Source organism: Vigna umbellata, chromosome 5 (assembly GCF_029865625.1).
Source record: "Vigna umbellata cultivar VRB3 chromosome 5, Vumbellata_1.0, whole genome shotgun sequence".
In the NCBI taxonomy this organism is placed as follows: Eukaryota; Viridiplantae; Streptophyta; class Magnoliopsida; order Fabales; family Fabaceae; genus Vigna; species Vigna umbellata.
The window spans coordinates 12,218,465-12,337,221 of NC_142169.1; the positions used below are offsets into that span (position 1 = coordinate 12,218,465).

At 33.5% G+C, this 118,757-nt stretch overlaps 7 protein-coding genes and 1 pseudogene across 10 annotated transcripts; 2 read left to right on the forward strand and 6 right to left on the reverse strand.

Annotated features, from left to right (window-relative positions):
• Positions 1 to 6,632: 6,632 nt before the first annotated feature.
• On the forward strand, positions 6,633 to 9,361 carry LOC124843409 (putative LRR receptor-like serine/threonine-protein kinase At1g53430). Of its 2 annotated transcripts, none has more exons than XM_047320149.2 (4): positions 6,633 to 7,291; positions 7,401 to 7,661; positions 7,801 to 8,637; positions 8,729 to 9,361. In XM_047320149.2, exons 1-4 carry the CDS (start codon positions 6,862 to 6,864, stop codon positions 9,190 to 9,192), a joined length of 1,992 nt encoding a protein of 663 aa, XP_047176105.2. In that variant the 5' UTR covers positions 6,633 to 6,861; the 3' UTR covers positions 9,193 to 9,361. The 2 variants fall into 2 exon arrangements, with proteins under 2 accessions (XP_047176105.2, XP_087970885.1); XM_088114759.1 differs by having other exon boundaries at positions 7,079 to 7,291; positions 7,409 to 7,661.
• Positions 9,362 to 21,170: 11,809 nt separating this feature from the next.
• On the forward strand, positions 21,171 to 21,959 carry LOC148197700 (secreted RxLR effector protein 161 pseudogene; annotated as a pseudogene).
• A 4,559-nt stretch (positions 21,960 to 26,518) lies between these two features.
• Positions 26,519 to 37,593, reverse strand: LOC124826356 (Iron-sulfur cluster biosynthesis family protein). Its single transcript, XM_047299170.2, has 14 exons — positions 36,970 to 37,593; positions 36,430 to 36,537; positions 36,243 to 36,346; positions 36,094 to 36,177; positions 33,882 to 33,954; positions 33,729 to 33,794; positions 33,459 to 33,548; positions 32,394 to 32,459; positions 31,940 to 32,076; positions 31,759 to 31,845; positions 31,600 to 31,663; positions 28,303 to 28,446; positions 27,662 to 27,834; positions 26,519 to 26,905 (listed from the first exon to the last, which is right to left on the reverse strand). Exons 1-13 carry the CDS (start codon positions 37,333 to 37,335, stop codon positions 27,691 to 27,693), a joined length of 1,533 nt encoding a protein of 510 aa, XP_047155126.1. The 5' UTR covers positions 37,336 to 37,593; the 3' UTR covers positions 26,519 to 26,905; positions 27,662 to 27,690.
• Positions 37,594 to 45,380: 7,787 nt separating this feature from the next.
• Positions 45,381 to 49,389, reverse strand: LOC124826355 (protein kinase PVPK-1-like). 2 transcript variants are annotated; one of them, XM_088116079.1, is made up of 3 exons: positions 48,905 to 49,389; positions 47,177 to 48,249; positions 45,381 to 46,410 (listed from the first exon to the last, which is right to left on the reverse strand). In XM_088116079.1, exons 2-3 carry the CDS (start codon positions 48,229 to 48,231, stop codon positions 45,573 to 45,575), a joined length of 1,893 nt encoding a protein of 630 aa, XP_087972205.1. In that variant the 5' UTR covers positions 48,232 to 48,249; positions 48,905 to 49,389; the 3' UTR covers positions 45,381 to 45,572. The 2 variants fall into 2 exon arrangements, with proteins under 2 accessions (XP_087972205.1, XP_087972206.1); XM_088116080.1 differs by lacking the exon at positions 48,905 to 49,389 and adding an exon at positions 48,591 to 48,614.
• A 29,239-nt stretch (positions 49,390 to 78,628) lies between these two features.
• LOC124820522 (uncharacterized) lies at positions 78,629 to 84,388 on the reverse strand. Of its 2 annotated transcripts, none has more exons than XM_047292233.2 (3): positions 84,227 to 84,388; positions 84,025 to 84,153; positions 78,629 to 78,872 (listed from the first exon to the last, which is right to left on the reverse strand). In XM_047292233.2, exons 1-3 carry the CDS (start codon positions 84,263 to 84,265, stop codon positions 78,693 to 78,695), a joined length of 348 nt encoding a protein of 115 aa, XP_047148189.1. In that variant the 5' UTR covers positions 84,266 to 84,388; the 3' UTR covers positions 78,629 to 78,692. The 2 variants fall into 2 exon arrangements, with proteins under 2 accessions (XP_047148189.1, XP_047148188.1); XM_047292232.2 differs by having other exon boundaries at positions 84,025 to 84,156; positions 84,227 to 84,386.
• A 5,521-nt stretch (positions 84,389 to 89,909) lies between these two features.
• LOC124820523 (heterogeneous nuclear ribonucleoprotein 1) lies at positions 89,910 to 93,978 on the reverse strand. The gene is made up of 6 exons (XM_047292234.2): positions 93,763 to 93,978; positions 93,609 to 93,649; positions 93,315 to 93,478; positions 93,117 to 93,222; positions 91,818 to 91,987; positions 89,910 to 90,785 (listed from the first exon to the last, which is right to left on the reverse strand). Exons 1-6 carry the CDS (start codon positions 93,885 to 93,887, stop codon positions 90,285 to 90,287), a joined length of 1,107 nt encoding a protein of 368 aa, XP_047148190.1. The 5' UTR covers positions 93,888 to 93,978; the 3' UTR covers positions 89,910 to 90,284.
• Positions 93,979 to 96,397: 2,419 nt separating this feature from the next.
• Positions 96,398 to 97,858, reverse strand: LOC148197701 (uncharacterized). The gene is made up of 5 exons (XM_088115612.1): positions 97,705 to 97,858; positions 97,330 to 97,563; positions 97,040 to 97,227; positions 96,737 to 96,879; positions 96,398 to 96,659 (listed from the first exon to the last, which is right to left on the reverse strand). The coding sequence occupies exons 1-5, from the start codon at positions 97,856 to 97,858 to the stop codon at positions 96,398 to 96,400; spliced, it is 981 nt and encodes a 326-aa protein (XP_087971738.1).
• A 105-nt stretch (positions 97,859 to 97,963) lies between these two features.
• LOC148197702 (uncharacterized) lies at positions 97,964 to 98,737 on the reverse strand. Its single transcript, XM_088115613.1, has one exon. It carries the CDS (start codon positions 98,735 to 98,737, stop codon positions 97,964 to 97,966), a length of 774 nt encoding a protein of 257 aa, XP_087971739.1.
• Between the last annotated feature and the right edge of the window lie 20,020 nt (positions 98,738 to 118,757).

Here is a 118,757-nt window from a genome sequence, read left to right on the forward strand (position 1 = left end):
CAACCCTATTACCGATTCTTGATTCCTCAATCATACAGTGTAGAAGATGTGCGTCCATGTCCTCTGTCCACTTCATGAACTCTCTAATAGGAGCAGAGGAGTCAATGGCGGCTGCCTTACCTCTATTCATTTTAAACCTAATTCATCAAAAAATTTGTAAGAAGTTAAATAGAAACATCCTTAATATAATGTTGTTGTCATACACATAACATGAAATAGTCATACAATGCATTAAAATACAATAACTACAAGTTTTGATAATCTCGCCACATATGATCGGCTATAGAATCTCTAATATTACTACCAATCCTATGGTCCTCTTCTCTATGTTGAGATGATGAAACATTATGGTCTTCCATTTCATTCAACTCGTTATCAACTTCATCAAGTAATGAGTCATCGTGATCCACGCCCCGAAGGAAGTTGTGTAATATACAACAAGCTAGTATGATATTTGTCATCGTCTCCAATCCATAGTGTGGTTAAGTGCCACTTGCAATGATAGGGAATCTTTTTTTCAACACTCCAAAAGTTCTTTCAATTACATTTATCAACGTTGAGTGGCGATGATTAAACAACTCCCTAGCATTTTGTGGTCATCTGCGTGTATATTCTTTAAGGTGATATCTTACGCCTCTATATGGAGTCAAAATCGTGCTTTTCAACATGAATCCTGCATCACCGAGGTAGTATTTTCCTACAATTTTGCACATACAAAGGTTATTAGTCACTACTAAAAATGTTCATGCACATCGATTGTTTACACACTGACCTTGGGGGATAACCAACGGATCATCTCGATCAAGAGCATTTTTTAAAATTCTTGAATCGGATGCAGTGTCTTCCCATCCAGCAAGAACGTATGTGAATTTCATGTCAAAATCACACGCCGCAAACACATTTTGTGTTGGCCAATCTTTTCTTCCTCGAAATCTCGGAGCTTCAGAACTTGGAACCCTTACCCTAACATGAGTACCGTGTATGACCCCTAAACAATCCTAAACATAAAAATATTAACTCATCATATGTCTCAGAATTTGTTATCATCCTTTGTTGAAATAACATTAACAGATGTAATCAAATCAGTACCTTAAAGTACGGATAAAATCGATTGTTGTTCAACACATGTGGATGAACCTCATTTCCTGATGGTTGAATTAGAAATTATGATTCTAAACTTAAGATAGCGTCCAACACATTGTGAAAGTGTTTGCTAACCGTCGAACCTGATCGATGAAAGAAAAAGACCACACTACGATTCTTAACATTATGACCAATTATATGAAGAAATTCAGCAACTTGTTCCTCCACTGTCGACCGAATGGCGTCCTTCACTAACCCAGTTGATCTTACTCTCTCACAAAGATTAATAAATGCCTCTGGACACATCCTTATAATGTCGCGACACCGATTAGTATGCACAAGATATGACATTAACTGCTCTCTACGACGGTCTCTATCAGGTAGGTAATTGCTTACACTACTGGAATCACTGGAGTACATATTCAATATACTCAATGCGTGTCCAACAATGCATAACATTATTATTGCCGCCAATGACGTGGTTATTTGTAAGTGTTGACGTATCATTGCGATAATCTTGAAGTCTACACCAACCACATCATCATCTATATCTTCGCGGTCCAAATATGATAAATCTATATATTCTTCCATCTATATTTACTTAAACAATTACACATACTACAATCAAAATCATGCATTACAATATTCATTAAACATAATTCATATATACATTAATACATTAAAATAATCATTATAAATAAACAACAACAAATACCATCACACAACGTGAACTTATCAAACATTTTTTTACTAAATACATATACATATTCCAAATCATATCCAGGTTTCAAAAATTAACACATTCATATATTAAATAACACTGAAAATATAAATGTTCATGTAATATATTTTATTAATACATTCAAAGTTGTACATGTACACATAACCACCACTGATTCAATCATTTCCATATATATATATATATATATATATATATATATATATATATATATATATATATATATATATATATATATATATATATATATATATATATATATATATATATATATATATATATATATTACATCCAAAATCATGTAAAACACCCATGTTCTGAAATTTCCATGAAACCATAAATTTCAACAGTTTATGTCAGGACCAAAGCATCTGAAACCACCCTTATAAGACTCTTTACATACATTTCCTATTAGGCATAGTAAATACCATAAAATATTAGGAGTAACTGTTTGAGAGGTTTTTCATTGGATGTGGTTTCAGATTGTGAAAGATGGGTACCAGTGGAGGAAATATGGGCTAAAAGTGACCACAAATAACCCTTGTCCAAGAGCAATTTCAAATGCTCTTTTGCTCCAAGCTGCCCTCTAAAAAAGAAGGTGCAAAGAAGATTGGATGATCAATCTGTTCTAGTGGCTACTTATGAAGGGGAGCACAACCACTTTTAGAATTTTATTTCGAGAAATTGTCTTATATGTCGATCAAGTGTTGTAAGTGATAGTTTCTAACCAGAAATAAATTATTTCACACCCCGAGAACAAAACCTAAGGATTTCATATTCCAAAGACCACATCCTCAAACCCCATTCTTCATCCAATCAAAAAATATAAACTTCTGTAATCATCGATGGTGTACAGATATAATAAGTAAAATGCAACCCACAAGCTAAAAGAATAATATAATAACAATTCTAATACAAGCAAAAGATTACTTAAAATATGCCTTTCCACGATGCCCACAACTCTATGGAGATAAATTAATGTATTATGGAGATAAATTAATGTAAAACATTTACCTCTTGAAGACCTTCAACACCTTTATGCACACTTCAATATGGTTTCAGCAAGAGATTTCCAGAAATGAGTGCCACAGGGAATTTTCTTCAAATCACACAACCAATTTCACCTTAGATGGTAACTTGCATTCAAACCTACAAATATAATCATATTCCTATATTAGTTAACACCCCCAGATTTCAATGCTTGCACATCACTGAAGTCAACTTTGAATGTTACATTAACCTTACCCAATATCCACAAACTTGACGCGTCCACCACGATCACACAACGTCCAACCACAGTGAACGCCTGCATGAAAAACACAATGTTAGACCTCATTATTTGTCACCCACCATGCACTTACGTCTGTCTCCCACTTCGCGCAACAACCAAATGCAAACTCAACACTCTTCCATGCATTGCAGCAGCTCCGGTGCCCTCTAGTCACCAACATACACCACTTTATCATGTTTCACTGCATCCACAAAGGGTTGAGGTCCTCATTATGTAAGTTTTTCGTCTCTAGGAACCATGGCCGCCCCCTGACTTCTTACTGGAGTAGGTCTTCATACCCTTAATGAAACTGCCTAACCCTTTATGATATGCCCCCTCAACCCCGGATCTAAGAGTGCTTGAGAACATCCCCATAGCGTTCGGGCTCATAACCCATCCATAACCACGAATCTCCAGCCAGCTCTTCAAGTTTGAACGTACAGCAGTAACGAAAATAGCCATTTGCAGGAAGCACTGTAATCGGTTACAACCCTCGTAACCGGTTACAGAAATGCACACATTCTTTCACACCTCTGTAACCGCAAAGCCAAAGCTGTAACCGGTTACGCGTGCATCATCCACTGTTCATCATCTTCTCAAACACGCCCATCCCCTTTCTTCATCTTCAACAACCACCTACTGCATTCCACCAACACGCACAACGTCCTTCTTCCTCCTCCTCTACAACCCTACAAATCAAAACCAACAAAATGTGCTTGGATAAACCATTTTGGTATGTTACTAACCTAACCACTTTCTCTTCTTCGTCTCAGCAAAACCTTCTTCTCTTCCTGGTGTGAGCTTACACAGCGGAGCACTCTGTCTTCGCACACAGCTTACAACACTACCGAGCAATTTAATAAGCTTCTTACCACTCAATAAATAACATCAACTACCCACAACCAACCACATATGAATTCCCACCAACGGGTCAATGGCACTTATCCTGACTTTCACTGTGTGTGGATGCAGGAATCTTTCCTGTTCAATGGCTATTTCAAGCACCGTATCATCAGCTATCCGTAGCTCAGGAATATTTCAGTGCCCACGCCCCCACGCCAACCCAAACCTTTCTCGTGTATGCACAGTGGTAAAGCAAATTGTTCACTATTTTGTATTTGTTTAATATATACCCTTCACCATGTAATCGGTTACCCTTCACCGTAATCGGTTATCTGGTGCACTGTGCTATGCAATTGATAGGATTCACTGGAATTTAATATAAAGTTACGGGGCACACACGACATTTCATCCAAAGTCACTGCAAATCTTCTCACTTCCGCGGGTGATCAAAACTGGATGAATCCCGCAAATCCGTCCGCGATTTTCCTCGCTAATCCTCCCAAACGAACACCACTTGACCTTCAATTCTTGGCCTTGTAATTCGCATGAACAGTAATTTCGGTTCATGCGAACACAGCCTTAGGAATGACATGTGTAAGGACTAAAATGTGTTTAAGAAGAAAAGTATTTTGAAGGTGTAAATATTTTATTATTTAAGTTAAAAGGTATTTTTCTAATAATTTTTTCTCTTTTATTTCTATTCTAGATATTTTAAGGATTTGTTTGTCCTTTCATAGTTTAAAGTTACTTTAGGAGTCTTGGAAAAGAATAAAGCAAGTTTCCATTTTTCTATTTTTTTAATTGGTTTGGGGAAGGTTTTTTGCATGAAAATTAGGTCTTAATATAGTCTTTATAGGACAAAGAAAAACCTTTGATTAGTGAAATATCATAAGGGTAAAGGAATATTCAGACTAAAGTTTTTATATGTTTAACTTTTTAGTGATAGTAGTGGAGTAGGGAGTTAAAATTTTAGCAAACAAGTTTTAATAGATAAGAAAAACTAATTAAATTTTTTTTTAATAATATCTTAGGATGGATGATCTAGATATGATCACAATATTTTATTTTATGCAGATATTATGTTTTAATAATTAGTGTAATAAAACTCACAAACAATGATTATACACAAAATTTGAAAGGGCATCGGACGTGTGTGTTGCATTGAGTGAAAGTATAGGAGTATAGTGCTAAAATTCTTAGACTCTAATTGTTTAATTAATATTGAATATGTTTATGGTGGTAACATATATGTTAATGAATGTTGTCGTATATTGAAAGTGATAGTGATAACTGCGTAGGGATTCATAAGGAGTATTAAATTGAGATTCTCGAAGGAAATTATTTTTAAATGAAAATACTTAATAATGAAAGTTGAAGAAGGTCTTTACATTAAGTATGAGAAAGAAAACCCGAATATAATTAGTGTACATATTTGTCATGTTATATTTGCTTGATGAGAAATTAGGTTCTATTATCTTTGAGTATAATTATAGTCTTTATTGTTGTTATTAAAGGTCAAATGATGACAAGTACAATGTTTCTTAATCTATTCAATACATTAAATTTTCGGAATTGAAAGTAGCTTTTGTTGGTATCTTATGTTTAGAAAAGCTATGAAGATTATGTATATTTGATAGTTTAGAAAAAGTGAATTATAATGCTTGAGTTAATGTTTTTGTGTGAATGTAATAATTATATTAATTTTTACATATAAAATTTTAACACATTTATAATTTATTCTAGCTTCTCTTATATTTTGTAATTGTGATAATCCACTTGTAATTATCACATGTACATAAAATTATGCAAGTTTAGGAAAGGAGAAGAAGAGACTCTGTAAATAAAGTAAGTATGTATTTAAAGTTTAGATATCTAAAAATCATTTTGTATTTTGATAATAGTTTATAACGAGTTTAGAAAAAATAATTTGAAATAATTTTATATAGCTTGAATTGTTATGGAAAACCGTGCAAATTATAATTTATTATGCTTTAAACTTTTATTGTGTTTTAATATTAATCTTATAGTAAATAGATTTTATGTCCTATAATTGGATTCTTAGAATTGATGTTGAAATTAAAGGACAAAAAATTGGCTTGAGAATTCCGAGTGAATGTAAACCATCAACAAGTTTATTTAGATATATATTTTGCCATTTAATTTGTATAAACAATGTAAACTATTGAATTTTCCTTTTTTTTAATTTGGATTTAACATGGGAAAGAAAAGAAAAACATTTATGGACTTAATTAATAATTATTTTCCTGTTTTTATGTTTATGGTGTCTATATTATTTTTTACTACTTTTCACTCTTCTAATAACATCGATTTGGTCTTATAATTAATAAAGTTTAAAAAGTGTGTCAAATGTTTTAAAATGTCACATGTCCGAAAAGTGTTAGAAGATATAAGTGTTATACTAAAAAAAGTCTCCAGATAAAAAATAATTTATAAATGGCTTTTTCACACCAAATTAATGTCAATTTAATATTAAAAAAAGCTACTAGTTATTTAGAAAATAAATGAAAAACTAAAACGAATAATAATTTTAAAGTAATGAACAATTTACAAATTAAACCTAAAAGAAATATATAAAAGAATAAATAATAAATTTATGATGTAATAAAAGAAAAGAGATAAAAAATAAATATAGACAAAATTAAAGTATATCTGTATCGTTGCTGGAAAGAAAATCCAACTCTTGGTTTCGCATATTTCCTGTCTTCTCTGGCTCATATTTTATTGTGAATAAACATCTATCAGACCACAAACCAGACACGTTCTGACATTTTCTCAGTCTAAAAACACAGTGTTTCATCTGCTTCAATTCACGTGCGTGCTGTTTCTCCTGCTTCCACACCCTTCATCTGCTAAGACATCACAGCATAACTGCTACACCAAGGACTCAACTTCCCTGGAACTGATCATGTGCATGATCCTTCTGAAACTGCTACTCTTCCTCACATGGATTTCTTCTCCATCTCTTTCCACCTCCATGACCCAGCTTGACACTCTCTTGGCCATCAGAGACTCTCTAGACCCAGAGAACCGCCTGTTGCTCTCATGGACTCCCCATTCTGACCCCTGTAGTAGTGTCTCTTTTGAGGGTGTGGCTTGCAATGAACAAGGCCTCGTTACCAATATTTCACTGCAAGGAAAGGGTCTATATGGAAGAGTACCTGAAGCTTTGGCTGCTCTCAAGAGCTTGACGGGTCTCTTCCTTCACTTCAATGCCCTCACTGGGATATTACCAAAGGAAATTTCCACTTTGACTGAGCTAAGTAATTTGTATCTCAATGTCAATAACCTCTCTGGTGACATCCCTCGCGAGATTGGCAATATGTCAAATCTTCAAGGTGCTTTCTTCTTCAAAAACTATTACAAATTTCTCATCTTTGCTCCCCTTCACTTCAGTGTTTATCTTGCTTATTTCTACTTTCAGTCTAATTTGTTAAGAGTTTACAGTTTTGCAGCTTTGCTATAACAAGTTTAGTGGGAGTATACCGACTGACCTGGGAAGGTTGAGGAAGCTCAGTGTTCTTGCACTGCAATATAATCAATTAAATAGCGCTATTCCTGCTAGTTTGGGTGAAGTGGGGACATTGGCACGATTGGATCTGAGCTTCAATAACCTTTTCGGTCCTATTCCGGTCACATTGGCTAATGCACCTAATCTCCAAACTCTGAATATTCGTAACAATTCTCTCTCTGGCCGTGTACCTACAGGTAATTCATCAACCTTATTGATTTTGACAAATTGGTTTATTTTTCTTGAAAATGAGGTTCGTAGAGGTAAATCCTAGATTAAATTCCAAAACTGCACTTAATTATGTGCTAATTCAATTTGTGTGTGTGCTTGGTGCAGCTCTGATAAGACTCAGAGGTGGGTTTCAGTACATGAACAATCCGGGTTTATGTGGGACTGGATTCGCTGATTTAGGTTCTTGCAAAGGAGTAAGCACTTCAGAACCGGTTAGACCCGAACCGTATGAACCTGGTGATATTTCTACAAAAGATCTTCCTGCATCAATGGAACCACAGCGTGAAAGCTGCGGCGGTGGTCATTGTAAAAGGACATCGAAATCTTCAAAAATTGGTCTGGTTTTTACCGTCATTGGACTCGTTTTTGCTTCAACTGTTGCTGGGCTGCTTTTGCTATTCTGGCGACGTAGTCAGATTCAGAAAATTGGAAGTTCTGATAACCGGCTTAAGCAAGTGTGTAAGAAAAGTGCGTTTCCTCTTATCAGTTTGGAGTATTCTGACGGTTGGGACCCATTAGACAAAGGTCGATGTGGGTATTCCCAGGAATTTCTTGAGAGCTTTATGTTTAATCTTGAAGAAGTAGAACGCGCAACTCAAATCTTCTCAGAGGTAAATTTATTGGGGAAGAGTGATTCTTCAGCTGTGTACAGGGGGGTTTTGAGAGATGGTTCTGCTGTGACTATAAAATGCATCGCCAAAACAAGTTGCAAATCAGATGAAGGTGAGTTCTTGAAAGGTTTGAAGATATTGACCTCGTTAAGGCATGAAAATCTAGTTCGGTTGAGAGGGTTTTGCTGTTCAAAAGGCCGCGGGGAATGTTTTCTGATCTATGACTCTCTCTCTAATGGGAGTCTGTTGCAGTATCTTGATGTTAAGAGAAACAGTGGTAGGGTACTTGATTGGTCGACCAGAGTGTTCATCATTCGTGGTATTGCCAAAGGTAAGTTTTTCTTCTGTCTCTTCAAATAAATCTTAGGAAATTAAATCAGTTCCTCTGTAAACTAAAATTAAACGATTCTATCTTTATCCAGGTATCGATTATCTGCATAGGAAAAAAGGAAGCAAACATGGGATCGTTCACCAAAATATATCAGCTGAAAACGTACTTCTGGATGCTGGGTACAAGGCTTTACTTGCAGATTCGGGATTGCACAAGCTCCTTGAAGATGATGTTGTTTTTTCCGCCCTCAAAGCTAGCGCTGCCATGGGATATCTGCCTCCAGAGTACACCAAAACTGGTCGTTTGACTGAAAAGAGTGATGTGTATGCCTTTGGAGTGATTGTTTTCCAGCTTCTCACCGGAAAACGTGACATCACCCAGTTAAATTGCCAAAGTGGCATTTTGAAAGATATAGTTGATGAGAATCTTGAAGGGATGTTCTCAGAATCAGAGGCCACCAAGCTGAGAAGAGTTGCTGTGCTTTGCACTCACGAGTCCCCACATCTTCGACCATCTATGGATACCCTAATGCTAGAACTGGATGATAATGTGTAGAAGTTCCTCACATGTAGCATCCTTGTTGATCTCTCTACATGGAAATTTCTCACTTTCAAAAACGAGAATCGTTTCCTTTTGGTTCACCATTAGAATTTTGATAGATTGTTGCTGTTTCATGTTTGTATCTATCTAATATTATAAAATAGTTTTTTATTTTATGATCAAATGCCATCTCATACAATTGTAAACAAATTATTTTAAACAAATAAAATCTACCCACTCAACTTTATTATATCATACATAAGTTATCGAAAACTTGGTACACATATAATAAAATAGGATAATATAGGATAATGATAATTTGACAACATTTTTTTGCAATATTTTATAGTCATTTATGTGTCATTCTGCGATTAGTCCAAAATTGCTTTATAATCAATAATAATAATAATAATAAATACCAACATGAACCAATCACAGATGACACATAAGCTAAACGAAATTTATGTAGATGATGTTAAAATATTTCAAGAAAATATTGTCGAGAAAATGTTGTCAAAAGTATCAGGGTGTTGCTTCATCCACCACCCCAAGTGCTCTGCACTTCCCCACTATTTTCTTTTATTCCAAACATACTCTACACCTCCCGATTATCCTCAACAATCTCTCTCTTTCTCTCTCTACATTGATGGAGCATTCACATGGCAACTCCACAAAACCACACGCTGAAGATGAATCCTTTATATCCCTTTTATTTTTCTTTATTTTAAAGAAATGAATTTGCCTTCAGACATAGTTTTTGCATGACTGCTCATTCTTTTACTTGTTACTACATGTCTACTTAGGTCATTACAAAGAGCACTTGATAGAAGACTCTACCTTCTCGTTGACGGTAATGCACATGGGGATCCTAGTGGAAAGCCTGTGTGACATTTTCATGAGAAAGTTTATGAATCTGAAGACACCATGCGTAAGGTGCACATTGGTATATGGCTTTCCTTTTCTTTTTCTGTAACTATTCCCTGTTAACTTTTTTTAATTTTGTAGTGTGCAGAATCTGCATTGGAGTCAATCATAGGTGAAAACCGTTGAGAACAAGTTTGATTGTGGTTTTGTGGAATTGCCATGTAAATGGGAAGAGAGAAAGAGAAAGATCGTTGAGGATAATGGGGAGGTGTGTAAGGTATTTTTGGAATAAAAGAAAATAGTATGGAGGTGCAAGAACACTTGGGGTGGTGGAGGGAGCAACACCCAAAGTATCATTATCTAACAAAATATATTTATAACCCAATAAAACATAAGATAAACGAAATTTATGTTGTTGGAGTCCATTTGTACTCGAAACTATGTTTGTCTCGAAGTACAATCTACACCGAAACTTGTTATAATAGAGGAGTATTGTTGTTATAGTACGGGAGGTGATCCAATTCTAATAAGAATAATGTTAGTTCAAGTGATTAGAAAATATTTTAAAATATTTTTATTTGCATAAATATTTATATATTAATCATATATTTCTTAATACCATATATTTATAGAATATTTGGTATACATGGTAAGATATCACATTATTGTTATTTTTTCATTAATTGTCATATATGGGTAAGTTGTTATATTTGTTAATATTATTTGATATTCTCTTAATACTATCATTTTTTACAACAAACTTCATAGGATCCAGAAACTTTATAAATATATATGCTATTACACGAGAAAATACATTCAATTCTCTCTTACCTATTCATACACTCATATAGATCCCAAAACTTCTCTTATTGACCGAGCATTCAAGAATCTTTTGCAGGTAGATCTTTTCCTTTTGAACAAGGGATTCAATTCCAACCATCAAGAGCCTTCAAGTCACTACTAAGATCTTTCCACATGTTCAAAGGTTTGTACTTCAGATCCCGATAAGAACATTTGACGCCTATCTTGGGGTCTAAATAAAACGTTTGAATAAACTTAAATTTGGGGTTTATTTATAATTTTGTTTAAGTTTTATTTTCTGTTTTTGCATTGTCAAGTTTGTGTTTTTTTGCTATAGTGTTTCTGATTTCTATTTTTATTTCATTAAGCTCGGTCAATATCAGTTATTATGTATTTTGTGGTTAGTTATTATACTCGACCAACACTATTATTATTCTTTGTACTCAATTCTGGCACAGTGAATTATTCAAGAAAGCCAAAGATTTCACAATTTTTTAAGGCTTAATCAAATTCACGCCCCCCCCCCCTCACGACTTGAGATATAAGGCATTTCTTTTCTTCAAAGTAGTTCTCTTAAGGTATTTTAAGATATCTAGCACAAATACATATACACTTTGCTTAATATCAAGCCTACTAGTAGTAAGATATAGTAGAGAACATATCATACCTCTAGACATAGTTTGGTTAACTTTAGTACCTGATTCATCTTTATCTAAATATAAGGAAGTAGCCATGGGTGTGTTTGCTTCCTTTGTAGTGTCCATTCTAAATTTCTTAAGTAGCTCTCTGCAATACTTGTTTGAGAAATGAAGGTTCCACCTTCCATCTGTCTAAATTGCAACTCCTAAAAAATGTCAACTCTCCCATCATTGGCATCTCAAATTCACCTTGTATTATACTTGAAAATCCTTCACATAGAGTGTTATTAGTAGATCCAAATATTATATCACCAAATACACTTGAATAAGTAAAATATGTTCTCTTATTCTTTTTATGAACAGTGTTGAATCAATCTTTCCTCTTGAGAAATCATTTTCAATTTGAAAATTACTAAGCCTCTCATACCAATCTAGGTGCCTATCTTAGGTCACACAATGCTTTCTTAAGTTTATAAATGTGATTAGGATATTTATAATCTTCAAAACTAGGGGGTTGCTAAACATACACTTTTTCTTTAATAACACCATTTAAAAAAGCACTCTTAACATCCATTTGATATAATTTAAATTTCATAAGAGATGTATAAGAAATAAGTAAGCAAATAACTTCTAACCTTGCAATAGAAGCATATGTTTCATCATAGTCAATACCTTCTTCTTCGCAATATCCTTTTGCAACAAGTCTAACTTTATATGTTGTGATGCGACTGTCCTCATCCAGCTTGTTTTGGAACGCCCATTTTGCTCCAATGACTTGATGGTTTTCCTCTCTAGGAATGAGTTCCCAAACATCATTCTTTTCAAATTGATTCAGTTCTTCTTGCATTGCAACACCATTTATCATCTTGAAGAGTCTCACCAATATTCTTAGGTTCAATTTGAGAAACAAAAGCAATTGTCATACTTAAATTATTTAGATTGCTTCGAGTAGTTACCCCTTTTTAGATGTCTTCTAATATGTTGTCCATTGATAAACCACGTGGCTCTTGAAAGCTTTTAGGAGTATGTTCTTATTGTGGATGAGGATTATCAGGTGGAGGATTATTAGTTATATACATCTCTTCAAGAGCTTCCCTTAAGTAATCTTCATCACCTGCAAGTGGTCTATTTGACTCAAGAGGGTTCTCCTCACGATCTATAATTTCATCAAAAACAACATGCACAGATTCTTCAATTACCAAGGTTCTCATATTGAAAACTCTATGAGCTTGCTAGTAAGAGAGTATCCTAGAATTATTGCTTCATCATATTTTGCACCAAATTTTCCTAACATTTCCTTTCCATTGTTTAAAACAAAGGATTTACAACAAAAAAATTTCAAATTAGACACATTTGGTTTTCTCCCATTAAATAGCTCATAGGGAGTCAATTTCAAAACAAGTTTAATGAGCATTCTATTTAGAACATAACATTCAGTGCTCACTACATTAACCTAAAAATATTTAGGAACATTGGATTCATTCAGTAATGTTCTATCAAGTTCTTCTAATGATTTATTTTTCGTTTCAACAACCCCATTTTGTTGGGGAGTTCTAAGAGCAACAAAATTATGAGTTATATCATGCTCTTCACAAAAGTTTTCAAAGGATTCATTTTGAAATTCACCTCCATGATCACTTCTCAAAATTTTTATTTTCAAATCCTTTTCATTTTGAACTCTTTTCTCAAACGTTTTGAAAGCTTTAAAAGCCTCAATTTTTAAGGTTAGAAAGAAAGTCCAAGTGTACCTAGAATAGTCATCTACAATAACAAGAGAATAATAATTGTCATCAAAACTTTTATCCTTGAAGGACCAAATAAGTCCATGTGCAACAATTATAAAGGTCTTGAAGTTGAAATTACATTTTTCAAAGGGAAAGAAGATTTTACTTGTTTTCCTTTCTGACAAGCTATGTATAGTTTTTCTTTTTCAAATTTCAATTCTGGAAAATCAATTATTAAGTCTTTAGAAATTAATTTATTCAAGTGTTGCATATGAATATGAGCAGATATTTTATGCCACAACCATGGATTCTCTTCCTTAGCAGCTAAACATGTTATACTATGATTAGATGCACTTTCAATATCAATCAAGTAAATAATATTATTCCTTAAATCTTTCAATGCAATTTTAGAGGATCTTTTGTGATAAATAATGCACTGATCGCTTTCAAAAGTTACCTTAAGGCCTTTGTCGCATAATTAACTTATGCTTAAGAGGTTGTGCTTTAATTCTTCAACATATTTTTTATGGTTAAAGTGTCCCCTCCTCAATGTCTTCGGTTCCAAGGATTTTTCCTTTATTGTTCTCTCCATGTGTGACAAAGCCTTGTTCTTTTTTTTGAAAATTGATAAACCTCTTCTTGTCACCAGTCATATGCCTTAAACATCCACTGTCAAGAAAACACATAGACTTTTTGGACTTTGAAGATCCCTACAAAACAAAGGTAACAAGTTTTTAGGTCCCTAATCATTTTATGGGTCATTGGGGTTAGTAATATGGGGAAAATCACTTCATGACTTGAACCTGAGCATATTTTCCACAAGGAACACCATAGTGCTTTATATTGCACTTGTTAAAGGTATGTCCCTACTTCATACAATAAAAACAAGAGACACAAGGCGGCTTGACATTTAAAATAATAACCTTTTCAATCCAAATTCTATGAGTTCTTCTAACTTGATTTTTCCTTTTAAACACATTTTTTATTTTTAGAAATCCTTTTATCTACTCCATGTTTTCAAGAGATGCACTTTTTGTAGCCTCTTTCTAAGATGTCAATGTCAAACATATGGCTTTTACAAGAAAGGCACTCAACAAGAGATTCAATAATTGTGGCTCTTTCATTTTCAAATTGCATTTTTTTCTTCAAAATAACTTCCTTATCTAAACCTTTTTCATACTTGATTGCAATTCTTTAAAATCATTCTTTAAGTGTTCATCAAGTAATTCTAAAAATGCTTTTTGTAAATCAACTTCACCAATATCAACGCTAGAAAGGGTTACTTGGCTTGTAGTGTCCTCATTGTTTACCATCAAGCATAAGTTGGCTTCCTCATTGGAGTCGCTTGAGCTAGGTAAGCTTGAGTCGTTATCATCCCAAGCGATGTATGCCTTTTTCTTTTTATGAAATCTCTTTTCTTTCTTTTCCTCACGTTTTTTGTTGTTAGGACATTCAACTTTTACATGTCCTCTATCACCACAACCATAACATTTGTAGTTTGATGATAAAGCTTGATTTTCCGTTTTCTGACTTTGAAACTTATTCTTGCCTTTGGTCTTCATGAACTTTGTGAAACTTTTAATGATGAGGCTCATGTTTTCATCCTCAGAGTCCTCATCCTTCTTTGGACTTTTCCCTTTAGAAATCTCATATTTGAAGTCTAAGGTTTGTTAAATTATATTAATATTTAAGATTGGTTCATGTAATTTAAAGTATAACTTTGATGTACATATTCTAATGTGATGATTATTAGAATATAATGTATTAAAGTTATAGGGATTATTTTAGAGTTATTAAAATTAATCCCTCTCTTCTCACTTCAATAAAGGGCATTTTGGTATTTTATTAAAGTTAATTAAATATCATAAAAGAGGGAAAAGATTAGTCTATTGTTGACGTAAAAGTTTCTGAAAGAGAGAAAGAAAAGGTTACGTCCTCTGAAAAGAAAGAAAACTGAGACTTTGACAGAGATTGACATCCTTCAGAATTTCTATATCATCAAGAAAACATTAAAGTGAAGTAAGAGAAGGGAGAACGTTTGACAGGAAGAAACTGTACAATAGATCCACGTAAGTTCTTTTTCACTGTGTACGAGAGAATAGTGAGTATCATGAAAATTCAAGATCCTGTGTGTGTTTTTCATTCGAAAGAAAAATCAAAGAATTGCTTACAAGTGGTATCAGAGCCAGGTTCTGAATTATATGATTCTTCATAAATGGTAATTTTTCCCAATTTTAAAACCCTAATTTTGAATTATAAAATTTAGGGATTTTAAATTTGTTGGCATGAAAGAAAATCGCCTTAAGGTTTTATTTGATTCGTAGAGTTTTTTATTCCATTCAATATGTGAATTTCATTGGCGCATTGTTGCGCACGTCACAACAAAGCAAAGTTTATTTACTGTTGCTTGATTGTTTCAATTAACGTGAATTTCATTCATCCTGGAAGGAAGTTAAATTTTTTTTATTTGATTTTGATCTGTGCACGACATTTCATTAAAGTTTCGAAATTGAAAATTGTGCAAAGTAACCAATAGAAAATTCAATCTCTTGAATTTAACCCCTGAAGCCGTGCATATGAATATTTTAATTTGGTTGTTAAAGCATAAAAGCAACTTTATTGTTGCATCACTGTAACGTGTTTTATCTAGCCGCAGGTTTTCTATTTGGCATAACGTTGCAGAACATGTTTTTCACAGTAAAGCAATTTATTGTTGCAACTTATATTATTATTATATTATAAACATGGTTATTCACTAGTACAATAAAGACTAAAGACACCGGTTCTATATGTTCATAGGCATCGGTTCTACAACCGAGGCATATACGGGCGAGGTAAAAAGGTTAAGTTTTATGCTTCGGTTAGTGACCGAGATAAAACGAAATAGAAATATGCCTCGGTTCTTAGATAACCGAGGCAATTGCGTGTGTGTTTTTTTTGGATTCAGACTAGGTTCACGGTTCATTCATCGTGCTAAGTAAACTCAAGATTTTCCAATGCTCAATAATCTAAAACAAACAAGAAAACGCTAACAGGAATCAATCACAGTATTCCAACAATCAATATCTACAACAATCAATATCAAAAATCTGTACAGAGAAGGAGCAAATGAGCTCATACATATAAACAATCAATGTCAAAATTACAACCCAGTGATAATAGCAATGAGCAGAAACTCAGAAGCAGAAACTCAGAAGCAAAAACTCAGATTCAAAAACTCAGAAGCAAAAACTCAGAAGCAGCGATTGACATGGACTTAAGCTGAAGCGTTTTAGATTGAATTTCTTCCTCTTCGCACATGGGTTTCTCTGTTCTTCCCCAACAGAAGCATCTCCGGCCACCACCATCTCCCCCACGAAGCTTGCCAGCATCCACCATCACTGACTTCCTCTGCTCCCCCTCCGCCGTCCCACGAAGCTTGCCAGCATATCCTCCGTCGTTCCCACCCTCCTCGCCACCGTCACTGACTTCCTCTGCTCCCCCTCCGCCGTCCCCTCGGGTGGTTCTCCGCTCGTCACAGATCTGCCCTCCGCCCCTCCATGTGCCCAGATCTGACCTCCACCCGCTCAGATCTGACCTCCACCCGCCCAGATCTGACCTCCACCCGCCCAGATCTACCCTCCGCGTCCTCGCCGCTGCGTCCTCACAGCTGCGTCCTCGCCGCTGCGTCCTCGCAGCTGCGTCCTCGTTGCCGCTGCTTCCTCGCTGCCGCTGCGTTCACCGTTGGTGCTGCCTCGCCGCGTCCACCGTTGTCGCACATCGCATGAGAAGGGGAGGAGAAGAGTAGGTCGTCGCGCAGGAGAAGATCGCAGGAGAAGAGGAGAGGTGTTTTGGGGAAATGATTTGGCTACCCAGCTTTTTCACGATTTAAGTCCAGCCCAATATGCCTCGGGCTCTTTGTCAACCGATGCCATATCTGTGTTACGTGAAGATTATGCCTCGGTTCACGCTGGGAACCGAATCAGTATTCTTTTTAGACACCGGTTATTAATCAACCGAGGCATATAATGCTTTTTAAAATTACGAGCCTGCCACCGCGTTTGATATGCTTCGGTTCAACAAAAACCGAGTCATAATGTATGAGTTAAAAACCTCATTTTTTACTAGTGATTGTTACTGCATTGAATGGAAATTCAAATATGGAAATTAAATGTGAATTAAAAGTGGGAAGGTTTCAGTTACTTTTAATTTGAAAAGTGCATTTACTCACATATGATATAATTTTGTTTTATGAATTATATGTATTTGGAAGAAGGAAATTCAATTAAGTTGAATTTTGGAGAGTAATTAGTCATTGATATAAGGATGTTATGGATTACCCAAAGGTGAACCATTGTTTATAATTGATGACATTAAAGTAAGACATTTCATGTACTTAGTAAATATGTTTGTATATCCAAAGATAGCATACATATAGACTTAAGTATGATTGATTATTTATTAAAGTGTATATGGAATTTGTCAGTTTAAGAATCACCCAAAGGTGAACTTAAATGAATGACTTAAATGATTACCTATCAGTTTAAGTGTCACCCAAAGGTGAACTTGAATGTATGACTAGTGTAGTAATTTGTTTGAATCCATTAATTTTATCAAAGCATTAATGTATGAGCTTCTGTATTATTTCCAGCTTACATGAATTTATCAGGTTTGAGCAACAATGTGGTCAAGTTTAATGGGCTCAATTATGTTGATTGGTTAGAACAAATCCAATTCCAACTGGGTGTGTTAGACTTGGACATGGCAATTATGATGGATGAAATGCCCGCAGCCATTACAGTGACTAGTACAGATGATGAGAAGTCTCTTCATGAGGCTTGGCATAGGTCTAATAGGTTGTCACTAAACTTGATGCGCATGTCTATGGCAGAGAATGTAAAGCCTTCTATGCCCAAAACGGAAAACGCAAAGGAATTCATGAAACTGATCAAGGAGTACTCACAATCAGACATAACTGACAAGTCTATTGTAGGAACTCTTATGAGTCAGCTGACTACCAAAAAGTTTGACTGGTCACATCCCATACATGACCATGTAACTGGAATGGCAAATATAGCAGCAAGATCGAAGTCAATGGGAATGGAGGTGAATGAGTCTTTTCTAGTACAGTTCATCATGAACTCTCTTCCTCCTGAATTTGGCCAGTTCCAAGTGAACTATAACACTCTTAAGGATAAATGAAACTTTCAAGAATTCAAAGCCATGTTGGTACAAGAGGAAGGGAGATTGAAGAAAATGAAAGATCATTTTATCCATCTCACAACTCATGAAGGTGCTAGCTTCAGTAAAGCCAAATCAAGAAAGAAGAACAAGAAGGACAAAGCCCCAATGAAAGTGAATAAGGGCAATATCCAGAAGGACCATAAATGTTTATTTTGCAAGAAAGTAGGTCACTTCAAGAAAGATTGTCCGAAAAGAAAATCTTGGTTCGAAAAGAAAGGTATTTTTTATGTTTCTGTAAGTTTTGAAGCAAATATAATTGAAGTGCCTAATAATACCTGATGGTTGGATTCTGGAGCTACTACTCGTGTTTCTAATATTATGCAGGGATTCCTTTCAATCCAGCCCATAAAAGGAACTGAAAAGTATTTATATATGGGGAACAGAATGAAGGCACGAATAGAAGGAATGGGGACTTACAGATTGATTCTAGACACTGACTATTGTCTGAATCTTGAAAAGTGTCTCTATGTTCTTGGTTGTGCTAGGAATTTAATTTATGTTGCAAAGTTGGATTATTTAGGTTTTAACTTTAAGATTGAAAATGGTATTTTTCATTTGTATAAACTTTCGTACTATTATGGTTCTGGTACATTATTTGATGGTTTATATCGTCTAAATCTTGATGTTAATTTTTCTGAATCCCTGTTTAATGTTGAACATGTTGTTTATAGAAAATGTGGTACAGGAAAAGAATGTTCTGCTTTCTTATGGCATAAAAGATTAGGTCACATATCCAAAGAAAGGATGTTGAGGTTAGTGAAAAATGAAATTTTACCTCAATTGGATTTTGATGATTGGGATGTATGTATTGATTGTATTAAGGGTAATCAAACAAAACACATATCAAAATATCCTACCACAAGAAGTAGTCAACTTCTTGAATTAATACACACTGATATTTGTGGTCCTTTTGACATTAAATCCTGGAGTGGTGAAAAATATTTATCTCCTTTATTGATGATTTCTCACGTTATTGTTATATATATCTATTACATGAAAAATCTCAATCATTGAATGCCCTTGAGGTGTTCATAAATGAGGTGGAAAGGCAATTAAATAGAAAAGTAAAAGTGGTGAGATCTGATAGAGGTGGTGAATATTATGGTAAAACTGATGAGAGTGGACAATGACCAGGTCCATTTGCAAAGTTTCTTGAAAGTCGGGGTATATGTGCACAGTATACAATGCCCGGTACACCACAACAAAATGGTGTAGCAGAAAGGCGGAATCGTACTCTTATGGATATGGTTAGGAGTATGTTAAGTCATAGTAATATTCCTTTATCTTTGTGGATGTATTCATTAAAGACTGTTGTATATCTGGTTAACAGGATTCCTAGCAAAGCAGTTTCTAAAACTCCTTATGAACTATGAACTGGAAGGAAACCTAGTTTGAGACATCTTCATGTTTGGGGTTGTCCGGCAGAGGTAAGGTTATATAATCCACATGAAAAGAAGCTTGATGCAAGAACCATTAGTGGTTACTTCATCGGTTATCCTGAAAAATCAAAGGGATATAGATTTTATTGCCCTAACCATAGTACAAGAATAGTTGAGTTTGGAAATGATCGGTTCATTGAAAATGGTTAATTAGTGGGAGTGAGGAATCACGCATAGTGGATATTCAAGAGCATACTGTAGTGTTTCTACATCTAATGTCTCTTCTGAAGTTATTATCCCTCTTGTTGTATCACAGTCACACAACAAGCAGAGACAACAAGTTAATGTTCCAATCCCACAAAATGAACATATAAGTGTTGAGCCAATTGACAATGAGAAAGTCACAAATGAGCAAGTCATAAATGAGCAATTGATAGAGGAACAACAAGAAGCAACATTAAGAAGGTCTGTAAGGGAGAAAAGACCTGCTATTTCGAATGATTATGTGGTTTACTCTGTTGAACATGAATGTGACTTAAGCATTAATGAGGATCCAGTCCTTTTCAGACAAGCCATGGAAAGTAATAATTCAGAGAATTGGTTGAATGCTATGAAAGAAGAATTGAAATCAATGGATGACAATAAAGTATGGGATCTAGTTGAATTGCCTAAGGGTTCAAAAAGAGTCGGTTGTAAATGGGTCTTTAAGACTAAACATGACTCAAAAGGCAATATTGAAGGGTATAAAGCTAGATTAGTCACCAAAGGTTTCACTCAAAAGGAAGGCATTGACTACAAAGAGACCTTCTCTCCTTTTTCTAAGAAGGACTCTTTGAGAATTGTTTTGGCTTTGGTGGCTCATTATGATTTAGAGCTTCACCAAATGGATGTAAAGACCGCTTTTCTGAATGGTGACTTAGAAGAGGAAGTTTATATGGACCAACCAGAAGGTTTCACAATAACAGGAAAAGAAAATTTGGTGTGTAAATTGAAGAAATCAATATATGGATTGAAACAAGCTTCCCGACAATGGTATATAAAATTCAATGATATCATAACTTCATATGGTTTTGTAGAGAACATCGTTGGCCGGTGTATATATATGAAGATTAGTGGGAGTAAGTTTGTTATATTGGTTCTATATGTTGACGACATTCTTCTTGCTACTAATGATGTTGGTATGTTACATGATGTAAAGAAGTTTTTCTCTAGCAACTTTGAAATGAAAGATATGAATAAGGCATCTTATGTGATAGGAATAGAAATATTCCGTGATAGGAATAGAAATATTCCGTGATAGGTCACAAGGATTGTTAAGTTTGTCTCAAAAAGGCTATATTAACAAAGTGTTAGAGAGATTTATAATGGAAAAATGTTCTCCTAGAATAGTTCCAATTCAAAAAGGAGACAAGTTTAGTCAAATGCAATGTCCCAAGAATGATTTGGAACGAAAGGCCATGGAGTCTATTCCTTATGCGTCAGTGGTTAGGAGTTTGATGTATGCTCAAACTTGTACTCTGCCAGATATCAGTTTTGCTGTCGGAATGTTAGGCCGATATCAAAGTAATCCCAAAATGGATCACTGGAAAGTCGCAAAGAAAGTTCTTAGGTATTTACAAGGTACCAAAGAATACATGCTCACCTACAGAAGGTCAGATCATCTTGAGATGGTTGGCTACTCGGATTCAGACTATGTTGGATGTGTGGACTCAAGAAAATCCACATTTGGGTATGTTTATCTATTAGCTGGAGGAGCAATTTCTTGGAAAAGTGCAAAACAATCAGTCATTGCTACTTCCACCATGGAGGCTGAATTTGTGGCATGCTTTGAGGCCACGGTTCATGCTTTGTGGTTGCGGAACTTTGTATCGAGGCTTGGCATTATTGACAGTATTCCTAGGTCGATAAGGATTTATTGTGATAATTCCGCAGCCATCTTCTTCTCTAAAAATGACAAGTACTCAAAGGGTGCTAAACACATGGATTTGAAATACTTGTTGATCAAAGAAGAAGTGCAGAAACGTAGAATGTTGATTAAGCATATTGGTACGGATTTGATGATAGCAGATCCGTTAACTAAAGGACTACCGCCCAAAACTTTTATTGACCATGTTGAAAGTATGGGCATTATGGATAAGTCAATATTAACATAATGATGTTATCTATCTATATGGATATGTATAGTTATATGCTTGTACTGTCATGAAAGAAAAGGTTACGTTCTCTAAAAAGAAAGAAAATTGAGACTTTGACAGAGATTGGCATCTTTCATAATTTCTATATCATCAAGAAAGCATTAAAGTGAAGTAAGAGAAGGGAGAATGTTTGACAGGAAGAAACTATACAATGGATCCAGGTAAGTTCTTTTCCAATGTGTATGAGAGAATAGTGAGTATCATGAAAATTCAAGATCCTATTTGTGTTTTTCATTCGAAAGAAAAATCAAAGAATTTGATGATAAAGCTTGATTTTCTGTTTTCTCACTTTGAAACTTATTATTGCCTTTGGTCTTCATGAACTTTGTGAAACTTTTAATGATGAGGCTCATGTTTTCATCCTCAGAGTCCTCATCCTTCTTTGGACTTTTCCCTTTAGAAATCTCATATTTGAAGTCTAAGGTTTTCTTCTTTCTTTGGTCTTCCTCAACAGTCAATCTATCCAACTCGAGCCCATGTTTTCTTAGCTTTCTGAATAACACTGCCATTGACATAAAGGACAGATTTTGTGACTCAAATAATTGTCACCTTTGGCTGTCACGTCCTGTTCAAAGACTTTAAAGGATTCTAAAATATAGTATTTATAGGCCAAGGTTCGAGCAAAAGTTAGAAGCTTAAAAGACAGCTTCCAACTGCCAGTGATAATCGATTATCCTAGACCGTTATAAAAATATTTTCTCTATTATAATTTATTATCTCAAGTGATAATTGATTATCTGCAAACCTTAACAATTCTTGTTTTTCGTGGATAATCGATTATCCTAAGTGATAATCGATTATTTGTGAATCAAAGTATTTTTTGATGTTTCCTGGATAATCGATTATCCAAGTGATAATCGATTATTCCTGTAAACATTCTAAACTAAAAGAGCATATACAAGACTATTTAAGATTACATTTCAAATGACTACAACTATTATAATTTAAATACAATAAAAAAAGCTTTAACAAGAAATCATCCAAACATGTAAATTCTTTTTCAATTCTTTGAGTACTTCATCATCAAAATCTTTCAAAGTTTTGTATCAGCTTATTGGTAACATGTACCCCTTGCTATACTTTGTCTTCCATCCCTAAAACTACCACCCTATGTAGAAGCAGCTCCTACCTCTCCACCTCTACATGCTTCCATCCTTACCCTTGAAAATATTGACCCAACCACTCAAAACCCTTCCTCTCCAACCCCATGGACCCCACCCCTACCCTTGAAAATATTGACCCAATCATTCAAGCTCCTAGCTCTCTACATCAAGCCACAGCCACAACCTCAACCTCCCCACCAAACCAAACCCTCAACAAATAATATTTTGGCCACAACCCTTAGTCACCCTTCAAACCATCACCTCTCTAGGCCTACCTCCCTTACTCATTGATCCAAACTCTGACCACATCCTAACTCATGTTCATCACTTGCTTGCTAAGAACAATGCCAACAAGAAGCAAAAATCGCCCCAATGTTTCAAGCAAGCGGAGGAGAACAACAAGCCAATTTCAAGCCCTCATGAACACCCTTAATAATGCCATAACCCAACTCTTCCCAAAGCCAGACCAACCACCACCACCCTCTAGTCATTACTTGTCTCTCCTCCCATTCTTGATGTTTATCAAATAAGGGAGAGAAGAATATGCTAAATGTTGAAGACTCTGCATGCATGCATCTGATCTCAATTTTGTAATTAATTTTTACTTTAGACTCTTTCTGATTAATTTAATGGTCACATTCGTTGCTCCACATTTTTTTTTACTTATGGAAGCCACCAATCAATCATAGCATACTTGTTTGATAAGCACTAACGATATGATGCCTTAATGTGTCTATCTTTATAATTACATGAATTGCTCTTATATGCTATTAATTAAATGGTTGATTATTTTGACATAAACATTAATAGACTATCAAAATCAAGGAGAGTACATTCCTTAAATCTTACAGAGTGTTTTATCCAATATACATATGATTTGATATATGAACAAATATCCATGCCTAAAAATTTATGCCTAATCTTGCTCTGATACATAAAAATGCTTATTAATAATCTGATAAGTTATTCATGCTCTAATACTCATTTTTTTAATTTTATGTTGCACATGTTTTGCATAAAAGAGTTGTGTTTTGCTTTGATAACACATGTTGAAATGATCTATGACTTGAGGAAATCATATCTTTTATAAAATGATAATCGTACGATGCGATAAATCTTATACGTTTTTATAATATTTTGCTCATGTTAAACAATATACTCTCATACTCGAAAACGAAAAACTAATTATATGTTTATGTGCTTTAGTAAATATTCAACAATTAAATACTTACTCTGATGCTTCCTTGCTATAATATAATCATGCTCTGATACAATGGTTTAATATTAACAATGCCCTAAATATAGTAAAAAAGAAAATTGTTATTTTTGAAAATTTCATATTTTGTTCTAATACCTATTACACAAATATTCATTCTCTAATACCTAGATTCTGAAATTTTTTTAAGGATATATATATATAAAAGGAATGTTGTTTTATAAGTAAATTAAAATCATTATCATAAGGAAGTTATGGATAACTCAGGTTGAGTATTTGTTCTTAAAAATGAATATAATTGTGTATAATTTTACGTGCACCTTTAATTTACTTATATACCCCCAAGGTAGTATGTTAGCATCACGTACATGTTGATGTACCACTCAAAGAAGAACTCCAATATACTTGAATTGTAGTTTGAGTATTATGTGTAAAGCATACTTTTATGACTTAACACTTGTGTGAAATTTCATTACCAATTCTCAATCTGATGAATTTTCATGTATCGTTTATGTCAATATTTAATCTTAATATCTCTGAATTGAATGAGTAAGTCATATTTCACCTTGATGTTATTAATATTGATATTGAGAAACTTGTTAATGACTCTAACAACAAAGAACACAGCCTATTATAACTATAAATCATGGAGAAGATCAAACAAACTCAACTTAATGTTCATGAGAGTGATTGTCTCATAGTATTAAGATGACTCTTCCCACAGTTAAAGTATCAAAGATTTTATGGGGTTTGTGGGAGAGCACGCGCTAACAACGAATAGGTCTCTTGATGACACATTAATGAGTACATTGATCTCCATGAGGTTCAATGGGTCATGTTATGTATGAGCATATTATTGAAATGATAAACAGTGCAACAAGACTTAAAAAGACCTTCAAAATAATTGTGAGTATACGCTTTATTTTGAACCCATTAGGGTCTAAGTATAGCCTGTTTCAAGTGGCAAAATACCATGAATGATAACTAAAATGTGGTACATGAATTGCATTTTGGTTTAAGAAACGAGGTTTAAAAATTAAGGAAGTAAATGTACATTATGTAAGCCATCAGAGAAATAAATGAGCTGGAAAGAAATATGTGAAGAAATATAATAAGGGAAAATGAATGTTAAAGGTTAATCAAACAACAATGAACATCCAAAAGAAAGAATTAAAGGGCGATAACTACCGTTCATGTGGAAATTCCAGGCACTTATGAAAAGATTGCCCAAAACGTGGCTTGGTTCGACAAGAAAGGTATGTTTAATGCTTATATATACTTTGAATCAAATTTAAATAAATACTTGGTGGATTTATTTTGCATGTACATAAACAATTCTAACCGTATTATTTTGATTAAATGTTGAAAACCAGTTAAGTAACAAACATGACCATGCTTTGTTTATTCGACAATAGTTAAGTACAGCAAATCTTGCATTTTATAAGTATTCTGACTAACAGACGACATAACACCATGCAGTCTTACTTTACATTTGAGAAAGCATGAACATGCTCAGATGATACACATAACATATTTGTACTACACATAATATATTGCAGAAAATATTCGTCACTTCCATATGCCAAAGAGACCATTATAAAAGGGCAAAACACATTAAAATGTATTGGATAAAATGTTAAGGATGTTTTCTTCAACAGTTTCATGAGTCATGCATTGTCAAATCTGAAGGGACTATGTTCTTTGTACCATATTACTCTATAGACAATTTCAAAGATAAACTCTCCAAGAAGAGATAAGCCCATCTAACAATTACGATGTCACGTGAAGAAGAAAAGAAGAAAATCATTTAATGTTACATGTATTTAATACATTCTTTACAATCAAACTCATCGGACAAAAAAAAGACATTTAAAAGTGCAAAAGCTGGTCAACAATCAGAAACAGATTTACAACAGACTCAATTCATCCTTAAATAAAGAAATTGACACTAAATTTCCGTAAAATTTCTTTTTGAAGTATTCATCTATGATAATTTGAGATCATATAAAATATTAATCTTTTTTAATGCTAGTTTGTATATATTTTATTAATTTCGAACTAATCTTTTTGAAAAAATTGAAAACAATTTATCTATACGTTACAAAGACAAACAATGAAGAGTTATGATAAAAGATTAACGACAAACTAAAATAAAACAGAAGAACAAAATCAGAAACAAACAAAAAATTACGAAGATATAAAAAGTCAAACCAGCAAAAGGTATTTCGTTTTCACCTGCGCCAAAGGAGAAACTTCCGGACCAATATCTTAAACAATCTTGCTTCCTAATAATCTGTGGTGCTTGTACGATAAACGTTGATTTTCTTCACCTTCGCGCTAATACATTTCAACACTGACGTATAAAGTCGTAATACAAAGGCAATGCCTATCAAGTTATATTGCTTGTCCTACAGAAACTTTTACTACTTTTATAGTTCAAATTACAAATTTTATCACTCAAATTACTGGATCTAAGAAATGAATTTTATACTGCAGTATACGAGGGCCACATCCAATGCTTTCACAGAAGGCAAGTCCAGATGCTGTGCTGCTCAAGTTGTCAATACATGAGAAGAGCTAACTCCCTGAAATTTTAATTATAATAACACCCATTCAATAATGTAAAGATTCTATTATATATTTCTTTTTACACCATCCTATAAAGATTATTTCACAAAAATAAAGAGGTTTCACATTTTCTGGCACTTTTAAAGGCGCAATTAAAAAGTTTAAACTAGTTGTTTTATTCATTTACATTTGACCTCTATCTAAAAGAAATCTTCCAATACCTCTCAATTTAAAAAAAAAGCAGCTTCACAATAGTCACACCCTCACTACCACCACAATAGTTTCTTGAGGCCACCCCTAGAAACTAAAATAATTATTGGATCGTTAAAGCCAAAAAAAAAGTCATTGACAAAAATACTTACAATTCAATACATTTGTTAGGATATTTATCCTATTTTATCATCATTATAGTGTGTCAAGGGTTACCCTATTTATCATGATTATATTGTGTCTAGGATTACCCTATTTATCATGATTATATTGTGTCTAGGGTTACCCTATTTATCATGTATTTGTGTATCAATTTATTCTTATAAATAGAAGATTGTGAGAGGGATCAATTAAGCCCTCAAGAATTATTTCTTTTCAATCTTAAGTACATTGACTTTTTTTAATCCATAAGAATTGAAAACACGTTAAGAAGTCTACAGTATCACGCACCTTGCTAAATACACTGGAAACATTTTGCTAAAAATTAGCTTTTAACTTGTAGACCCTGTGATGCATTTCCCATCAAAATAACGTATGAAATGCATTGAAGTTAAACAATTTACCTGCTTAACGGGTTAACAGTTGACCCTTCTTAATCGGACCTCTCAAGCTCCCGAAATTTTTTATCCCAGTCTAGAGCTTCGTAATCTTGCTCAAGTAAGTCCTTCTCAGTGCTATACACAATTTGATCCTTTCCTATGACTGTCTTTTGGGCCATGTCCCGGGCACTGAAAAGCTGAAAGCCAGAAAAAGAATTTCTCAGGGACATTATGCCTGAGAAAAGCAATCCCCTATCCAAACTTCCACCCCCTCAAACAACACAAGAGCAGATCCAGAAAGCATTTATATAAGCATCAACATCCAAAAATAATACAGAAATGAGATTGGAATTGCTAATATACACAATTCATTCAAGGAATCATTTTCAAATTCCATCACATCCTCGTTTTGTTGTAAACTATAAAATGAGGTAACACTTTATTATAAAATGACAGCCAAGAGTAATTAGAAATATATAAAGCAACAAATGAAGGTCTAAAACAGGTCCAACATTTCCTTGCTTCTTCATTATGTTTCAATACACAAACACAAGGTTGCCTTCATAAATTTAAAGAAAGATTCACTTGAATTTTATACAAAATAAAATATAGGAGATAAAGATGTCGATATACTATATGGTCAAGATGACTTTCAAAAACCATACCTTCTGCCTTAGTGAAGTGTCAGGTAATTCAAGAAGTCGTGCACACTGCTCCCTAGCTTTATTTCTCTTTTCAATATCATCATTCTTTTTCCGAATAAAAAACCACCGGAAAAGAGGAATTGCGAAGAAAGAAGCAGCATAAATCTGCAAAATATTACCATACAAAGTATGAGACATTGATGTTAAACAATGCTAATAATAACTATAATCACAAGATTTACACATTGCTGATAAATATAATCACAAGATTTACCTCACGCAAGACATGCAACAGTGGGTTTGGTACAAGAATGTTAGCTTGTCAAGGTGGAATGGAACTTTGATAAAAAGCAGTGTGCATGTCCTTGTACTTAGGTATGAACACACATCACCATAGAAAAAACATGTTTATGGCGTTATTGGAGATGTAATTTGCTAATGAAATTATTGCCCCATGTGGTGGTGGTGGTATAAAATTCATGATGCTTGAGAACCAGGGACGAGATGGAGACAAAGATGGATACGAAACCTTTTCTAAAGTGCATGCATCACAAGATTTGCTTTACTAGATTGGTAGAAAATATGAAGCTAAAGCATTGTAATTTAGAAGTGCACTTTTGTTGTCTTGCGTCTGTTTGCATTGAAAGGGAATTGAGTCTTGTGATTTGTACAATTGTGGAAAGCATACTCTCACCAATATTGTCTCCAATTTTTGACAGATTCAATTATGACGAACATTTCCCTAGTGTAGAGTGAAGCTAATTCAAGATGGGAGCACAATTTTTTTGCTGAAAAAAGTCAAGGGAACCAATCTTGACTCAAGACTACACCAATGGTAAGTGTTTGTTTCAAGCACGATAGGTTCAGAACAGTTAGCATTGTAAATCTTTAAAGGATTGGGTGGTCTAAATGGTCCATGTAATCTTATTTGGTCAAAGGAGATCGGTGAGGGAAAAATGAGTGACAAAATGAAGATAGTGGCCAGTCAAGCCAAGGAAATTTTGAACCTTTTCTTGACCTAGAGATCCACCTGCCGATGAAATGATGAAATGAAATGTCCTAGAAATGTACTAAATTAACAGCTCAACTTCTTAGAGAACCTAGCAAAATAATACGTTATGGGATAATAACTTTAAAACCAAGTCTAAGTGTTTGACATGGGAGGGAACACGAGAAAACCAAGACTAATTGGCATATGGCTTGAGTAAATCATTCATAGCCGACTGAAAAGTGGAGGGGATATTTTTGAGATAGAATAACATTACCAAAAATTTGTAATGTTGTTCCAGTGTATGAAAGGTAGTTTTGTGCCTGCCCTCGGGGAAGCACTTGGATTTGGTGGTATCCAAAGGGTAGATCAATCTAGAAACTTGTGGCAAGGCCTAACTCATCTATTAGTTCATCAATAGTGGGTATATAAAATCTATTCTTGATTGCAACAACATTCAGTGCTTTGTAATCAACACAAGCACCATGTGTTGGTGAATAGAAAGGGTTGGTGTCAGGTGTAATGATGCCTTCTTGTAACACATCAGGGATGACGAAGGACACGATACCTTGTCAAGTGTGGGTAATATAAGGATTCTTATGAAGTAGACTTTCTGACTCAACCCTACAAAATTATCTTATAAGATAAGGATTGCACTCACTTATAAATTGTAAATCTACCTTATCTCTAGTAAACATGGGATCTCTACAAAGGTCTAACATTGGTAAGGGATGTTGGGAAAAAGAGTTGGTGATCATGAGAGTGTTGGAGTGTATTAGATATATTATCTTTATCTTCTTTATTTAGTTTGTTATTATTTCTTATTTGTATTTTGAGCTTAGCCCATATTCTTCTATTATAAATACAATACTTTATGTTTATACTCAATGCAAAGGAAATTAATCTCACATATAGTTTTTCATTATATTCAATATGGTATCTAGAACCAGTTTATTTTGAGGAAAAAAAAAAACTGTCGCCTCTACCAATACACCCAACGCTACCAGCGGCGGCGTCTTCTACTGCCATTGCCGGCAGCGGTGCCGTCTACCACTGCCATTGCCGGCAGCGATGCCGTCTACCACCACTGCCAATGGCGGCGCCGTCTATTGTCACTCACTACCACTGCCATTGTCGGAGTTCTAGTTTTAACCTACGAGCACATGGTTTTGATTGTCTTAGCTAGACGACCATTATGCCTTCAATGATGCCTTCATTGGAGCTTCTACACGCTCTCAACGTCTTTCGAAGTTGTAGATCTACTCCTTTTTCCATCGTGCATGGTGGCACGTCCCATCTCTTCTCAGGAAGCAATTCAAAGCGTCGAGATCACTTTTTTCTCCTCTTTCATGCCACCATGCATGGTCGCCTGTCTCATCTCCTCTCAGCCAGCTATTCATAGCATCGAGATCGCTCTTTTTTTCCTTTCAGGTGCCTTGATTGGAAAGTCTTAGATTTTTAGGGTTTCTTTCTCCTATTCGTCCATGGCTTCTTCCATTGTTGTCTCTTCTGACCTCTCTTTTGTCACCGAAGCATTTGACCCGTCCATATATGTTTTCTCTCCAGTGGCAAAGATGGATTTTGTTAGTTTATTATAGTCGTGGTAGCTCTTCAACAATTCTTTATCCACTAGATGTTAACAATGCATTCCTTAATGATGATTTGCAAGAAGAGATTTATATGTTGCAACCTCATATTTGTTGCTCAGGGGAGTCTTTTGAGTTGGTATTTCGTCTTCGCAAATCATTAACAATTTGGTGTCATTTAAGTGCAGAAACAGATATTTTCACCAAGTCTTTATTGATTATATTAGTAACAAGCTTGATATATATAATTTGTATACACCAGCTTAAGAGGGAGTGTTAGATATATTATCTTTATCTTTTATCTTTAGTTAGTTTGTTATTATTTTTTATTTGTATTTTGGATTTAGCCCATATTTCTTCTATTATAAATACAATACCCTATGTGTATATTCAACACATAGGAGATTAATCCCACATATAGTTTTACACTATATTCAACAAGGTGGAAGACATTTTATTAGTCATTTTATTTAACCTGTACTACGACAATTTTCTTCATCTTCAATTTTTTTTCTTCCTTGATAAATTACAAAGGTATCAAGAAAGTGACCACTCCCATGTTCACATGAACCTCCCATCCCATCATTAACTAATCTTAAATTTGCAGCAATTAAATTGCCATCAAATTCCCAAAAATCGCAATATCACAACCTATATAAAAATGATCCTTCTAAAAGATAATTTATAACTCTTTTTCAATATTGAAAAATCTAGTTGCTTGAACACAGAAATATTAGTCAGTACCTGAAGAAGAGGAAATATGTCGGCTACAAATTTAATGAAGCTACTGGGTGCAACTGCCATATCTCTTTTGATCAAAGAAAAACAGAAGTGAGGGCACTGAAACAAGAAATAAAATTGAAAAACTACCTAATGCTGTAATGCATCATCTGAAGAACTTACTTCAACATGGTTCCGAGAATAATGACTCCAAACAGATTAAGGCCACCTAGACCAATGACCATTGCTCTCTCAGACGTGCCAGTTTTACTGCAAAAGAACAACCACTAATGTTATGTTTTAATAAATATATGTGGATATATGGATAACAACAACTGGATCAGAAAAAATACAAATACAAAACCTGAACTGCCATTTTTTCTCTTGGAAAAACTTATCAATTCCAACCCAATCTGCCCATCTCCTTCCAACATATTCTTTCCTCTTACTCTTCTGAGAAGCTGTCCTCTGCAGAGATGGAAACCTATACAGAATATTTCCCTGCATAACAAGCAATCTGCAAGTATATATAAAAAGAGGAGAAATAAGGCGAACAAATAATTCTCAGCAGAAATCAATAGCTACAATATATTTTATACATGAGTAGCATGTGGTATTATTATGTATAAGAGATCCATGTCTTGTGTAAAAACAAAGCAACTAATAACAATTGTAGGTTAATCCTTAAAGAAATTCCTAATGCATGCCAACTATTAATAGGCAACAAAGAGTAATTCTAAGGAGTAATATACAAGATCAACTTGCAGATACCATTTGAGAGGAAACAAAGGAAAGGCAGAAGTTATTGTCTCAAATACCTCCTCGTCAACATCAGGCTGACCATCAAATCGTAAAAGTACAGGTAAGATATAAGATTCGTCATCCTGTCACCATCCAAAGATACAAGGTTAAAAATTAAGAATGACATCATATATATAAAAGCAGGGCTGACTGGGAATACAATAAAAAGAACAAGAAATGGGAGAGCACTCGCTCTTCCAAGGGTTTTCCCTTCTCAAAGAATTTCTCCTTTCCCAGATAGTCAGTGGTCAACTTACAATGACAACCCCAATGTGAATCTCTCATATCCTTCTCCCCCTATTTATATCTAACCAACCACTCAAACTGACAGACTAACTCAATATTCAGACTCTCATAACTAACTCCCCCTTCTTTTATCCTAACAATATTCCCTTGTTTTCTCTTTCTGATTTTGCTATTGCACTTAAGTTTGTCACCCTTTGGGCATTTTTTCAGATGTTTCAGTGTTCTGGTTAGCTGTGTTTAACAGCTATGTTAAAAAGCTATGTTTGGGTATGCAGAGTTGTGTTGGCTAAAAATGTCTTCAAATGGAGCTGATGCGAATAAGGATAATAGGGGTGCATTTTCATAAATGAAGTTATGTTGTGACTTTTAAGTATATAAGTTGTATTGACCTTACGCAAGCTTTTAAGTTTATAAATTGTGTTACCCTATTCAAGTTATTTTCAAGCATCCATGTTTAAATAGGAAATTTGTTATATTCCATGCTAAAATATTTTATTTATGATTAAAGTCCCCTCTCCAGATTTTCATATTTCAAGGAATGGAGAAAAAAGAGTGCATCTGGCCACGCAAAAGAGGAACTCAAAATAAGAACAACGATGGGTGTGGTCACTGCAAAATACCAAGACACAAGACGTGTGAATTATGAGGTCTCTAAGTCCCACTTCAACAAATACCCTTGTTAAACAAATTATAGAATGTTCAGTTACATATTAATTCCAGCTCTATGTGCGTTCAATTTCCACGTGCTGACAAAAGCAACTCCTTTTAGCCTCCATTTATCACATAAAATATGCTTGTCTAAGTATGTAGACACAACCAAACATATACCAAATTACCTTAAGACCCTCCGTAGAATCTATTTCAAGATATGGAGCAAGTTCTTCAGCTGCAACAACACCACCATTGGATGCTATGTATTGCCCAATCTGTACATCAGATGAGTAAAGTGGATTAGAGGAAATAAACATGTAAATATATAGGAAAGTTTGAAAAAAGAAAAAAGTTAACATTTTCACATATAAAATGGAAAATAGTACCAAATATGAAACAATAAAAAAAAAATCATCAAAGGCAACGGACCACTGAATTCAGTCCTCAATTATTACCAACTTCCATCTCTCTTCTTCAATTCCTTGATTAGGATCACCATCTCCAAATACAAAGGAGAAGACCTACCAAAATGAAAAAATCCTTATCTTCATTAGAAACCAAAAAAGTGGGGTGGGAGGATGACATGTTATTTCAATTATATCACACACCGACTCAATGAAGTTCATCTTGTCATCATCAGCTTGTAGCCTTCGTCTCCTATAATAATATGGATCCCAGTACCTTCAATAGTATAAAAATTAAATTATGACACCAAACATTTATCTCAAAATGAAATTTGATTATACATACAGGAAACTAGATACATGTGCTACAATCTGAGAATGCAATTGGAGGAATGAAGACATATTTAGTTCAATCTAAACCATACACAAAAAGCAAATCAACTTCCCCTACACTTCCACATTTATCCACACAGGCTAAGAAAAGTGTTTCGCCTTTATAGTATACAATTACATGGTTTGTCAGTAATATCTCTCCCATACCGCACTTTTAAACATGTATTCCTAATTTCCGGTTGTTTTGGGACCCAACATGCTCTTATCTGCATTGCAATTTTTAAACCGTATTGCAGCAAAGAACCAAAGAACTTTGTAAACTCAGATCGTAAACTCTTACGAGTTTTACGAGTTTACTTTGGATAAAAAAATATTAAAATATTTATATATGATATAACAGTTGAGAATAAAAAGAGAATATAAAATTGGAGGGCTTACAAGATCCCTCTTGTGATCTTGTATTTATAATGATAGAAACTGATACAATGGAAGATGAAAGATCAAAAGACTACCCTAGATTCCTAGGTAGGTGCTAATCATGATTACAGCAGATAAATGGTTCCCAATGCACTACTTATTATTTATTTCAACAATAATAATTCCATGTTATATGACATTATAAATAACATTTTACATTTTCTTACTGAAATTTTATTGTTATTACTATTAGTTTATCATATTATATATTTCAAAAGATTTTTTATGTTTCTCTAATATTATTATTCTTGTATAATAACTTTAATTAATTATATGATATATTATGTTTTATATAAAAAAAAAAGTTGTTGGACAATGAGGCCCAAAAGGCCAGCATAGAAACAAAGTAGACCCCTTAAACTTCATCTCACATGAAAAATTATTTTATACCCTAACCCTTACCCGTGCAGCACAGGATGGCCACAAGGATAGAGCAGACCACCAACACAGGCAAAGGCACACAACCGCACAGTAATGGCATGGCAAACAATCAAAGTAGAAAACAAGGACACAGCGAACAACCAAAATGGAACTACATCATGGTGCAACAATGACCACGGGACTAGCATTCTCTAAAAAACTGAAACCCCTTTGTTCTACTCAATACTCGTTCTCTAAAAGGTTGAAACCCCTCAGTACACATGCTCTGAAGAAGGAAAGCAAATTGAAGATTCAATTTGAAGTTAAGGATTAATATGGCTTATGCTTTGTTGTTAGGAGAAGTTGTGAATTAAATTTAGAACATTTATCTTTAGTTGTGTCATTATTTTGTCTTGAACTTGGTGGCTAATGATTATAATGATTTTGCTATTTGAATTTTTAGACTTAATATCATTAGGTTGTCTTTCATTACTTTCAAACAACAACAATATTTCTGCATTTTTATATTATTATCTATCTATCCATCTATACACACACATATATTTCATTCTTTTGGCAGCTATACTTCCAGCAAAACCCGTTATGGCTTCTGATAGATTTTTATAAAGGATATTTGGGTTACGGTATTTTCCGTTATGCAATATCAATAACATGGGAGGTAAGGAACTTGAGTCCCAAATAGGAAGTGTGAGATTTTAGTGTTGGGTTTATAAGGTCTTGGGCTCTCTCTCTCTCTCTCTCTCTCTCTCTCTCTCTCTCTCTCTCTCTCTCTCTCTCTCTCTCTCTATATATATATATATATATATATATATATATATATATATATATATATATATATATATATATATATATATATATATATATATATATATATATATATATATATATATATATATATATATATCCATCTATACAAGCTTTTGTAGTGTGGTTCTCTTAAGATTCATATCAAAAGGAGAGGTGAAAGCAACCTAATTTAACTACCTTGCATCACCATCACCAATATTAAATGTGCACATGTAAGTGATGACCCTAATTTAATTGTGTGTCTCTCGTCTTCCTCTTCTTTATTTTTAGGCACATGAAAACTTACTAAACTTCATTAAGCAACCAGAAACACATAATTTTTAAATTCTAATTGGCAGAAAAACCTTGAGAACCAAGAAGGAAAATATTTGAGAAATTTTGTATAAAATGCAACTCCAATACTACAAAATAGAATTACCAGAACAAATCAAAAGGATTGAAGTAGAAAGTAACTCCTGAATCATATGACCTGCCTCCACGCCTTCCACGATTATCGTCATCACTGTAAATAAAAAACATTATTCCCTCATTCGCATTACTAAATTTTTCATTAAAGTTATGGAATACCTTCTACTGCTAGTTACAAGAGCAATTATCGTAGTGTAAACAATAACAATGGATGCAATAAGCGCTGTCCCAAAAGATACCCTTATCAAGTATTCTACTGCGGCCTGTCAAAGTCAAAGTTATACAACAACACTCAAGCGAAAAACATCAGCAACAACTGTTACAGAGAAGACAATAGTCTTCATACCTTGGCCTTGTCAAAAAAGGGTTCAGCTTTAATCCTAAGCGACTTGGCACCAAGCCTTGATCGATAATCTTTTGGAAATACATAGAGAACGTCACCTTCCTCAGAAACCTACAGATACCACGGTAGCACAGACAGAATTTTATTCCTAAAATTTAACCATAATCGCAGTGTAGGAAACCAAGGAAACAAATTAATAACGATCTAACTGCAGCACTTTTTCCCCACATTGATAAGAAGATTTGAGCACTATTCTACAATAGCCCAAAATCTACCACTACTATAAGGAAGATAAATACAAGCATTTAAATTTTTCGATAGGTAAGAAAAATACACATATAACCTAAAATATGCCCTACAAGTGTCATTATCTAATGGGAAATTAAAATATAATAAACTAATAATATTATAAATTTGTAATATTCTAAACCCATCCTATAAAATCCTTAGCCATTTAATTTTCCTTCTTTTGGGCTTTTTAGGATCATCCTATCACATATGGTACTGGAAGCTTCCTAATGTAAAGGGAAACAAAGTAACAACCTCTAAGAAGCCATCTGTGTCAGCGGCAAGAGCTTGAAGAGCCTTCTGAGCTTGATTCAAGTTAAGGCCAGCTCTGCTAGCCACATCCCCAACGGTCACTCTCCCTCCGCATCCATCCACCGCGTCCATCGTTCGCTTCCTCACATCCGACGGCACCTTATCGCTTTCCACTAGGCCCCCCGGCCTCGCCACCAAAACCCTAGAATCCAATACCCTTCTCGAGACTCCCCCAATCAACGGGTTTTGCACGCAAGGGAAAGCTATTTCTTGCTTCGGGCGCTTCGCCAAACTCGAAAGAATGAAGGATTGTGGCCTCCGGAGCCCACAACTGGGGATCCCAGTGATGCACGTCGAAATGGACGCCATTTCAGTATTTGGACATGGAAGAAACTTTGGTTGTTCTGATGACTGTAACTGCAACACCTAAACTCCACGGAAGTATGAAGGCTATGAATTTACGAGATATTCAGAATGGCATTTTATCCGGAAAATACATCAAGAAGAAAAAGAACGACTTATTGATCAGTTTCGTGTGCTTCTAGTGAAAAGAAGCGGGAGCAGAGGATGAGGCTCGCGTATTGACGCATTTGCCCTTCCCACTCAGAAACTAGTAATTTTTTTTGTAGTCAGAAATGCTTAACCACACACATACATTTCCCTTTTATCATGTTTTTTTAATTTATATTTAAACTAAATGTTAAATCATTTAGTTCATAAAATCATTATCATTTGGGAAAGTTGAAATTGATACATCCGTATAATTTATATTAATATGGCTAAAATATTTTTTTCATATATTTGATTTAATTGTTTATTTCTAAATTTGTAATGTGTTAAAAACTGGGTAAATTTTATGTCATGAGTTGATCCTAATATCCTTAATCATTAATGGTTTTAAAATTAACTAGTTTTAAGAAAACTACGATTAAAATTGTCATAAGTTTTAAAAGTAATTATCTTATCATTAAATAAATATTTTAAAGTTTATTATCCTTTACTGTAATTCTTTTAATTTAAAAAAACACGTTCGTGATAATAAAAACAAAAGAGTGTCATTAGATATTAAAACTTCTTCCGTATTTTTTTCCTTCATAAAACACTCTGGATTTCTTTATCTTACTATCAACTGATCCTTTGTTCTTTCTGTAAGGAAGAAAGAGGCGACTGGAAAACAAAATGTAAGAAAACAGTAAAAGTAAAAATTATTTAGTTTTTTATTGTTAAGATCTATTAATGTATTATCAATTACATAACTTCAATTCAATTATATAACTAGGAAAAGAATATAAGGGAAAGTACTAAATTAATGATGCTTATTTGGACACCTGTCAATTATATTAGTTTTTCTTTTTGTTATTTTCATTTTCTGTATATATGAAATTTACCATATTACCTATATCTACGTCTAGGAAATTAACTATAATATCTCCATTTAAGATGTTGATACCGGCCTAAATGTTTGGGTTTTTTTTCTTGTGTTTGTTTACTTCCTGGCAGCTATACTTCCTCTCAGTTCTTTGTTCATTGTATGCAATGCGACAATCTAACCTGAGTATTCTACTGCATTGAAGGCTTGGAAAGGAAAACGAAACTGAAATCGGTAGGTTGATTTAAAGGCTAAAGGTTTAAGGGTTGACAACAACAACAAAATTTGTTTTCCACTGAGAAGCCTTTAATTCTTTTCTTTATATATATTTTCCTGAGTTTAAGGTTTGAAATTAGAGAATAAATCACTTCTCTATCCTTTATATGCAGTGCAATTTCCTTTAATTTAACTTGAGTTTTCTATTTCCGATCCTTGTCCTAAATTTTCTTTTTTATTTTAATATAATCTACTGCTTTGAAGGTTTGAACTTTGAAGATTTCAAGAGGAAAGAAAGCCCACTTGAAATAGGTAGGACGATTGAAGGGTCAAAGGTTCAAGGTTTGACAACAACAGAATTAGAGAGTAAATCATTTGTTTTTCACTGAGAATCCTTGATTTGATGAAGTATGTTCTGTTTATGATTCAATATAATAATTATTGCTAGTTTTATGACACGGTTAAGAGATGTGTATTATCACGTAGGTCGATTATGCAATATGAAATTAATATGTTGTTTTAAGATATTATATATCTATGTGTTGTTATCGTGATGAATCTTGACCAATTATTTTAATAAAACCAAAATAATACATTCTAAATTTATATATTTAATTTGTCACTAATATAATAAAAATAAGCACATAAGTGTAACTATAAAATACATTACACATATTTGAAGGATTGTTCTTCACCCTTTCAAATTCTTTTCACAATTAAAATTTTCAGTTATATTTATTTAATATAAATAATCTTATTATTTATAGAAAATTTATATGTCCTTTTATTCTTCAAGTTTTGATAATCTTCATCGAAATAAATGATTTTTTTGTTATAGTTTTAGAAATAAAAAGAGTTAAAATAAGATAAATAAACTATCAATCAAATAAAATATCTTTGACTTTATCAAAGATTGACATAATTTAAGTATAATTGATAAATTCTTCATTGGATAGAGATTTTATCGTTGGACGAAATATTGTTTAAGCTCATGGTATCATTTAGTCAAGTAAACGTTTCTTTTGTTTTTGTTTCGTTTTAGACGATGAAGTTTAGCTTGTTTAAATTTTTTTTTTATATTTTAATATTTAATGTCTTTTAATGTGTTTTGTTGGAGACATCGTCTCGACTGTTTATTTTTCGAGAGTTATATTGAATACCTCTTTCAGTTATGATAAGCATAAAGCTTTTAACTTCAACGTTAGACACAATAGCATTTAGCCATGTGTCTGGATGTTTTAACCTAGATGTTTTTCTATTACATAAGATCCTAAATGTTTTCCTAAACTTTTATATGTTGTGGATTCTAATTCTAAGTCTTTGTGTAGGTTTTCTATGTTTGGGGTTCAGGTTCTAGATCTTGTGTTTTTACCCTATGTTATTTTTAGATTATTATCCTGTTTTAATGTTATTTGATTAAACTTCAAAATATGAGAGCGTTTTAGACGCATAGACGATTTTGTTTTAGCACATGTCACCATAATGACTTATAAACCACGTAACACATTCCTACCTTTTATCAATATGAGTGGGATTGAAAGGGCCATAAAGATGATGGCTAATCTAATTCAACAACGAAATTAAATGTTGGTTGAGAGTGATCAAGACTTTATGAAGCAATGAGAGGCCAAATTGCCAAATCTGGCTAAATCTTTTCAAACTTGACTAAAAGTTTCCAATCTTTTTACTTCTCCACAATAACCAAGAATATCATGGAGATATTATATATATTTAAAAGATATTTAGCAGAAATTATATTATCAAAAAGAAGATTTGATCAACATAAATTGCACAAAAAGACCTAGTCAAACTCCTATATAAAGAGACTTAGGGAAGTACATATGAAGAATCCTTTAGGGAGCCTAATTACTAGCATTAAACACTGAAAGACCCCGTTAGATGAGCCTAATAGTAGGTAGGATTTTTATGATAACAAACTATAATAAAACATGAGAGTTAAGTTAGTAAGATAATGATTCAATTGAGTTAACGATGATTAGATTATATACATAGACTGAGATTAGATAGAGAAAGGGTAAACTAAATCAAAGACTTCATTAGACTCTAACATATACCCAGAAAAGTGTGTGTGTGTGGATGAGTGTGTGTGTGTCGGGGGGTGTGTGGGTGTGAGTGTGGGTGTGTGTGTGTGTGTGTGTGTCTATGTTTGTGTGTCTATGTGTCTGTGTGTATCTGTGTGTTTGTGTTTGTGTTTGTGTGTATGTGTCTCTATGTGTGTGTGTGTGTGTGTGTGTGTTTGTGTGTGTGTCTGTGTGTGTGCGTGTATGTGTGTGTGTGTGTCTGTGTGTGTGTGTGTGTTTGTGTGTGTGTTTGTGTGTGTTTGTGTGTGTGCCTGTGTGTATGTTTGTGTGTGTGTCTGTGCATATGTCTTTCTCTCTATGTGTGTGTGTGTGTGTGTGTGCGTGTATCTGTGTCTCTGTGTCTGTGTGTGTGTGTTTCTGTGTATTTGTGTCTGTGTATGTTTGTCTGTGTGTGTTTGTGTTTGTGTCTATGTATGTGTGTCTATGCGTGTGTATGTATGTCTCTGTGTGTGTTTGTGTATGTATGTTACCAGACAACTCAAAATTATGTAAACTTCGTTTAACTCAATAGACAAATAAATTGACCAAAGGAGTCAACATAATATGATAAAGCACTATACTCCCACAAGCAGTAGATGAATCAAAACAAAAGCGTTAAATGAGTCAACCCAAGCACAACATGACTAAAATAGTGAAAACTCAGTTGAACTCAATAGACAAACACATTTACCAAAGGAGTCAATATAATATGACAAGGTACTAGACTCCTGCAAGTAGTAGATGAGTCAAAACAGAAGCGTTACACGAGTCAATCCAAGCACAACAGGGTATTAAGAAGATTACAAATCAAGTATTCAAAGGCTCAACATTGATTGAAGATATTCTAGTAAAAATTTTGATTGAAGATACATTTGAAGAATATAAAGGTTGATTGAATATCTATTTGAATAGAAATATAAAAGAAATTATCTCTTATTGAGAATTAGAGATACTATCATATGATTAACAAATAATCACGAGTAAGTAAAAGACTCTACAAATTAAAGACCATAGGAGAATATTAAGAAGATTAAAGCTACAGTGGTATGAAGTTTGAAATTCAAATTTATGAATGGATAAAAAGGAAAGAATTAATAATTCACAAGAAATAATACACTCTTATTGTTATATAAAGTACTTTTAGATAAAAGAAGATGAAGATATTTGAATATATGAATAATATATTCAATTGAATATGCATCAATGGTTAAATGGCACAACATGATTATAAATATCACATTAGAAGCATGTTTTATTTTGACTCCAAAATTCAAATTTGATTGTTTGAATTTTCCTCTTCTTTTGGAGACATCTATCTCTCTTTTGTTCTTATTAATAGAAGAACAACCCTCTTGTAAATTTATTCATAAATATAGTATACAAACTTTATTGAGATCACTCTAGACTTTTTCTTAAGAGTTGACCTAGTATCTTGTAAGAGCATTTATTCACCACCATTACACACAATGAGCCTTCATCTTCTTCCTTGCTTTCACATTAAACTCACTTCTTTTCAACTCATGTGCCTGTGAGTTTAGAAAATGAGTCATCAGTTTAAAGCCACCGTTAAAAGTAATGATTAAGATTTTTTTTATTATGAGAAGGTTGAATACCTCCATGGATACTGAATTTTTAGTACATGAAATAAGTATACTTATACTATAACCTTAATCACACTTTAAGTCACTAAGTACAAATTTATATATATATATATATATATATATATATATATATATATATATATATATATATATATATATTTATTGTGTGTTTGTTTTTTTAATTGGACCTATGATTTATATATTGAATATTAAAATATTTATTTGTCAGTACATCAATGCATTTAATAGTATTTGTATGTTTATATATATATATATATATGCTGGTAAGATATTAAAAGTAAATTCATACCATATTCTAACTTTTCTAAACAAAATAATTTTTTAAATACTTTTCTATGCTAAAAATAAATAATTAACTATTTTTTCAAAAAAAATATACATTATCAAAAGATTGATAAAAGTATAAGTAAAGTCACCTAGTCAAATTTTTATTTGGGTCATCCAATTTTTTTATTCATCTTAGGGAAAGAAATAAAATGAATAGAAACATATGTGCATAATCTGAATAATCTTATTTATCTAAGGCAAGACATTGAATGAGGTCCTTATCATGGGGACAAGACACATGATTCTTGACACATGGTCATGGGTCCATGCAATTCCGGATATTCTCATTTCTTAGTAATCTTTCTTTTCTTTCTTGTCTCACCGGTTTCAATTCTTAGTCCATTTTTTTCATTCTATTTCAACATTCATTTTGCAATGACGTGATCCTCTTTCTTATATTACTTTCAATCCCTTCAATTTTAAATTCAGTTTTCCATTATGTAATTTATAGATAAAATTTGAACCATTATAATTACTCTTGGTCTAGTTATTCTCAAATTCATAGAACCATGTGGCGTTATTTTATTATACACACTATATTGATAAAGTTGGACTAAATACAAAGAACTCATTTAATTAGTTGTTCAAACACCTTTATTTATTATGCATGTGCCAAGAACTCATTGGGTGTTTGGTAAGTTCATCAAATCACATTATTGACATCATGATGAGTTTAAATTGAGGTTTTTTTGCACATGACATTTGATAGCAAAGTTTCTTCTTCATTGTTCTGTACAGAAATTAAAGAATAAGACATTATACATTATGGTTCTTATACATTTATGAAAGCTTTGTAAATATTTAGGTAAAAATTTTAGCCCAAAACTCTTTTAATCCTCACCATTCTCAATTGGAAACAATTTTGTAAGAAATGTAAATATTTCTTTTTTAAACAGTGTTATTTTCTGAAAATGTTATTTAAAAATAAACCAAAATTGATAGAAGAAATTTTCAACTTCAGATTTCTGAGAAAAAAATATGAAATTTCCTTGTACTAAACTCTCCTTTAAATCAAAGTCATTATTCTTAAAAAGCTTTCTTCGTTGGGATTGTAGACGAAAAGAAGTATGATAGATTTACATAAAAAAACTATCAAAATTTAGTTTAATTACAAGATTCTCTAAAGTTATACTATGAATTTCTTGGTATAATAAGACTTTATGTGTATATATTTTCTTTACCTGTACCACTAATAAATGTCAGAAAAAAAATACACAATAAAATTATAAAGATTAATAAAATTGATTTATTTCTGTAATTTTTTATAGATATTTTTTAGTAACTTTAATGATATCTTTTTACAATAATTATTATAGTAATTTATAATTTATCTTTTTATTAGTAAAAGAAAATTGAACGCTTTCCTCACTAACATGTTTTCATTTACGAGTGAGTATGTCGGCTTGAATCAAAAGATCTAATTTAATGTATAATATGAATTTAATATTTAAAAATTTATATTCAATTATTTAATTTATCAAATTAGTTAAATTCAAATTATGGGTTAATTCAATCTGTATTTCTAGATTGCAAATTTATGCAAAAAATAATTTTTATTTTAAATAAATGTATATAATGAATTTTTAACTAAAAGAATAACATGTATAATTTTACTATTTATTCAGATAATATCATTCTAAAAAATAAAATTTAAAATCTAAAACATATTTAAAAATTTATAAATATTAACACATAAATTCGAGTTTAATCATATATCCATAAAATTTTAATCTATTATTTAAATATGACCATAATTATTCATTATTTAACTTTTTACATTCAATATTATTTGTTTATTCAAATTTAGTTAAGTTTCTTTGGATTAGGTTATGATGTTTTTCTCAGCCCTATTTAATAATAATGATATACACTCTCATTGACCTTGTACTATTTAAAGCAAAATAATTCTCCTTTTCCAAATAGATTATCCCTGGGCTCAACTTGGTCAAGTCAAAATCAGCAGATCAATCCTTTTCTATGGTACACAAAAAATAGTAAAACAAATCTTCGAAATTATTATTTCTGTATCTATCGCTTTCTCACATTTATATCCTTACATGAATAGGAGTCCGTATACATGAAATGTACCTTGTGATTCTTAAACACACTTACCGTGAAAGAATCATCACGTTCTAGACCATAAATTCCGTGGCACATTTAATCTGTCACCCCCTCATCTTTGACTGAATCCAGAGTTTCGTTCAGAAATTGGACTATAATCTGATGATGTATCACTGATTACTAGAAATCCCATTAATCCTTCCAATTTAGTCATGAAATAATTTTTATACACAATCATTTTATTTTTATATTCTTTCAATGAAGGAGATTATTATTAAACAATTTATTCAAATTTGAAAATAATAACATGCCCTTATTAGCGATAATTTAAATTTTAAGTAAGCTTTACTTTTGTAAGTTGGGTCTGATAAAAGAAATTAAAATATGAGAATGAAGTGAGTAAATTGTTGGAGATTCACATAAATTAAATATAACAAATATATAAGGAGGTGCAATCTTATTTTTTACAAAATAGTTTTGTAAAGTTAAACTAATCTTAAAAGCTATTTTTTTTAATATAATATCAAAATTATTAAAAATATATCTTATCAAGATTTATTGTTTTTTTAAACGTATTGTAGCACTCTGTTATAAGATTGAGAATTTTTTAAGATGAATGTTGTAATATAGGATGAACTTAGGTTTTGATTTTGAAATTTATTCTAGTGTTTTTAAGTGTGTTTTCACTTTGAAAAATTGGGCATGATGAAAAATGTTAAGAAAATAGAAGTAAATAAGTGAGCAGAAACTTTGTTGTTGAATTTTCATGCATTTGGGAGGTTCTTAGGACAGTTTATGATGGACAATTACAAGCGAGAATGAATGTAGATGAAAGAGTTGCATGATTTTTATACAAAGGAAAGAAGCAAGGGGAAAAACAACAGAAATGAAAGATGGAAATTAGTTCAAATGAGAAAACAGACAATAAGATCAAAAGAAATCAATATCTAAATAATTACCAGAAGGCTTCACTCCAGGAAGCTTTTCAGCTGCAAGTGCTTTCATGGCTTGTCTTGGAACCTCTGGGGGATTTGCACATCGGATCAGTGCCCAGTTAACATTATGAAAAAATGGATGTTGTTTTATTTCTGTTGCTCCACGTCTGTAAGCAAGGCGATTCTGAGGTTCTTTCACAAGTAAACCTCTGATCAAGTCCCTGGCAGCAAAGCTCACAGAGGGAGATTCTGGAAATTTTAAGGGCTGTCCAACAACATTAAACAGCGTTGCACGGTTCGCCGGACCTTTGAACGGCGTTCTTCCGAACAGGAGCTCATACAAGAATATCCCAAATGTCCACCAGTCTACAGCACTGCCGTGTCCTTCACCTTTGATGATTTCAGGTGCCAGGTACTCGTGTGTTCCCACAAAGGACATTGATCTAGCATTGGTGGGCTCGGCAATGAGCTCGGGAAGAGGGGTCACCTGATTCTGCACATCATTCTTTGGCTTCAACTTTTTTTCTTTCTTGGATTTTCCCGAGAGAAATCGTGGTGTGAAACATGATGGTTGAATGCAGTCTGGCTGAATTACACAAGTTGGCTCAATGCACGCAGGCTGCATGCAGTATCCAGAGCTTTTTGTCTCCAAGGTAGAGTTTGATGATTTCACCAGTGTTGGACTCACAGCACACCTTAGAGAGAGATCAAAATCTGAAAGCATTATATGTCCATCTTCTCTCACCAACACATTCTCAGGTTTCAGATCTCTGTAGATCACTCCAAGCATGTGCAAGTACTCCAACGCAAGGAGAACTTCTGCCACGTAAAACCTGCACGGTACATATTAATCAAATGACAACTTTATTCGTTTCATCTAATAGGACACAGGTTGGAGAAATTGATAACACCAGAGAGACCAAATGAATTGCCATCTGATGTCGATGACAGAAAATCAATGTTAGTTATTCTCAAAGAAAAATGAAAAACAGAATTTTTACATTCTATGACATAGAAAGATAACTCTAAAAAATATATAAGAGAAAGGCAAGTCAGGTAATAATCACAACCATTGAAGTTAGAAGTGTCAAGAAAATAGAGATTGAAACTTGATTGTGGGAAAAGGTGGAAGTAGTAAAGGAAAGGTAATTATGCAGGCAGAAAAAGAAACGGTCCAGTGTGCAGCGAGCAAGCGTATTTTTACCATTTTTGGCAGACATCCATAAGAGACTTGAAAAAAGCTTGGAAGGTTTTAAAACAATAAAGGGAGTGGAAAAGAATAAAGCTTGGCTACTTAGAATTCTTGGGCCATGTTTTGGTAAATATAAGGATTTTCTCATGGTCCTTGAGCAGCAATGGATAGTAACTACAGTGTTTTGTGACAGTTCAGCTTTATATGATAAAAATCTCAGTCAGGTTCCCTTATTCTTGTAGAGAAAGACAGATATTTTCTAAAATGATACAGTTTCTATTCTGGCCCTACAGATAGAACACTTGATTCCATGACTCCAAGGAAGGAAAATACAGTTATCTAATGCCTCTGCATGTTGTATGTCGATAGAACTGATGGGGCAAGCAAGGAAAAATGAAATGGCTAACCTGGCAGCAATCTCAGAAAAATACTTCCCAGGTTGTCTTTGCCTGAGTGCATGCAAGTCCCCACCAGGGCAAAACTCCATTACCAAGCAGGAGAATGTCTCTGTCTCAAAGTGTGTATACAATGTGGGTAGAAATGGATGATCTAGAGACTGCAGTATCTCTCTCTCTGTCTGAGACCTAACAAGCTTCTTGCGACTTGCCAACTCAGTTTTGTTCATTACTTTCATTGCAAAACAAGTCCTAGTGCCACTTAGTTCAGCTAGATATACACTTCCTATGTCTCCACATCCCAATTTCTTCAATAACCTGAAATGTCTCATTTCCAACACCCCATCACGGGCTCGAATGGCTTGAATTGCTTCCCATCTTATGTCATTTGCCTTGTGGGGCTTGTATAAAGCACTGCTCAGACTACTAGTGCTGCTCTCATCACTAACGTCGCTTCCAGTGCTTCCTCTACAGATGCTGGTCTTCCTGCTCTCGTTAAATTCACAGGAATTAGTAACTTCTCCACTTTCAACTGACTTATCAACACTAACACATTCACTGACTCCAGTGTTGCCAAAACTTTCCTTGGCTTCTGAATAGAAACTATTCTGAGGACTTGGACAAAAGGTAATCTCTGATTGGCAGTTGCTCTTTGTTCCATCAACAACACCTTTTGACGAATCACAATTCTTGGAAGCATTTAACTGTTGCTTGATACTTAATTTAGTTTCCATTTTGGAGATATTCTTTCCTAAACAACTTTCAACAGCTTTATTGAGGCTCACATACTCAGATTTCCCATTTGTGTTATAGTGCTGCTTCTCCATATTCTGCATTTCATCTCGCTCTACGCTGTCAGCCTCCTGATATGAATGCTTTTGGTGGTGGATGGTCTTCATTCCATAGTTATTATGCTGACTGGATGAAGCCCCACGATTTCTGGATGTGCTTAACGGCGGCCGAGATGGCCGGGGAATCCCTGATGTTGAAGGAGGATCATGATCTGCCACAGAAACTGAATTCTGAACTTCTGCTAAAGAATCCAATCCATTAACAGGTGAACCCATTAAGAAATCCTTGATGAGCTGCAAAATCCAACTCAACGCAGTGAATTACTGAGATTTACTCATTTAAAAGGCATAGAAACATAAACAACCAAAAATTCCTTATACCACTTTCTTACTTTAAAGAAATAACACAGGTCGAAAATAGAAGGAAAATTAAAATGATGCAGAGTGATATTCAAACGACTAGATAAAGAAAAGCATTAGAAACTTTCCAAGAGGCCTGTTTTAGATACACATACTCGAACACCACCCAACTGAACGGAATCCATTAGAAAGAAAACGGCTGAACCTAAACGCAAAGCATCAAATCAAATTCAGTCTTTCAACCCAAAAGAAAGAAAAGCATCAAGGAAACTCACAAAGGCTTTCAGATATCAAAATTTCTTTCACAAAATCACCAAGAAATCTTGTTCCTCCTTGATCAACACCACAGAAACCAAAACCATAACTTCGCAAAACTAACAACCCCTTTACTTTTGATTGCAAAAATGCATTAACTTGTAACAGCACCCAAGTTAAAGTTTTTGTTTTTGTATCCATTAGAAGCCACCTTCAGCCTTTTCTTTTGTTACACTACAGGAACAGTGATTTAAAGCCACCCAATAAAGGAAGGCAACAAAAGGGCATGAGTAGAGGAAATAAATAAACAAATAATGGACAACAACATGCATACCTGATCAAAGCAGAAAAACAGCAATGAAATTGCATAGTAAGAAACCTTCTTCCATGGCTGTGGATTTCACAAGCTCTGTGTGAGTTTGCTCTGAACAAAGCGAAACTACACTCCAAGAAAGTGAAGCAACTTTGGTGTGCCTTTCTGCAACTCTGAAGAGCCTCAGATCCAATCGAAAAATAAAGGGACAAGACAAATGAAAACTGTAACAATAATTACAGCGATATTAATAATAATATGTTGTTTTAAGTTTTTGGTTTTTCTTTTTCTTTTCTTTTTTGCTTTTCTGTTAGTTTTTTGGGGGTGATGCAGGGCGTGGCTTTGTGGAGTGGGAATTGCAGAAAACGAAGCCAACCTCACAAGCAAAGCTAACCAATTAAAATAATTGAGCGCAGTTCCTTATCTTAATGGCTATGTATGTGTTCCCTCTAAAAGAAACCCAACCTTGTCTAGTTTCTTGTTCTTGTTTTCTCAATATTTAATGCATTTTTTTGAGCATACACTGTGGTTGGAACTGGCATGAGAAACTTTCATTCTCAACTTAAGAGGCACTTCTTCCCAATTTTTTCATTGGTTCTGATATGCTTTTAATTTTTATAAATATTATGATTTACTAAGATCTCTTAATTTTAAAAAGTTATTGGCTTTAATTTTTGTATAAGTTACAGATTTTCAAAGCGTTCAATTCTTTTTTTTGGCTACATTTATTTAATAACGTTCTATGATAAGAATAATTATTGATGTGATATCAATGGAAATGCATTTTATATTACTGTTTCAATATAATATATTATATAACTGATAAGTGGTAATAACTTAAAAAATTATAATTTATTCAAATTAAGTAATAAAAAATACATAACGCTATATTCTGTTGCTCTCAACTTTTTGAGGTTGTTTTTCTTTCTTGTTTGCTGTATATGTTTTTCATGCTTTTTTTTTCTCGCTTGAGTGTTCTGTAAAGTGGTAGGTAGTGTTATTATCAACGGATATTAATTATAAATTCGGATAAAATCGTTTTCTAATATTTTTAATGAATAATAAATACCTTCACTTCAGTTATTATACTAAACGATTTTGTGAAATAGATTAAATTTGAAGTGAATAATATTTTACATAATATTCTTGTGATATTAGGCTAATAGTATGGGTTGTTAAAAAGTAAAAAACTATATGCAAATACTTCAATTGTAGAACTTTATTTAAGTTTTGTTCTTTAAAATACTTGTTTTTTTCTTTCTTAGGACATTCTTACACTTTAACTCAGTATTATCAACAAAATATTAAGTATACTTAATGAAAATATGGATAAAATATTTTAATAATTATATTATTTATAATATGATATTTTTACATTTGTGATTTGTGAATTCTTACTTAGACGAGTTTAATCTTAAATTCAGTGATCTATTTATATTTTATAAGTCAGTTTGATCATAGTGTATTAAATTATACAATAGTCAATACACTATTGTTATGATAGATTAACAAGTAATCAGGCAGACCACTTCATGTAGTCATCATACAAGTCAAACATCTCTAGATACAAACTTTTAAAACGTATTTAATGATGGTTTATGCTATATTGTCCATAAACGAAATCAATATTAATGTGTCGAAGTACTTGTTCGTATCTCACATTTTGAAAAGCCTAAGCACAATATTTAACTAAATAATAATTTTCTTAAAAGAGAAAGGATTTTCTTTTCTTTTTTGGTTATGATTCTAGGAAGTGTACTGAGACTACATTATATGTGTAACACATCGATTTCTGGGATGTCACAGGTTATTAAAAATCCATAAAATTCAAAATTTATCATAACATAAAAACGTACTTAAAGAAAACCTTATTCAATTACATTATTTTGAATAATAAAATAACGAAGGAAATACTTCAATTATATTGTCTTAACTTGTAAAACAAAATACCTTTGAATGAATCCCAAGGTTATTCCCATCCTCTCTCGAGTCAATCACGCCTCTAGAACATAGGTAACATTTTTGCTCACGTATAATGCATTATACTATCATTGCCAATAATTTCATTCACAAACACATAAATACAAACATGTATGGGGTTAGCTACCGATAAAACAATCATAACAAAGAAACATAAATACTGATTTATCAACCATAATCAAATACACAAGATACATACCTTCTGATTATATCAACCATAATCAAACACACAACAAGATACATACCTTCTGATTATATCAACCATAATCAAACACCATATACATAGTAGTAACAACAATAGGATTCTTAATCCTCTAACATAAAAACTTTCAATCATACTGAATTACTCGATCCTCGATATTCGATCCTTGAACTTCAATCATCGATCCTTGATCTCTTACCCTTGATGTCATCACTAACATCTCACACATAGACCGTTGGTCTATCCACTCGTTAACACCCATGCTCACTACTTACTATAACCATTATAGTAACACCACTATCAACATAAAAACTTGGAGCATCTCAAGTATCATGATCATCATCATAGATACACGACCATCATGATTATCCAAATCATGAACAACACCACGAGCATCAGCGTACCACAATACCATTATGCAAGAGTCCATCTCACTCATGTACCCTACCTCACCAACTGTAGTCTCTCCTACAATCTACCTATAGCCTCCCCTACAAGGTATATGTAGCCTCCCCTGTAGATCATCTCCTTCCAGTGCACACAAGACAAAAGAAAGCACCTATCCGCAGATAGAACCAGGATTTACGAGGTACAACGAGTAGACTTATCCTTCACTCTCACGCTCATCAATCACATACTCAGGTACATCCCAACACTCACTCATGTTCCACTCTCAACCACAAGTCAAACTGACCCTAAACATAACCATTAACCTCAATCTCTGATTATCATCATTTTCCACAACTCCTCAGGCTTGGTTCACGTCCATTCTTGATCAAATTCGCCATATTTCATTAAAATGCATTGTGATAATCAATTATCACTTAAGATAATTGATTTGTTACTACCCAAACCACCCATGAGTAAAATCAAAGCAACACACCCCAAGTACCACACCTACACCGGTAAAACACTATACCCTTCATGCATGAGTTACACCACAAAAAATCCCACCATTTAAACCAAATAATGTGATCTAGGAAATATACAACATCTAATATCACAACCTTAGAGATTTAGATCTCCTTACAACATTATCATAAATTGATCAATGCATTCAGAATAATACCAAAATAAACATCAAATCACCAATATAACATTTATATCACAATAGTTAAGTCCTTATTACAATTCCATCACACCAAACAACATCAATTTATAATAAAACTATAACAACCAATGCGGTAACCACACCTTCATTCCCTTAAACGAAATCATGTTCAACCCATTAGCTCTGCATCATATACCAATTTAAGGCAACTCGTGCCTATTCAACCATCATTATAAATGTATGTCAACTTCCATACTTCACGTATGATTCCTGTTTATCAAAACAAGATGATTTTACTAGTCCTCCACCGCAGCTTTGGACCTGTCTCCCTTGTTCCCTTACCCTAACACTAAACTTAACACGAGTCAAAACCCTTCGGACGAGACCTTCATCCCTTTCTACCCCCTCGCAAGAGGAAAGAGCAACACTCGAATCATAGTCCCTTCCACCACCCCTTCAGGATGAAGAGACTTATCTCTTTCATCGCCAATTAAAGATGAAGAGATCCACCTTTCTACCCTCCCGCAAGAGGAAATGTGACTACCTTTGTACCCCCTTGAAAGAGAAACGAGCAGCACTTGAACCTATCCCTTCCACCGCCTATCATGGACGAAGAGACCCATCTCTTCCACTACCCTCATGGACGAAGAGACCCATCTCTTCCACCGCCTTTTGAAGATGAAGAGATCCACCTTTCTACCCCCTTAAAAGAGGAAAGGTCACTACCTTTCTACTCCCTCACAAGAGGAAAGGTGAATATCTTTCTACCCCTCGAAAGAGGAAAGGTACAACCCCAAATTAACTAAGTATATCCATAAAATCATACTTAAAACATACCCACCATCACATCATATGATTTGTTCAATACCGTGATTCTCTCACTAAGCTAACCAATGATCACGGAAAACCATTACCGCTCTTCTCGTAACCCATCCTTTTCCCCTGCCTCACACAGGTGAAAGAGAGACCCTAACTTTAAGGGTATCACCGCCACCACATTGGATCACTTCCTACTCTTGAACAACATCACACAGGAAGGAATAATCGATTATTCCCTAAACCACACTCAAAATCAACGCGTAGATAATCTATTATAACTAATGATAATCGATTATTGCCGAATCGAAACACATCTTGGACATGATTCAAGAAATCAAAAATACATACATCAACTCTAAATCACGTGGAAACATAGTTAACACATCATACATGCATTCAAGCATCACATACCCATGTAAACATACTAAAACACATATAATACATCACTTGAATCATCCAGAAACAATCATTGACATGTTATACCTCCAATAATAGGGTGCAAAATAGTCTCCGATAAAAACACCAAAATAGGGTTTTCGATCAGCCAAACTAACTAAGCATAATACTTACAAATGAGAACCAAGAAGATGAAAATTCTACAAAATAGAGCCGTTATGTGAGACTGTTTTCTTCCAAATTTGACCTCTGATTGACGATCTGAGCAGACAGAATGAAGAATCATACGTCTGCAACCCACTGTCCAAAAATCAGTTCGATCCAATGGTGGATGACTTCACAATGACGAAAATACCAGTGCAGATTTTATGAAATTCTCCAAAACAGAGCTGCTGATGCACGAATGCTTTCTCCCAAACTAGACCTACAATTGACGATCCGAAAAATCAGAATGAAGAACCATATGTCTGGAACCCACTGTCCAAAAATCAGCCCAATCCAACAGTGAACGACTTCACAACGACGAAAAATCAGTGCAGGTTATATGTTATGCGGAAATTACTTCTTCTCTTCCTTTCTCTTGGATTTTCTCTCTCTTCAAATGACTCTAATGTGTTCTACTAATCTAACCGATATCCATTAAAGCAAAGTGAGACGCAATGGTCCAATATGTTAACCCTATTCTCCACATAAGAAGGGATCCCAATAACCCAATACTTACAACATATATTTACATGGAAACCCCGAAACATCATAATTTTGTTCTTCCTTAGCATTAAACCCTTTGTTGGGATAACCCAACAAACCATACATACATTCATAAGGAAAACCCAACATAAATATTACATAAATTTTATGTCGATGCATACACAAATCATTGCCCAACAATATCAACATATAATCATAATCATAACCATATAAACATGTATCAACAAGAATTATCCATCCAAAATAACCAAAAACACATATAACATACAACCATAAACAAACAAATGTAAGCTTCCACATACCTTGACCAATCATAAGACTTTATCTACAACCTTAAAACACCACTAATCTTCCTTTACACTAAGAGTTTCCCGTTGTTCTCTCTCTTCTTCTCCCTAAACGTCCATCTCCTTTCTTCCTTTGTTTTCTCTCTTTGATTTAGAATTTCTACGGTTTTTAAACACAAAACCATCCATTTCTATATATCTTAATATTTATGAATCCACCGAACTCTATCTCTAATATTTTCTCACTTATAATAATACATTTTATTCTAATTTATTATGAGTCTATCAATAATATATATTATTATTATTTAGTCATAATATCTAATTACATATAATAATATCTCGATATGTCACTTAAAATATCTAATAACTAATAATAATAATATTTTTTTTTAATATCTAAACCCATTAAAATTATATCTCTTATTTTCTTTCAACTACTTTATTTTTAAAACTCTTATTTTCCCGAATATTACTATATGTTCCGATAACTATCTATAGACTACATTACATAATAAAAGAAAATAATATTTTAATATGTGTAATAGTATATATATATATATATATTATATCATTAAAATTCATAAAAAAAATAATTTAACATATAAACTATTTTGTAATTAAATTTCACAATAATGAATATTTTAGGAAACATAATTTATGGTTTAATTTTCCTGTAAATCTTTTTATTGGAATTACTTTTCGACGAAAGTATTTTTAGTAGTCCTTTTTCTTTTAACGGTGTTTGTATGTTTTTAAATTCTTATATTTTTTTAAATACGCTTTTCATCTTTATTTTTAAATTGAATTGTAATATTTTTAAAGAGTTACCTGCATTTAAAAATAACATTGCCCCATAAAAAATCTATAGTGTAATTTATATATTTAATAATATTTATTTATTATAATTATAGCTATAATTATAATATAGTTTATGCATTCAAAATGTTTATTTATTAAATATTTTATTTATATAAAATAAATATTTATCATGTTACATAGCAAAATATAATATTAATTTATGTTCAGACACAAGGTTATTTTTCATTATTGACAAATTCTTTTGAAACAACTAAGTTGGTAATGCAATTAATTATATGAATAAAGATAAAATTTCAATTATTTTAAGGTTTTTTTATTAAAACTTAAATCATATTAATTTTGAATTCAAAATTAAGAATATTTTTGAAAAATAAAATAAAATGAAAACTTCATTATATAAGACGTGAAATAAATAGCGAAAATTTTACTAAAGTTTAGATGAAATTACATTAAAAATCAAAATTTAGAGTATATTTGAAAGAAGAAAATAAAAAAAGTAAAATACTTAATATATAATATTAAAATAAGATATATAATAAATGAAAGTTAGAATAACTTCTAAAACATGATCATATAAAAGATATAAAGTTTTAATAAAGATAAATTTGAATAGATAAAAAAATAAAAAGTTTATATATGAGGTATAAGTGTTTTTTTTCACTAGAAAATTTATTTCTTTAAATATAAATTTATTTTAATTATATCTAAAATATAAAGATAATTTTGGATATCATTTTGAACTATAAAAGGTTGGTGGAAAATATTTGCTAGTAAACACATTATAATTAAGTATTCTTTCAAAAACTTTCTCCTAATTTAATTAAGTATCCTTTCAACAAGTAACTCCTAGTTCAACTTAAGTGTTCTTTCAACAAGTCACTTATTCTAAATATTCTTTTAACAAATTACTATTGACTTATGATAAATACATTGTCTTAGCGATCAAAATATAACAGTTTATGCTCACTAGAAAGGGTAGTATATTTTGATATATACAAAATCTAGGATCACTCTTAGTATTGTAGAATGAACACAAACAATATTCTTACAATGCTCTTAGTGTAAGGATAAGGTCCAGTTTTAGAACTTGTAAATGTTAAGACATAATCATCTATGTGCCTAAATGCTCTCATATTTTGAAGTTTAACCAAATAACATTAAAACGAGATAATAATCTAAAGACAACTTAGGATGAAAACACAAAAGACTTAGAACATGAATCCCCAACACAGAAAATCTACACAAGACTTGGAACTTAAATTTCCAACATAGAAAACCTTACGAAACCATCTAGGTTCTTAGGAAACCATCTAGGTTCTTAGGAAACCATCTAGGTTCTAAGAAAACAGAAAAAATATCTAGGTCAAAAACACCTAGACACTATGTTAAACGGATGTTATGCCTAAAGTGTCTAAGAGAGTTAAAGTTAAACACTTAAAGCTTATCATGCCCTAAAGGTATTCGGTTTAACTCCAAAAAATAAACCATGTCAAAACGATGTATTTGACAAAACACACTAAAAGATTAAAAGCCTAAAATATAAAAGATAAAAAAAAGTTAAACGCTATATTTCTAAAAAGAGATAAAGGTCAAATGAATCATTTACTTGCCTAAATTGTACCATGAGCTAAAACAATACTTCGTCCAACGATGAAGTCTTACTAAATGCTTGATATCTTTAAAAGAAAAGCTTAATTGTAAAATGCTACCTTAACGATAAGAAACCAAAAAGAACTTTGTTGTTCTGAGCAAACATTAAATGACATTAAATGCTCAACGTTCGAAAATAACAAAAGTGATAAGAAAAGACCTATATGCTGCATGCACAATTTACACTTTGTAGATAAGTTATTCTACACACATCCATAGAGCTTCAAATCAAATATCAAAAAGTGGACTTAGAGACAAAAGAGATATTCACATAATGTTCTTCACTTGAAGCCATGCCTAAAAGGACGTACTACCTACTTCAAGCAAAGTACTGAAAAAACATGCCTGCTTTGACAAATTGACTTATCCAACCATTGTTGTACACAAAGAAAGAGAAAGCACAACAATCAAGGCAAATGCTAAGTCTAACAGACATTTATTCAAGGAGCCTTTTTATAGAAGAGATTTCAAAAGAAAAATCAAGAGAATAGCCAAGAGAATAAGAAAAGCTTACAACAAGTTATCTATCCTGAGAAGCATACAAAAGTGTTGCTAGAGGGAGCAATATGAGTGTTGAACCCAAAATCTCCGATGTTTTGGTTTTTGATGATGACAACATATTTAATGTAAAAACACACATATGTTCTACTGACACAACATAAATGAGTTTTTTTGTGTGTTTGATACATATGATGATTTACATGTGTTTCTGTAATGATTAACACATGTTATCATGTTGATTTGTTTGCATACTACTATGATTATAAATGTGTTTGTATCTTCTATATGCATGCAAAATGTTTTTATGAGATAAAACATCAAGCACAAAGCAATTCTGTATAATGCAATCGATTACAGTGAAATAGTTATCAATTGAATTCATCAGATAACTTACGTTTTTAAACATTGGTAAAACAACAAGTTTTAAATCGATTACATTAAGTGTTAAATCGATTAAAACTCGCGTCTTTGCATGCATCATTTTGAAATGTTCTATGATGAGTTTTGGAAAGAAAATGTTTTCAAAATTTGCTTAAGTGTTGAGCTTAATCTATTACACTGTGTATGTAATCAATTAAGTCTGTTATGATTTGAAAACTGTTTTAAAGCTTAGTCTAACTATTTTAACGGTCATACTTTAAATAGGTTTATTGACATTAAATGCGAATCGATTACATTAATTGTGCATTCAATTAAAAATGTTTGAATTGTAATTTTGTTACATCTATCATTTATGTAACCGATTACATTACTAATGTAATCGATTAATCTGCGTCTGTCATGAAATTACTATATAATGACGCAATGCAAATTGAACTTTAACAAGAATATTGAATTGATCATTTGAAATTTTCATATCTGAAAAGTGTTACAGATTATAGAGAAGCTCCAAGAACCAATATTCAAAGATTTGGAAGAAACTTGAAGGATTCTTGAGAGACAAGTTGTGGACGAAATTGGTTGATCATATTCTACACTGGAGAGGTGTTTCTACATTGATTAGAAACATGTTTTTACAATCTGGGATTGTGGTTCCCTAGTCGTGTGCGAAAGGAAGAAGAACAATGGGTTCTTGACTTTGAGAGGTGGTCTCAAAGGGATTCTCCAGCAAGGACGTGTGGTTCTTTGTGCAAGTGTTTTCTTTCTATATTTGATTGTGAGTGGGAGAGGTGTTCACACTGTGAGAGTGTGTTCACTGTAAAACCTTTGGTGTAAATCTCAAATCATTATAGTGAAATATCCTTCAATCTAAGGTTGATTGGAAGGGTGATTAGATGTAGGCATTGAGGCCGAACGAGGATAAAAACCTTGTGTTTGTTCTTCTTTTCCTATCTCTTTTACTTTGAATTGCATACGCGTATTACTTCAATTGCAAGAAAGATTCAAGATCATTCATAATTTGTGAAAATATTTAAAAAGCATTCGTTTTTAGTAATCACTAATTCACCCCCCTCTTGGTGTTAAGAAATAAGGCACTTCATTTCTAACCAGAAGAGAAGAAAAGAAAGAACTCAAGAGAAAGATCATATTTGAGCAGAAAAAGAGAAGAAGAGAAAAAAATAGAAGAGAAGAAAAGAAATTATCTTAAGCTTCATTGTTTTATTGATTACTAATTGTAAGAGAGAGAGAAAGAGAAAATAGAGAAACACCTGCAAGTGTTTAAACTGCTTTATATTGTATTCAAATCCTCTATGCGAGAGTAATAGTCTGAACGACTTGTAAGCAATCTGTGATTGCAGTTATAGAGAGAATTAAAACACTTGTAACTGAACTCTTTTGAGTTTAGGAAATCTAGGAGCAATAGTCTAGTACAAGGAGTGGTGCGAATACTCAAAGGAAATCTAGGCATGGTAATCTATTACTAGAAGTGGTGCGAATACTCAAGGGAAATCTAGGCGTGGTAGTCTAGTACCAAGAGTGGTATGAATACTCAAAGAAAATCTAGGTGTGGTAGTCTAGTACTAGGAGTGGTGGGAATACTAATACTAGGAGTGGTGGGAATACTCATACCAGGAGTGATGAGAATACTTAGTTGTAATCTTGTGAAGATTATAGTGGAACCCTCTACAGAGGAGAGTAGACATTAACCAGTATAAAAATAACTGTGCATTTATCTTTTCTCTTACCTAAATGCTTTTCTTATAAAAATATGCACCTTTGTTTTTATTTCCAAATACTAGAACTCTCCGAGCTAAACAATTACTCTTCAACTAAGGAAGTTCTTATAAAACTCTGCAATGTGCATTATGAATAGCACATTAAAAGCAATTATCATTTACATCTTATACTAAGTTGAGCGTCTAAGCTTCCATAAGATACATTAAGAGCTTAACTATGTGCTATATCAAAAGGGTTACAAAAAGAATTTTTCCAAAAACATTATTCAATCGCCTTCTAGTGTTTTTTAGATACTTTAATAAACAATGACCATTTTTATTCTTTTTCTTCAAGAAGTGTCATTAAATGCAATCATGAAGAAGTAATTGTTGCAATATCTTTTCTGCTTATTGAATAACTTCGAATTCAAATTAATGTGTTATTTTTTTTTTCATTTTTTTGTTGTCCATTGAGCTTGGATGTTAAGAAGACCTAAATATGCTACATGGAGCATTAATTGTTTTTCTCTCCTTCAAGTAACTTTCTTGATATTTAACAATACTTATCTGCCTATGTTGCATAACCTTTTTACTTTAAAGAGTGGTAACTTTCTTGATATTTAACAATACTTACCTGAACGTTAATGGCGAATGAGAGAAAGTAGAGGAAGAAGATGAACGCAACGAAAGAGAAAACGTGTAACTGGTGCTCGCGTTTTGGAGTGGGTGAAAATGTAGGGTATTTGACGTTGGTCCCCCTTCTAGCCGTCGTCAAAGTGCTCTAAGACTTCGGCCCCCCTTCCTAGCCGATGTCTAAGTGGTAAAAAAAATTAATATCGACATCCAAAACGTGGTAATTTTGCACCTTTTTTACATGTATGGGAGGGGGGTTGACGTCTAAGTGGCAAAAAAAAATTAATATTGGCACCCAAATGAGATAATTTCGTACTTTTTTTATGTTTGTAGGGAGGGGAGCCGACATCTAAGTCGTAAAAAAAGTAATGTTGGCGCTTAAAATGAGATATTTCGGACAATTTTGACGTCCGTGGAGGGGGAAGTCGACGTCTAATTCAAATTAGATGTTCGGGAGTCTATACCCGACGTCTAAAGACAATAAAATAGTGACTTTTGAATTCTGTATGTAGACCATTTGACATCTGACCCTGGGGGAACCGACGTTTATACCTTATTTGACGTCGGGGACTCATTTAACCGACTTCTATAATGACGTTTTATTTACAAAACTGCTACTGGTCATTTTTTACGTTGGATTTATTTTTGTTAGACATTAAACGCTGACGTTAAATGCTATTTCTGCACTAGTGATATTTGGAAAAAAAATGTTTAATGACAAAAGGTGAAGACTTAAGCTTTAGAAATATTATTCAAGTTCATGTTAACTTAAAGTTTTTTTATTATACTTATCGTGTTATCTTCATCGTTACTTACCAAATGTAGTGGAAATATACATGGTTTCTATTGCATGTCAAACGAAAAACATGCACTCGTGGTTTATACTAAAGCTATCATACACAATTTCTTCATGTTTTAAGCTTTAAGCTTTGTTACATTAAACACTCAGTATATATATATATATAATTACGGAAATTTCAAGTATTTTAATTCAGTTAGTCAGAAAAAAATAGATGTCTCGTAATGTGAAAGCAAAACAATTTTTTTTTAAAAAAAATAACTAAATCTTTTAATGGTATACCCCCATTCGTGGTCGAAACACATTCAAGAAGAGTTGGACTCATTTATGGAAGATGAACCTAGACTCTCTCTCTTGGGCCATCTTGAGCCATCATGAAGATTCTAGCAGAGTAAGAATAATTTTGGACCTTATATTTTGGGCTAAGTAATCTAGATTTATTTGGGCTTTGTATTATTAGCCTCATAGTATAGGATTTATTTTGGACCTTGTATTTTTGGGCCAAGTAGAATAGGGTTTTAACGACTCAATTCAACAAAGGGCAAAGCCCAATGTTGACCAAAATAGGACACAAATTTGGCTTAGTTAACTAAAGGGTCAAAGTTTTCATCTAACTTGGTGGACAAGGAGAGTGGATTGTCGATGCCATGTGTCTTCCCCTCTTTGGAGAGTTTTTCCTTCTAGTTAATGGCCACATGTCACTCTAGGAATGGAGAAGATTCTCCATAGGTAATGGCCACATGTCTCGCACTCATTGGAAAGGATTTTCACCACTTGTCTTCTCCTAATGGAGAGGATTTTCTCCTTGCTTTCCAAGTTAGCCAATGTAGGTTTTTTAGGTCTAGCTTCTACAAATTAGGAGACACCCTTAGCCTATAAATAGAGGTGTCCCCCACTCTTGTATTAACCTTTGATTTAGAGTGTTGTTATGCTGCCAATTTTGTGTCATACTACTTTTATTAGTTCACCCTAGGCTAGAGCAACCCAAGTAAGTGACTTCCTCTAGCCACCTTCTTGTTAGCATAAAGTTGAAGAGCATAAATTTTGATATCTCAAACTCAAGTATTAAGTTCTCTTATTGCAGGAAGATCTTCATGAAGACTTATTTTTATATTAAAGCTTATGTAATTTAGTATATTGATGTATAGGGTGTGATTTATATTTGAGTCTGTGTATTGTTTACTTTAGGTTGCGTTAAAAATCGTTTTGAATTAGAAAACCTCATTTTATACTCAAGATAATTGATTACTACTTATGATAATCGATTATCTATAATCGATTATGACTTGCCACAATTGATTATCACGAGCAATTATGAGATTTTTCAAGAAAGTTTTTGACTGTTGTGCATTCATTGTTGCATAATCGATTACCATATCTGGATAATCGATTATTACACGCTAAATAGCTGACAACGAATTTTTAGAGGTATCTTTGAGTGTGATTTCTATAAATTAGATTGAGACTCTCATTCTAATATACAACATACAAAATAAGTGTATTTACAAATTCTTATCTGTAGTGTGTGGTGATAAGTGTTTTAGGGTTTGTGTTACCCTTGTGCTATGACTTTGAGAACTTGACGTGTTAGCATTGAACGAGAACTTTCACTGGGAGTGTGATTGAGTGATGTTGTTGTTACTGAGTTGAAAACATGTCATCCTTCGTGAAGCATTCAGAGGAGGTATTCATCCTTTGTGAAGATTCAAAGGAGGTGTTCATCCTTTGTGAAAATTCAAAGAAGGTGGTCATCCTTTGTGAAGATTCAAAGGAGGTGGTCATCTTTCGTGAAGTATTCAGAGGAGGTGTTCATCCCTTGTGGGTTGTAGGGGAAGTGAGTTTCATCTCTTGGGGTAACAAGAGAGATGTTTTAACTTTCAACTTGTTTATTTTCTTTGTGATTGTAACAATTTGTTGGTTTGTGCTAGTAAAGCGTTAATTCTCAGTTGAGATTAACAACTGGATGTATGATTTGTGTGATCTAAATCAATATAAAAATTACCTGTGCAATTTTCTTTGTTCATTACTCTTTAAATTTGTTTAAATTGTTTTAAGGAACTTTTATATTTATGTGAAAATTATTAAAAAAATGGTTTGCGATAAGAAACCAATTCACCCCTCTCTTAGTTTGTTGAACACGTTAACCATTCTGCTGCACCGCTTTGACAATTGGTATCAAAGCTTACTTTGATAGTAATTCAAAATGACGGGGCAACATCAAACCTTTGTTGAGAGTGCCTCTATCAATTGACCTCCATTGTTTACTGGAGAAAACTATGCTTTGTGGAAAGTGAGAATGCAAATTTTCATGGAATCTATTGATAATGAGATTTGAGAAATTGTCACAAATGGTCCTTTTATTCCTACTGTATTTATTAACAATTTGTAGGAACCCAAACCACGATAACAATGGAATGCTTAAGATAGAAGAAGATCCCAACATGATGTTAAGACTCGTAACATTATATCATTTGCTCTAACTATTGATGAATTTTACACGGTCTCAACCTATAAAAATGTTCAAGAAATGTGGGAGATATTGAGAGTCACCCATGAAGGAACTGATGATTTTAGAAGATCAAGAAGAAATACTATAATTCAAGAGTACAAAATATTTTGCATGAAGAAGGGGAAACAATCATAAATGTTTAGAAGCACTTCACGCATATAGTGAATCATCTCATATGGTTAGCTAAGTCCTTTAAAAATAATGAATTAAATATAAAAATTCTTAAATATTTGGACATGACTTGGTAACCAAATACCGGTGACTGCCATCAGAGAGTCTCTAAACCTCAATACCATGTCAATGACCGCATTGTTCGGTAAGTTGAGAGAACATAAACTGGATCTCGGAAGGTTGAACGAAAATGAAGAAAAAGATAAAAAAAAGATCTTGGCATTCAAATCAGATGTTGATAAAATTCTTAAAGAAGATGATCTAATAAGAAAACTTTTACCAATAAAATTTAAGCTAAATTAATTTTATGCTAGTTTAATTATACTCTAGGTTAAAATAATATTCAAACTAAATTCATATTTATATAGATAATATTTTAATATTTAATTAGGTTTTCAATCACATAATTTTAAAATGAATTTAGTTTGAATGCCTTGAATTATAATATTTGAAATGGTAAAAGTATGATTTAGTCTTTAAATACTAAATTTCAAGGTTTAAAAATTATTAGTTCATAAAATTTAGTATTTAAGAACTAAAATAATTTTGTTTTAATTATAAGAGATTAAGGTGAATTTTATTAATTTAAAACGAATGTAATTAAGATTAATTTAGACATTTGTATTTATATATGCTACCACTACAAGAAATTGGCGTATTACCGAAGGGTATTTACAGACGGCCTCACGGCCTTCGGTAAAAGTGCTTTACCGACGGTCACTTAGGCTATTACCGAAGGTTTGGGAGCCGTCGGTATGGACTACAAAAATAGCGCAAAATAGCGGCGACTCTTAACCGAAGGTCCTTAGGCAGTCGGTAATTAAGTGGTGATTTTAAATATCGAGGGTCTTAGGCCGTCGATATGTATGAGGGTGAATTAAAACCAAAACTTCTGTTTTCCCTCTCCCATTTCGAGCTTGTCGACCAAACCCTATATCCCTCTCCCTGCGAATCCTCTCCTCAGGCGCGTTGTGTCAGTGTGCTCACGGAGGTTGTCAAGGCGTGCGTAACTACATCATCCTTCCTTCGGTCGTGTTAGTGAGGCGGGACACCGGTTGTCGTTGACGGTGTGAGGACGGTTGGTGACTGAGGCGTCCTCCTTCATTCGGTATGGTTGGAGCTTTTGTTGAGTGATTCTCTAGGAAGGGTGTTCGTGGACGGTGATTGGGGCATTTATTGCGGCTACCGTGGATTAGGGACGGTGTTGCCGCTAGGATTGCATTAAGGTTAGTGTTCTGTTAATGTGAATTTTAGGTTTTGGGCTTGCTCCGTAATTGATTGATATTTGTTTTCCTGCTTCCAATTTCTTGCAATTCTTTGCAAGTCATTGTATATTGGATTGTGGTTGTGGCAGCAGGGGTCGTGCTTCGTGGATAGCGTGATGAGGGCATTGCGGTGGTGACGTGTTGTGGGTGCTGCTTTAAGTGGTGGTCTACTTGGGCTGGGGCTGCCATTGCAGAGGGTGCTGTGGAGCTTTTTATCAGGTTTGCTAACTTCCACCGCTGTAGTTAACTGCATTTACAAGTTCCTCTTTTAGTGTTGTGGATGCTTCTACTTGATGATTTCATATGAAACTGTACATCACTACGTGAAAAGTATGTATTGGATTTTGTGGTTGTTTTATGTGAATCTGTACATTACAGCCAAGCAATCCAGCCAATACTTATGATTCAATCGCTTGTTTGTTGCACAGTTTGTTAGTCTAATTTACAATTCCTTATTCAGAACTAAACTAGTACTAAGTGAACCAACAAATTAAGTTCCCAGACTTCATAACCAAATAAACATCAGCCTAGAGGTTTTATTCTCTTTAGGTTGAGTCCTCTTGTTCAATAATGTACTCAGTGCACATCACCCTTCTTTTTGTTACTTTTAAACCAGTTAAGTGTGCCCTTTACCATGACCAGAATTAACTTTACAGTTACCTTTTATTTTCCCTCTCTCATTTACCATTTACACAATTTCATACTGGGCCAGTTGGCCTCCACTTTCTCAGTTTCCTAAACCTGGATCCTGACTCAAACACCATCATCATGTTATGAGTGCAATGAAAGAGTATAAAAATCAGCTTAAAATGTGAAAGAAGTAGGAACTTGTTATAGAAACATTTTGATATTAGTTTCATTATGATAAAGAGCAGGATGATGAAGATCATTCTGATGATAACTATGTACATTATTAGTTTCATTTTCTTATTACTTGTTATAGAAACATTTTGATATTACAACATTTGGAGTTTCGATCATTTCGATGTTAGATGAACTTGGTGACATTGGATGTTAGAACATCATTAAGATTGATTGTTTTATGTTTTAACTATAAATACATGTTCTATGGCTTAATGGATATTCTATACATTAATGTATGTTCTACGGATATTGATCAATGATTGCATCTTTGAGATGCACATTATGCAGGTCTATTTGTGATTGAAAACTGTTATGCAGGTCTATTTATGTTATTGGTTTCGCCATAAATACAATTTTTCTGTACATTTTCCTCCAACTTACCGAAGGCTTTCGACCTTCGATAAATACCCACGTTAGGTAATTACCGAAGGCTTTTGCCCTTCGGAAATTACCGAAGGCTTATGCCCTTCGGAAATTACCGAAGGCTTTTTCCCTTCGCTAATTACCGAAGGCTTATGCCCTTCGGTAATTACCGAAGGCTTATGTCCTTCGGTAATTACCGAAGGCTTTTGCCCTTCGGTAATTACCGAAGGCTTATGTCCCTCGGTAATTACCGAAGGGCCGAAGTCCTCGGTAATTGTTAGCGACAAGGGATTTATCGAGAGATTATTGGTCGTCGATAAGCTGTCTGTAAATACACTTTTTCGACGGCTTATGGCATTTTCCGAGGGCTTTTGGCCTTCGGTAATTCCCTTCTTTTTTGTAGTGTACGTACTTGTATATTTGCATTTTATAATGATCATCAACATAATAGTTCATTGAAATACTATCTTCCTGTAAGTTTTTAGTTATTGAAATCAATAAAGAGAAAATAAAATAAAAGTAAAGTATATAATTTAATTAAATAAACAATAAAATAATAAAGTTTATATTTAAAAACATTAGAAATGCAGTTCAACTTAATTAAAACAACATTGAAAACATTTCAAAACTTATACTCTCTCAATATAACTATATTTTATATATTTCTCTTATTACAAACCACTAAATATCATATATGTTTGAAAATAATTATAGTTAAAAGAGTTAATTATGTTTTTTTTTCTTGTCATTGAACTTTAACTTAAAATTAAAATATATCCATATTCAAAAATTTGATACATTTAGGTCTCCAAATTTTGAAAATAATAGATATAATCGTTTTAACTAAATTAAGTTAAATCTTTTTGACGTGTTAAACACGTTTGTAGACAATGAAATAGGATCGTGCCAAACGATCTAAACAACTGAAATGATAACATGAAACATTTTTGACACATAATTTTTTTTAACGTAATTGGGTTAAAAAGATTATATCTATTCATTTTTAAAATTTAAACTTTGAGAATCAAAATGTATTAAAGCTTAGAATACAGATGAATTTCAATTCCAGATTAAAGTTTAGAGACTAAAAATATACTTAACCCTGTTGAAATTATGGTCTATTTTAATTATTTGATACTATAAAACTGTTTACATGGAATCTATATACTTATCAAACTAAAAATATAAACGTAGATACCAAATCTAACAAATATACTAAACAACGTAACTCAATAAGGTTCATTTAACATTTTTTACCTAGAGTAGTTAAATATTATTTACAAATATATTTCTTGGAGGAGTTATTATACAATAACAATAAGATCAAATCTTAGTAGTTTTATTACATCATAAATATCCTTTTATATCATATACCAACAAAATACATGATTACATAATATATTATTGTTATTATCATATTGTTATAATGTAAATATAATAAGTTTTTATTATATTTTATTTTATAACAGGTTTTATAAGATCCAAAAATACTATAAATACACATTATATTTGGTTAAGAGAATACAATTACATTCTCAAACTTACTATTATTAGATCATACAATTCTCTTACACAAGAGATTCAATTTTAACTATTGAACCTTCAAACCATCACTTGGATGGATCTTATCATCTGATCCCAAAGATCAACGCTCTAGATATATTTTATGAATATGAATTGAATGTTCCAAATTACTTGTAGTGATATTTCTAAAAGCTACTTTATACCAAAATTTCAAATGTATTTAAGATATATATAGACATACTTATCATTAGTATTTTTTTATAAATCTTTATGGAGTCTAATGTAATTTTGATTGCTAATTATAGAATCGAGAACGTTATCGTAGTGACTACTACTTAAGAATGGATGGTGAACAATCATTCAAATTAAGCTGATACACCATTTAAGAGGGAAAATTAATATTATTTTACCAGTCAAACGGCATAAGGATGTTTGAAAAAAATCATCCAAAATCATTCAGACTAATGATTGTTTCCTATGATATTGATTCCGTTCACTACAAAACAACTTTCAAGTATGATTATATATATATATATATATATATATAATAATAATAATAATAATAATAATAATAATAATAATAATAGTAATAATAATAATTGTAAATAACTTTATTTTTTAAACATGTTAAACAATCCGATTGTTTAGATATACCTTTATAGAAAAATATTTATTACAAAAAACCACCTAATTTTATATCTTAAGATAATATGTCAAAGAATCACTATAGTGCAGAAAAGACTTATAACGTCATCTATTAGACGTCGGACTCATACATATTTAACATAAAAAATGACCGATAACACTTCTGTAAATGAGTTAATGTTGTAGACGTTCGACTGGGGTGGTCCCCAACGCATATACTGACAAAAAGGTCAGCTCCTCCCAGTCACAGCTCTTAGACGTCCGACTGGACGTCTCATGGTAGCAAAGAATACTAAAAGTCATTTATTTCGCAGTGTAGACGTCCGGGCCCCTATGTCGGACGCCTAATGACCTGACAAGTATGTGAAAAGGTGTTATGTTCCATTGTTTTAGACGTTCGGGCCCCTATGTCAGACATATGATGTCTCTATAGACGTCCGGGCCCCTATGTCGGATGTCTGATGTCTCTATAGACATTCGGGCCCCATATATCGAACGTGGATAGCCTCCGCCAAAATTAAATTTTAAATACACATAGACGTCCGGGCCCCATATGTCGGACATTTGATGTCTCTATAGACGTCTGATGGGGGAGGGCCCCGACGTCTAAGGCTGTTTTATTACACTTTGCGCGAACTAAAGGCAGTTACGCGCACGAAGATCCAATGAATTACAGAGGCCAAACTCGTTCCAGGGTCTTAGATATCCGACCTGTATAGTCCGACGTCTATATAGACGTCAAACCGGTACCAGGTCAGACGTCTATCTAGATGTCTGACTGTACAGGTCAAACTTCTATCTAGACGTCTGACTGTACAGGTCAAACTTCTATCTAGACGTCTGACTGTACAGGTCAGACTTCTATCTAAACGTTTGACTGTAAAGGTCGGACGTCTATACAGACGTCTCATCAACGTCACCCATATAGACGTCGGGTAGGTGTCGGACGTAAAAAACCCAAAATTACGGATGGCTAAAGTGATTTATGCACTATTGAATCAACTTATTTAAATTTACACTTTTACATTTAATCACGTATATTTCCTTCTTTTTAAATTAAATTTTAATAATAATTAAAAGTAATATATTTATCACAATTAAAATTACTAATTATAAATTTAAAATAAAATTTATATAATTAAAAATATTGATTTATTCATGTTAAAACTCTATTTTCACAAAATTATCATTGACTTAAATATACTTTTATGGCTGGTGAATGCTCTTCCTTAACGTTACTATTAAGAGCAAAGAGCCTCCTCCTTATCACTATTTTTTTTCTATAAAGATAATGGAGTTTACTTGATCTACAAACCCCTTGTACTTTTAAAATCAAAATAAATCGTTAATAAACATATATGATTTTCAAATTTTTGCTTTGTGTCACATTTTTCTAATATAAAAAATAAAATATTCACGCAGTTTAATTTAAATGAGAAATTATCGGGCCTATCAATTTACGAGACATAATAACAATTCATTTACTTTGTACTCTATTAAAAGAACAATAAAATGAAAATTACTGATGATTTAAAGATGTTTTTTGTCAAACCATTAAAAACGCACCCAAACCCCTCTGAACGGACGTCAGGTGTCAAGCTGAGGGAAGTCAGAAATCAGATAGTGGAATGCAGGTGTCAGCAGAGGAGTGGACGTTCGTTTTGAACAAAACTGAGTTTTTGAAAGTTTACGTCACACTCTCTACATGCATCTTCTTCTCCAAAACTCTGATATTCTCAAATTCTCCTCCTTCTCACTAAAAACTCCCCCTTCTCTCTACCAAAACTCATTGTTTCTCTTCTCCGATCTCCGTTCAGGCACCGTAGAAGCACTTCCGGCGTCCCAAGCTTCAGCTTGAACCGATCAGTTTCGAGTTCTGAACGGGTAAGTTCTTCTTGTCCTTAGCCGTTCGTTCTCGGACACATGCAAACCAAGTTCTGGTTGCATGAGTTCATAGTCTCATTCTGAACCATTTTGGTCTGTTGTTTGATTCTGGTTAAAGAGTCGTTGAGCGTTGGGGGTAGAAGGAATCGTAGTCAGGCGAACCGTATTTCTGTCTCTAGGACGTTCGTTTACGCTCAGAGGTAAGGGAAGCTTATTTAATTTAATTTGTATGTTTACTGTGCTGCATGAACGTTCGTTGAGTTGCTAAATTAAAGTGAAGTATGATTGTTGTGATATTTGAATATATGATATATGATGGTTGCTATGTTCTGAGGTATGAAATATATGAAATTTATATGATATAGATTAAATGAAGTATGAAAATTGATTATGATATGAATGTATAAAGTTATGAAACTATGCGTTAAGAACTGAGTTGAATATGAATGAAATTCTGGATATGAAATTTCCCTATGATAGTGTACGTTCGTCATTGAATGGTCATTGACCGTTCGGTAATACTAGAAATCTTGGTTAAAATTGGATTCTTTCATTTGGAAAGAATCTTAGTTGAGGACGAGCGTCTTCGTGTGGTAGTACTATGCTTGAGCGTTCGGCCAAGCATAGTTGTATCTGGATATTCTGTGATAAACTTAAAATTGTAAATATATGTAATTGTATATTTTAGTTATTCTTAAACACTATTCCAATAGTATCTTATTATATTTATCAAGCTTTCTATTATAAGTTTAGTAGTGCTCGGTCTCACACCAAGTGCTCGTAATGAGGAGTGCTCGGTCTTATATCAAGCGCTCGTACTCGTTTCTTTTATATATCGATGAAAATAACGTTCGTTCAAATTCAATAGAGTTTTCTTTCTACAATGCTCGATCATTGACTAGCATTCGGTTTTCGAGTTGCTAAACTCAAATAAGCTAATTTTTCATAAGCGTTCAATTTTTTTATGTGAATTCTTCTAAGTATGGTTCTTTAAATGTCTTGAAGAGTCTACATTCATTGGTTCCGGCCTAGAGCCTTAGTACTTGGCATGTTCTTTGAAGTGTTCGGTTTGAGCTCCCGAGAGTCAGTTCATTTAATTGGCTCACTTTTTAAAGTACCGTTCGTTCTAGTCGTTCTTGTGACATATAGTTGTACTCGGTTTCTTTCTCAACTTGACAGTAACCCTCTCGGTCTTATTCTATTATGGAACTGGAGATTTCTCTGTCTCGTTCCAAGTGTTCGTCCTCGTTTTGAGTGAGGATTGAACGTTCGGTATTTGATGTCCTTAATAATCCTTGAACAAAGATGAATTTGAGTAGATTTGATAATGAAAGATGAAGAAAATATGAGATGGATGAAATGTTGTGGATTATGAACGAGCGTTCCAAGGAGGAACGACTCATGGATGATTATTGAATTTGAAAAGTATGACTGTGGGCATGCTAAGCTGGCGGTTCATCCTGATGTTCCGTGAGTACTGATGCTGATTTAAGAAGTGGGCCACTACTACAGATTGAAGATTGGGCCACTGGCTGAATATTAGGCTCTAGTAGGACACTGCCGTTTTGAGGTCTGAAAGTGGTTTGGGATGAAATTAAGTGGAACTACGTCGTCTGGTGCACTATTGTTAATGTGGGAGTAAAGCTCGAAGACATGTTTCATTTGGAGCAAAGCACACTCGAGCAAGTCGTTTGGCAAAGGGAGAACGCACCCAAAAAGCTAAGGCCCTGTGCGAGACGAAGAGAAGAGGCGTCCTGACCAAAGATGACGACGCCAAGCTGGAGCACATCACCTGCCTGGAGAAGATGACCGGAGCTGCCCGCTGGTGAGGATCAAACAGCCAGAGAAAAAGCAAGGAAGCAGATAAATGGTGACCGTCCGATGAAGAAGAAGAAGCGTCCCAAGCAAGTTTCTATTTCCTTTCCCTGCTTTTCTTTTTCTCTATTTTTTTATCCAATATAAAGGGGTTTGTTTCTGCCATGTACACTTCTACACTAGACAATACACAGTTTTACATTTCGAGAGACACAACTTTAGATTAGGATTTTTGTGCTTTCGTAGAAGTAGGGTTCCTGGCTACTGGATTTCACCTTGAAGCTCGCGGGAGTGACAATCGTGAGTGGTTTGGTGAGTTCGGTAGTATGTAAATAGCTTCTTCATGTTAATAAAGTTCAATTTCGTGCTTCTTTCTCATTTCTTGTTTACGTTTTGATTTTGTTCATTGCTTTTGATTTCTGTGCTTGTTATGTTTTGAGAAATTGAATTGGACTCTGATTCTCTGCATCTTTGCAATTCCTTTTGGAATTGAATGACTCTGTAGTGAGCATTCTTTACCGAGATGTCTTCTCGAGTCAGAGATGAGTCCAATGTATAAAGATTCATTCGGTTTTGTGTTTCTATTGTTTTTCTTCTATTATTTCTGTTTGTGTGTTTTGATTTGAGGAAAATTGAGTTGAACTCGGAAATCTTCACATTTTAAATTCCTTTTTGGAATTATACGACCCCGAGGTGGGCGTAAATGACCGAGATGTCTTCTCGAGACAGATAGGAGTTCAACCAATGAAAAAAATATTTTAATTCATGTTGTTTTAGTTGCTGTTAATTAGTGTTAGTTAGGAATAGGTTCAATTGTGTTTCATTTGTTGATTTGGCTAAAAATCATTAAAATTGAATTGAATCTGTTTTGTTTTGGGAAATCAATTGATTGTTATTCATTTTAAGTTCTATATTAGAACTTGAGACCCCGAGGTGGGCAATTTATGAACAGGATGTCTTTCTGTATAATAATAAATCAATTGATACGCCATTTCAAGCAAATTTAGTTCAGCTTTGTGACTTTTATCCAACAACTTTGTTCTGATTAGTAGTTTAGGTTGTGTTCTGTTCGTAATGATTAGAGTTAGTTCTGATTCATGAGTTTCTCACTTGATTCTTTGCTTTTAATCATTAGATCTTGGTGTTTCTTATTGACTTTTCTTTACTGTAGATTTTACAATTATATCTGCAACATTTAATTTCTTTACTGTACATATTCATTTGGCTTTTAGGATTTGTGTAGCTTTTAAATTTCAAATTTGAGTTGCTTGTTTCTAGTTTTAGTTTTAGGTCATTTTAGTTGTATGTAATTCTCATAGTAGTTTAATTTCTGGTTCTGTTTAGGTAGTTTAGAGTTCTATTCTCATTTCTTTTCTTTTATTTCAAATTACATTTTATTTCTTCATTTCTTTTTCTTTTAAACAGATTTGATTTCTTTACTATTTTCTTTTTAAATTTCTTCATTTAATTTCTTTCCCCACCTTGCATTAGTAGTTAATAGTAAATAATTAGGTACTGAGTAATACAAGATTCTAACCATACACTTAGAACTTAATTCTGTTGAATCCATGGATTGATATCTAGGTTGTCCCTATACTTCATTAGTGGGGAAACTTAGTTTGTTCTGAGTTTGTGCGACCAATCTCATTTTAACATACCCTTTTCCAAATTCTTCAAAGAAGTGTTGACTAGTCAAGGCATGATCAGGTCGAGACGCATCAGTTAAACCATATATTGACTGTTGCCAGTAGAGATACATGTTTGACTCGTTGTTGTTAAGACAATATCATCTAGAGAATAGATCTCTAAGCAACTCACGTTTTGAAGTTTAACAAAAAGCATTAAACAAAATATTGTTGTGTATGAAAAGTTGTTTTAGAATAAATAACTTCTAAGAGAAAAACATTTTGTAACATCTGTTTTAAATGAAATTAAGCCTATGAATAATGTTTCCTAGACTGAACTATCTCATGAACTAAGTTTATGAACAACATCTAAGAGAAAAAAATGTCTCTCTTTTTAATAGACTATATGAGTAACAAGCTAGCATTTTATGAACAAGAAAATAGATCTCTTTTATAACACTGAAGCTGAAAGAAAGTTTTATTCAACTCAGTGTTAACTCAAGCAAATTGTCTTAAGAATACATTGTCTAACATATGACCACTAAACGCTACTCTCCCAAATAGTCTTTGAAAAAGCATATAATGTTTTATACCATCTGATGAATATACATGTTGTATGCTTTACCAAACTGTGCATTTATTAGTGACATGACAAGTGATAAAAATTTTTGAATACGCAATATAGCCTAACGCTTATCAAAGCTCAAAATATTTAATACATGTACGATAAAGTGCTTTGATCCTTGTATACCTTGTTCTTAATATTTATGCAGCTCACTAAAGCAGAAAGATATGATCAGAATCACTACACCTAAGAAAAAGATGTTGTGAGAGATGAAGAACATTTTGGAAATGTTTTCCTTGAAGCGTTCAATTGTATCACATCGTACAAGCTCTATTTAAGATAAAAAGGCTATGATAAAGCTTTGAGCCTTTACAAAGTAGACTAAAGTCTAACTTCCGACCTAAAGACTACTTGCTCTCTTGAAGTCAACTCCTTTGTCTAACGGTCATCTTTCAAGAAATACTATATATAGACGAAAGCTTAAAGAAAAGACAAGAAGAATAGAATAGTGAACTTGTGAACGTTAAAAGAAGCTTAGTGTACTCATATATCATCTAAAGTTGTATATTTCTTTTAAAAGAAAAACCTTAGTAAATAACATAATTTTTTGTATTGTTCATATCCTCTCTTAGAGAGCTATCAATCTGTACCTTTGCTCATAACATTGTTTGTGTTTTAAATTCTAAAGAGAATTAAAATACTTGCTTAGACGTGTTGTTTAGGATTAACACCAAAAATTGTTAGAATACTTAAGACCATAAGTGGTTTAAATACTTGTAAACCAGAAGTGGTTAAACTCGGACTAGTTGTGTTGATTAGGTGAACCAGGAGTGGTCAAAATACCATTATAAAGCTGGAGAGGTAAAACTCGTGTAATCTTGTTAAAAATTAGTCGAATCTCTTAAGAGTTCTTAAGGGAGAACTAGACGTAGCCCAGGTTGAGTGAACTGGTATAAAATTTGTGTTATATTGCTTTCCTTCTTCGAATGTTTTCACAAAGCCTTTTTGAAACATCATCGTCTAAACATATCTTTTATTTATTAATCCTTTGAAAACCTATAAGACACCATTTGTGAAAAGTTTTAAAAACACTATTCATCCCCCCTCCTATAGTGTTTGCCTATATTTTTCAATTGGTATCAAAGCTAACCTCAGGGGTTAGTTTTTAACCAGACTTGAGGAAATGATCCAGATCGCAATGGAAAGTGAAGGATATGCCATAAGTCGTCCACCTCTATTTAGGGAAGAAAAGTTTAAATTTTGGAAACAAAGAATAATTATACATATTTATAATCATGTCATATTGACATGTGGGATATTGTGGAAAATGGAAACTTTACACCTTTGAATAGAGAAGGATTACTCCTTGCAAGAAGCTCTTAGTCAGATGATCATAAAACAAGGTATCTCCTAAACTTTAAAACTAAAAATATACTAACGTGTGCCTTATGTGTAGAAGTGTACCTCTTTTAGGTAGCTAGTTGGACTTAGGTCTATGTTATAGGGTGACAATGCTATATCTTTCGTTCATGAGTAGGTTGTACGGTCTTCCAAATCTAAAGACTTTGAGGAAATTATATGGAACAACATGCCTAGATAGAAATAAGCTAAGAACTAAACTAAAAAAATTAAGAAATGGAATTGAAAAGACTAAAAATGTAAGAGAGAAAGGAGAGGAAACTTATGATTTGGAAGGCATACCACTTGAAAGGATCCAAGATAAAGGCCAAGGAGGTCGCCACTTATTCTTCACAAGATAAGACCCAAATTTAGAATAAGAGAAAGAATTTTATCTTAAAGAAGTAATGCAATTGAATGCAAAACACTCTTTATATTCAAATTTGAAGGTGTTCAAGGTGTGTGTACAAAAGAGACCTTAGGTTGCTTATATAGCATTAGAAGATGAAGTAGGTGAAGAAAACTAAAGGATGTGAGACTTGAAGGCCTACAAGTCTGGACAAGAGCTCTCAAGATTGCTTTAAGTCCCACATGTCTTAGTTCTACAACATCCTAAGGGTATATAAGCTACCTAACTAGTCTAAAGATCAAAACTAAAATTATACATAAGATAACTTGCAATACAAGCAATTAAAAGGAGAAGAGACTTATTTATTCTTCTTTCTTTTAAGTGTAAGCTATGTGAAATCCCATATTGCTTGCACCTTAAAGAAAAGAAGAATATATAAACTTCTTTACAACCAATCTAAGAGAAAGAAACCAGAAACTAGAATAGACAAAATACAAGCCTAAGAAAACTATGCTATTTATTTTTATGCTTCTTGTCACTCTTTAAACTCTTCATTCTAGGAATGTCTTCTTATCTCTCAACATCTTTTTGTCCTTTGTGCAACTCTTCTAAATAAACCTTAGTGTTGACATTAACAATAGAGATAATAAGAATAAAGCATGCAAGTAAGGAAACACTTTTTTGTACAACATTAAATGTTTTAAACGTTGATTATTAATCATATTGCGTGTTTAAAACATTTTGGTACATGCCAGCATTCTTTGATAAAAGCATTGATTGAGGGCAAAGTGTTTGATGTGTTATGCTTTAGATGAGTTATGCTTTAGATGAGATGATCTTTTAAAAACCTGTTTCATAGGGTTGTCTAAGTTTTAATACATCGTTTAGTATTGCTTAGCAAAGTTATTTTCATAGGCACTATATTTCTTTGTTAAAGCTTTATGGTGATTAAACACTCTATTAGGAGTTCTATAGTGTTTGGCGCTTTTATATATATCTTTTGATAGCGTTTAACACGTTATACTGATATCCTAGGTAATTTTTTCTATAAAAAATTTAGAGACATAATGTGTTTGGTTATTGAATCTTAAACATTACCATTTAACATTTAGATCACTAGATAATCTTATCTTAACACTGTGAAATCATATATTTTTATATTAATTAATAATTTTGAAATTCAATACTCATTTACAGTAACAATAAATATTACAAAAATTAATTATTTATAATAATTTTATCTAACTCATAATATCTTCTCTTTTAAAAAAAATACCAATAACCCCAGCTTTAATTATATTTTTTTCTGTCTATAAAGTTCAAATTTAAAACTCTTCTAAAACAAATGAATTTAATATATATATATATATATATATATATATATATATATATATATATATATATATATATATATATATATATATATATATATATATATATATAAACTCTTCAAAATCTTTTGTATTCCCTTCACATGAATGGAAGCAAGCAATTGAAGGAAATAATTGGAGGAAGTTACTAGTGCAATCTTATCTGTCCAAAGGACAGATAGAATCTGGTGTCAATTAATTAATTATTGCCAAAATACACGACAAGAGTATGAATCAAAGAGGTGTGTACTAGGCTCCACATGTATTGGTCAAATGAAATAAATAAATAAATAAACAAAGGAGTCACCATATGTATAACTGCTCGTATATCTCATAAAATTGTTGTACCACCGTTCAGTGCATGGATGTTTCGGACCCTACATGATAAAAGTCTCTGGCATTATTACCAGAGTTGCACGTGCGAACTTGCAGTGGTCCCACGTGCAGGCTTTGCCCGGGAACCTGCTACACTGTGAAATAAATGCCCATATCTTTTTTTATTCATGGACCCTAATTACTAATCCAACCTTGCTTAAGCAACAATTTTTTGTTCTTCCCATCACATTCGTCAAATTAATCATTAACATTAATATCCTCAGAACTTTTTGGCACTCATAAGGTAAATATATTTTATTTTTAAAACACTTGGATAAATAACACAATCCACTATTATTTGCATTATACAATTTGGTTGATGAGACATATCACTTTATTTAGGATGTATTCAAATAAATTTCTTCGTAAAAAATTCTCGAAAGCAGAAGTATGCAAAAAAAAATGATTTTCTGATAAGTTAAAGTTGGCATATACATCAATTAATGTGAAAAAATTCATAACTTTTTCAAAGTTTTACTTTTAATTAATGTATAAACTAATTTAGTTCTTGGAAAAGTTAGAAGACTATATGAGAATGAAAAATACACATACTATTATTTTAGTAAATAAATTAGTTTGTGTTTGAGAAGGAAAAGTAAATATACTACTCTAAGCATAAATTATTTATTATTTCATTAATGCATAAACTAAATTACATTGTGTGTAGTTTTGAGAAAGTGAGAATAGAAGAAAGAAATAATGCAAATATGCTTAGAAGACTAGATGAGAAAGAAAAATAAATAATTCATTTTACTATTACCCATATTTATACTTGTCTTTTTTTCTTGTTTTTATCAATTTAATTAAATTACACAACTCTTAAAACACTTTTTTATTGTACTTTATCAAATAACTAAACATTCAAATTTATTTCTTACTTAACTTATTTATTCTCTATTTTCATCCTTTATCCTTTCCTCTTAAACCAAAGAGAACGTTATAAACATGAACAAGGTTTTCAGTTCGTGAGATCTTTACTAATCTGCTGTAAATATGTACTAGCTATTCATTTTCCCACCTTTCTTAGTTTATAATTATTATTTTCCAATTTTCCATTGGCCGCGAAACAAGTTAAAGAATGGACACATAACTAAGTCATTACACATTGATACAAAAATAGAAGTTACTACATAACTGTACTAATCAAGATTGTTCTAATAAATTTTCTAAATATAAATTTACTAAGTATCTTCCTGTGGACAAAACATCAAGTCTCTTCTCGCTTGGTTCGTATTTTCCTTTCCGAAGCTGATAGCGATGTGTTACAGCTGAAATAGTATAGGCTTGTCCTTCTATTGTTACACTCTCCCCGCACTGCAAGTTCTGCTTAGAAAATAGATAAAGAAATTATATTATGCAAATGGCCCAACTGAATGTGCATGCAGCACATTTCTTTTTCATTCTCACAAAGTTATGTTGGATCATATCACCCATAAAGAAAAGAAAGAAAGGGAAAAGTTCGGTTGGATCATGGTATGCATAATTGAATCAATTGGGCAAAAATTGACAACACGACATGTGATCAATAATGTGTTGTTAAACTATGAAAAAGAAAGGTTTTGTTAAACGGGACATAAACAGTTCTGCTTTTAGAATCTACTACTAATTTTCTGGTTTCAGAATCAGAACCATAAATAAAGGGAATGAACTATCACAGCATGAAAAACCAAACAGCTTGCTTCAATTCCTCATCTCATATGGACCCATTTACCATCTCAGAAAATATTTTTCCATTAAAAAATTGAGAGCAATAGATCTAAAATAAGCAACCACAACTGCAATCGTCATACGTATGAAATTACTAAACTGCAGATTCATCATGCTTTTAGAGTGTTTAGAACTCCAAACAAGTGCCTTGTCTTCAATTATATCATATGCCTGCCTGCCTGCCCTCTTAGAAATGGTATCTGCCTTCCACATGTTCTAATATAGCATAAGAAGTAGATATACAAGACCTATATGATACACAACTTTATTCTTCCAATCTGCAAAGGTTAATTTTAGAAAAGCAAGTCGAGAGTTTGCAACATTCCTTCTAAAGCATCCTTTCATAGGGACATATCCTCCAAAGCACTAAAACTCAGTCCCACCCCTCTGAGAGAGAAGGGAAAGAAGCCAAATACGTCAATGGTATTCCTACTTCAATGAATGGTTCTCATCGCAATAATGTACTTGGATGCAAAATTGTTTTAGAAAGAAAAGGAGGAGATGCACTAAAGCTCTATTTTTTAATAGCTACGTTGCTATAATTTTTAATGTTGCTTTTAAAGCAGCCATCCACATGGAAATATATGCTTGCATTGAATGTAGAAATAACCCCTTTTAGATTGAGGGAAGCAAGTGAAGTGCCAATACAATAAGCAGGTCAAACAGGGCAGTGGTTCGCCATAAGTAAATATATTGCCAGTTTTTCCTCTTAAATTAGTAATTTTGGTCGATAATTAAAGCCAATATCAGTTCTTGTTATTTCAGCATGGGAGGGGGATGGGTTTCCTATTGGATAAACTTTTAAACAAAAGGGTAAATAAATCAAGCTTCTCTAATAAATTAATAATTAATTCATGCATAAGTTAAATAAACTTTTAAATGTCAGAAATTTATAAAAATCGAAACATAAAACAAATTTTAACTTATGAAAAACTTCATAATTTATTCAGCCATTCGGCCAAAAACTCTAAAGTTCATCAAATTGCAGCTAGTCTAAATATAAACCTTTATGGGCCATTTCATCCTACACCGTATACTTTCTTCATGCACCCCCATATTTTTAAAAATACAATATTATCCCTCTGAGTTCTATTTCTGTTTTACCTTCCCCTTCCTTCTTCATTGCTGGTCGTTGTCCTGTAATGGTGTCTGCAAGTTTCTCGATAGACAGTTCTTGAGTAATGTTTTTTATTGTCTTATCCATAACTTCCACCAAAATAATTACTTGCTTCTGGATTGACCCTATCTGGAATATTTTCCTAGATAGCCCTTTTCAGAAACCGTTACAGTATATGATCAACAGGGGACACGCTTTTGTACTTAGCCATTTCAGTTGGAAGTTAGTTAGCAAGTAGAACAGCTACATATGAGAGGTTAGTGTAGTATTGATGGCTTTCAGAAAAATTCTTGTAATTCTCTTGTATCTTCATTCATTCAATAACAGTGTCGGGATCCATTCTTTCTTCTTTTGAATCTCCTGCAAGTTCTGCAGTTCTTTTGAATTCCTTCTATTCGTAGTTCTGCTTCCTAATCCAGAAGGTATTCCAACATCTTTTGGAATCAAAATGAAGCAAAAATGGGGAGAAGGGTTACTTTTGTGGGCAATGATGCACGAAAGTGTGCGCAAATCACGAAGGCTGTGTCAGTAGTACAGGAAAGGTTTTTTTAAAATATTTCTCAAGGGTACTTTGGTCATTGCATTACTCAGATGAGGGTGCACAATACAGTTCGAGAGTGCAGGAATAAACAGCCATCTTCATGACTTCTAATGGAAATTGTTGGATGTCATTCTATTAGCAATCGGACAAACTAGTAAAACCCTTTGTATTAGCTACTAACTTAAGAGAGTTTTCCAATTGGAAAACGCTACCGTTAAAGGAAAGAGTTTGGGGCATAGGTATTTGAGAACTTACATGAGGAAATTTATGCAAAAGTCAAGGTGTATAAGTAAATTTTAACTAACTCGAAATGTTTGATTTATTTTATCCAGTTGATGTTTTTTTCCTTCATAAGTGTGCTTGTTCAGAAACAGACTCAAACTGATTTGTAGTCTCTAAGTTAAAACTTAAATGATGAGTTATAGAATAACATCACTATTTGCATGTGTGCTACAGAAATTGTCTCTTTATCCATTCAAGCCATATAATTATCATCATATTGTCCTCAAAACTTTTCAAATTTCTTTCTGCAGTACTTTCTTATACTTGTCTGGGTTTACACGATGTCTTGTGCATATGAAAATCCATGGAAAGTATTTGATTCTACAATGTACCTCAGATTCTGGGTACAGTATGAATTATATAGACCAAAATATCTACTCCTCTTTGACAATTTCCTGTTTCGGATGCCCTTCATAGCTTTTCTTTCATATCAAATGGCCAAACTCTTGAAGATAACTCTAGCTCCAAAGAGCTATATATTGCCAAAAAACATTCTTTGGCATGTATGCAAGTTCGGTATCAAATAACTTTTATTTAAGCTTATTGAACCTAAGAATTCCTCATAAGCAGTGCAGGATTGTAAGTCCACTGGTCGCATTTTAACAGTTATTACAATATTATGGTTACCTTACCTATGTTAAGGAGCTTGTAATGTAGGATTATTAGTAAAAACAGAAACTTTAAGCTGAAGATTTACAACATATGAATTATAAAATCAGATCATGTATGTAAAACCAGATACAACAATATTCAGGGGTGTTCTCTACGTCTCTTCTTCGCATTTATCCCCAAAATTTTACCATAGTCATACCTAAAGATAAAACTCTAGTTAATCCAAATTAAAGATTTAAGAAAAAGGTGTGTTTTGAGTTTATGGCCATTGCAAAATTTATCCTAAGCCTCAGTTCTCATAGACTGTGATTCTATTCTTAGGTATTGTTCATGATATGAAAACTTCGTAAAACATGACAACTTAAGAGGCGACAAACACTCAAATTTTCTTAGCAGCAGAAATCTGCAAACATCTGCTGAAAGCATTCATTTCCAAAGAGCAGAATGTGAGTATAGGGTCATTAGCATGGTGAAAATTGCAATGAACAAGATTCAGGTCTTAATCATTAGTATCATCCTGTTAAGTCACAACTTCACAGAAACCTTTTAACAACATTTTTAGACTTTCCTACCTTTTGCTCCAATGGCCAAGAATCATAAAGTACATTCATTTGACAACATCCCTCAAAACTACATAAACCTTATGATTATATTAAATTCAGTTATGTACCCTAGTGAAGACAATACTAGTTAATTGACACTTTTACATCAGTGAGCTTCAGGAATATACCAATTGAAAGAATGGAGCAACAATTCAGAATTTGCTTGCTGATATTATGTCACTTTTACAACAAGGGCTACATAATAAAAAGATAAGGAGGCCAATCAAATCACCCGTAGTATAATGTGTTAGAGAATGCTAGAAGGGAAGAAGGAAGAATTGTTCTATTATACTATTCAGTTAAGAAATATATATTATTGTTCCAACAAGTGTAAGTCCTTCGGAGTCACAATATAAGGTATTATTTTCTTTGGAACACCGATCTAACTCCATTATATTAACGGATAAGAGTAAATATAAATTACACTTGGTCACTCCAACCCGATATAGGACTTTTGGATGTTCTGGAACAAACATACTATAAAAAAAATAAAAGATTATTGGATTGATATAGTTGTAAAACTTGGGTTGATCTGGACAATTTGATTTGTAAATAGGTGAAAAAAAGCAGTTAACTAACTAAAACAATTAGTCATGTAACTAGCTCAAACAATCATTCAGGTAACTAGATAAAACAATTAGTCAGGTAACTAGCTCAAAAATCAGTCATGTAGGTTATTGAATTTATTGTGCATTTTAGCCACTCTAAAACTGGCTTATTAGCTCAAATCAGTTTTGCGTTAGTGAATCCAACTGGTTTTACAAAATCTTCCTCAAAGTTGATCAAGTATGTGACCTAATAATGAACTCAAATAACATCAACTACTACTCCATAGTTATTTGTTTGTTATAACATACAATTAGGTATCACATTTAGAGTAAATAATCTATGTACCTAGGGTGTAAAGAGTTTTAACACAAGCATTCAATCACAAATTCTCAAGTATCATAAATTGGTTAACTTTTACAGTAAATATCCAAATGATTTTTAATTGGTTAAAAATATAAAATAATGCATAAAATTAAACTCTGACGTTTATTATGTACTCAATTACATGTTTCTTCTGTTCACTTGGAGTGAAAAAATACAGAAAAGAATGAGTGACAAAGACAACACCAGGGCCAGCATTAGCAATTATACGAGGTCGATTATCGTTTCTTGTTAATGCAAAAAAATTCAGTGAATGGGGATATCGACCTATCCTGCGGCTACTTAAATCCCGAGGGAGAACACAGAGATCAGTCCCTGTGTTCAAGGGGATACTCCTAATAAATAAAAAAACATATGTTTAATGACACTATCTTTGAAACGCTATACAGTCAAATTTCATTGAATAAGTATAACTACACTGTCATTTTAATGCGTTTGATGATATATAATCATAAAAGCCTTTAAAAGTGCATTAAACTATTTCTTCTAAAAGAAAAATCATAACAGAAGAGATTACTCTTTTCATGAGCCTTGGCTTCTAACCCATCCAAAAGTACCAACCATTAATCATTAGATACACACAACTTGAAAGCAGGGCTTCTAATTTAAATTTTCCATGATGAATTATGAAAACTGAAGGTTTGGAATTGATATTAAAATATAAAATCAAAGAATGGCACTTACAGGGGGTAAGCAACGAACGCCGAGACACTTGGGTGGAGGAGTTATTTCAACCACTTTGTAGGGATAGATGCTACCTCGTTCCCTGTCTCTGTCTCTCTTCCTACTGCATGAAACCTCAAAAGACATCGTCTGCTAAAAGAGTGAAAACCCATAAAGAAATAAAGAAGTATGAAGAAAAACGAAAGGCAAGTGAATGAGGTACCTTGTGGCATGAAGCGAGACCCATGTTCCACGACGCCATTGACGAATGAGACCTGATGTTGGTGAGCGTTGGAGCTACAATTAGCTTCTCTCCTCTCTCTCTTTTCGTGTATCCTCCTCACGCAAAATGGGAACAGCAAAGCCAGAAATTTTCAGATTTTTTTGTGGTGGGACAATACTTTTAAATTTCTCAAAATAGTTTTTTCTAAAAAAGAATAGTTAATTTTTTCTTAATATACTTTTAAACTCTCAAAATTTTCATATAATATATATGTTTATAATAGGTTTACTAACACTTTTTCTCTTATATTTGAGGCAATAAATTAATATTTTTTTATTTATTTTTTACTGGTTTTTATTTTCTTTTTAAAAAGATTACATGTGGTAATTCCTATTTTATTAGCATTAATATCATTATAGAACGATGATCTGACATTTATTAGGACCTTTTTCTTTAGTTCCGTTCCTCTTCTTCTCCGTGACTTCGCACATACATATATTAAAGATGCTAGAGAAAAGAAGATGGAACGAGGGAGAAATAAGCCATGATGTTACACAATTTACATTCCTAGAATAAGATTTACCTTTTTCTACCCATACTTTATCTTATTTTTTATTCTTATTCACAGGAGCATGCTTGTTTTTATGAAAAACATTTTTCTTAAAAGTTTGCTTTTCAAAAAATTTAACTTTAAAAGGATTTGCATTTAATTTTTCAAAGATTAGAAATTTTCAATGCTCCTTACAACATTTACTCTTAATAGGGATATTTCTACCTTCCTCTAAAATTGAAATTTTACTATTTAAAATTTCTTTTCTTTCAAAGATTTCTCAAAGTTCTTTTGGAAAGCTTTATATTTTGATTTCAGTTAACTATGTAAAAAGATTACTTTTTAGATTCATAATATAATTCTTGAAATGCATGATACAATTTATCATAATTTTTATTATTACTACAAACACTTGTTTTGCTTCCAGAAGATTTATTGTCAACCATTAAGTTCTTCATTTGAGTCAAATTTGCTTGAATCATTATCCTCTCAAGCAATATAGGTCTTTTTCTTGAAAAATATTCTTCCTTTTTTGTCTCCGTCATTTTAGTATTTGAGCAGTCAACTTTGACTAAAGCACAGGAACGAGTTTGAATAGGGTTTTAAACTTTTTGCAAATTAGTATTTAATTCTCTTTGTTTGGGTTAGACAGTCTACAACAGATGTTAAACACTTGAGTTTCTAAAACTACGTTTGTTGGAAAACCTTTGAAAAAACAACAACAAAAAGGCATAATTGTTTTTAAAATGGTTTGCTCCAAATTGAATTACATCTAATTCTCCCTTAAATTCCTTTAAGGGGTACCATTACTCATGAATTGTTATAAACGAGTTTAACCACTTTTAGTTTATAACCAACCCACTGGTTAAGCATGACCACTCTTGGTATCACTAATCTATCTGACTAGATGGTCTAACTCCACTAAGTAAACTTTTACAAGTGTTTTATTTCACTTCTGAAAACCAAACACAAAGAGTTTTGAAATATTACAAGAACAAAATGAATAACCCTTTTTGAGAGGATTTGAAAACAATACAATGATATTATGAAAACTTGTAAAAGAAATTTTCTTTTTAAAGAAAAATCTTAAGAGAAAGATCTTAAAGAGAAGCAGCGTGAGCGTATTGCAATAAAATAATTCTTAATGGTCTTCTCTTCATGTAGTCCTTTTTATATAGTCTTCTTCAAAAAATATTCATTAATTAGAGCTTTTAACTTTCTTCTAAAGTTGTAGCCTTTAAGGTAGAGTTAGAAGCTATGTTGTGTCTTGGCAAAACAATTGTGTTGTGTACGGAAAGGGCGGGCAGAAAGTATGTATGAAACATTCTTTGAATATCTTCCTATCTCTTAACGTTATTCTTATTTTGAGCAGGCTTTTTGATAAAGGTGGATATCTGTACAGAAAAAGAGAGCATAACATAACAGACAAAAAAGTACTAGAAAGTATATGCTTTAAAGCGTTAGACGATCCTAAGCGTTTAGGCAATAATTCAAGTACCATCGTTTAGCGTTGTTTGTTTGAGTAACATATGTCAATTAGAAAAATAAGTTATTTCTTTTAGGGTTGTTTTAAACTTTCATTAGACCTGGTTTATTTTAGACTCTCTATTATAATTCATTATAGCGTTTAATGCTTATCATAAACAGTCAATCATACATTAGATGTTATTCTACTTAGATGCTTTTATATCGTTTAGGGTATTTAAGTTGTAACATTTTACACTTCTTATCTTTTATCCTAGACAATTAAATGCTATTTCGTTTGGACGTTATGTTAAACTTCAAATCAAGTTTTGCTTATACGATATTGTTTTAGCATTAACGTGTCCCATTTCTCCATACTCACAACACTTAAAATTAAAGGAGGATCCTTGATTCTCCTTTTTACTCTTTAATTGTCTTTTACCTTTGGCCTTCACGAACTTGGTGAACTTCTTTATCATGAGACTCATATTCTCATTGTTAGAGTCATCATCTAATTTCAGGCTTTTTCTTTTGATAACCTTGGATTTAAAAGTAGTATTATTTTTCCTTCCTTGATTGTCTTCTTCATTCAACTTTCCAAGTTCAAGTTCATTTTCTCTTAACTTACCAAAAAGAGTCACCATAGAAATGGTTGCAAGATTTTGTGACACTATGATGGTCGTGACCTTAGGTTTTCATGTCCTGTTAAAGCATTTCAATATTTTAATAGTTAATTGTCAATATCAAAGGTTTTACCTAACCCGGAGAGACGATTGACTATATGTGTGAAACACTTCTATGCCTCGTAGTTTTTTTCGCCTTCTTGCATCTGGAACATTTCGTATTCTTGAATCAATAAGTTCTTTCTTGCATGTTTTACATCATCTATGCCTTCACTAGTTACGCTTAAAATTTTTCACATCTCTTGAGCATTTTTATGTGTGTGTGCGTGTGTTTGTGTTTTTGTGTGTTTGTCTATGTTTCTTTGTGTGTGTGTCTGTTAGTGTGTTTATGTCCATGTGTGTGTGTGTGTGTGTCTGTGTGTGTCCGTGTGTGTGTGTGTCTATGTATGTCTGTGTGTGTCTGTGTGTGTGTGTGTCCGTGTGTGTGTGTGTGTTTGTGTTTGTGTGTCTGTGTTTGTGGTTGTGTGTCTGTGTGTTCTGTGTGTGTGTGTCTGTGTGTGTTTGTGTGTTTATGTGTGTGTTTGTGTTTCTGTGTACATTCTTGTCTGTGTGTGTGTTTGTATCTGTGTCTGTGTCTGTGTCTATGTCTGTGTGTCTGTGTGTTATGTGTGTATGTGTTTGTGTCTGTGTGACTGTGTGTTTTGTGTGTGTGTGTGTGATGTTGAGTAGAATCAGGGCAATGATCATATTCTATTAAGATAGTTTGATTGAAAGTATATGTGATGAGATTGTAGTATTTTAAGGAGGAATTACTAGGTGATGTGATTTTAGGAAGTGTATTAATTGGGTTTTTCATTATCTAAACTTTAAATATTCAAACTCACATGGAAGAAAATAGTTAGGTGGTGTGAGTCTATACTCTGGATCAATATGAAAGATTATCGTGTTATATGGAATTAACTTTGTCGGGTTTAAGTCCTTGGGTCTGTGTGAGCATAAGGCCATTTAACAAATGGAGAAGTAAAGACATTGTATGAGATGTGCTGTTTTAAAATGTTTGGTTTATAAATGAATTATAATATTTAAATATGTTAACTTAGCTCTTTCACCCTTATAGTGGTATGTTACACAGGAATAAAGGATGTTATAAGTCAGAGTACTCAAAGGTGAAAAAGATTTAGTGTTATATACATATGATGTAAATAATATATATATATATATATATATATATATATATATATATATATATATATATATATATATATATATTCTTAATACTATGATATTTATAATTTGAAAATTTTTCTATTAAAGGAAGATTGTACACATAAGTATATTTAAATGAATTATCTACTTGTGGTATGATTAGTTGACAGAATTAGTAGTAATGTAACTCCAAATTAAGGACATGTAAAAGGATATAACATTTTTAATTGTACACAATAGGTTTGAATTTAAATTCTAAATTCAATTTCAGAAATTAAAAATTTTAATTTATTTTTACTTTTGTATAATTGTATGAGAAAAAAAGTTTCAATTTCCTTTCCAAATTATATTATATATATAATTATTATTTTTTTAAAATACTTGAGTATTTTTTGCACCAAGTAAACTAATCACTTCGTAAATATTTATTATTCAAGTTTAATTTAAATTTTTTTCTCAATACATGTGACTAATTTATTATATAATACCATTAATATTATTTTTGGTTACATCAATTATTTCTATTACAAACTTTACAAATTTATTTCACTTTTATGTAATCTAAATAATTTCACTTCTCACACTCTCTCTCTCATTTCTTTTTCTTTTCACACTCACCCTAATCGAAAGAAAAAATAATAAGTATTAAATATAGGATTAGCAAATTATAATCCTTAACTAAGTCTTATGTTTACACTTATAATTTCTTTATTCTAAAATTGGTAACTCTTCATGTTCTTTGATCTTGATATTTCTTGTATAAATAAATGTAAATTACATTTGAAGAATATATGAAATTTCTTTTGAGAGATTTATTTGAGAATACTTTTATCTTGACTTTAATCTTGAAAATATTCTTTAAGTAGTAAGGAAAGGGGAAACAAAGTTAATACTCAATCTTCAAAATAAGATGTCTAAAAATAAGTTTTAGAAACATTTTTTTTTGAAATGTGAAAAGATTGACTATTGATTTTTTAATAGAATGAATAATTTGCCTTGTTTTCTAGGTATATAGAGTTTAAAGTATAAAATGATTTAATAAGGAAATCATGTTTTTACTTAGTTCATTCTTAATAGATATATTTTGTCTGTGTTCAATGTAATTTTATCATAAATTTAGTGTGTTGACTCCCATGTTGTTCTTTTCTTATATTTTAATTTTTATTTTTAATAAAATCTTATGATAGTGGTATTTAGCATAAGCCTATTTAGATAATCTCTTTATGAATCTCTTCTAAAGGTGGTGTGCTCTCCCTGTATCTTTTCATAATCTATTTTCTTCTGTAACTTGATCTTATTTCCATATGGTTTCTCTTGAAGTGCAAATTTGTTCTCTATATGAATAAACTTTTGTCTCTCTATGTCGTTTCATAAAACCACTTAAGGTCATTAAGATCTTATCATCCTCACTTAAGGTCATTAAGATCTTATCAACCTTTGAAGGATTACATCATAGTTCTCTATCAAGCTTATATAAACGTAACATTTCCAAAATTATTCTAGATGTTTAAGAGTGTCCAAGTTACATTACTTCATTACTTACTAGGTTAAACTTTTGAAGACATTTTTTTATGTTTGGAATAAAGCATTGGAGTAAAAAAGATGAAAAGAATTAAGATACTTTGAATTTTCTATATTTTAGCAATTTATAGGAAGTCTTTTGTAGTAAATACCTTATGTAAATTCAGTTAGCCCATGAGTGCTTGGGAGTGTTGTTGAGATTTAACATTGCTTGATCATTTCTTATAAGAATCTATTTCTCCTTTCCACAACAACAAATTGTTAGTGTTATGGAGTAGAAAATAATATTTAATGCTATACTTTTTCAAATTTACCTCTCTTACACAATTGTTCAATGTCATGTTTCAAATAACTCATTTCTATCTTACAGTCTGAAAGTATATAAAAATTAAATAAACGTACAGAGCATTAATGACAAATGTAGCCATTAACAAAACTAAGAGTACAACCATGTGCACATTTTGCAGCTTCCAGTGGGCCGAGCTAAACAAAAATTTTTTGGTCTTCTATAGCTGGCGATAGTGTGCTGCTGATAATTAATGGGCTTAACAATAAAATTATCACTGACAGATCTTTCGTTAAGAAAAGGCAAATATGTAGCCTAAAGAACTGAATGATCAAACACAACAAACTACAAACTTGCTTTGATACTAGACATATTAGCCCTAGACTATATTTCTGAGATGACAAACTTCTATCTTCCATAAGGATGATATCGAGCAGTTCCTGCACCACCATATCCCCCTCTAGTCCCATAAAAGGAGCCTCCACCAGCTCCTCCATATCCACCCCCTAGGCTGGCATCATAGCTGCTTCCATAAGCATTACCAGAGGAACCACCACCACCATATGCCCCATAACCCTCATTAGCTCCACCGTACCCACCAAGATCATAGCCTCTGCCAAAGCCTCCACCATATCTACCAGCATACCCAAGAGAAGGATCACCTCTATAAGGCCCCATGGCACCAGCATATCTTCCATAACCACCAAATTCACTTCCAAAGCCACCATAAGCACTTCCCCTACCACCATAGGCACCACCTGACCTATAGTCACCCATACCAAAATTACCACCAAATCCATCATAAGCATCTCCATATCCACCACCATATGAAGACCGCTCATCATTATATCGCTTGGATGATGGGGCTGGTGGATTGGGCTTTTTTGGTTCCGCCTTCTTGATTTCCACCTACAAAAGTGAAGATAACCAAAACTAAATGGATGAAAGTGAAACAATTCAAGCATCTTTTATCTTGATCTTTCACAGGATAGTAAATTGGAAATATATTTGGTGTAATATTTTCTTTTATCAACATATTTTGTCTAATGTTAATGATGACTTTGATTCATAAAATGATGGTGGTATACAAAGCAATAAGACCTAAAATATGCCTCCTTGAAGTTGTCACCAGTAAAATCAAGCTATAGGACTTTGATTTAAATCGTACAAAAGGAGTCATGTGTGAAAAAATACCATACCATTCTTTCTAAAGTAATTTATAACATAAAAATTACAGTAGCCTTAAGAATATAAGCCACTGCCCACTTGTTCAATCCCAAAATGTTGTGTTCTAAGGATGGAAACTCGTTCCACTGGATGTACATTCAACCAAGAAATAATGGTACTTAAATGTGATCCACTTGGGCCCAGGTTTGGTATTTTCCATTGGACCCATTGCATTTTATCAGAAATATAACCATATTGGCCCAAACTTATTATAAGTGCACATGAATTATTGGGCATTGCTAATTTCTTATATTAAAAATTTGTAATGTTTCCTTAACAATTGTAATTTTTTTTTAATATTTTACCTCATCAATAAAAAACCCATGTTACACTTAAAATACTCGGAAGTTCTAACTCTATTAAATAGGAACAAGGCAAATAGATTATCATCAATAGAAATGCGCATTAAATTTATTGCTGAACCCATGATCATCTCATCCCGACACTAAAGGCAATAATCACCAACAAAACATTGCAGTCAACTGTGTTCAATGCCTTGATTTGTTACAGTTAAGGACAGCCTACATAATTACGATTCATTGCCTATGGCAAGCATATACTTAAGGATAGGAAATTCAAGATGTCCATAAAACAATAAACCATTCTCACTGTTTACTTGTCCTTTAAAGCAGGACTTGAAACTCAACATTTGGAAATCAGTTATAAAACCAAATAAGGTTTGTAATTTAATTTTCAGATCAACAAAAAACTCACCTGAGCTCCAGCAAACTCAATTTTGTTCCCCACAGCTAAGAGATCATCAACAGCATCTTCAGAGTCGTAGGTAATAAACCCAAAGCCACGTGATCGATTAGTAGAGTGATCCCGCATTATCTGGTGATCTTTGACTTCTCCATAGCGTGTAAAGAAATCCCTAAATTCATCTGCCCAAGTTCATCTCCAATTAAAACAACAAAATCACAACTACTTTCTGTATCTCTTTAATGGTTAGCTAGTTACTTTACAAATAATTGCTTTAAAGAAAAGTCAAGCCTGGCTAATAAACTTAACATACTTTGTATACACATGACATACCACAAAATATCAATTTGTATATTAGGAGACATTTTTGTTGCATGACGTACGCCAAGTGGGTCAAGTCACAAACAATCATGGTTTTTGTTGTTTGAGTTGGCAACACTCTTAAATAGAAAGAGTTACACATCGACTATCAACTATAGCTTTTAGCTTAGTAGTAAGCACTTGATACAACAATTGGATCAAAGCCATGGTCACGAGTTTGATTACTAACAGAGCTATTGTTTAGGGAAAAATTGTTACAGTTTGCACAATTATCCCGTGATGGTCAAGTGAGTTGAGTCATAATAAAAAAGTTCGATTTGGAATAATTGTAGAGGGGGAGATTGTTCAAGGGTACATCAATTGTCCCTTAGCAATCAAATCATGACATCTAGGTTGTCACACTCTTAACTAGAAAGAGTTGTCCCCAGACTATGAGTTATAGTGTAGACCAAATCACAATCAAATCATGGTGCTTAGACTACGATACTCTTAAGTAAAAAGAGTTGTGTTGACTAGTTATAATTTTTGGCCTAGTGATAAAATACAACAATTTCAACACAAAAATTTCCACCTTAAAAGATATGAACAAGTGCACGCATGTGATGAACTTTCTCACCAAAGAAAGCTTGAACATAAGAGGTATGTACACTAATAATTATGTTCTCTACCGAAAAGGATAACATAGATCATAAAGGACTTCCTTCACTGTACATGGTAAGAACAGAAACACCAAGAACTCTTAACACTTAAAGCAATAATATGAAACTTAGATATATTACAATATGAATTCCAACAGCAAACGTGTCTTCTAAGTGTTAGTTGGTGTATAAAAATTATATAATACCACCACAACCACTTCTCAACATATAACATATTGTACGTATACATATATACATGTGCACATCATTCATGCTACATCCTTAAATTTTGACATTAAGTAAGGCATCAGCAACATCAGCAAGAGGAAAATTGGCTCAACTGAAACACTACCTTCACTCACAGTAGAAGGAATTCCACCAACAAAAATCTTCTTGGTTCGGAAGTCCTTAGAGTTCGAGCCAACTGCACCCCTCGGAATCGTCCTCTTAATCTCCACCTATAAACAATTCATTGCATTGGATTTCATTTCATTTACTCAATACTACTCCAAACGTTCAAACATCAAATGCAGGTGTTAATTATAAGCACCTGCTTGCCGTTGATAATGTGAGTGTCCTCAATAACTCTATCAACCACAGAGGGATCAGCGTAAGTTATGAAGCCGAAGCCGCGAGGCTGGCCGGTCTTCCGGTCCTTCATGATAACGGAATCCGTTATCTCACCGTATTTACCAAAGTGCTTGATGAATTGAGCTGCACAGAATTATCAACAAGAAAAAAGCACAGCTAGTTAGTTACTTATTTAGTTACAAGGATGCTCATTGAGCATTTGCTTAACCGTAAAACAAAGCAAACCAACGCAGTGCAGAAAGAAATCACTAACCAATAGTGGTTTCTCTCGCTAAACCGCCAATAAAAATCTTTCTGCAATTACCGTGTTTAGTTTAATTAGACAGAACACAATCTAAGAAAATTCGAAAAAGCAATAAAGAAGAAGATGAAGGGAGGTTGAAGGTTTAGTGGAGTTAGTTGCCGACCCGGGACTGGCACCGTCGCCGGTGAGAGGTTGGGGCTTGTCGTCTTCGTCGTCGCGGTGGGAGAAGGCTCTAACGTCGTTGGCATCGCCGTCGACGGTGTGGTGATTACTGGGTGGTGACTCCATCACTTTAAGAACTTCAACCACAGAAAGATAGGGGAAGAGAGACGCAGACCGGAAAATGAATGTAATGTATGTAACCCTAGATTTTTATTTTATTCGTGGGGTTTGGGACTTTATATATACATTACGAATACATGAATTTAAACGCTTATATGGTATCTATTTTTATAATATGCATTATTTTCATAATGTAGCAGCTCATAAATTGATAATGTAGCAGCTCATGAATCCTAGATTTTAGTCTAGAAAAAGAAATCAGATTTGGTTTATATGATATTTTAATTTGATAACTTGGAAATATTGAAAAATGTAACATATTTTCTAATTAATTTGTACATTAGATAAGGGAATTTGGAGGAAAATATTTACAATAATTTATATGGAGTTTTGAAATTATTTATAATGAACGGCATAATAAAATGAAGGTTTAATACCTCTTTTGGTCCCTCTTTATAAGGGCAATGTTCAAGTTTGTCTTACCTTTTTAAAAAATTCAATGTGGTCCCAACTTGTGAAAAAAATGTACAATTAAATTCTTTTTGGTCACGACGTTAAATATTTAACGATCCAGCTGACAGCATGGAGTGATCTGTGCAACGTGGCTGTTTAGGTTCATAACGTGGCAGTGACAGTGTTTTTCATTAAGAGGGGTTAGGGTTTGGTTTCCTCCCAATTGGTCTTTGAGGATTGGGAAGTGTTTGGGGAGACATAGGAATGGGTTCCCAAGGGTGTTCTTCGTTTTCGAAAAGCTGGGCCAAAGGATCTTCTCGTTCGTCCCATGGTGGTGCTTGTAGGGGAGGTAGGTTAATCCCTACTTGTTACTGTGGTGATATTGCAGTAATCAAAGTGGCCAGAACTACGAAGAATGCTGGGAGAAATTTTTGGGGTTGTCCTCATTACAAGGTTTGAAGTATACCCTTCTCAGTTAATGTTTTCTTGACTTGACTTGATGCATTTGTTCATAGATTCCCTAACATGGTGAATAACAGGGTGGATCTTCAATTGGGAGCTGCTGTAACTTTTTCAAGTGGTGTTGTGAAGACAACGTTGATGAAAAAGATTGCATAATTCTGAAGAGAATAAGTGAGCTGGAAAATGCAGTGAAAGATTTGCAGAAAATGCAGAAAAGGATGAAGTTGTTAGTTGTAGCTTTTTGTGTGTGTATTGTGGTTGACCTTGTCATTTTCAAGTTGTGTTTAGGTTGATTTAGTTAGATCGTGAATTTGGGTGTTTGTTATAAGTTAGCTTAATACCTGTTATGTATTTGGATGCTTGAAAAAAGTACGTTGACAATGCGAATGTGTTTTGGTTGGTGTAACATCAGTTATGCAATGCAATGTACAAAATGTTGGAATCAGTGGAGATTATTCGAATCAGTCCCCCTTTTGGTTTAAAAATATTGAAATAGGTCAACCCAATAATGCATATGATAATGACTAATGGCACATATTACAAATCTAAGTACAAGCTTTGACCAAAACATGATGAAACCACTTTGATTCATTAAATAAAGGCAATACATAATCCCTCCATTTCATGTAAAGACACATAATACCTCCAATACATCATACCTCCAATACATATTAGTTGACCAACATAAAAGACAATACATATCTGTCACCAAAGTAAAAGTCAATACATATAACCTCCAATTCATCTAAAAAGACAATACATGTCTCTGACCAAAGTAAAAGACAATACATATAACCTCCAATTCATCTAAAAAGACAATACATGTCTGTCACCAAAATAAAGACAGTACAGTACATAATAAAGCAATTCATCTATCTATCTTTTCTTCTGACATTGAATTTTGTTGGACGGGATGATTGGGGACTTAGTGGCTGTGATGGTAGAGGGGTTGGGGAACTTGGAGGTGGCTGTGATGGTTGTGTTGTTTCTGCTGACTGGGTTGTTTGTGCTGGCTGGGTTGCTTCTGGTGGCTAGGTTGCAACTGCTGGCTGGGTTGCTTCTGTTGGCTGGGTTGCTTCTGCTGGTTGGGGCCGTAAAGGGCAGTTATTCTTGTTGTGCTTTCTCTGACGGCAAATGCTACACTTTTTCCTATGCCCCCCAACACGCATTTGAGTGTCGTCCTTAGTTAACTCCCATGCCTCCAACTTCCTTTTTTTCTTTGGCCTCCCAGGAAACTTCCTTATCACTGGTGGTAGTACATCATTGAAATTTGTGGTTTGCCATAGTTAGCGACCATTGAGTGGAAAAATTATGGACGCATACACCTCTTCATATGTGGATCTTCTGAAGCAAGTGGGTATAAAATTGTCTGGATCAACATTGGAGTAGTTCATTGCTGCAATTGCATGACAGCATGGGATGCCACTGATCATCCACTTTCTACAGTTACACTCTTTAGTGTCCAAGTCCACTGTGAACTTGTTCCCAACGGATGAAGTGTGCCTAACCTAAAAAATATTTTGTGCAACCCAGTTGAAAGAAATGAAGCACATGAACAATGTACGTAAATAACAAAATGTATATAAAAAGAAATGATAGCATTACCTTGGCAGCCAAAATCTTGACAAATTACATTCGTTCTGAAGTCTCTTATTTATCTTTGGGCACATTGTGAAGTCCATAGATGCCACCTTGCTTCTGTTGGTGGCCCACCTTTTCATGAGATACACTCTGATATCCTCCATCATTGTGATAATTGGTTTTCCTCTTGCATGAATGAGAACACTATTGAAAGCTTCAGTGATGTTGTTATCAAGGGTATCACACATTGGTTGACCTGTGAAGCAAGACGTTGACCAAAACCTGTTGCACAAAAGAATTCTCAAATGGGTTACAATGCATCTGTGACACTAAAGTGTATATAATGGCTAATGGGTTACCTTGGGGGAATGCCTATGAGGTATTTATATGCTTCAACATTGACTTCTTTAATTTTCAGCATTTCTCTCTCCCAAGCCTGGGGATATGTGCGGGTTGCAGCACTCCACATCAGATTTTTTAATACTGCCCACCAAACCTTTTCCTAAAGTTTGCATAGAGCTGCCTTAAACAATATCTTTGTTCTGCCCGAGGTAGAAGCTCCTGGATAGCTAAGACTAACCCTTGCACAATTAAATTTAGTAATAAAACCATATCCTATACAAAAGCATTAACTAAAAATGAATATAAGTAGTACATTATACCTTCTGCTGGTCTGACATCCATGTGCACCCTCCACATACTTCAGTGCCCCCGAGGTCTTCAATTAACAATTGCAAAAACCATGTCCAGCTGTCTTTGTTCTCCACTTCTACTACTACATAGGCAAGGGGTAGCATTTGATCGTTTGGGTCCCTACCAACAGCAGTCAGCAGCTCCCCCTTGTAAACACCTTTCAAAAAACATCCGTCTAAACATATAATGGGCCTACAGCTTATGAAACTATCTTTACAAGCTTTGAGACAAACATACATTCTTTGAAAGATTGGGTCACCATTATGAGAGTCAACTTTAATCTGTACTGTTGACCCTGGATTACACCTCAACAGCTCATGTCCATAGTCGTACACCCTTTTATACTGTTCTTTGAAATCTCCTTCAACCTGTCTTGTGGCAATTAACTTTGCCTTTCTTGCCTTGGATATTGAAACATTTGTATTCCATTTTCTTAATGCTTTAGTACGAATATCATTCACCTTTAAACTAGGATTCTCAACTAAAGATCTATCTATTTCCTGACTTAACCACTTAGCATTCATCAATTTAATATTAAGTTGCCTACTACAACTATGAGTATCAATTATCTTCCTCAATTGCCAAATTTTTCATGACGGCAAATAACCACAATAAGTTAGCCATGGGCACTTACTTTGGCCACCCATGCATGTCACCCTCACCCTACGGTTATCATTTTTCATAAATTTTAGATCCCTCCCAACATGAACAACATACCTTCTAATAGCATCCTTAAACTCTTCCCTGTCAGTAAAAATAGTGTCCACTTCCCACTTGTAATCTGCCATGGACTTCTGCTTTACATATTTTGAGAAAGAACCTACATATATTGTATCATCATTGTCATCCTCCTCACTTGCACTATTTTCAGGAGTTAAAAGCTTATCAGACTCTCAATCATCATCTGACAAACCCCTACATTGTTGGGTTTCTTTTTCACTATCTTCATCCACGAATTCATCACCACTCAGATAATTCATTCCTGCTTCATCACCACTGTCCACTTCCACTTCCACTTCTTCTTCACTATCAACCTCCCCCCCATCCTGAATGTCCACGTCAACTAGTTGTTCACTTTCGACCTCAATTTCATCCTCATTATCCACTTCCAATGGTTCTTCACTTACATCCTCAACTTCATCCTCATTCTCAACCTCCACTGCAACCTTAGCATCTTCTGCATCCTCATGCTCAACATCCTCATTGTCCACTAAATCCTCCTTCTCAACCTCCAATGCATCGTCATGCTCAACATCCAAGCAATCCTCATTGTCAACATCGAGTAAATCCTCCTTCTGAACCTCCAATGCATCGTCATTCTCAACATCTCGTGCATCCTCATTGTCAACATCCACTGCATAGTCATTCTCAACCTCCACTGCACCCTCCACTATGTCTGTAATTCCTTCTTCACCACCCTCAACATGTGCTTCTCCTCCCACGCCACTACCCTCACCACTCTCTGCATGACCTTCACATAGGAAAAGAATCTTATTCTCATCATTTTCTAAGATAGTTGCTTCGTCCACCCCATGCACAACATACAGGTTCACTTTCCCCAAATACTTAGCCACATTCATCATGTTCATAGCTCCTTTATCATCATCAACCTTATGTAGAACATGTTGGACATTGTAATATAATTCTTCTACTTGCATGTAACCCATATGTTTAAGTGAACCTAATACTCCAAAATAACACCATTTATCGGGGTCTACGTCCCAAATAACTATCTCCCCGCCTATATAATTAAAGGGGACTTCTTTGATCAAGGTCCCACCATGGTGGACCACTACCCGAAACATGTCATCACACATCCCTACCCGAACCCTGCAAATGCAAACAGGGGACCACTAATTTCAGAGACCACTATCATGCATCAAAACAAGACAACTTTTCACACAAAACAATTTCACCCATAGTTAAACCCCCTGAAATGCGACAACAATCAAAACATATCGAAAAACCTCAAACACTTAAAATTATCAAATGTAAACCCTAACCTGATTTGCGGAATTGAATTTGTTCTGCAGATTTCAGCTTCAAGATCACCTAATTTGGAAGACAGCTCCTCCAAAATGCTTAACCCCAAATCGCGATTTCTGCAACCCAAACCCTAACTCAGAATTTTTTAATCACTGCCATGTGAACTTTAATCAAAATCACATGTTTACCCCTTATGCAGCCACGTTATGAACCTAAACAGCCACGTTGCACAGATCACTCCATGCTGTTAGCTGGATCGTTAAATATTTAACGTCGTCACCAAAAAGGATTTAATTGTACACTTTTTTCACAAGTTGGGACCACATTGAACTTTTTAAAAAAGGTAGGACGAACTTGAACATTGCCCCTCTAGAGAGGGATCAAAAGAGGTATTAAGCCTAAAATGAATAAGTAAAATTTTAATATGCACAAAGTATTATAAATGTTAATTAGATATTACATTTATAATATATTTGAAATCTATTTATTTATATAACTATATTTATCTATAAATTTATCTATATATAAATTTCTATAAATAATACAAAAAGAACAAAAAAAATCAATTTTAACACATGTCATTGTTGGGATAAACTTAAATTTTAGAGTTTTATTAATAATTTTGTTTAAATCTTATTTTATTAGCTTTTGGGTATAGTAATATTTAGTTTGATTTGATAGAGATAAAATAGGAACACGTAGTTATGATTTTCGGTTTATCTAGGTACAATATTATTTTATGATAGATTAAGCAGATTTTATAGTTGATATTTTATTTTTATTCCTCGTAATATTGTAAGTGTTATGGCTATTTAAAGCCCTTTAATTATAATGAATAATAAGACTCAATTTCAGGAAAATATCAGAGTGCGTATATTGTGAGATTTTCTCATTATCAGAGCTTTATACTCTTAGTACCGAGAGAGAGAGGAGAGAGTCAAACATTGCAAGAGAAAAAGTGAGTGCTTGATTTTTTTTGTGAGAAAGATAACAAAGGTATTCAATGGGATGAATGTGCCATAATTGTTAGAAAATACCAATTACGACAATTGGTCTTTGTAGATGAAGGTTCTTCTTGGATCCCAAGATGTATAGGACATAGTGGAGGACGGGTACAATGAAACCGCGGATGATGAACATCAGACAGAGAACCAGATTGCTGCATTGAAAAAGACACAAGTGAAAGACAAATCGGCTTTATACTTTATGTATAATGCATTGGATGAATCTGGATTCGAGAAAATAGCTAATGCAAAGTCAGCAAAAGAAGCATGGGAGATTCTGAAGGTGGCATACAAAGGAGATACCCGCGTGAAGCAGGTTCGAGTACAAGCTCTCATAAGAGAGTTTGAACATATGAAGATGGATGAAAATGAGGGAGTTGCCGAGTTTATAACTTGAGTGCAGAAGATGGCCAACCAACTCGTAATGAACGGAGAAGAGGTTCCTCCTAACCGGGTTGCGAAAAAGATCTTGAGAAATTTGACGGATGATTTTGAAAGTATCGTGGTCACTATTGAAGAGACAAAGGATTTGTCAACTCTCATTATGGAGGAGTTAGTTGGGTCATTAAAAGCCGACGAATTGAGGAAGAAAAAGAAAAACAGGGAACCCAACGATCAAGCACTACAGGTACAGTTTGACTCGAATAAATCTCGGATTACTCAGAGCCGAGGTCTTGGCGATAGATGGCAAGGAGGACAAGGACGAGCTGGACGTGGCCGAGGTAATTTTGAGAATGATAGTGAAGAGCAAACTGGTCAGCAGAATTGGCATGACCGAGGACAAGGAAAAGGCCGAGGTGATCGGTCAGGAGTTGAGTGTTTTAAGTGTGACAAGTATGACCACTATGAAAATGAGTGTAGATCAAGCAAGTGCTACAATTGTGGTAAGGTATGCCATATTGCAAAATATTGCAAGTCCGAGATAAAGGGGGAGACAAATCTCGTTACTAAAGATGTTGAAGAAGAGTGTGGAATCATGTTGATGGCAAAGAGCTTGGATGCAATGGACATGGAGAGCCCAATCCCAACAATGGATGAAGTGATCTTGGTAAAGGATGCAACAATTGTAGAGAAGGAAAACCTGGAGAAAGAACTCAAACAAAAAGATGAAGAGATTCAGAGGATAGGAAGACTTCTAAATGAAGCTAATAAAATTATGAATAAATAGAGGGCTGAGCTTAAGGAGCTGAAGAAGGTGACTCTTGAAAAGGAAGAGGAAATATCTAGTGTTCTTGAACCAGACGAAGAGGAAGATGAAGATGTTGAGAAGAACCCGATAAAGAAGTCGGAAGAGATTGTTGAGAAATTGCCTAAGGTCATAAACGAGTTGGTCAAGGTTATTGAGAATTCGGACATAACAAAGTTAGTCAAAGCATTAAAGAGGTCAACCAAGGTAAAAGATAGGAGGGCAGTATGGAAAAAGAAAAACTCAAATTTGATTGAAAGAAGCAAACCTGGTGTGGGATGATGCACATGGAAAGCCAAACGAAGGAAGAAAGAATTTAAGTTTATGGGGGAGTTTGTTGGGATAAACTTAAATTTTAGAGTTTTATTAATAATTTTGTTTAAATCTTATTTTATTAGCTTTTGGGTATAGTAATATTTAGTTTGACTTGATAGAGATAAAATAGGGACACGTAGTTATGATTTTCGGTTTACTAGGTAAGTATTATTTTATGATAGATTAAGCAGATTTTATTTTTAAGATAGTTGATATTTTATTTTTATTCCTCGTAATATTGTAAGTGTTATGGTTATTTAAAGTCCTTCAATTATAATGAATAATAAGACTCAATTTCAGGAAAATATTAGAGTGCGTATATTGTGAGATTTTCTCATTTGTATGTTGGGAATCCAAGTGTGAGTCCAAATACCACATTGGATAGAAATGAGAAAGTAGAACAATATATAAAGTTGAAAGACCCATTAACCCATTGCCTTAAGGTTTTGGGTAAAGAGTGGTGTCAATCCCTTATATAGTTGGCTCAGATGTGATTGGTGTTTATGTAACCCATAGGGTAACCTCCTCCTCGATAGACCAACAGTGGTATCAGAGCCAGGTTTGTCTTGGTGACCGGCTCGGACGAGTATAATGATCTCTGTACCGAAAGTCTTCCTGGAAAAGGGTATCCAGGTAAGCAAGTTCCGTTAAGATACGGCGGTTGGAAAGTTACTCGTGGTTGTGATTGGTTGGGAATGCTTCCGCTGAAGGGGGAGTGTACCTATGTGGAAGGGACTCACCCTTGAGGGGGAGATGTTGGGAATCCAAGTGTGAGTCCAAGTCCCACATTGGATAGAAATGAGAAAGTAGAGCAATATATAAAGATGAACGACCCATTAACCCATTGCCTTAAGGTTTTGGGTAAAGAGTGGTGTCAATCCCTTATATAGTTGGCTCAGATGTGATTGGTGTTTGTGTAACTCACATAGAACTTCCTCCTCGATAGACCTAATAGTCACAACCACAATTTCTTAAAGAAATTCAAAATTATAACAATCAAACTTACAAAGAGGAAAAAAAAATGCATATGTGAGTTGATAGAAATCAAACATGATTTCAAGAAATTTCTTAACGAAAAAAAAATCAAATAACTTCAATTACATTGTCTTAAAACTTCAAACGCAATAACTTTAAATAAAAATCTCAAATATGACTCTCGTTATTTATGGGATCTATCATGCTTCAGTACTATCTGTAACATCATTTACTCATGTATAATACATTATATGATCATCACCGATAATTACATTCACAACACATAAACACAAACATGTATGGGGTAAGCTATCGTTAAAACAATCATAATAATAAGATATAAAAACACTAAATATATCAACCATAAACAACTACCCCATACCTGATAATAATAATGATAGAATTCTTAATCCTCTAACATAATAATTCAATCACAGTAAATTACTCAATTCTCAATACAGGTCCTTGGTCTTCAATCCTTGATCCTTGATTCCTTAATTTTTTATGTCATCACTAACATCTCTCACATAGACCCATGTCGATCCACTAATTAGCACAGATGCTAACTACTACTATAACCATTATAGTAACACCACTATTAACATAGTATCACTTGGAGCATCTCCAACACCATCATCATCACCATAGATACAACACCATCATGACTATCCCAGTCATGATTAAACCATGAGCATCATCTTATCATAAACACCATAGTGAAAAGAGTCAGTCTCATTTCTGTATCCTACCTCACCAAATATAGTTGCTCCTATAGCTCAATCTGTAGATTCCCCATACAGATACGCTCGAGTAGTCCTGCAATCCAACTAAGAAACATGTAATCTTGCCACACAAAGACAAGGAAGACACCATCACCCTCACACAAGGAAGGTTCACATCCTCTTTGTGAGAGTTATCATCTAAGACTTGTAAATAATCTGATTGATTGTACATTCTGAAGAGAATTCAAACACTTGGTGATTAGCTTAGTTGAGTTAAATGCCAACTAGGAAATTGTCTAGGGGAATTAAGGAGTAGGTAAACTCAGTTATAGTCAGTGTAACAGGTGTTACCAGGATTGATTAGTGTAACTAGAGTGATGCTAATACTCAGTTCTAGTCAGTGTAACAGGTATTACTAGGATTGACTAGTGTAACCAAGAATGGTGTTAATACTTAGTTCTACTTAGTGTAACAAGTGTTTCCAAGATTGACTAGTGTAACTAGGACTAGTGCTAATACTCAGTCGCAATCTTGTTGAGATTATAGTAGAACCCTCTAAGAGGTCTTAGAGGAGAATTGGATGTAGCTCAGTTGAATGAACCAATATAAAAAAATTATGTGTTTTTTTGTTTTAGCTTTACAAAACACCTTATTTATAAACACTGTAATTGCTTACGAAGTTAACCATTGATAAACGCTCTTGTCATCATACTTTAATTTCTTTAAGAGTTGTCTTTCTTAAACGTTGTAGTAGCTTTGCAAAACTCTTAAAAAGTACTTTATCTATGAATGTTGTGGTTTAAACAATGCCTTATAAATCAAGAGTCGTAACAATCGGTGTAGATCATCTAACCGTGTGCTTGGAGTTAGTCTTTCCCGAGTATATCAAGTTTTTCAAGAACACCTATGATACAAGGCTAAAAAAGAAAAACCTAGATTACTTGCCCCGTTATACAAGGCTTAAAACCTACTATACTAATTGAACTTCATTGTAGCCCAAAAGAATAAGAGCTTGGGTCGACCCTCCACAGATGACTCCAACCTACTATACTAGTTGCACTCCATTGTAGCCCAAGAGAATAAGAGCTTCAACCGACCTTCCATAAATAACTCTAATTCTTCTTGAATGTGCTTGACCATGCTTCTTGTGATTGGTCCCTTAGTTAGAGTTTTGCCATCATCCTCTCCCTCTAGAAGAGGATTTGTCCTAAAATATAGAGATTATTCATCTTTATCTTTATCGATGCCTCCTACAAAAAGGGTTAAATCACACACATTGAATGTAGTATTCACATCTTATTCACTTGGCAACTCTCGCCTATATGCATTATTATTGATTCTTTTTAACACTATAAATGGACCATCACCACGAGATTTAAGTGTGGACTTCCTTTGTTTTGGAAATCTATCTTTGTTTAAATGAAGTCAAACTCAATCTTCTTCTTTGAATAACACTTCCTTTTTCCTTTGTTATTATGTTAGATGTATCTTTTGGGTTGTTATTGTATGTGAAACTTCACCCTCTCATGTATTTTCTTCAAAAATTCAGACCTAGACACCCTTTCCTTATGAATGATATTAATATGATTAGGGAGAGGTATTAACTTTAAAGGGGTGAGTGGATAAAACCCATAAACACAAAAGGAAATAATTTGGTGGTCTTGTGAATCACCCTATTATATGAAAATTTAATTTGGGGAAAGTACTCATCCCAAACTTGAAGATTCGTAAATTTCATAGAGACAATAAACTAAATGTTTATCTAGATTAAGACGCAAAAGTTAACTAATTATTTAATTAAAATTCGCTAGGAGATCAAAAGCAAGTAGACTTAATGGTAGTAGAGGTTGAGGGATATGCCATGAATTGGTGACATCAAATTTATACGAACAATTACCAAGGGTCACATGCGGCTTCTTGGAGGGACATTAAATTTCTTATGTATGCTAGATTTTTTCCTTCCTACTATAAGATAGATCTTTTTTTTAAGCTCCAAAGGCTTCAACAAGGTTAAATGTGTGTGAATGATTATTTCAAAGAACTAGAGTCATTAATGCTTCGGTTTGAAATAGATGAATCTACTAAAGAAAAGGTAGCTAGGTTTGTGAGTGGCTTAAGTATAGACATTCAAGACATGGTAGAATTGTTTGTGCACTCCAATTGTGAAAATGTTTTGCACCTTGTGTAAGATCCAAAGAAAATAAAATAGATTTAAACATTTATTTTCATAGTAATAGACATTAATTATTTATTGTATGGCTTTTGGGTGTTAAGAGTGTTATTGTGGCACATAGAATTAATTATGATTATGTTATAGAAAACCAATTGGGTACATGAATTATTAATAGTTTTTTTTAGAAACAGAATGGTAGGGATAGAAACAGAAGATATATATCTATCTTCAAGGGGTTCAAATAGAGGAAAGATTTAGAGAAAAAAAATCGAAAAAAGGAGAGTACAAAACAAGAGAGAATGAAGAACTCAAAGAGAGGAAGGAGATAAGCTATTCTAATTTTGAAGATAAGTTATTCTACACAATTTACTATAATTTTGCAAATAAGTTATTCTACACGCATCCACAATGCTACACATAGAAAATCAATTGTGTACGTCAGAGACAAAAGAATAATCATGAAATGTTCCTCTCTTGAAGCAAAGCCTAAAAAAATTGTACAACCTACTTCAAGTAAAGGACTGGAAAAGCACACCTATTTTAACAAAGTTGACTTACACAACGACTATTGTGAAAAGAAGATAGAGAAAATACAAACATCAATGCTACGAATTACAAACGCTGTCTAACGGACAAATATTCATCAAGCCTATAAATAGATCTCTCACGAAGAAAATCAAGAGGATAGAAAGTGCGCAAAGCTTACAACGCCATATCCATCCTACATAAAAGAAGAGAGAAAAAGAGCTCAAAGAAAAGACTATATATGACCTGAAGAAAAGATAAGAGAAGAAAAAAGAGAAAGAGATATTGTTGAGCTTAAGCGTCAAATCTCTTACTTTTGTAAGATCATAGAGAGAAACACCTGCGAGTGTTTAGACTGTATTGTATTGTATTCATACCCTCTCGTCGAAAGATTTAGATTAAACTGCTTGTAAGCAGTCTTCGATTGCAATTCTGAAGAGAATTAAAATACTTACAAATGAACTCTTTTGAGTTAAGGAATCTAGGCACGGTAGTCTAGTACTAGGAGTGGTTCGAATACTTAAGAAAATCTCGGCAGGTTGCTGAGTACCAAGAGTGGTGCGAATACTCAAAGAAATCTCGACAGGGTGTTGAGTACCAGAAGTGGTGCGAATACTCAAGAAATCTCAGCAATGTACCAAGAGTGGTGCTAATACTCATTTGTAATCAGGTAAGGATTATAGTGGAACCCTTTGCAGAGGAGACTGGACATAGCTCAGTTGGAGTGAACTATTCTAAAATCTCTTGTGTTATTCTCTCTTCTCTTTGCTAAACGATCTTCTTAGAAAACCTGTAGTTGAGCTTTTTATTTGAAAATATAAAAACTTCCAAGCTAAACGATCCTTTATTTTTGAAGGAAGTTCTTATGAACGCTGCAGTAGAATAACTGTCATTCTCCATTTCTTTGGAATCACTTGGACAAAGTTGATCCAAGCATTATCTGAAATTGGATATATCATTCCAACCTCAAGTTATTTCATAACCTCCTTCCTCACAACTTATTTCATATTTGGGTTAAGTCATCTTTTTTGGTTGAGCTAATGGCTTATAATCTTCTTAGGATTTTATGCTTGCAATAGGAAGGATTGATCCCCTTTAGATTTGATAAGGTATATCTAATGGATCCTTGATTAACCTTCAATACTTCCACAAATCTTTGTTCTTCAGTTTTGGTTAATAAGTTATTAAGAACGATAGGCTTACCACCATCTTTTTCAAGGAAAACTTATTTCATATGTGGTGGCAACTGCTTCAGTTCTATTTTTGGTTTTTGCAGCTTTTTATGGTTGAACTCCAATTTTTGAGCTCCAGTAGAGGAGATTTCCTTTGCTTTGTTCAAATCTTCTATGCACTTTCTGACTTCTCCTCCTTTTGTCCAGGCAATCGACATTATTAAAGATAGCAATATTTATCAAGTGTGTCGAGTATTGGTCAATGCTTGAAGTTCACTACATTGAGCTTGAAGGACCTACTTATGATAGGCCTAAAGATTGTCACGATGTTGAGTTCACAAAGGCTCTAGATTATTCTCAAATTTATCTTGCATTCCTATTATAACTTGTTAAGGGTTCTCCTCATTTTTTTGGAGAGGTTCCTCCAAATAGGTCTTGATAGCACTAATAATGCGAGGTTCCATCTTTCGGTTTGATAAAATTGATGCTTGGGTCTGACTTTGAGTAAGTACCAAATGTGACATGGTTGGAGATAGTTTTACCTGAGTCTCATTATGGATGCCAGATATTCACATAAAAAATAGACTGAGTACTTCCAAGATGAAAAGAATAAGGCTTTCAAGAGTCGAGTTGATAACACTAATTAGAATATGTTATCTAAGGACTTATCAGAATTAATAAGTTAAAGATAAATTTATTTTATCTTATTTATATCTTTTGTTTTGGTTGGTTGTTATTACTCCTTATGGGTTTTTATTATAAATAAAATTTCCTATATATATTTTACACATAGCTCTAACTATATTAGAAAAATAAGATAGAAACGTTTAAAGTGAAAGGAAAGGAGAGAGAGTGAATGGGAGAGTGCAACTACATTGGAGAATATCTTTGGGCACAGAGAAAGCCTTAGGATTGGCCAAGGTATGGGGAAACTTACCTTTGTTTGCTTGTTGTTGTATGTCTTGTGTGTTCTTGATTATGTTGATTGATAATCTTTATTTGATATCTGTATGTATTATTATGATTATGATTATCTATTACTATTGTTGGACAATGGTTTATGTTGCATGAGAATAGGTTTCTAGTAATATTTGTGATGGGTTTTCCTATGAATATATATTATGTATGTTTTGTTGGATTATTCCAACAAAGGGTTTAATGCTAAGGGAGAACAAAGTTATGATGCTTGGGGTTTTCCACGCAAATATATGTTGTAAGGGTGTGGTGATAATCATATACAACATAATTGGGTTTTGTTGTGGTGATAATCATATGTTGGATGATTCAAGTGATGTATTATATGTGTTTGAGTATGTTTACATGGGTATGTGATGCTTGAATGATGTATGATGTGCTAAGTATGTTTCCACATGATTTAGAGTTACTGTATATATGTTTGAATGCTTGAATCATGTTTAGGATGTGTTTTGATTTGGCAATAATCGATCATCATTAGTTATAATCGATTATTTGTGCATCAATGTTGAGTATGGTTGTGGGAATAATCAATTATATGGGATGGTAATCGATTATCCCTTATTGCGGGATGTTTCTGGGTAAATGTCAGTAAGATAATCAATTATGTTAAGTGATAATCGATTATCACAGTTCATTTTTGTGAAAAATGGCGAATTTGATGTAGAATGGACGTGGACCAAGCCTAAAGAGCTGTGGAACGTGATGATAACCAGAGATTGAGGTTAGTGGTTATGTTTAGGGTCAGGTTTGACTTGTGGTTGAGAATGGAGCATTAATGAGTGTTGAGATATACTTGAGTATGTGATTTATGAGCACGAGAATGGAGGATAAGTCTACTTGCTATACCTCGTAAATCCTGGTGCTATTTGTGGATAAGTGTTTCCTTTTGCCTTGTGTGCATTAGAAGGATTGTTTGGATATAGAACCTTCCTTGTGTGGGGGTAAAGGTGTCTTCCTTGTCCTTGTGTGGCAAGATTACATGTTCCTTAGTTGGATTGCGACACTACTCGAATGTATCTATATAGGGAATCTACAGTTGGGGCTGTAAGAGCGATTACAATCGGTGAGGTAGGGTACAAGAGTGTGACTGATTCTTTCCACAATGGTGTTATGGTACGGTGCTGCTCATGGTGTTGTTCATGAATGTGATAGTCATGGTGATGATGTATTTATGATGATGATCATGGTATGTGAGATGCTTCAAGAGTTGCTATGTTGATAACAGTGTTACTATAATGGTTATAGTAGGTAGTTAGCATAGGTGCTAATAGGCAGATAGACCAAGGATATAAGTGTGAGATGTTGGAGATGACATCAATGGTTAAAGATCGAGGGTCGAGGATCGATGATCGAGTAATTCATTATGTTTGAATTGTTTATGTTAGAAGATTAGAAATTCTATTGATATTACTACTATGTATGGGGTACTTATTTATGATTAATATAATCAATATGTTTATATCTTGTTATTATGAATATTTTAGTAGTAGTTTACCCCATACGTGTTTGTATTTGTGTGTTTGTGAATGATATTATCTATGATAATCGTATAATGTGTTATATGTAAGAAGATGATATTGCAGATGTTCTAGAGGCATGATAGATTTGAGAGATGACGAGAAAAAGATTTGAGTTTCTTTAAAAAGTTCTTTTGGTATAAACTTTTGAAACAAAGTAATTATAGTTGTTTTATTTCCTTCGTCAGTTTAATTACTTTTGGAATAATGTAATTGGACAAGGCTTTTGAAACTATTATGTTTTGAATAAATTATACATGTTGAAAGGTTAAGGTTTTTGAAGACTACGTTTCCGTGCTGTGATAAAGTTTTGAAATTTATCGATTTTTGTAAACCCGTGACATCCTAGAATTTAAGGCATTACATAATCTAAAGAGGATTCCACTCTAAGTTTAGCTCAAACAAAACAAGAGATTTGTGCACATAATGGACAACATTTCTTTACTCAAATTCAGGCTGATTTTACAAGAAGTAGAAACCTTTATTTATAGGCAAAGAAATCCTAAAGTGGTCTCCAAAAGGAGAGCCAAAATTCAATTTAAATGGACAACATTTCTTTATTCAAATTAAAACTAATTTTACCGATTAAGGCCTTTATTTATAGGGAAAGAAACCCTAAAGTGGTCTCCAAAAAGGAGAGCCAAAATTCAATTCAAACTAGTCTAGAAATTTTAACTTTTGAGCCAAAAGAAAGCATGTTCAATGTATAACTTGCCACTGAAGCAATCACACTCTCCTTACCATTGTGCACACAAGGGAGGAGGCTTGCTCTCCAAGTTTGCTCAAATTAGGGCTTTAGAAACTCTAATCTATGTGCTCCAACCTTGGCCTAAAGCTAGGTTGATCTCCCTTTAAGTCCAAATTATACTACTTGACATATTATACTGGCCAAAGTATCCTATGCTAATATTTATAGAAGAAATCTTAAACTAGGTCTTCACATCTTCCTTAGTCCAAATGAACACCAACTTAGGTTTGCTTAGCTCAAATAAAGCCTAATCTTATTGAATCCTTCTAGCCAGTGCTATAGTGGTTGGTCTCTTGGCTAGGGGTTTGTCATCAATCCTCCTATTATCTATGGAACCTTTTTTCACTCCCACCACTCCCATTAGATATTAGCCTACAAACTCCATCTTCCCTTCTATATGACCTACCCTTCCAAAATCAAAGGCACCCTCTTAAAACAGCATGCAATCTTCCCAATACCCCAACACCTACTCACATCCAGACCTCATGATCATCATATCACTCTCTTACCAAACACCTCTCCCATCAATGTCAAACCATATCGCTACCCACACTCCCAAAAGGACACCATTTCCAAATTAATCTTTGAAATGCTCGAATTGGGTTTCATCAAACCTAGTACTAGCCTCTTCCCATCCCCAATAATCCTAGTGAGAAAAAAAAATGGTATATGACAATTTTGTGTAGACTATAGATGTAATATCCCGATTTTTGGGATGCCACGGGTTTACAAAAAATAAATATTTAAAAACTTTCTTATAGCGCGAAAACGTATTTTTTACAAAAACCTCAACATTTAACGTGAATAAATTATTCAAAACACAATAGTTCCAAAAGTCTTGTTCAATTACATTATTAAAAAATAATTAAAATAAAAAAGAAAATAGAATAACCCCGATTACATTAAACTCGAAAATCCATACCAAAAGAACATTTTAAGAAAACCCAAATCTTTTCCCGTCATCTCACGAATCTATTATGCCTCTGAAACATATGGAATATCATTTGCTCACGTATAATACATTATACGATCATTGTCGATAATATCCATCACAAACACAAACACAAACACGTATAAGGTAAGCTACCGATAAAACAATCATAACAGCAAGATACATACATATTAATTATATCAACAATAATCAAATGCACAGCAAGATGCATACTTATTGATTATATCAACCATAATCAAACACACAACAAGATACATACTTATGGATTATATCAAGCATAATAAAAAACCCCATACATAGAAGTAATAACAATAGGATTCTTAATCCTCTAAAATAACAAATCAATCATTTTAAATTGCTCGATCCTCAATCCTTGATCATCACACACTTAGACCGTAGTCTACCCGTTCATCAACACTTATGATAACTACATCACTTAATACCATGACTATCAACGTAACATTCCCCTAAAGCTTCACCATCACTATGATCATCAACATGTCTACCTCCATCATGATTAACCCCATCATGATCATCACTATGATCATCAACATGTCTACCTCACCGATTGTAGCCGCTCCTACAACCCAATTTGTAGCCTCCCCTACAAATATGTTTGAGTAGTCCCGCAATCCAGCTAAGGAAAATGCCTTCCTGCCACAAGGAAACCACCATCACCCGCACATAAGGAATGTTCAATACCCGAACAACCATCCATATTTGCACACAAGGCAAAAGCGTACACCTATCCACAGATAAAAACCAGGATTTATTAGGTACAACTAGTAGACCTATCACTCACTATTATGCTCATAAACCACACACGCAGGTACACCCCAACACTCACTCATGCTTCAATCTCAACTACAAGTCAAACTTGACCCTAAACACAAACCCTAAACTTATTCTTTGATTGTCATCATGTTCTAGATCTCCTTTAGCTTGATCCACGTCCAATTGTCATCAAAATTGTCATTTTTAAATAAAAAGCACTAGGATAATCGATTTTCATAAGTGGTAATTGATTATTCTAGAGAGGTTTTAAAGAACACAAAATTTGTTGTGTTAATCGATTATTACTAGTGGTAATCTATTAATGTTAATCGATTAACACTAACAATAATCGATTATCGCTAATCGATTATTTTCAAGGATAATCTCGTTTATGAAAAAAAAACCATTGTCCAAAGCCCCCATGTATCAATCCCAAATCACGTGAAAGCATGCTCAACAGATCATACATGCAATCAAACATCACATACCCTTATGAACATACTCAAACACATACATTAAAACATTTGATTCATCCAAACCCCATCATTATACATATTATACCCCAATAAAACCCAAATACATTGCTCATGTTTATCATACGATCTTTATATCATGTATTTGCATTGTAAAATCCCCAAATATCATAACTTTGTTCCCTAGCATGAAACCTTATTAGGGTTAACCCAACAAAATATACCTTCATAGGGAAAACCAACACCAACATTACATAAAACCTATCCCCATGCATACACAATCTCTTACCCATCAATAATCCCAAATAATCATAACCATGATCATGTACACAATAATCATGTACACATGCATCAAAACAAGGATTATCAATCAAGAACCTATAACATACAACAACCAAACAAACAAACAAGGTAAGTCTCCCCATATGCCTCAAGAAAATCAAGAATATAGGAGACTTGTTAGAAGACTTGTAGCTTACATAATGTTTGGTAGTGTGGTTGTGAAATACAGGAGACTTTCAATCAAACTCCTATAGCATAATGCATCTGCCTCTTGTGCTCCATCATCTTTTTGTGACTTCTCATTTACCATCAACGGAGTAGCAACAGGTTTGCAATCATTCATCTTGGACTTCTTTATTAGAGCCTCAATATATTTGTTTTAAGACATAAATATACCTTCTTTTTGTTGTTTAACATCTATACCAAGGAAATAGTTCATCAAGCCAAGGTCGATCATTTCAAATGTCTTCATCGTGTCTTGTTTAAACTTTTTCATTATCTCCATATTGTTTCCTATATAGATAAGATCATCTACATATAAAACGACAATGAGATGGTACTAACCTTGTTCCTCAATATATAGTATTTGCTCACTTTTTCTCCTCCTAAATTCTTGATCAATGAAGTATTGATCAATCTTGTTATACCATGCTCGAGGAGCTTTCTTTAAGCTGTATAATGCTTTTTTAAGTCTTAGTACTTTGCCTTCATTGTCTTTGTTGATGAAGCCTTGTGGTTGTTCAACATAAACCTCTTTTTCAAGCACCCCATTTAGAAAGGCTGACTTGACATCTAATTGATAAATTTTCCATCCTTTTTGTGTTATGAGAGTTATTAATACTCTAATTGTATCTAAGCAAGCAACTGGAGCAAATGTCACATTATAATTGGTTCTTAGTCTTTAGCGACCAATCTTGTCTTGTGCTTCTATATAGTTCCATCATGATTAAACTTTATTTTATATATCCATTTCACTCCTCCTATGATGTCTTTTCCATAAAGGCAATTTACGAGTTCCCAACTGTTATTCCTCTCAATCATTTTAATCTCTTCTTCCATAGCCTTGACCCATACTTCTTGCTTCAATGCTTCTTCATAATAGTTAGGCTCAACTATGGTCATATTGCAAGTTTCATATATGTCTACCAAAGATCTTACTCGTCTTGGACTGGATTCAAGTGAAGAGTCTTGTTGTTATGGAGGTGGAGAAAGCGTGCCTGAATTTTTTGCCTCTTCTTGAGTTTCTTCTTGCGATTGTTGCACTAGAAGTAAAATATTACTTTTAACAACTTTTTCTTCTTCCAATTCCAAGAAGCATTTTCATCAACTTCAACATCTCGACTGATGATGACTTTTTTTTGTTTGTAGGTTGTAGACTCGATAACCTTTTGACTATGTGTTATATCCCAAGAATATTCCTTGTATAGGCTTATCTTCAAGCTTGTGCCTCTTTTAATCAGGAACATGTATGTAATAAATAGATCCAAATACCCGTAGGTGTTTAGCTGATGACTTTCTTCCATTCCAAGCTTCAATAGGAGTCTTGTCTTGGACTTCCTTAGTTGAACATCTGTTTAGAATGTAAACTATAGTGTAGACTGCTTCAGCCCAAAAGGTGGTAGGCAAATTTTTCTCTTTTAGCATTGATCTTGCCATCTCCATAATTGTGCGAATCTTTCTCTCTGACACTCCATTTTATTGTGAAGTATATGCAATTTTAAGTTGTCGCTCTATGCCTTCATCTTTGCAGACTTTGTCAAACTCGCAAGATGTGTACTCCTGGCCACGATCACTTCTAAGTACTTTTATTTGTTTTCCACTTTGCTTCTCAACAAGGGCCTTAATTTCTTGAATACTCCGAAGAGTTCTGACTTTGCCTTTAAGAAATAGACTCATGTCATTCTAGAGAAGTCATCAATAAAGAGGAAAGCTTCTTCTCTTCTCCATTTTTACTTGGCCAAAGCCATGAGTCATCAACTTCTACCATCATGACAATATAAGTTCCAGGTTTAAAGCTTATAGGAAAGCTTCTTTTCTTCTTCATTTTTACTTGGCCAATTTCTCTCCTTTTACTATCATAAATTTTGCATGTATCTTTCTCAAAATGAAGAGTATATCCATTCTCCATCATTTGGCCAATACTTAAAAGATTTTCTTCAAGATTTGGAACTAGTAAAATGTCCTTAATGAATTTCGTACCTTTCTTTGTCTCCACCGTGACAGTTCCTTTGCCTCGAGACTCCACTATAGTGTCATTTCCTAGCCGAACTTTGTCATTGATAGATTTATCAATGTGTTTGAAGATGTTTTGATCTTTCGCCACACGATTGCTGCATCAATTATCCAAGTACCAACTTCCTTCTTCACTAGGAGATTCTTGATCGACATAGAATAAGAATTTCTCCTAATTATGTTCTTTTGCAAAGTTTGCTTGATGCTTATTTTTATTAAGATAATACTTCTTTGTAACCAAATTTCTTGCAATATTGATATTGAGGTTTCCATAATGCCAACAATACTTTTCAAGTGACTTTTTCTTTTTAGAGATGCCACATGGAGGCTATTTTTCTTGACGAGTCATAGAGAAGTTGATGGTATCAGAGGGGGTATTTTTCGAAGAGTATAGCGCAGCGGAATTAACACTCAGAGAGTGGAAAGCGTATTCGATCACAATTAAACTTAATTTGGTCCTTTTAGTAAAAATAATTTTCTTTCAGAAAATTAATCAAACAGTTGATATACGTAAAATAAAATGAGTGTAGGGAATAAGAAGATCAACACAGAATTTTTATCCTGGTTCGAATCAAAAGTTTCTACGTCCAGTCGTTAATCACTATAAATAGTGATTAACCTTTTTCACTAAAAAATTGTTTAACAGATTACAAGATAATAAACAAGAATAAAATGAATAGAACCACTCTACCAACTTGAAGAGAACCGCTTCAGCAATCGACCAACGATTCACAAGCTTCTCCTTTCACAAGACCAGGCAGAGCACCTTGCTAACTTGAAGAGAGTCTGCTCCGACTATCGACACACGATACGCGAGCCTCTCCTTTCACAAGACCAAGCAAGGGAACAATGAACAAAAAGCTTTCTGAGAACGTTCCTCTGACACACAGTGTTCTAAGCTTTCTCAGTTCAAAAAAACGTTGCTTTCTAATTTCTCCAAAACAAAATATATAGCCAAGTACACTGAGTGCCAAAGGTCAGCTCCCAACTGCCATGAATAATCGATTATTGTAAGTGATAATCGATTATTCAAGTCCGTTATAGGTTTTCAAAAAAGTGATAATCGATTATATGAAGTGATAATCGATTATTCAAGTATGACTTGTGATAATCGATTATTGCTTAATCATAATCGATTATTGTAGTTAAAAATGCAAGTTTACAAGGTTTACAAGAATTTCCTACTACATTTAATTTCTACAAATTGCTTTTAACTAATTCTAATATCTTCTGCAACTAAAACTTCTTGTAGCATCATCAAAATAAATTTCTTCAAGATTTACCAATACTCCTTATTGGTAACAATCTCCCCCTTTTTGATGATGATCAAAAATTCAATTTTAAAAGCAAGTTTGGCTTACCTGCAAAACATACAAGCTAACAAACAACAACAAGGTTAGCAATACCTGTAATAATTTATACTTCTCCCCTTGTATTATTCTTCTCCCCCTTTTTGATCAGAAGCAAAAAGATCGGATGTTAAAGGCTCCCCCTAAATATGATCTCCCCCTCAATTAATCAAAGGATGCATATAATCAAGAGATCATTTTATTTATGAAAATAAAGATTACATTATAAGAAGACACATAACAGACAGAATTATAACATAGATGAAATGGCAAGTAAACAACAAAACAGTCTAACATAGAACCTATATCTAAAACTCAGGACTAGGAGATCTCTCGGGGTGTTGAATGTTGAGATGATTCTCGATGTTAGATAGACGAACATCAAGATCAAGAAATTGATCAACCATGTACTCATCAACAGATCGTTGCCACTCATAAATCTCCTCAAAGTGAGTCTTTTGTGCAAGACTCATATCCTCCAATTGTTTAGATAACCTTGCAAAATGTTCTTCCATAGAAGTTGAGGAAGAGGAGGGTATGTTGGATGGTCCAGCATCAGACGGAGCAGCAGCACTTACTGGGTCAGCCATATGAGTGTCCATGTCATCATCTTCATCTACATCAGGATGATCATCATCTTTGTGAATAAGGACTCTTCCTCTAGTAATGAATCCCATTTGACGAAAGGTTGTATCTCCAATTTCTGATCCCACAGCTTCAATATTTTGAACTAGTTCTCCTTCAACAGGTACACCTTTGAATTCTAAAATCCTAGAGATAAGAAGAGCATAGGGAAGTTGATATGAATGGGATTTCTTGGCTTTTACCATTGTGTCAGCAATGAGAGCAGGCCAGTCGATGTGTATGTGATTTAGAATCCCGTACAATAGAAGTAAATCCTGCTCAGAGCATTGAGCATGGTTGGTTGCTCTAGGACATAAAATCCAGACAATCAAGTAGTGGATCATCCTTTCTTCAACTTTAAAACCTCCAACCAGTAATTGCCTTCTATTTGTTTGTCGTTCAGGATGACGTAGGAAGGATTGAAAAGTCATCATCCTGTTGAAATCTTCAAGTCCTAAGTGGACTTTGACAGCATCATCCCAGATGGGAAGTTGAGCAACATTGGTCCATATGTCATCATCTAAAATGATGCGTACTCCCTTGACCTTAGTAGATATTATCCCATCTCGATAGCGCAAGTTGAAGTAGAAGACTCTTATCAGATCAGGATAAATGCAGCCTTTTTGTTCTAACAGATGCGTTAACCCCTGCTCAGCAAAAGTGTTTGGAAATTGAAAGCCATAGAAGCGGAAAAAGTCAAGACGAATAAACTTTACCGCCATGATCTTCCTTTCTTGCCAAGAATTAACAAAGTCTGCGTGTTTCCCTTGATCTGAAATCCATCCATCTATGTTTGCAAGACGTGGTTGAGAAGAAGAGGAGGCTCCAGCTGTTCTGCGACGGTGCCTTCTTGAGTCAGCCATGGAGGAAGAATGGGAAAATGAGATTTTGAGAAGGTGAAGGGAAATGAAGAAGATTTGAGCTCTAGATTTGATTTCAGCAGTATTTGGGTGCAAAGGAGTGTCTAATAATCGATTATGGGGGCTATTTATAAGAAAAATGGACAAACTAGCCGTTTATGGTCGTTTATAGCCGTTATGGGATGCTCCAACGGCTCTATTTTTGAAACTGTCAGCGTGATAATCGATTATGGCTCGTGATAATCGATTATCAGTTCAATAATTACTGCCCAGAATTGCATGATAATCGATTATGCATAATGATAATCGATTATCTGCTCAAGATTTTCCAGAATTGAATTTGATGCATGAATAATCGATTATAACTTAGTGATAATCGATTATGAAGCGTTAAGTTTACGAAAAATGCAAAAATTCGCATAGATTTTGATTCTAAGATATGTCTAACACTCCTAACTCTCTTCTAAGCTCAAAAAATCTATCTTTAGGTAGAGCCTTGGTAAAGATATCAGCTAATTGATGTAAAGTATCAACATATTCAATTTGACAATCCCCTTTTTGAATATGATCTCTTAAGAAATGATGCCTAATTTCTATATGCTTAGTTCTTGAATGCATTATGGGGTTCTTGGTCAAATTTATCGCACTGGTATTATCACATTTTAGAGGAATTTTGTCAAGGAAGATATCAAAGTCTTCCAATTGTTGTTTCATCCACAAAATTTGGGCACAACAGTTTCCAGCTGCAATATATTCAGCTTCGGTGGTAGACAAAGCTACACATGCTTGTTTCTTTGAGTGCCATGACACTAAAGAACATCCCAAGAAATGACAGGTTCC

Coding starts and splice junctions, on each gene's coding strand:
- LOC124843409 (XM_047320149.2), top strand. CDS start 6,862: ATGTGCATGATCCTTCTGAAACTGCTACTCTTCCTCACATGGATTTCT. Junction 7,662..7,800: donor CTCTGGCCGTGTACCTACAG/GTAATTCATCAA, acceptor TGCTTGGTGCAG/CTCTGATAAGACTCAGAGGT. Junction 8,638..8,728: donor CATTCGTGGTATTGCCAAAG/GTAAGTTTTTCT, acceptor ATCTTTATCCAG/GTATCGATTATCTGCATAGG.
- LOC124826356 (XM_047299170.2), bottom strand. CDS start 37,335: ATGGCGTCCATTTCGACGTGCATCACTGGGATCCCCAGTTGTGGGCTC. Junction 36,347..36,429: donor CCTTTTTTGACAAGGCCAAG/GTATGAAGACTA, acceptor TGACTTTGACAG/GCCGCAGTAGAATACTTGAT. Junction 32,077..32,393: donor AGCCTGATGTTGACGAGGAG/GTATTTGAGACA, acceptor CTTGTTATGCAG/GGAAATATTCTGTATAGGTT.
- LOC124826355 (XM_088116079.1), bottom strand. CDS start 48,231: ATGGGTTCACCTGTTAATGGATTGGATTCTTTAGCAGAAGTTCAGAAT. Junction 46,411..47,176: donor TTTTCTGAGATTGCTGCCAG/GTTAGCCATTTC, acceptor TGTACCGTGCAG/GTTTTACGTGGCAGAAGTTC.
- LOC124820522 (XM_047292232.2), bottom strand. CDS start 84,265: ATGGCGTCGTGGAACATGGGTCTCGCTTCATGCCACAAG. Junction 84,157..84,226: donor GTCTCGCTTCATGCCACAAG/GTACCTCATTCA, acceptor TCACTCTTTTAG/CAGACGATGTCTTTTGAGGT. Junction 78,873..84,024: donor GCGTTCGTTGCTTACCCCCT/GTAAGTGCCATT, acceptor TTTTCTAAGCAG/AACTTGCAGTGCGGGGAGAG.
- LOC124820523 (XM_047292234.2), bottom strand. CDS start 93,887: ATGGAGTCACCACCCAGTAATCACCACACCGTCGACGGCGATGCCAAC. Junction 93,479..93,608: donor AGCGAGAGAAACCACTATTG/GTTAGTGATTTC, acceptor AATTCTGTGCAG/CTCAATTCATCAAGCACTTT. Junction 91,988..93,116: donor TCCTTCTACTGTGAGTGAAG/GTAGTGTTTCAG, acceptor GAACTTGGGCAG/ATGAATTTAGGGATTTCTTT.
- LOC148197701 (XM_088115612.1), bottom strand. CDS start 97,858: ATGGCAGATTACAAGTGGGAAGTGGACACTATTTTTACTGACAGGGAA. Junction 97,564..97,704: donor GACATGCATGGGTGGCCAAA/GTAAGTGCCCAT, acceptor GTCAGGAAATAG/ATAGATCTTTAGTTGAGAAT. Junction 96,660..96,736: donor CTCATAGGCATTCCCCCAAG/GTAACCCATTAG, acceptor TTTGTGCAACAG/GTTTTGGTCAACGTCTTGCT.
- LOC148197702 (XM_088115613.1), bottom strand. CDS start 98,737: ATGGGTTACATGCAAGTAGAAGAATTATATTACAATGTCCAACATGTT.